Source organism: Tenrec ecaudatus, chromosome X (genome assembly GCF_050624435.1).
Source record: "Tenrec ecaudatus isolate mTenEca1 chromosome X, mTenEca1.hap1, whole genome shotgun sequence".
Lineage (NCBI taxonomy): Eukaryota > Metazoa > Chordata > Mammalia > Afrosoricida > Tenrecidae > Tenrec > Tenrec ecaudatus.
Window position 1 is genome coordinate 131173443 of NC_134548.1, and position 144179 is coordinate 131317621.

Genomic DNA, 144179 nt, shown 5'->3' on the forward strand with positions numbered 1-144179 from the left:
ATATGTGTGTGTGCTTCATCTTGCCTTCTTTTCATCGTTGAGCTAATGTTATCTTGAGAGCTCTTTTCCCTTGGGTGGTCTTTTGGTGTAGTTTTTCTGTATGGTGGTCTCTTATTTGTGCTTGTGAGTGTTGTTCTTCTACCCATACTGAGTTGGTAAGGATCTTTTGTAGTGCTGGGTTTTTTTTTTAATGTATTCTTTGAGTTTTTCCTTTCCAAGGAAGACTTTCACTTCTCAGTCAACCTTGATACTCAGTTTGGATGGCGAGAGTATTCTTGGATTTGCATTATTTTCCTTCAATTTTCAGAATATCTTGCTCCACTATCTCTTCTTCTTCAGTGTCAACTGATAATTGTGAGCATAGTATCTGTGTTCCTTATATGTGACTGCTTGTTTTTCCCTAGCTGCTCTAATAATTTTCTTCTTTTCCTCAAAGTTGGATAGCTTAGCAATTATATGTCTTGGTGACTTCTTGGGATTCAGTCTAGCTGGTGTGCTTTTAGCCTCCTGTATGGTTACCTGGTTTTCATTCATTAAGCTAAGGAAAATGTCCCCCAAGAATTCCATCACAATTTTTTATGTTGATTTCCTTGTAATTTCCTCCAGTGATCCAATTATTTTAATGTTGTTCCTCTTCATAGCTTCAGACACAGCTCTGAGGTTTTCTTCAGTTTCTCTGACAGACTTGTTTGAGCTTTTGTCACGTTTATCAATTTTTGCTTGGCAATCCTCTAGGGCACAGGTGTGGTTATTTGCCTCCTCCAGTCGGTGGACGAAGTCTATGAATTTGATATCAGTTTTTTTAATCTTGGCCCTTAGCTCTTGTATTTCCATTTGGTTCATGGCCTTTATCTCCTCTATCATTTCACCCCTTTTCTGGATTGATTCCCTGATGTCCTGTATGACTCTAAGAAGCATTCTGAAGATATCTTTCTGTAGGAAGTCAACATCTGTGTTTTCTATGATTGCTGTTAAGTTCAGGTCATCCTCTGGCATTGGGTTTTGTTTCTCTTTTCTTGTTGAAGCTGTGGAAGCAGCTTGCTGCTTTTTTGTTGATTTACTGGCACTAGGTGCCATTCCCCCCAGAGTCAAAGAGCCCTAGGCTCTCTCTTTGTGAGGCTGGTGTTGGTGTTTCTGCAGGCTGCCTACAGCTAACTGCCTTGAGGGGCTGTGTATCCCCTTTGTCCTGCTGGGATTTCCCTCTCTCCTTAGCCCATGCTTTGTGCTCCCACCATCCCCAGGCCTCCGTAGGGGCTGTTTGCAGCTGTGATTGCTGCAGTCTGATGGAAAGTGTTGTCCTGGGTGCAGGGGCACATATTTGGGGGATGGGGTGGGGATCGGGTGGTCTGTTCCTAGCCAGGGGCATTTCTGATAGAATGAGGGTTGGGAAGGAGGGCCAAGATACTTATGTTAGGGGAAGGGGGATTTCATAGGGAGAAGGAGGAATGCAGTGGGAAATCCTGGCAGACTTGGGTCACCAAACAGCAGTTGCACGAGTTTCTGGCGTACTTGTGCAGGAAGTCTTGTAGGCCTAGAGAATCAGGTGGGGCAGAACTTCTGGGGAGGGTTAGACAGGGCGGGCTGGTGTGTCTGTGAGGATCGCCAAGGTGGGGCAGGAACCTCTGGAGGGAGGCATGTGCTGGTGGGTCTGTGAGGAGCACGTATACAGGACAGATGCCTCCGTTGCTCAAAGTGGTGCAAGCACCTGGAGTGTCGCAAAACAGGCAGCTGGGGTGGGGTGGGGCAGGAAACCTTGGGAATCCATAGGGAGTGCCGGTTGATGGGGATGAAGTCAGCTTCTGGTTCAGAGAAATTCTCTGGTCTGTCTAAGGGATTGACTGACAGCCTTGACACCCCCTACTCGGCGACCAAATCTCCCCACTCACCAATCTCTACTGAGTTCTGGGTGTCAGTTACCTACGTGGTCACAACCTTGCCCCTTCTGCTCACTTTCTATTCTTTACACTTGGATCAGCTACTTAAATTTGACATTCAATACGTGTTTGCTATTGTATTTTCTTAAGCTACACATTGCCCCACCTTAAGGAAATAATGTCATGAGTACTCTACATTCCTCCAAGGCAACTTATCCTCTACTCGCTTTATCTGATCACCATCCTCATATCCTTAGAGAGAAGCAACCCAAAGAGAAATCCCAGTCTGCCACCACCATCTCCCAACTCCATCACCATAGACATAGTCTACCATCTCTCCTGTTCTCATGAACACACAATCATGGCTTGCTGAAGACAGCTTCTCCACCTACCCATTAGATTCCATCCATTCCAAAGAGCATGCACAGCAATTGTGGCCCTCCACACAAGAAACCCTCCACACCATCCTAAACACATGTTGTTTTTTTCTACAGTGAATAATCATAAGACTCACGTCCTCCTATTCTTTCCGCCTAGCACCCCATGATTTTCGGTGTCACTCTGCCATGTACTATTTGAAGCATGGCTTTTCCAACCATAATTCCTGACTTGGCCTAACAACAGCACATAACGGAGTTGCTTCTCCATTATTGGTCAAGGCATTTATTCCCCTGCTTATTTTACCTGTGGTGTAATTTTTCCCTACCTATTAGGTCACTCAAAGGAGCACTGGTGGGTACGAATCAGGCTGCTAATGATAAGATATGCAGTTTGAAACCACTAGCTGCTCTGTGTTAAAAAGATGAGGTTTTATACTGCCATAAAGATTATTCCTTGGGAAGCAGGATGTAGTTCTACTCTGTTCTACAGGGTCACCATGAGTGAGAATCAACTCAATGGCTGTTTGGATTAGGTGACACACTCACATCTCCTTTGCTGGCTCCGTGGTTTCTGCAGGCACCCTGTGCATGCATTGCAATACCCCAGGTTCACTCAGCCTCTGCACTTCTCTTTCACATTCACAATCCTTCCCCGGGTAAACTTCACCAGTCTCGTGGATGAAATGCTATCCTACTGCTGTTCATTCCCAGCTGTATATCTTCAGTCCAGATGCTGTCTACAGCGCACTGTGCAGTGGCCTACTCAATATGTCTCCTTGGTAATTTTGCTGAAAACCTCAAAACTCAAGGCCATCAAGTCTATTCCAAATGATAGTAACCCTGTAGACAGGGTATAAAAGCATCAGTGGTTTTCTGAAACTGCAGCTCTGCACAGGAGTGAAAAACCATGTCTTTCAGAAGAACTTCAACTTAACTGATCCAAAACTGAGCTGATTAACCCAATCCCAATATTTCGGTGAGCGCAAAACTGTCTCGCACGGGGTTAAGAGCTGTGTGATAATGTTACTTGCAAAATCCAAGGATGAAAGAGCCAGAGGTTCCTGGGACTGTAGATGGTCCAGTACGTGGTGAGTCAAAGTTGACTCCATAGTCCTCAGGGGTGGGCAGGGGTCTCAGGCTAGCTCATTAAGGGGAAAGCAAGTCCTGATTATGAGAACTGGTTTAGGGAGGAGGAAGTGAGCCAGGCTAGATAAGAACTAGTTCTCTGGAGGGATTGTGCAATATTGTCATAGTCCACAGGGGCTGCCCAACTGCTCACAAATGTAGGATTATAAGGAAGCTGTCTCTTCTACAATGGGGAAAGAGCCTACTTAGAGATACAAACATGGTTGAGAAGACACTGCATGCCAACCTCTGCACAATCCCATTCAGCTGGTCCTGAAGACACACTCCCCTGAAATCCTTTAATTAAATCAACATATTCTTCTCTACACGATGTCATCCACCTAGAGAGAACACAGGAATCCCAGGTCATGTGGGTGGCTGCAAAACAGAGTTGGAAGTTCATATCCACCCAACGGTGCCTTGGAATGAAGTCCAGGAGATCACCATTCTGAAAAGAGCAAGAAAACAACAACCCAGACCTGGAATACTGCATGGGTGACAGTTCTACTCTGACACAAATGGTATCACCAAGAACCAAGATGGACTGGATAAAGGTGAAGGTCATGCAAAGGTGAAAAGCAGCCCAATCTAAAGGTTGTGAGGAATCCTCTGGGTTTGGCAGTGCTTCCTACAATTGTATATGGGGTCGCTCTGAGTAGGAACTGACTGGACGGAGCCTAACAACATAAACTTCCTTCTCTGTTTTACTTTGGTCAGATGCAAAACACAGAGCCAACAACGGGTAATGGAAGCAAGCTAGTTTTCCCCTGATTAACAAGTCACTAGGCTCTCCGTTTATTCCCATGTAGTGAACCTCCTTGATCCAGAAGAGAGCTGTGACAGCAGAGGAATGGCAGAGCAACAGCAGCAGCAGCAGAACCAGGATATAAACATGAGAAAGAGGAATGGACTTCCTGCCCACACAGCATGTAGAGCTGAGTGCTTTCGGGCAGGAAGCTGACTTGTGGAGCACTTAATTGGTGGAGCTGGGACTGCTGACCCGCACAGCTGGCACTGAGTACCTTTGGGTAGAGGCTTACTGGGAAGGTACATGACCTTTAGGCATTCATTAGCAGCCCCGAGAGAACTTGGTATCATGTCCTGAATGAACAACTCTGTTCTGAGCAATTCTCACTTGAATTGTAACCCGGTAATTTCCATAGTGAACGAAATAATCATGAACGTTATCTGTGTGTGCTGTGTGCCCATCGTGATAAATTAGAGCACCTAGCTAGAAACATAGAGAGTGCTGGGTGAGACAGAGCCCTGCCTTTTGTACTTAGTTGTTGCAACCACAGCAAACCTAAGTAGGAGCAAGATTTAGAGAAAGGAAATCATTTCTAAGCATTTGCCATCTTCCCGTGGTTTCTCATGATCAAATGTGCCTGCTCTCTCCATTACCATACAAGGATCTGGGTGATCAGAGAAGAGGAAAATTCAAAGAGGTTGAAAGAATGAGACAGAGGGCAACATGAAGTGACTAGAAAGTCTGTATAGACTTTGGGTGGAAGAGACTTAGGAATTCTGATTATGGTAGATAGTCTCTGCTGTCGCCTCCACATCCGCCCTAGTCTTGCTTCTACTTTGTTACCCCCACAGACAGACCTTTAAGGGTTTTATCAACCAATCTCCTTTGCCCTGTGTGTCTTCATGTTGTGTTTGGCTAATGGATTCTTTCAACAGGTTGGACGGCAAGAGGACAGAAAGGGTGTATATTTCCAACTGTTTATCTCCCTCGATAATTGAGGTTGGCACTGATTACATTGGCCAGAGCTTAAGACCACAGTTCCACTTGGGTTGGCTCCTACTCTAATTCTAGGATGGGTTGGGTTCCAGGGAAGTCTCTCCTTGCGCCTTCAAGATTAGTGGTCGAAAAATGGATGTTTAAAATTGCTAGTTGCAAGGTGCTTTCTCCCTTGATTTCCTTTATTAATATGCTTTACTACGGGATCCCTTTGTTGAAGACATCCAGTCACCTCATTTAAGTGTGCCACCTTTTTGTTTTGGATGGGATCTTGACTGATGCTTTGTTAGCAAGGCATGGGGTAATTTTAAGGCAGCCATAAGGGGTGGCAATAGTTTGCTGGTACAAGAGATGGGAAGTGACTATTCTGAGGGCGTTGTACAGCCTAGGATGAGTGTAGCAGCCTTTCTCTTCAGTGAGAATGACAAACAAACTCCTAAATTGCTTATTTTAGGTTCTGACTTGGTGTTTCGTTGCATGCATGTACAAAGCAGGACAGGCCCAGGAACGGGCTTGGACTTTCCTAATCATACAGGATTATTCAAATTGGTCGGTGATACAGTGGTTAATGCAAACAGCACTCAGATGCTAACAGAACAGCTGGTGCTTCACACCCACTGCTTGCTTCATGGGAGAAAGGTGCGGGAGCCCGCTGCCATGAAGAATGTAGTCTTGGAACTCGGGAGCAATTCTAGTATGTCCCGTGGCATGGTTATGCGTTTGCACAGACTCATCTGCAACAAGACTTTTGAAAACGTCAAATCCATCTAGAACTGATTATATGGAATCAGAAATACCCAAACCCCATGCACTTGCCATATTTCTACAGAATTTCAATGAGACACCGTGGTGGAGAATTGAATTTTATTTTCAGTTTAATGGTTTTAACAGAATATTTTGTCTATTTCTCAAACAGAATTTAGAGAAATAGTCATGATTTGTTGAGACCTCAATGACCCCATTCTGGTTGTTTGTTTATATTTTTAAGCATTCTTCAAAAAATAGTGAGCACAAACCAAGTGATTTCTATCTGTCCATTATTAGATCATCTTGTAAAGAATGAGGTTAGATCTCAACATTTTATCTGTCCCCAGAATCTATGACATTCCTGCGACAAATGGGACAGGTCAAGTTTTCTGCCAGCCAGCGATCAATGCAGTGAGCATGATATTCATGAGAGCAAGGCAGTACCCGCAGTTGGCTGCCTTCTGTGTATTGCGTAATGCACACACTACAGGATTTTGTTGCATCGTTTTCCGTAAAGGATCTGATTTCCAGGTTGTCAATCTGGTCCTTAGTGAGTCCTATAGGTTGCTCCTCATCACCTTCATTCGGATGGATAAAGTGAGCCAGATCAGGGAAGGGCCAAAGGAACCAGGCTTGTCTTTCCTGAATGAACTCTGACAGCGACTCTGATGATACACTTCCTTCATTTCCGTTTTCAAATACATCTGAACTACTTTCTGAAATTTCACTATCAGAGCTAAGGCTAGACTTTGTACAAGAACTCAAGGTGGTGATGGAACTGGAGCTCGATCTCGGGACAATGGAAACATATGGGCTGTTGTGAAAGCTATGATTGGAATGAGAGCCAGAAAGGATATTATGTTCAGAGTTGTGACTGCTCTCATTGTCTGTCTGTTCTATATTGTCACGTGAAGCTGGGCCACTAGGCTCAGCGTGCACCAGATCACCAGGCTCTAAAAAAGACTCACTCCAAATGAAGTAACTAGGTCCTAAAGTAGGCACGGTGTTCATCAAGTACATGGGCTCTAAAATAGGTACAGTGTGCATCAAGTTGCTTGATTCGTCAAATACTGGCCCGGGCTGTGGGAAGGTGCTCTGCGTTGCACTAGACTCTGTACCACTTAAGCTAGTGTTTGAAGTCCTATTTTTTTTCTTTTAAATCATTTTATTGGGGGCTACAGCTTTTACAACAATCCATGCATCAATTGTATGAAGCATATTTGTCCATATGTTGCCATTACCATGTTCAGTTCTACTTTTTCTTTTTTTTGTATTTTATTTTATTAGGGCTCATACAACTCTTATCACAATCCATACATATACATACATCAATTGTATAAAACACATCTGTACATTCTTTGCCCTAATCATTTTCTTTTTAAAAAAAATTTTTTTTTAATTTTAACAATTTATTAGGGGCTCATACAATTCTTATCACAGTTCATACATATACATACATCAATTGTATAAAGCACATCTGTACAGTCCCTGCCCTAATCATTTTTTTCTCCTCTTTTCTTTTTTTACATTTTTTTTTAACAATTTATTGGGGCTGATACAATTCTTTTCACAGTTCATACATATACATACATCAATTGTATAAAGCACATCTGTACAGTCTTTGCCCTAATCATTTTTTTCTCCTCTTTTCTTCTTTTACATTTTATTAGGGACTCCAACAACTCTTACCACAATCCATACATATACATACATCAATTGTATAAAGCACACCCATACATTCCCTGTCCCAATCATTCTCAAGGCATTTGCTCTTCACTTAAGCCCCTTGCATCAGGTCCTCTTTTTTTTCCCCCCTCCCTCCCTTTTCCCCCCTCCCTCATATGCCCTTGGTAATTTATACCTCGTTATTTTGTCATATCTTGCCCTATTCGGGGTCTCCCTTCCCCCCTTCTCTGCTGTCCCTCTCCCAGGGAAGAGGTCACATGTGGCTCCTTGTAATCAGTTCCCCCTTTCCAACCCACTCACCCTCCACTCTCCCAGCATCGTCCCTCACGCCCTTGGTCCTGGAGGTAATATCCACCCTGGATTCCCTGTATCTCCAACCCTCATATGTACCAGTGTACAGCCTCTGTCCTATCCAGCCCTGCAAGGTAGAATTCGGATCATGGTAGTTGGGGGGAGGAAGCATCCAGGATCTGGGGGAAAGCTGTGTTCTTCATCGATACTACCTCACACCCTAATTAACCCATCTCCTCTCCTAAGCCCCTCTATGAGGGGATCTCCATTGGCCGACACTTGGGCCTTGGGTCTCCACTCTGCACTTCCCCCTTCATTTAATATAATATATATATACACATACATATATACATATACACATAAATACACATACATACACACACTTATATCTTTTTTTTTTTTGCATGATGCCTTATATCTGGTCCCTTGGGCACCTCGTGATCGCACTGGCCGGTGTGCTTCTTCCATGTGGGCTTATTTGTTTCTGAGCGAGATGGCCGCTTGTTCACCTTCAAGCCTTTAAGACCCCAGACACTATCTCTTTTGATAGCCGGGCACCATCAGCTTTCTTCACCACATTTGCTTGTGCACCCATTTGTCTTCAGCGATCCTATCATGGAGGTGTGCAGTCAATGATATGATTTTTTGTTCTTTGATGCCTGGTAACTGATCCCTTTGGGACCACTCGATCACACAGGCTGGTGTGTTCTTCCATGTGGACTTTGTTGCTTCTGAGCTAGATGGCCACTTGTTTATCTTCAAGCCTTTAAGACCCCAGTCACTATCTCTTTTGATAGCCGGGCACCATCAGCTTTCTTCACCACATTTACTTGTTCACCCATTTTGGCTCCAGCTGTTGTGTCGGGAGAGTGAGCATCATAGAGTTCCAATTTTTTTTTTTTAAACATTTTATTAGGGGCTCATACAACACTTATCACAATCCATACATAGACATACATCAATTGTATAAAGCACATCTGTACATATTTTGCCCTAATCATTTTCTTTTTTTTTTTTCTTCTTTTACATTTTATTAGGGACTCCAACAACTCTTACCACAATCCATACATATACATACATCAATTGTACAAAGCACACCCATACACTCCCTGTCCCAATCACTCTCAAGGCATTTGCTCTTCACCTAAGCCCCTTGCATCAGGTCCTCCTTTTTTTCCCCCCCTCCCTCCCTTTTCCCCCCTCCCTCATATGCCCTTGGTAATTTATACCTCGTTATTTTGTCATATCTTGCCCTATTCGGGGTCTCCCTTCCCCCCTTCTCTGCTGTCCCTCTCCCAGGGAAGAGGTCACATGTGGCTCCTTGTAATCAGTTCCCCCTTTCCAACCCACTCACCCTCCACTCTCCCAGCATCGTCCCTCACTCCCTTGGTCCTGGAGGTATCATCCACCCTGGATTCCCTGTATCTCCAACCCTCCTATGTACCAGTGTACAGCCTCTGTCCTATCCAGCCCTGCAAGGTAGAATTCGGATCATGGTAGTTGGGGGGAGGAAGCATCCAGGATCTGGGGGAAAGCTGTGTTCTTCATCGATACTACCTCACACCCTAATTAACCCATCTCCTCTCCTAAGCCCCTCTATGAGGGGATCTCCATTGGCTGACACTTGGGCCTTGGGTCTCCACTCTGCACTTCCCCCTTCATTTAATATAATATATATATACACATACATATATACATATACACATAAATACACATACATACACACACTTATATCTTTTTTTTTTTTTTTGCATGATGCCTTATACCTGGTCCCTTGGGCACCTCGTGATCGCACTGGCCGGTGTGCTTCTTCCATGTGGGCTTATTTGTTTCTGAGCGAGATGGCCGCTTGTTCACCTTCAAGCCTTTAAGACCCCAGACACTATCTCTTTTGATAGCCGGGCACCATCAGTTTTCTTCACCACATTTGCTTATGCACCCATTTGTCTTCAGCGATCCTATCATGGAGGTGTGCAGTCAATGATATGATTTTTTGTTCTTTGATGCCTGGTAACTGATCCCTTTGGGACCACTCGATCACACAGGCTGGTGTGTTCTTCCATGTGGACTTTGTTGCTTCTGAGCTAGATGGCCGCTTGTTTATCTTCAAGCCTTTAAGACCCCAGTCACTATCTCTTTTGATAGCCGGGCACCATCAGCTTTCTTCACCACATTTACTTGTTCACCCATGTTGGCTCCAGCTGTTGTGTCGGGAGAGTGAGCATCATAGAGTTCCAATTTAATAAAAGAAGGTATTCATGCATAGAGGGAGTGTTTGAGTAGAGGCCCAAGGTCCTTCCGCCACCTTAATACTTGACCTATAAATATAGACACAAAGATCTATTTCCCCAACCTCCTATATATATTTGCATGTACATGTCTTTGTCTAGACCTCCATGAATGCCCTTTGACTCCTAGCTCTTTCCTCCATCTCCCTTGACCTTCCTCCTGCCCTACTACCATGCTTCATTGCCACCTGGGCTAGAGTATACCTCTTCTCTAAGCAACCTTACCCTTGATCATTTCCCACCAGGCCTGCCACTCCCCCTTCTCTACCCTTTGGGGTCCCATGTTTTTCCCTTGTCCCTGGGTTTGTTAACACCACTTCCTTACCCCCCCTACCCCCCACCCCAAGTCCCCCCGGAACTGTCGGTCCCGTTGTTTTTCATCCAGATAGTTCATCCAGCCTGTCCTATTCAGACAGACATGTGGAGTCACTAACATGCACGAAAACTAGACAGAGGAACACAAAGCAACAGTATACAACCAGACAACAAAACAACCAAAACAAACCACTGAAAAAGAACAGAACAAAACAGTTCACAAGAGAAAAGCTTGTAGTTAGTTCAGGGATCTTTGCTGGGCCTTAGGAGCGTTTTCCAGTCAAGTCTGTTGGGGCACCACATTGGCCAGAGCTTAAGACCACAGTTCCACTTGGGTTGGCTCCTACTCTAATTCTAGGATAGGTTGGGTTCCAGGGAAGTCTCTCCTTGCGCCTTCAAGATTAGTGGTCGAAAAATGGATGTTTAAAATTGCTAGTTGCAAGGTGCTTTCTCCCTTGATTTCCTTTATTAATATGCTTTACTACGGGATCCCTTTGTTGAAGACATCCAGTCACCTCATTTAAGTGTGCCACCTTTTTGTTTTGGACGGGATCTTGACTGATGCTTTGTTAGCGAGGCATGGGTAATTTTAAGGCAGCCATAAGGGGTGGCAATAGTTTGCTGGTACAAGAGATGGGAAGTGACTATTCTGAGGGCGTTGTACAGCCTAGGATGAGTGTAGCAGCCTTTCTCTTCAGTGAGAATGACAAACAAACTCCTAAATTGCTTATTTTAGGTTCTGACTTGGTGTTTCGTTGCATGCATGTACAAAGCAGGACAGGCCCAGGAACGGGCTTGGACTTTCCTAATCATACAGGATTATTCAAATTGGTCGGTGATACAGTGGTTAATGCAAACAGCACTCAGATGCTAACAGAACAGCTGGTGCTTCACACCCACTGCTTGCTTCATGGGAGAAAGGTGCGGGAGCCCGCTGCCATGAAGAATGTAGTCTTGGAACTCGGGAGCAATTCTAGTCTGTCCCGTGGCATGGTTATGCGTTTGCACGGACTCATCTGCAACAAGACTTTTGAAAACTTCAAATCCATGTAGAACTGATCATATGGAATCAGCAATACCCAAACCCCATGCACCTGCCATATTTATACAGAATTTCAATGAGACACTGTGGTGGGGAATTGAATTTTACTTTCAGTTTAATGGTTTTCACAGAATCTTTCGTCTATTTCTCAAACAGAATTTAGAGAAATAGTCCTGATTTGTTGAGACCTCAATGACCCCATTCTGGTTGTTTGTTTATGTTTTTAAGTATTCTTCAAAAAATAGTGAGCACAAACCAAGTGATTTCTATCTGTCCATTATTAGATCATCTTGTAAAGAATGAGGTTAGATCTCAACATTTTATCTGTCCCCAGAATCTATGACATTCCTGCGACAAATGGGACAGGTCAAGTTTTCTGCCAGCCAGCGATCAATGCAGTGAGCATGATATTCATGAGAGCAAGGCAGTACCCGCAGTTGGCTGCCTTCTGTGTATTGCGTAATGCACACACTACAGGATTTTGTTGCATCGTTTTCCGTAAAGGACCTGATTTCCAGGTTGTCAATCTGGTCCTTAGTGAGTCCTATAGGTTGCTCCTCATCACCTTCATTCGGATGGATAAAGTGAGCCAGATCAGGGAAGGGCCAAAGGAACCAGGCTTGTCTTTCCTGAATGAACTCTGACAGCGACCCTGATGATACACTTCCTTCATTTCCGTTTTCGAATACATCTGAACTACTTTCTGAAATTTCACTATCAGAGCTAAGGCTAGACATTGTACAAGAACTCAAGGTGGTGATGGAACTGGAGCTCGATCTCGGGGCAATGGAAACATATGGGCTGTTGTGAAAGCTATGATTGGAATGAGAGCCAGAAAGGATATTATGTTCAGAGTTGTGACTGCTCTCATTGTCTGTCTGTTCTATATTGTCACGTGAAGCTGGGTCACTAGGCTCAGCGTGCACCAGATCACCAGGCTCTAAAAAAGACTCACTCCAAATGAAGTAACTAGGTCCTAAAGTAGGCACGGTGTTCATCAAGTACATAGGCTCTAAAATAGGTACAGTGTGCATCAAGTTGCTTGATTCGTCAAATACTGGCCCGGGCTGTGGGAAGGTGCTCTGCGTTGCACTAGACTCTGTACCACTTAAGCCAGTGTTTGAAGTCCTATTAATAGTCCCTCTCATGCTACTGCCATATGATCTCAAACCTTGGTGCTCACACCACCTCCCTCCTCCATCTTCATGAGGGACGAGGTAGCCAGATGTCGGAGCTGTTATTGGAGCTTCACGAGCTATGCTGCCTCCATCCCACTGCGCTTCAGGGTAAACTCTGTGTACTTCAAAGTCCAAGAGTCTCGTTGGGTTTCTCTCTTCCAGTCTCCAAGGTTCTTCATTGATTATTGGCCCTGAAGAGCTTTCCCCTTGTGTGGCAATCCATGGTCTATAAGTTGTAAGAAGACCCCCACTTTGTAACTCATTTCCACTTCTTGGCTCGCAGAGTATTCCTTGATGCTGGGGTCTAGAAGCAACCTCACTGTCCGGAAACGGAGGATGCTCAGGAGTCTGAGGTAAAGGAACATGAGAAGATCCTTGTGAGACTACACTCATTCGATTCAGAGGTGTTGAGTCACCGTCAGCTCTGAACCCGGCTCTCTGGTGGTCTGGACTACTACTTCTTGATCTTTTTTGGCCTCTGGTAGGTTGGAGTTCTGTTAATGGTGTATACTGTTCTAAGAGGTGACACCAAGATGTTGATTCAGGTAGTGAATTTTGCACTTGCCATTGGGTGTTATTTCCCATACACACCCCCATGGAATATCTTGAAGATGGGGCATATTCATTGAGGGTATCTAGGCTGCCACTAGGGGTAAAATTTCGTTCTAATCTTAATCTGGAATCATCATGGTTAGGTTTATTCTGGCTCACTATTCCATAGGATTCTTGTCCTCTCTCTCTAGTGCGCATCACATTTGCAGGTTGTTCAAAAGACCTAAACCAGTCATCAGGGGAATCACAAGGAGATACTTCAGCTGAAGGGTCTTGTCCACCTTTTGACAAAAAATTGGGGAGGGAGAATGGGAATACTACAATTAGGACAACCGTAAAAAAAGCCCTCTGGTAGTTTCTTGCTAAAACAAACAAAAGTGGGCACTTAAACAGTTTTGATGTTTTCAAGGGATTTTACCTTTATAGATTAATACTTTCTTTGCTCCTTTAGACAGGCAAGTAAAGGCACGAAAGTTTCTATTCGCTGTTTTTAAGAAAGTGAAGTAATCCTGACCAAATTGAGAGAATTCATTAAAGTAAAGCTAAAGGGAGTGTATTTTCAAAATTTCCTCATATTCAGAGATTACCCTGAATTGTTGAGATGGCCTGAATATCAAATAGAAAAAAACCCCACACTTTTAATATTAGTTTTTATATCACTATGAGTGCAATGTAATCCATAAAGTAAGCATCTGTAAGCAATAATGGGGCCTCAAAAATTCATAGAGAAATAGAGTTTTCCATAAACTTTGAAAAGTCCCCAATATAATACCTATGCTTTACATCAAATTCCACTTTTGTCAAATTCTCATTAATCTGTATTTATTATTTACGGTCTTAACGGCCTTTGACAATACATATCCCACATGCCCAAATTGAAAATTACTCCTGATCCATAATGGCCCTATTGGCCAGGTTAGAACTGTGCCATAGGATTTCCAAGGTTGCTGATGGTGAGGGGAGCAGATCCCACATCTTCCTCTGGTGCGCCAGATGCTAGGTTCAAACTGCTGAGTGTTTGGTTAGCCACCGCGCATTTTAACCACTGTTACTAGACAACCTGATATAATACATAGAATTAATTTGAAAATATGACTACTGCCAAAATATAAACAACGTTTATCAGTTTGTAAGTTCTTGAGTACCTCATATTTTAAAGAACTGTCAGGGAATTGTAGGTCAGGTTCAAAGAACAGACAACAGAACCACAAAAATAAAGGCATGCTCCAAACCGCACTGCTATTGTAGTCGCCTCTGGGTTACACAGTAAAACCGTCTACCGCACACAGACAGGGAAACCACAGCCTGGAAATCCTCCGTGCTGTGGAGGCCTTGGGGGGACAACCGCAATGCCCCGGAGCATTGCCTAATGCCCCTCAGGGGCAGGGGAAGCGAACTCAGCCCCACCTGCAACACACTTCCAGGGCGCCAGCTTTCCCCTTGCTGGCGCGGAAAGCACATGTCTATAAAGAGGCAGTCATTCAGGAAGTAGGGGAAACCACCAATGGAGGGTGTAGGGTGAGGTGGGAAGTATAGCACCTCCCATCCTGATTAGAGCCTGGATGGGATTGAGGGGAAAATCCCCACCTTAGTACCCATCAAACATCAATGTCAGTTTTCTTTGAATGGCTACTTACTTTCAAATGTATGCCATTTCGGCATAAATTTACTACCGGTAGTGTTTATGATATTTCTTATCCATTTTACACACACTCCCCAGATATACTTTAATGCTAACCTGAGTCTTGGCGTGGTGACGGCTCTGTAAAACCTCGTAGTCGTTGCTGTGACCCTTCTTCCGCACTTTGACTTGCGTTGCCCAGAAGGTACTGGCGCCTCCTCAGCGTGGCATCCTCTTCCCCCCTGTTTCTCACGGAAGGGTCGAAAGCTTCTTTGGGAACGGAGCGCCGCATCTGTAGTCTGTAAGGAGCTGCAGGCTCACTTTCTTCATCATCCGAATCAGAGTTTTCCATCTTGAGAGACAAAGAATAATTATCTGACTAGGAAGCCACACTATTGAGAAATAGGAAAGTGGGTTTTACCTTTTTTGCAGTCTTCACGAAGTTTCCCCTTGGGATCTAACTCTGCGGGTCAGTTGGGCCAGTTGGGCCACAGGCCCTTAGGGACTGTTGGCTAGGCAACCATTATGCGCTATCCCACCCCACCCACGCGCACGCGCGCATGCGCACGGGCAACCTGATGACCTCGCATGGGCTGGGTTCACCTTAGGGCATATCCCAGCTCAGTCCTCCGTCAATTTTCTCCCACAGGAGTATATTTTCAGAGACGTTTTCAGACTTTTATTTTTTTAAAACGTTTTATTAGGGGCTCATACATCTCATCACAATCCATTCATATACATACATCAATTGTATAAAGCATATCTGTACATTCTTTGCCCTAATCACTCTCAAAGCATTTGCTCTCCACTTAAGCCCTTTACATCAGGTCCTCTTTTTTTCTCCCTCCCTCCCTGCTCCCCCCTCCCTCATGAGCCCTTGATAATCCACAGATTGTTATTTTGTCATATCTTGCCCTATCCGGAGTCTCCCTCCCCACCTTCTCTGCCGTCCATCTCCCAGGGAGGAGGTCACATGTGGATCCTTGTAATCAGTTCCCCCTTTCCAACCCACTCACCCTCCACTCTCCCAGCCTCGCCCCTCACACCCTTTGTCCTGAAAGTATCGTCCACTCTGTATTCCCTGTGCCTCCAGCTCCCATATACACCAGTGTACAATCTCTGCCATATCCAGTCCTGCAAGGTAGAATTTGGATCATGGTAGTTGGGGGGAGGAAGCATCCAGGATCTGGGGGAAAGCGGTGTTCTTCATCGGTACTATTTTCAGACTTTTAATATGCTCCAATAATTCGAAAGCCAAGTCAGAGACCCCTGAGTGGGTCTAGTTGTTTCATATTCCTGTCTTCTTCAAACGCCATCCCTGAGTCACTCTGGTTAAATGCCCTTATTCTCATCTGCAGGTGCTCAGGGACGTCTGTCTTTTCTCCTCAGGAAGTCTTTGCATCCTAGATTCTAACTCAGAGAGCCCACAATTTCTGGGTAATTCGCCAGACCCCCAGCTGGATCTTTCCAGTTTGCCTGTCTCCCGATTAATGCTGAGTGGCTTCATCTTGAATTCTCCAGTGCCTCATGCTTCTCCTTAAAAGATTTGGCGGATTTGCTGCCAAGCCACAGAATTCCATAAGGAATCCTCTGCAAAGGCATGCAGTTTCATTTTTGTTCTCCTCATTCATGGGTATTTTACATAAACTTCAAGCGATGTGAACCAGAACATCACAGGCATATTGACAACCGATCCGTCATAGTCATTTCGCCTCTAGTAATGAATGCTGACTTTGCTGGTTTGGTTCTGTGTGTGTTGTTGCAGCGAGGATGGTGTGGTGAAATTGATAATCATGGGAAATACTATCTGAAAGAAATCTCTAGGACTTTCTGGACTCATTCACATTGCTATTCCCACTTACCACTCGCCTGGGAAGCCTCCATTCAGATGGTTCATATGAAGGCAGGATTTGTCTACTGGAGTTGAGAAATGCTATTCAATTGGACTTAAATTCTTCCAACACAAGCTGGACCCCTCACTGTGCTCCAAGCGAGAAAGAAATCAAATGTGTGTTTTGGGGGTACGTAGAAAATGTTTTATAGAGGTGCTGCATTTAAATCTGAGCCCTTACGTATTGTGGGCATCAGCCAGGGAAAGTGGCTGTGTAGAGCCAGGGTGGTGAAGAGAGACCATGTCGGGTAGGACTAACTCATTTGAGTGAATTTGTCTTGTTTGGGAAACTGTGGCCATATATTTGAGGTTGGGGTGGAAATGTGAAATTCAACCTCTAAAAATAGGGCAGAAATTAAGGGGTTTTGTTGTTTTAGGAGAACCAGAGAAATTGTGTTGTCCTTGCCTCCTTAGCATCTAGCTAACAGTCTTACATCACAGCCCCTTAATTTTACCCATTCACCAATCTTAGTCCAGGTTGGGTAAGTCCAGCTGAGTTCATTGGTGTGGCCAATGTAATGGACACACAAGTCAGCATATCTCTCATGTCTAGTTACAAAGATTGCTTTAGGCATGAGCTGTCCGATAAGGGTTAAATCTTTGATCCTAGCTGGAGCTGCTGGAAATGAGAAATCATTTTTGTCTACAATGATTAATTAGTTAGTATAACTTAAAGATGCCTGTGGCGATCTTGAATATCTGACGATGGTGAAAACCAATATAGAGCGAAAGTTAGAGAACAAAAAGCACAGATAACCTGAAAACAATTTGAGGCATAGCTGAAACTCGATTTTACCTGAAGCTTTTGAGCTCCATAAGACAGCGCATTCCATCTTTCACAGAAACTTTTCCTGATGGACTTCTCTCACTCCCAATATAAAGGGTTTTAATAGTTACAGCAAAAGAGTGATGGGATCAGTATTCTAATTAATAAAAAGAGTGATTTTTTAATAAATTCACCTTGGAGTATTTACTTGTGATTTGATTGCCTTGTCAAAAAAATAACATGGTCTTGTTGTTGGGACTTTCATTGGGTTTAGTATTTTATATAAGTGTTCAGAACACATTTTTCTTCTTTCTATCTTTTGTTTAGTAAGTATTTATTTAGCATTGACGGTGAGTATCATTAAGGAGAAAGAAGGGAAACACCATTTTAATTTGACGATGAGTTAAATGTGGTTATGGCATATCATTTTCATCCTTGTTAGATAAATGGCCTTACTTTTCTCCATCATAACGTCCTTTCTAAATTCCTCTATATTTGTTTTGCTCCATAGACCATGTACACATTGGGGGCCACTTTAGCCCTTTCATATTGTTCTAATTAACAAAGAGAAAATATACTGAAGCAAAATAACACCGAACATTTGGTTTAGAGTAAGGGAGAAAATGGCTCTGGTGGGAACGGAAATGTCTTGCACTGACACTTTAATAAACAATGAGATAATGGTATGTGCCAATTAGCTTCCTGGTGGAAGTTGTGAGGTGCCTCGATTTAGCAAAGTCTTTTTTTTAAATTTTTATTTATTTATTTATTTTTTACATTTTATTAGGGGCTCATACAACTCTTATCACAATACATATACATATACATACATCAATTGTATAAAGCACATCCGTACATTTTTTGCCCTAATCATTTTCTTTCTTTTTTTAAAATCTTTTTATTGGGGCTGCAAAGTCTTAAGTTATTATTAAGATCTCTCTCTCTCTCTCTCTCTCTCTCTCCCTCTCTCTCTCTTTCTTTTGGTGAGTCTGCTAACTAACTATTGACATAAGTGAACTTTCTGAGTACTAGTAAAAGTAGATTTCATTCAAGTTTTTGTAATTTCCCCTGCAGTGAGGTGTTTCTTTTCACACACAGAGACCCTGCAGCTTTATTGTGGTAGTTATACAATCTGCTTCCAAGTTGAGACTTAGGAGTGAACGGGTGGAGTTTAGCCTGTCAATCAGGTCGCAGCTTGATTAGTCATTTGGAGGTTCTAAGGAGATGAAAAGCTCACTGGAGGCAAGATATAGATACACTCACTCGGCGATATTCTACCCACACGAACACATTATGGTACCTTGAGAGTGGGCTACTAGAGAAACAATAAAGATGGAGAGTGGATCCTTGTTTGACTTCTGCCTCATGGTAGTGTTTTTTTTGGGGTTTTTTTTTTTTTGCTTTCCAGAGGACAGATATATTCGTATTGCTTACTGGGTTGATTTCTGGAAAGAAAACGGGAAGGTAACGTTTTGAATATTTTGTTTGGTTGCAGTCTTTGGTTATTCCTCTGTGAAATGTCAAACATGAATGTGATTACTAGACATTTTGTGCTCAGGGGATGTGTTAGTCTGGGTACATTAGAGAAACAAATCAGAAACGCATCATGTATAAGAGAGAGATTTATAGAAAGGTTAAGTGGAAATCAACATCCCAACCCAGTGATGCCCAAGCCCACAATTCCAACATTAACCCATGTGTCCAACACCAATCTACAAAGTGCTCCTCCATCTCACAAAACACAGAGTATGACGCTGACTTTAGCAGAAAAGCCGAATCAGTGAATGTGTAAGCATCTCAGTGCTGACAGGGGTCTCCAGGCAGCTTCTCCAGCAACCAGGGCTGCATCAGGGCAAGTCCATGTGCCTTCTCCTCTGGGGTGTCTTGTAGGATGTGAGCCTCATGAGCTGACGCAGGGAATTTGCTAAGGCAGCTGCAGCCTGGTCCAACCATCAGAAAGCAAGAGACCCGAGAACTCGAAAGGCGAGGCTCACCGAGTCATTTATCCCTCTGCCCTTCAATTAAGCACACATGTGTTTATCAGACAGGTTGGGACAATAAACTAACTAGCTCAGGGGACATCAATGTCCCTGCATTTCTCAGGGCTGATTAGCAAAAATGGCTGACAGAAGCGGTCAAAATGGCTGACAGCAAGCCTGCTTTTGGCTTGCTGTTTTCAGGGGCCTAATCCAATATTTTGCCTCAATGGAACAGTTTAGATAAGAATTAACATAAGTTAGATTAAAATTATACTTGACTGCTTTGAAAACGGAATTTAAAAAATCTGATTCTACATTTTTATACTGATTTCTGCTGCTTATTGTCATTGATATAATAATTGATAGAAATGATTATTGGGGTCTATGAAAATAGACAACTTGTAAGCCCGCTTGCCTTGACCTATTACAATTGGAATCTTTAAATGGGTTAGGACAGGCCTTCAAAGAAGGCTCTAAAAGGAAAAGCCCCACCCAGTGCTTTGGAGAACTCAGGATGTTTACATTCCAAAAGATTGACTAGGGGGCTATGGAGAGAGAGGACGCAAAAGAATTCTTTGGAGTTCTAAATTTTGAACTCGTGATTTTTGGTAGCAGCTGGCAAATATCTGAAGCTACGAAGAAAACTCTCTGCTCTGGAATTGAACTGTTAAAGGGAGCCTGTGAACAAGCTGAAATGCTTGCTAGGTGACCACCTAGATCCACTTGTTGAGTGCAAGTGAGAGAAATACAGAAATAATGAGACAGGTTGAGTCTGCCCACTGACACCGATGGACCTGTTTTACAAGCCCTAGCGGAATAGACGAGATCAGTTTGATTGTTCTGAATTTCATGACCTAGCACAAGGAGGTTAGGGTTGTTGAGAATTTGTGATGGGGCATGGTCTAAAGACAAGGCAACCAGTGGGCACCCTGGTGAGGCTAAGTGAGGCAGCCTACACTGAGTTGACCTGAACTCGACCAGATGAAGGGAAGGTTTTGAGCTTGTGAACTGTTGCATGTTGCGGCTGACTTTATGGATGGCCTGTCCTGATTTGGCTTTGCTTATGAATGTGGGCTTACAAGGTTCCAACTGGAATGAAGATTCTTCACATAAAAATATGATTGTCTCCTCAGAGTTCTGGGTTAATGGAAGTAGGCAATATAGAAATTGGATACCCAAAATGGGGAGGATAAAGGCGTGAAGTGGTTGGCTTGCAAACTTTCACAGGTGCTGGAATATGTTTATAGGATTATAGAAATAGGATGCAATTGTTCAGATAAGTCTAGGACATTTTTGTTTGGGTCACTTATAGAATATTTTGTTTAAATGAGGGTAGAACCTATTGAATTGTATTCATTTTACTTTTATCCTGTTTGTCACAGGTATGATTTTATTATTGTTTGTTCGAAAATTTTATATGGCTAAAGAGTTTTATGAAAGTGTCAAATTGACTAGGGGTGGTCCGTGGTAGTGACATAATCTGCTGTCCATTTGAGACTTAAGAGTGAGGGGGTGGAGTTTAGGCTGTCAATCAGGTCACAGCTTGCAGACTTCATTTGGAGGTGCTAAGAAGATAAATAGCTTGCTGGAGGTGGGACACATGCTCACTTCCTGCAGAGACATGCTTGCTAACAGGACAAAGGGAAACATATGGTGTGTTACACAGAAGAGCTCACAGGATTGGTCCAGGGCCTTTCAACCAAGGCAATCAGGGAAGGACTCTTGGCCAAGACTCCCAAGGATGGGACCTCAGTATGGTAGTTTCCAACAAGGATACACCCAGGGCACCCCTTAAGGGAGACTGTCCCTGCCTGGGTGGTTAGGGAAAGTGTAGTTAATCTGTTTTCCAAGAAACTTTCCCAAGGGAAAGACTGCTCACATCCCTGGGTAAAGTTCAGAAAGCTCTCCATAGAGACTTATTCCATGTAGTCTGTAATTGGCCTTTGGCGTGCCGTGGGATGAACGTTGTTGTTAGGCTCCTTGGAGTGGCTTCTGAGACACGGCACCGGACAGAGGGAACACTGCCTGGTCCTGTGCCATCCTCACAGTCGTTCTCATGGTTGAGCCCAATCTTGCAGCCACAGTGTAAATCCCTCTTGTGGGTATTGCTCTTTTCCCTTGAGCTTCTACTTTACCAAGCATCATGTCCTTGTCCAGGGACTGCAGAAATACTACCTGTCTTTTTCATCAGAGCCGTTTTAGGGGACGTGGACTTGTATGTCATTGTGGGCTTGAGAGGCATTTCCCTAAAGGCTAGTGGTAGGGAGCATCCTTTCCCATGCATATTGGCCATTTTCACGGCCCAACCAAAGGGGCAGCAACCTGTGATCCCCGAGTCTGTGATTCCATCCTGTGCCAACTGGTACACCTTGGCAAAGCCTTGAAGCACAACGAGTACATCCTCATTCTGTGTCCGTGCAGGGATGTGCCACAACCTCCGTGAGATGGATTAGGAGAAGAACACGGAGGCATCCTGGTGGGGTAGCTGAGGTACAGAGAACAGGACTTTACTACGGAAGCCCACTTGGCGGGAGACGCAAGCTCCCGCCACTGTTGATAAGATGGAAAAGTCATGGCAGATGATTTACCCATCACCCCCAAGATGTTGGGTAGCTGGTAGCTCACCATCCACTGGTTTTGCCCTGGGAACTAATGGAAGGACCTGCCCAGTTCCCATTCCTCAGCAGAGAGGCATGCCATGCTGGAGTTCCTTAACTCCAGGTGCCCCCTACCTGTGAAGGGTACCTTTATTTCAGAAAGGATCCTTTATTTCAGAAAGGAAATGCCGGGCATCCTTAGAGTGGCTGTGCCGCCTTTAAGCACTGCTTCCTGGGCTTGGACCCTGCCTAACCCTCTCCTACCTGCGCCTGCGCCCTGACCTGCTCCCCCGCCTTTTCTGATGGACGCGCATGCGCGGGACAGGGGTCTCCCAGGAGAACATCTGGGCGCACTAGGACCCCGAGGGGCGGCGCAGCGTTTCTGGGCGTGGCCACAGCACGTGGTTCCCAGGCGCCCCTTCCCTTTCCTGAAAGCGGGGATCAGGCCCTTCCGGCTGCCAGCCAGCCAGGCCTCCAAGGGCGGCGGCCCAGGGCGCGGGCGTCCTGGCTTCCCAGGGGCGGGAGGGCGCTCAGGTGGCACCCCGCCGCCATTGGGGTTCGGCGGCTTTGCCGCGTGGCGGAGGCCGCGCTCCATGCCACCACCACCTACGAAGCGGGCCTCAGAGCCCGCGCGCGCCTGGAAAGGCACTGCCATCCACAGGCCCTGCAGGAGAGGTGAGCCCCGGGGCGCGCTTGCACTGAACGCCCTTCTCGAAGTTGCTGGAAAGCTGCAGGCAGCGCAGTGCCCAGGAGCTGCCGGAGCAGGCTTCACTCTGCGCATTCCCTCCGAGTATTTCCATGCAACCCTGGGAGTCAGTGTGGTGCTGGGCGTTCCTGTCCATGGGCGGATGGAGCCTGCCTGCCTGGGGCCAGCTGCCTTCCTCTGCTCGTGCTCCTGGTGAGTGGACACTTACCGCCGAGGGTGAGAGAGATGGGGAGAGCGGAAATGTGCTGAATGAGGACTGCTTGCGTCTTCCTGACCCTTACTATGGACCCGTGTGTGAGCTGTGGGGTTGCAGTCACTTTTAGGGCGTTGGGTACAGAGCAGTTGGCTCCATGCCCCATGTGAGCAACTCTGCCCTTGGCTTTGCTGTCCATGTGAACAGCAGGAAGCAGTGCCAGCAAAGGGGAAGTGATGGCTTAGGACCGCAGGGCCCAGACCGAAGAAGGACAAAGTAGGAGGGCTTGCTCTAACGGTCTTTAGTTCTTGGTTCTTAGCAGCACAGCTAAGAGTTCCTGTAATCGGTTCTGAAATTTACACCTCCTTGCCGTCAATCCGGTTGTGAGTCATAGTGACCCTATTGGTAAGGTCCCAGTGGCTCTGTGTGTTCCTGAGACTGTAAATCTTTATAGAGTTCCTACCTCTCCACTTGCCCCCCAACACTTGCTACTCTCTGGTTTCTTGAATTGGGCTAACTTTGAGGGTGTTAGGTGGAATCTCCCAGTTGTTTTAATTTGCATTTCTCTTATGGCTAATGATCAGGAACATTGTCTCATATTTACTCTTCATTGAGATTTCTGCTCCTGTGAAACTTCTGTTTAGGTCTTTTGCCCACCTCCACACTGGGAAGTTACTTTGTTTCTTAGTGTGAGCTTGAAAAAGATTGTATATTTTAGTAATAAGGCCTTTGTCTGATGTGTCATTGCTAAAGATGTTTTCCCAGGCTGTGGGCTCTTTTCTTGCTCTCTCGGTGAATTCTTTCGATGTACACAGGTGATTTATCTTCAGTATATCCCAGTTCTCAATCTGTGCCTCCTCTGTGTTTGTGTCCTTCCCCCTTTCTGATAGCCTATTCCAAGGTTCTCCGGCTTGTCCAAATTCCCTCATTAATGGCCCTAATTGTTTGGGGTTTTACTTCCAGGTCTGTGATCCACCTGGAGTTTATTTTTGTGCATGGGCTGAGTGAAGGGTCTTGCTTCATTTTTGTGCAGGTAGGTAATCCATTGTTTCCAGGAACGTTTATTGAAGCAGGAGTCTGCTTCCCACTTAGTATTTTTGGGGCCCTTATCAAAGAGGAGTTGCCTGTATGCTAATGTTTTCATTTCTGCGTCTTCAGCTCTTTTCCATTGGTCTGAATATCTGTCATTATATCAGTACCACGCTGTTTGGGCTACTGTGGCCGTATAGTACGTGCAAAAGTCAGGTAGAGCAAGGCCTGCCGCTTTGTCCTTTTTCTCGAGGAGTTCTCTGCTACTTTTGGGCTTCTTCCCTCTCCATATGAAGTAGGTAGTCAGTTTTTCCAGATCTCTGAAGAATCATGGTCGTATTCATACCGGGATAGCATTGAACTCATGTAGTGGCTTGGGCAGAACTTATATCTTTGGCATGTTGAGTCTTGCAATCCACGAGCATGGGATGTTCTTCTGTTTGTTGAGTCCATTCTTGGTTTCTGGTCATTGTGTTCTATAATTTTCCTCATGCAGATCTTTCGTTTTGTCAGTCAGGTGTATCCCTAGATGTTTCCATTTTGCTTGGCTATTGTAAAGGGTACTACCTCTTTACTTGTCTCTTCTGTGATCTTGTCCGGTGTGTATAGCAGACTGATGGACTTGTGTTTGTTGATCTTGTATCCTGCCACTCTGCCATATTCTTCTATAGCTTCCAACACTCCGCTTGTGAGTTTCCGGGATTTTCGATGTACAGAATCATATGGTCTGCGAACAATGATAGTTTTGCCTGTTCCTTCCCTAGATGAATACCTTTGATACCGTTCCTTTGTCTTATGTTGTTAGCTCAGACCTCCATATGATGTTGCTTAGGAGTGGTGACAAGCGGCATCCTTGTCTGGTCCCCTTTTTCAGAGGAATTGTTCTCGTCTTTTTTCCATTGACTACCTTGTTGGCTGTTGGTTTTTCAGAGAGCCCTGGTTTTCATTGATCAGTGAGTCCCAGGAGTGATCCATCCCCTCCCAAGTCTGGTATTCCATTGGGAATAGATGAAACCAGTCTGGGAATATACTCACATTAGTCCCAGTATATTCGCAGATGCCCAGAGTTGGGAAGCAATGATTTTGAAATATAAAAGTCATGGTGAACATTGTACATAACACACGAAAAGTAATTTTGTGATCTGTACCTGCAAATTTTATAGGCCTTGGTTTGGTGGGAGCCAAATCATTGCAACACCGTTCGCAACAGAGGAGCAGAGTTGAGTTTCATGACACAAAATATGTTGAAGTTAGTATTCTTTGAGCTGATCTAGTAACATTGAGGAGCAATAACAGTAACACACTGAGTCTCTCTTTCAGCAGAGTGAATGATATCTTCGTCAATTGGCTTGAGTGTACGTGGCCACCTGTCACCCCCACTCTGGCAAAGGAAAATGGAATCCTGGGGGTGCCCGCCACTCTGTACTGAGGAAACTAGGCTGCAAAGACACACAGAGAGGATCCGGCTTCTCTCCAGGCCTTCGAGTTAAAGGTGCGTGCTTTTGTTCTGTGCATTCCCCTTTCAGAAGCAGGTTTCACGGGACTGGTCATTTTGCTCCAGATTGACAGTTCTTTCTGGTGCTTGATCAAAACTCAGGGAAGCCTCTGTGCTTGATGCACACAGCGAGGATGGGAGGCTTCCCAAACGGTTCTCTAGCGCGATAGACAGCGATCTTGAGAGACGCCTTGTTTCCTAATGCGGCATTAGACAGGTATGGAGGAGCCTGGGTACTCTGTCCACCTTGGGGTCGGGTGCAGGGAATGAGGGGTCAGCGGCCTGGAGTGCGTGAGTAACTGATTACACTTGCGTCTCTTTTGCTGGGTCAGGCTCTCGTCCAGGTGAGTCAGGAAGTGTGACAAGCTCTCCCACATAGTTGGGCTCTCAGCAAGATGTTTTGCTTCTCCAGGAGGCAGGTCTTCCAGATGATGATGAAACTATTAGATCACTAGTGTCAGACGATCCCTGCGAAAATGTGTCATTTTTCAGCAAGAACCTTGGAATCTGTCCCTGATCACCTCACAGAGAACACAGGGAGATCTCTTGCTAGAAGAATGAGAAAGTAGGAAAACATGAAGGACTGAAGGCCACACTGAAATCCAGGGACATGGAAATTGAGTAAGGTCAGCTGTGTTTTCCCTAGGGTTTACAAGGTGGTGGTCCCAAGCCTAGATTATGCGTCTGGACTCTACTTCTCACAGCGCCTCCTTCTCTGCGGCGTGTAAAGTGCTCACGGGGGCTCAGGAGGGTGGTAGGAAGAAAGGTGGGCCCAGGATATGGAAGCCTCCCTTGGCTGCCGGAAGCCCTGAAATCAGACTGTGCTGTGCACCTCGGCCTGGTTCACGGACATTGACAGCTTTGAAGGCTGCACCCAAGACTTGCCTCCAGACTGCTCAGGGATGAGACGTAAAGCTGTCTAGCCTGTCCCTGGACGGACCGGGGAGGACAGGGAGCGCACCGCAGAGTCCAGAAGTCAGGGTCCATCGCCTGCAAGAGCCCGCGTTGCTCCAAGTCACAAGGTACTCCTTCCCCTGAAAACAAACAACAGATTTTCAAAACCACATTGCAGGAAGTAGAAAATGACGTAGCACAACTGCCACAGTTTGGGGGTTTCATCTTTCGTCCTGTTCTTCTTTTCGAACCCTTTTCGTTATTGGAAATACGGGTTTCTTATGAAAGCACGTTGCATGAAATAAACGTGTTCTCGGTAGAATGAAGGAAATTGATTATAAAAGTTTGCTCCCTTTCATGTTTCCTTATGGAGCCCTGGTGGTGTCGTGGGTTACACGTGGGACTGCTAACAGCAAGGTCAGCAAGGGGAAACGGGCCCCGGTTCCGAGGGATACAGAGAAGCTGTCCCACATCCATAAACAACTACTGCCGGCGGAACCCACAGTGGCAGTTCTGCTCTGCCCTAGAGCCGTGGTTCTCAACCTGTGGGTTGGGACCCCTTTGGGGATCGAACGACCCTTTCACAGGGGTCGCTGGATTCATGACAGTAGCAAAATGACAGTTATGAAGTGGCAAGGACAATAGTTATATGATTCGGGGCTTGCCACAGCATGAGGAACTGTGTTAAAGGGTCACTGAATTAAGAAGGTTGAGAACCACTGCCCTGGAGGCTCACTGAGGGTCGGAATCGACTTGTTGGCAATGAATTTTGAGTGTGACCAAAAGCCAGCATTGTCCATCTCCTCTTCATCACCATGTGAAGTGTTGTGATCTGGTGTGTGTTTGTAATGTGCAGAGATGAAAAATGTATGTACATAAGCTTTTGTGTAATATTTCCAATTCCAAATGATAAAGGTCATCTTTATAAAGATGCTGATGATAAAAGGCAATAATCACTAAATTTGTTTAAATCAGGTACCTAACTTACGTCATAATCGACTTATGATGGGGACATCAGAAGGCAATCCTGTTGGAAATCAGACAGTATCGCTAGAGACAAGGTTCATGGCTATTTTTTTTTGATGTGTAAGAAAATCTTTATATCGAGAAAGAACTTTATATCCAGCCAAGCTAGTTCTGTCCAAATCAAGACCTTGGCCCCATTGGTAGCCACAGCCTCCTGGAGGTTCATGCAGACGCTGGTCACTAAACAAGAAATCAAAACAGGAAACTGAGCGGTCATGGGCAGAGCTGGAGGGGAGAGGCAGAGGGGGTGCAGTGTTGTGTGGACCAAGGCCCACAGTGGTATGGCAGGGCTCATTGGCCACTCTTTAGAGCCTCAGGCAGAATACAAGCAAGCAGGAAGGCAAAGAGCAACCAAAGGCAGAGGCATTCTCAATGTCGTTATAAAAAGTCTACAACCCCAAGGAAGCACCATCAGGCCTCACTGATTAATAGGTTGGGCTCCATCTCTACCCTCATGCAGGGACAGTAGTTGACATGAAATCTAACTATCACAAAAGATAAATCTGTGTTACTATCTATGTGTATTATGATCAAGCCCAGGTTATGTATTGGAATCTGTGTTAACCACAGTTTGGTTCATGGCTCTTATTGTTGTGGGTATAGTGGAAGGAAGGGACGACTGAGAACTCGTGGGTGCATTGATCTATGTCAATTTGTCCTTAAAAGTTTCAGGGATTTCAGAGATCCTCCTCAGATACATTCCGGAACCAGTGTCTTGGGCTGAGCCTTTTGGAAGCAGTTGGCCAACCCTTTCTTCTGCAGCATTGCTGAGTGGGTTCGAACAACTGCCTTCAAGTTCGTAGCTGCGAACAAAGTATTTCTGCACCCCAGAGGAGATCCAGCACACTGGTACACTCGCAGAGGTACACACGTACGTATTACTGTGAGTGTATGCATACGTGCATATGTATTTATATGACTGCATAGATAAGACTTCTCTGTCAGAATTCCGTGTTAACAGATACCCCAATTTTTCTTCATGTAGCAGATATATTGGTCTTAGAAGTTTAGCTTTCAGAAGAAATTGACCCTTGTTTTCAGTAGAGTTGTGTAACTTGATTTCCTATATCATTGTCTTCTTTGCTTTTCTAACTTGGAGGCCAACTCATGCCATATATTGACTCAGGAACCCAGCCCCCGAGCGAGTAGGCCTTGGTGGCAGTGGCAGGAATCCTCCTCAGTGGCCATGGCACTTCAGAAGACAGTAAGAGCCCCTTTCACGATCCTACTTAGTGCCCCATATTTGAGGTCCATTTTGGTAAATGGCATCGGGCTGTATCTCACCTCCTCTCTCATCCCCATTGCCGCGAGACAGGAGTCTGACACCCCGCCCCCATGCTCCATCCTTCTTTGCCCTATTCTGACACCAGCTGTTCTTCCCACAACACATGTTTCTGTGGTGAGTGTGATCATTGGTTGCCTTGGACACCCAGCACTCAGACAAGACTCACAGTGAGGGGGTTTTTAGGGAAGTTCATAGGTTGCCACATGTCATGATCAGCAAACAGTGAGGAAATAGTCATTAGTCCACAGCAACACCTCTCCTCATCCAGCAACTGAGTCTCTCTGGTGCTCAGCCTGTCAGCCCCGTGGTCCCTCGGTATCTGTGTTGTGGGCCAGGAAGCTAGACCTCCTGTACTCTGTCTCACAGTTTCACAGTCTTGGCCCAGATGGGGAAAGGTACTCCATAGTCTTGGCTCTGCTCCTCGGCGCCCCTGTGCCGTAGATTCTCTTGCATCTGGTCTCCGTGGCTGCCTCCACTTCACATCCATCTTGAATATGATCTTCCAAATGGTCCTGAGATTTTCCTGTGTCCCATATGGCTGTTACATATGGAGGGAGGCATGGCTTTGATGGAGAAGTGGTCATCTTTTAGCAGACTCTACCCCTGGGGAAAAATAAGGGCGGTATCTTTAGTTAGGGACTCGAGTAAAGTAGATTTTCAAGCTGCCTCTAAGGGAAGACATGGTTCATCCCCTCTATTAAGGTCAGTGAACCATGGTGGTATAGTTTTTGCGAGTTGGGCTGTATTCTGTAAGTTTGGCCGTTTGACACCACCAGCTGCTCCCCGGGAATAAGACAAGGCTTTCTACTATCTAGGTAGTTACCACTGCCTTAGAAACTCACAGAGGCCGTTCAATCCTGTGCTGTAGGGTCGCTATGAGTCAGCTTCGACTGGAAGGCACTGTGGTTGCTTGCTTCTGTTTGTTTTCACTCCTGTAACAGACTTGGAAACCTACCAGCGCAGCTCTGCCCTGTCTTATAGGGTCGCTATGAGTTGACATCGACTAGAGGGTACTGATGTATGGGTTTGTTAGCTTGAGTCCTGTAACACAGGAGCCCTGCTAATGCAGTGGCTACCAGATTGGGTGCTAACTGCATGGAAGCAGTTTGAATCCACCAGCTGTCCCTCCAGGGAGAGACAGGGCTTTGCCGTCCTGTAAAGCGTTAAAATCTCAGACACTCCCCGGGGCAGTTCTGTCTGGTCCTCTAGAGTCACTATGATTAGGCATTCACTTGATGGCAGTCAATTTTTTCAATTATATGTCATCTATGAATGACCAGACTTCAGTGTGCCACACAGCAGGTGATGACAGCCAGGGCCATTTTTGTGAAGACTCTACGGTAAAGGTCTCCAAAGGCTTTGGCTGCTTAATACTGGGTGTATGTTAAAACAGTCATGAAAAAATGTAATGATATGATAAAGGAATTCCCCCCAGATTTTCTGAAGTGGTTATCTAGAGAGGAACTAAGGTAACTCTCCATGGCAGTTAAACAGAAAAAACCAGAAGAAGTGAGGCAACTGAAAGTGGCGATGAGGCTCCATGATGCTCACCTTCCCAACTTGAGATCCCTGAAGACAAAGTGGATGCATAAGCAAATGTGTTGAAGAACACTGATTGTGTCTAGCTATCAAAAGATATAGCTTTAAGAGAAATAGCGGCCCTGTAGGTCAGAAGCAACTCACCCATGTGGAAGAAGCACACCAGCCTGTGTGATCATGAGTTGTTGAAGTGATCAGGTGTCAGGCATCAATGCACAAAAAATCATATCATTGTGAATGAGGGGGAGAGCATAGTGGGAACACAAAGCCCATCTGTAGGCAGCTGGACATCCCCTTATAAAATGGTGGCAGCGAGGAGACGAGTGAGTTAGGGTGCAGTGTGGCAATGATGAAACACAACTTTCCTCAAGTTCATAAATGCTTCCCCCTCCCCCTCCCATACTATCATGATTCCCATTCTACCTTACAAATCGGGCTAGACCAGAGGATCTTCACTTGTACACATAGGAACTGGGAACACAGGGAATCCAGGACAGACAAACCCTTTAGGATCAGTGGTGATAGTGGCAATACCGGTAGGCTGGAGGGAAGGTGGGGTAGAAAGGGGGAACCGATTACAAGGATCTACATATTACCCCCTCTCTGGGTGATAAATATCAGAAAAGTTGGTGAACGTGAAGGGAAATTTCGGACAGTATAAGACATGACAAAATAACAATAATTTATAAATTACCTAGGGGTCAAAAGAAGGGAGGAGCGGGGGAGGAGGGGGAAAATGAGGAGCAGATAGCAAGGGCTCATGTAGAAAGCAAATGTTTTGGGAATGATGATGGCAGCCAATGTACAAATGTGCTTGACACAATGGATGGATGCATTAGTCATGATAAGAGTTGTATTCGCCCCCAATAACATGCTTTTGCTAAGCAGAGTGATGATGAGGGACACGTACACTGGCATCTCGGGTGCAACAGTGCTTCTGACTGGAAACCGTGAAGCCCGGGGACCCACCGCTGTTGATTGCTGAGGAGGCCTTGGCTTTGATGACTTTCGGGGCCTTCAAGAAGGACTCAGGACAGGGTGTGCCGAGTGGCCAGTTTCTTAGACCAAGGTCTAGGTCTGACCCAAAGGGTGAAGAGTCAGGATCCACTACGGGGCAGCCAGCATGGTTTCCAGCAGGTTGGGTCCAGGAAGCGAAAGCTGGGGCCTTGATGGCTGCCATATCTGGGTGGAGCTAGTACAATCTACTGCAGTAGAACTCCTCCGTTTTGTTTTTTTTTCAGTCACTGAAGACGTTCTCAGTTACCATGTAAACTTGGCATGGAATAGCGCTTTCCATGTTCTCCCAAACCTGCCTGCTAACAAGCCTACTTCCTGGGCATTGTGAGCCTGGTTTGCTTGGGCTTCCCTGGAGAGACAGACCACCGCAACTTTCATGGCCTAGGCTGTTCCAGAGTCCCCGACTTCCCCTAACACAGCCTTGTCGTAGCGCAGGCCTTAACCTCCGGCTAGCCCCACAGTGAACCACCATACTGTGGAGTCGGCCTGGCTCCTGCTGACCTGGCTGTGGTCCAGAGTCCCCGCATTGCCACACAGAGTGGTCTTGGCCGCACGCTTGAAGGAAGCTCATGGCCAGGTAGCATGCGTTAGCGGCAGCAATGAGAGGATTCAACCTGCCCAACGTGACATTAGTCACCAAGTACGCGCCCAGAGACTGTTCATAAGTATATGAGGGGGTTAGGGTTCGCAGAAAAATGGGAATAAAAGAAATGGATTTGTCCCCTGGCTTTTTGAAGCCCCCTCACATCAGTTCCGGCGTGAGTGCGTGATACCAGAAAAGCCAGACTCGTCACGTCTGAGCCCACTTGGACTGTAGCTACCCTGTAGGACCGAGTAGAATTGCCTCATAGGATTTGCAAGGCCATGGTCTTTCTCTCTGTTGGGGATCAGCTGATGGATTCAAACCACGACTTTTCCGTTAGCAGCCCAGTGCTTTAAACACCATGTCGTGAGGGCTCCTTTTGGTAACAGGCCCCAGATCTTTGCTCACATGCATTGCTAGGCAGGTTTTCCTGAGCTGGGCGGCTTTTACAGGAGATTGGCTCTTGGCTGGACGAGTCAGGATCTTGATTTGCTCTCACCCTCGCCATCTTTCCCTCTCTGGACTCCTGAATACCCTCCTCTAGGGAAGGACTCGGGAGCCCATCCTCAGAGAGAGCAGCCCTGGGTCATCCTTGGGGATCCCAGGGAGACATTGCCCGTTCGGTGCCCCGGGTTGGAGGTGCATGAAGGAGAATGAGAGCACAAGGTGCTATGAGATCTGGTGGTCCCGGGAGAGTCACTTGCCTTTCAGTCTCTGCCATAAAACTCTCTGTGAACGGTTGTCTATTATGTGACCCACTCAACCCATCGACATACATGCACAGTGTGTGGATCTCCTGTGCTCATGTTTGTGGCCTTGTGAATCCCGTCTTATCTGTCAGAAATCATTAGATATCGCCCCAAACTATGGAACTAGGACCCCATTTCCGCAACTTCTCCCTCTTTACTCGTGTCAACCCTTCTTAATAGTGAGAACTCGACTTAATTTTTGCTTCTGTCCAGCTCCAGTTCTCAATACAAAGGAAAGCTAATAGATGGTCGTGTTTTCTGTTCACTGTTGTGCTGAGCCCTTAAGCAGCATTCAAATATAATCCTCTGATTCCTTTACCTTCACAAAACCTATGGCCTTCCCTTTGCACATCTGCGCTGGGAAACATCTCCCTAGTTTTCATGTCCTTGTACCCACTGCTCAGACTGCCCCGAGGGAGGGTGGATGGGCAATGAGTGAATAGCCTGGGATTCTCCATTGACACGAGTTCAGGATGGTTTATCTTCCTGCAGACCTACCTTGCTTCCTCTCTTTCTTTACAGCCATTCATCCCTCTGCCTCTTCCCGCCTAGCTCTGATTTTCTCTGTCTTGGGTCACTTGCTTGGAGGCAGACCATAACCTCAAAGTGATCCTAGTGTGAGTGTGTGTGCAGGCAAATGTGATAGGTAAAGGTCAGCCTTCAGAGCTAAGTAATTGGGTGGCTCATTATGGGGCTGCATGCTCCAGAAAGTACCCCTGATAAACAATGGGTTTGGTGCCGCTTGGCCCATAATGGAGAGAGCTCTTCCATTTCCGGGTTGCTGATGGTCTCCTGAGGGCCTGGGGAAAGAGGCTTGGGAATCCGTTCTTGGGTGTTCTCCCAGAGATGTCTGCACAGAGGGGCAGGGAAGATCTGAGAGAGTACATGTCACATTGATGACTGTATTTCCCAAAGGAAAGAAGTTATCCGGAAGTTGTCTTTCTACTATTTCAGAGAATCTGGTTCTCTTAAGATTGAATTCTTGTCGTACCCCTGAGTTCTTGGTGTGACGTTTCCAAAAGAGGGAACACACTTGAAATGCAAACCTAACGGAGTTGTAGGTGAGACATAGGAAACCTCACGTTGGAATGGTCTCTGGTCAGTGGGGTGCGGTGCTGGTGTGCTCGCTGTAGGGAAGCAGTCTCGTTCTTGAGTTCAGAGCTAAGCTGGGGCACTGAGGGTATAGGTATGCACAGATTTTGGTCTGTCCCGTTGGCAAATGTGTGATGCCTAGTAATTCCAGCTTGTCAAGAAGAAAAGAAACCTAATGCACTCTTTAAAAGCAGGTGCTTGAGGGAATTGGTAAAAGAGATGTGTTGGAAAGCCAGAAGTGGACCAGATGAGAGACATCAAGTTTTGGGAAGCTAGACAGTGTTTGGTGTTTTGATTTTCTTTTCTTGTTCAGAGCCGAGGGTAGAGGGTGCAGCTCTGGGGAGATACTAGCATTCTTTGTGGTGCAATACTGCCACCAAGCAGAAACTACTGAAAGCACCGGGATCCGCTGCGTTTCTTTTGGTGGACTGGTTCACTTCCTGACGGACAGGGACTCAGGCTCTCAGGCTTGACTAAATCACGCTCCCTGCAAACTCAGAGCTCTGCGAGTCAATGGGCATTTGTGCCCCAATCAGGAACCTACTCAAGAAACCGAGGAAGGGCAAAGCAAGAGGCAGAGGGCCATGATGCTCGGCCAGTGGCACACAAGAATGCAAAGCACAACCCTTGGTGACCGCCACGTATGTGCAAGAATGATGCGAGCTACTGAGAGAGTGGCTGAGCACTAACTGTGTATAATTTGCCTTTTATCCCTGGTCTCGTACTCATGAGCAGGAGGAGGCTCGACCTCCCTGGCCGTAGTGGGACCGAGTGGAAGACGATGTTCTCTGGAGAGCACATGGTGGCAGTGGGTGTGGACCTGGGTTGTGCCTCTATCCTGTTCAATAGAAGACAGGAGCTTGTCGAGCAAGAGACCAGATGATCGTGGACGAATGGGGAGTCCCAAGAGCCTTCCGAAGAGTCCAGAAGCCAGTGGCAGGGATCAGAGGCCTGCATGCAAGAAGGGGCGGTTGCAGTGTCCTGTCTTGAGTGTTACAGGCCTTGCCAGGGTCTGGCCTGAGTTTTCCCGGATCCGTCGTCTAGAAGGGCAGAGGCCCAGCACGTGGCATTTACAGACCGTCGCTTCCCAGGAGGTCATCGGAGCCAAGAGTGCCATAAAAAAGGAGGCTGCTCCCTTTCATGCTCCGCTGGCCCCCAGGTCCTAGTCCCAGGCTCACCTCAGCTCCAGAAGGCCAACCCTGTGCCTTGAGGCTTGTCTTGGTTGTCAGTCCCACTGCCCTGCCCCTACGCCCACCACTCATCAAGGATGTCTGCCAGGGCCTGGAAAAAGGCGAGTCCTCTGGGGGACAGCCTTTCTCTCTGATTCGGACTGTGGCCACCACCCACGTAGGGAAGAAGCGCTTCGGGAGGCAAACGTAGTTGATGTTGGTAGTGTTTTCTTTCTAAGGCAAAGGCCTGAGCAAGAGGTCCAGGAGGAAACGTTGCTTTCAGTATGTGATGTGCTCGACTTTCTGCCTTCATGTGGAAATTGTTTGTGAAACCAATGGATTGTTGCCTACTTCTGGGAAGGCCTAAGTGTTGAGAAAAGTCAAGGTTACGGGAAGGAGAAAGGACAGGTTCCCACCATGTCCAAAGCCCTTAAGACCAAGACACGTGGTGAGCACAGTCCAGGAAGCTGGGGACACAGGCTGTGGGATGAGGCAGATAGTCAAGGCGCCGGACAGGCCGGGCACAAGAAGCTAAGGCTCAGCTTGGCTCCAGTTCTGCACTGCCCTAGCACAAGCTCCAGTGGAACTTCACCACAATTTGAGCGTGTCCTTGAAAATGTCTTCAGTTCCTATTTAGGGTTAGGACACTGGCTTCGTCCCAAAGGTGGCTGCCGCAGAGGACGTCACCCATGGCTCTCGTGGGCCTGGTCGGCATGGCAATGTGGGTTCCTGGCCTTGCCACTTTCCCTTTACTTTGGGGTGACCAGATGCGCCAAGTGCCTCGGACACACCCTTTTTCCTTTGATAGGTGATGTCAGTAAGATAGACCCCAAGCGCCGTCTTGCTGGTGTTGCTGTAGATTCTTTCCCCATTTAGGTCGGCCCCAGGTGTTCCTGTGTAGAACTGTGCAAGGAGAGTTTGTGGCTTATTCTGTTTGAGGAAGTGACGGAAGAGAAGACATGGGGAGGGATTTACTCACCAGACTTTTTTTCCCCTGCTTTTCTTTAATAGTTTTCGTTTGTTTGACTCTTTTGTAATGGCTGGTTGTAAACTGTTTGTGCTACGCGAGGAAGAAATACCAGGCTACTTGAAAAAGTACATGGATGGATTCCATTATACTCTCATTATATTCCTGAAGAAAACTTTACAAGCCTCTTCATATATATGTTTGCCACTATGAGTACATGTATGTGCGCCCAAGTGCCTCTGTCTTGTGACATGTCTTTGTAGAACATTTCTATCAGAAATCGAGGTGATCAGGCACTCAGATTTCTGTTGTCCTGTTTCCGTATTTGCGTAGGTGTTCTTGGACAAGGTCTTGGCTTATCCATCAAGTGGACTTACAGAGTGCAGCAGGACGAGTGGCTGATTTCCTGGGAACTGTTGTCACAGTGCCTCTCTTGCACACATGGACTATCGCGTCCGTCCGACCCTTCATGTAGAGATTGAGAATGCAGCTCCTTTTCGGAGCGCGCTCGCCTTTGCGGCACCATCGGGGTCTCCTGCAAAATAAATCTCCAATATGGACACCACGTGGGCTGCCTGTGATGGGCAGGATGGGAGCCAGGATCCCAACCTCCCTGCCTTCTGGCTGCAGTTGCTTTAGGTGCCATCGAGTCTGTTCAGACCCACGTCGACCTTCTGCATATTTAAATGGAACCCTGCCTGGCCTTGCACCATATTCACAAGCCTCCGTGCGCTTCAGCTCATTGTGCAGTCCCCGTGTCTGTTGATCTCGTTCAAGGCCTTTCTCTTTGTTCCAAGGATGGGAGCCTTCTAGGGCCTGGCCTCTCCTGACGGCCTGTCCAAAGTGTGTGAGGCAAAACGTCATCCTGCTTGCCACCCAGGAGGACATTGCCCGTCATTCTTCCAAGACAGATCGATTTGTTTTTTGGCAGTCCGTGCTACATCCGGTATTCTTTAGCAGCGTTATCATTCAGATGCATCGAGTCTTCCTCAGTCTCCCTTACACACTGACCAACCTCAACATGCAAAGGGGGCTCTCCAAAAATACCATGGCTGGAGTCACCCAGCCTTGGTCCTCCAAGTGTCCTCACTGCTCTCCAACACTCCAAAGATGGATTTTGCAGCAGATTCGTCCAGTGCAATGCTTCTTTGCAAATCTTTGCATCTTTGCACTGCTGTGTCCATGAGCACTGATTTTGCGTCTAAGCAAGATGAAGCCCTTGCGAACTTGAACCTTTTCTCCATGTATTCTGATGTTACCTACTGGCTCACTGGTAAGGACGTTGGTCTTCCTTACATTGAGTTCTTCTCCATATTGAAGGCTGCTATCTTTAAGCTTCATCAGCAAGTGCTTCAAGTCCTCCTCACATCCAGTAAGCAAAGTGAAGTCATCTGCACGTCACAGGTCGTTAGTAAGCTTTCCTCCAATCCTGATGCCCCATTCTTCCTTATGTAATCCTGCTCCTCTCATGATTTGCTCGGATTGAATATATATGGATATGGTGAGAGGACACAACCGTAACACACACGTCTCCTAATTCTACACCACGGGGCGCTCCCTTTTTCTGCGTGCACAGGTTGCCTCTTGATCCATGCACCGGGTCTGCATGCGTGCAATGAAGTGTTCTGGAGTTCCCCTGCTCCTCAGGGCTATCCGTAGTTTGTTATGATCCACACAGCAGAGTGCCTTTGCACAGTCAGCGAAGCACAGGTAAACCTCTCAGCAAGATTCATGTGACATCAGCCGCGATACTCCCTTAGTCCATGTCCTCTTTTGAATCCAGCCTCAACTCTAGCAGCTCGCTGTCAATGTATTCCTGCAATCATTGTTGCATGATCATCAGCAAAAATTTCCTGGAATGTGACATCAGTGCTACAGTTCTATAATTTGAGCATCCTTTCGGGACACCTTTCTTTGGAATGGGTACAGATATGGATCTCTTCCAATTCGTTGGCCAAGTAGCTGTCTTCCAGATTTCCTGGCATAGATGAGTTGGTGTTTCTGAGCTTCAGCAGTGTGTCGAAACATTCTGTTGGTATTCCATCAATCCCTGAAGCCTTATTTTATGGCCAGTGCTTCATTGCAGCGGGAACTTCTTGGATACCACTGGGTTTTGCTCATATGCTAGCTCTTGAAATGGTAGAATGTCTGCTAGTTCTCCGCCCCGACATATTTTCTTTACATAGTATACATGCATATATATATCAAATCTATGCTTGCAGTATCACAAAACTACCGGAAGAGCCCTTGACCACTTTTTTTTGCTAGCACAAAACACACTGACTAAGCACATCATAGATGCCTGATTAATCATCCCATGGAAAACAACTTAGCAATACATCTTACACGACTTTCTGCATAACTCTTAGTATTCTAAAGTATGAAGTTATGAAAACATTAGTATTTTCTCGATAAACAGATAGGTTCTAATTTTTTGACTATTCAGATCAATGCAGAATGAAACTTTTATATATACATTAGTTTTATTCTCCAGGATGAAGATGTGCAGAGCCCTGGAAATGGAATATTTGTGTCAAAATCATGAATGTTTTAAAAGTTGATCCCAAACCCAAATCAAACTCCGTGACATTCTGTTGACTGAAACTCATAAGAACCCTATTAGATAGACTAGTCAAAGAATTCTTTACCTCTATTTAGTAATAAAAAACAAACTAAATTGAAAATCAATGACGGTTAAGAACTCTTCCACAGTAAATTATGTGGATTTTGTACACAATTTCACAGGCTACCTAGACATGAATTTCAGACGAAGAACCCTGCTTTCAGGTTTTACATTGATTTATTTTTGTTTTGCGGGGGCCATCTCATCAGGTCTTACCCATAAGGACCGTATATGTACAACGTGAAACACTGTCTAGTGTTGCTGCTTCCTCACAACCAGTGCTCTGTTGAGCTCACTGTTGTAACCACGTAGTCAACCCACCTCACGGAGCCTCTTCTGCTTTTCCAGGGGACCTCTACTTTAGCAAGCATGGTGTTCTTCAGGTACTGGTGGTTCCCAACAAGTTCAGAGTATTTGAGGTACAATCTCAAATCCTTGCTTCTAAGGAGCAATTGGCCATAGTCCTTCCACATTCAAATTCCTAACCTGCGAACCTATAGGACAGAGTAAATCTGCTTCTGGGCATTTCTGAGACTGCTACTCTCTCTGCGAGTAGAAAGCTGCCTCCTCTTTCCTAGTGAACGTCTCCAGCAGAACAAAGACAGGGCTAGTCATAAGTAGAGCTGGTCCCCCTCAGACTGAGAGGCTTAAAAGCCATTTTCCCTTGGTGCGGTGCTCCTTGCTTAGGCCTTTTATCACTGTGTGAGCCCGCTTGAAAGCATGTGGGCAAAGGGAGTCCTGGTTCCCACTCCTAAGTTCTGGGCCAGTGTGTAGAAGGTAGAAGAGGCTGGCAACGATCCTAATCGGATAGCAGTGCATGCTTGCTCTGCTCGGGATCAGGCTGTGTCCACAGTAACGTATGGTAGTCTGCTACAACAGAACAAAACTCGGTGCGTGTCTTTGTGTGTACACATGTGTGTTTGTGTGTGCGTGTGTGTGTGTGCGCGTGGTTGTCTGGGTGTTGGGGACGTAGTGTGTAAAGTGGCAGTAGCGCCAAGCAGAGCTGTACAGACAAACTGTAAAATGAACGGCCCTCCGAGAAGTCACCTGCTGGTGCGGCACTTTAGGTATCTTTATCCCGGGTGTTCTTCTCTGGTTCTTTGGGGTCTTCTGAGTGGCGGATCTGTATCTGATGGATCTCTACCTCTCTGTAACTTTCTGGGTCCTCTTGAGGTGAACCAAGGAATCTACCACAATCTTCTAACATCATTGTACTTGTCACAACTCTAATATTGGGGGTCAGATACCATCAGATTACTCAGGAGATTTTTGTTAAGAAATTATTTCATGAAACACCTGGGATTACATTTGCATAACATCCAAAAGATGAATAGTTGAAGTTCATATCAAATTCTGTTTAATTTTTGGAATTATTCTTGTTCTTATACCTGATCTAGTTGCAATAAAAAGGGGGTGGAAAGCAACACATTTTTGTGTTGCAGGAGAGTAAACAACGTCCCTGTTGGCTGGATTGCGTGCACATGGCTAGGCGTCCCCATCACTCGGCTTCACTACCCTAGATCCCTGGGTGTCGGGGCATCTTGGTCCTGATGACACTGGACTGGAAAAGACGAGGACGGCAAACACTGCTCATACCTCTACAGTGTAGTCTCAGGTGCGTGCTCCTTTTTTTCTGTAACCCTGCTTTCTTCATGCTCGCTTCAAAACCAGGGGACGCAGGATTGGATTACCGTATGTTCTTCAGTATACGCCAAGATTTTCAGCACATGTGTTAAGCATTTCTTGTCCTAAAATTGGGTGCCTCGGCAGATATTTTGTTCGGTTTATATTGAAATATATACAGTAAGTAACTATAGCAATTTCTTGTATCAAACTTCAGGATGGGTTGTCTCCCAACCTTGCTTCATGCAGCACAGGAACATTGAGGGGACTAGGAATTGGGCTTCCAGCTCATGACAAGGACCTTGAGTGACGTCTTGGACTCTGTAGCTCCACATTAGAAACCCATGGAGGAGTGGGGAGCTGATCTGAGTATATACCCTGTCTTTCAGATGATCAGAATCCCCCTGAGGTAGAAGGGGAGAGAGCTAGAAGTTTGTGTAGGTGGAAGCGCTCTGAGGCTCTCCCGGAGAGAAGAGCTTTTCCTCTGGGACGGAGCATTCCCAGCTGCACGGCCAGTGGGGCGAGGCAATTGGAAGCCCTTGAGGAGATCCATGTTTTGAAGGCCTAGGTCTTCTCTGGACTGAGCCCTCCTAGGTGATCCACTCAGGCTTTCTCCTGATGTCTCTTGAATTGGGCACACTGGGCCATGATTCTCAGCAGGACCAGTATTGACATGTTAACAAGCGGTGACCAGAAACTGGGGTCCAAGGCAATTTGGAAGGGGCTAGGGGTCAAGCGATATGTCTGCACACTATCCTAGTCACAAGATCAGCAGTTCAAAATCACCAACCGCTCCCTGGGAGAACGACGTGGCTTTCTACTCCCGTAAAGAGTGACAGTCTCAGGAATGGAGAGGGGCAGGTCTACCTTATGATGCAGTGTTGCCGTGAGCTTGCACCAGCTCAGTGGCACAGAGTTCAAGTGTTAGCTCCTTAGCAACCTACCTGAAAACACAATGGCTGGAGGCCATGTGATTCTTCAAGCATGTGTGTGTGTTCCGGGAGCAGGAGAGATCTGGGAGGGTCCTGGTCAAGTTGACGACTGTGTTTCCCAAAGGAAAGAGATGATCAGGAACTTCTCTATCTCAGAGGACCTTGTTGTCTACAATCTCACACTTGCCAGGTTGTATTGGAAGCCTAGATTTAATTCGAAGGAGAACGAAGTGGACATTCACATGAAACTGGCTTGTCAGGTGTTACGGAAGTGCCTGGTGAAAGGGGATAGGCCAAAATCCCAGGATCACGTCACGTACATGGCACTTGACGGGTTGTAAAACAAACAAGTCTGTGTGTCTGTCAGTCTGTGGGGCATAGCGTGTTTTCGTCGCGCTTACATCCCTGTAGACGTTCCCCTAGAGATGAAGCAGAGGGCACCTGCCGCCGTGGCAGCACGTGTGACAGGAAATCCCCGTATGCACATGTATGTAATTTTCCCAAGGGAGCATTCTCCCGTGATCCTCACTTACCGCCGGGCACTTACATGCACTTGTCGACGTGTGCCTTTCACAGGAGGATGAGATTGCTGGTTTCTGCCTGACTGTGTGCCCATTCAGCTGCTCCACCGCACGCGGGCTTTCCGCAGTGCCACCTTCTCCACTGCTCTCCTTTTTCACAACTCAGCTTATTCAGGGTTCTTGCAGCTCTTATAGCAGTCTATACATCCATTGTGCCAGCTCATGTGTACACATGTTGCCGTCATCTTTTTCAAAACATTTCCTTTCTACTGGAGCCCTTGGTATCAGTGTCTCTTCACGGACCACACCCCCCTTCTCCATTTCCATGGAACATACTCTCAGCCCTATTGGCTTCATGTTGTGTCTGCAAACATCAAGTGACAACACCATTCATGGTCATTGTCCTGAGTCTTGAATTATCATCACCCTGGAGGACAGAGTCAAGGCCCGCTGAGCAGTAAGTAAAGCACCTTCTGCATCCAGGTGGAGGGCTGCATGAGCTTGTCTCCCAGGGCCTGCTCCGCCTCCCAGGAAAGGGAGCGCTGCTTGCATTGGGCCCTGTGCTCCTTCATTGGGGTGCAATGTCACTGGGTAAACCCTATGGAAAGCATGCAGGTGAAATGGAACCTCGTCCCCACTTTAAGACAGGCCAGGTCAAGGTGTAGAAGGCAGAGGAACAGGCTTGCCAGTGACCTTACTTCAGCAGTAAGGGATCTTTTCTCAGATTCCAAGCCTAGATGGTTCCTAGGCCTGGCTTGGTTTTTTTGTTTGTTTTTTTTTTATTGTGTGCTTTAACAAGGGATCTTTTCTCAGATTCCAAGCCTAGATGGTTCCTAGGCCTGGCTTGGTTTTTTTGTTTGTTTGTTTTTATTGTGTGCTTTAACAAATTATCTTTATGATGAATCGGTGAAGGTTTATAGATCAATTTATTTCTCCATTCAACAATTCACATTCATTTTGTTTAATGTCATTGATAGTAATCCCCATGATAACAGCATTTATCCTATTTCTTCCTTATATTTCCTATTTCCATTCCTCTTTTCCAGACCCTTCTGAACTGTGACCTAGTGTAAATGCTCTTTTGATGTCAAATGGTTGATTATGCAAAGGAATGCGTATCTCCCTAGTGTTACTGTTCATATTATAGCGATAGCTGTTGCTTGGCTGAAAACTGAGCCAAAGTGGTGCATTCATTTCCATGCCTGAAGGTTGATTGAAGGACATATCTCTGGACTTCCACCTGTCTCTTCTTATCAGTAGTTATGCTTTTAAAAATAATTTTAAGTTTTGTTCCAGACTTTCCTCAGGACTTTCTAATGTAATGCCTTTCAGTGCAGTTAGTAGTAGTAGCTGGACCGGATTTAGTTCTTCTGGACTCAAATGTTTTGCAGGCTGAGGTCCCTGGTCATTAGTCCACTGGATTGATTGTTTCACGTGTATTCTTTTTATTATTTTTTTTTACACTTTATTAGGGACTCATACAACTCTTATCACAATCCATACATATACATACATCAATTGTATAAAGCACATCCATACATTCCCTGCCCCAATCATTCTCAAAGCATTTGCTCTCCACTTAAGCCCTTTGCATCAGGTCCTCTTTTTTTTCCCCTCCCTCCCCGCTCCCCCCTCCCTCATGTACCCTTGGTAATTTATACATAGTTATTTTGTCATATCTTGCCCTATCCGGAGTCTCCCTTCCCCCCCTTGTCTGCCGTCCCTCTCTCAGGGAGGAAGTCACATGTGGATCCTTGTAATCAGTTCCCCCTTTCCAACCCACTCACCCTCCACTCTCCCAGCATCGCCCCTCACACCCTTTGTCCTGAAGGTATCGTCCACCCTGGATTCCCTGAGCCTCCAGCTCCCATATGCACCAGTGTACAATCTCTGCCATATCCAGCCCTGCAAGGTAGAATTCAGATCATGGTAGTTGGGGGGAGGAAGCATCCAGGATCTGGGGGAAAGCTGTGTTCTTCATCGGTACTACCTCGCACCCTAATTAACCCATCTCCTCTCCTAAACCCCTCTGTGAGGGGTTCTCCATTGGCCGACACTTGGGCCTTGGGTCTCCACTCTGCACTTCCCCCTTCATTCAATATGCTTTATATATATATATATATACATATATATATATATATATATACACACATACATATATTCCTTTTTTTTGTATGATGTCTTATACCTGTTATCTTGGGCACCTCGCGATCGCACTGGCTGGTGTGCTTCTTCCATGTTGGCTTTTTTGCTTCTGAGCTAGATGGCTGCTTGTTCACCTTCAAGCCTTTAGGACCCCAGACACTATCTCTTTTGATAGCCGGGCACCATCCGCTTTCTTCGCCATATTTCCTTATGCATCCATTTGTCTTCAGCCATCCTATCATGGAGGTGTGCAGCCAATGATATGATGATTTTTTGTTCTTTCATGCCTGATAACTGATCGTTTTGGGACCACTCGATCTCCCAGGCTGGTGTGTTCTTCCATGTGGGCTTTGTTGCTTCTGAGCTAGATGGCTGCTTGTTTATCTTCAAGCCTTTAAGACCCCAGTCACTATCTCTTTTGATAGCCGGGCACCATCAGCTTTCTTCACCACATTTACTTGTTCACCCACTTTGGCTTCAGCAGTTGTGTCGGGAGAGTGAGCATCATAGAGTGCCAATTTAATAAACGAAAGTATTCATGCATTGAGGGAGTGCTTGAGTAGAGGCCCAAGGTCCTTCTGCCACCTTAATATTAAACCTATAAATGTAGACACTTAGATCTATTTCCCCATCCTCATATATGTTTGCATGTACATGTCTTTGTCTAGACCTCCATAAATGCCCCTTGACTCCCAGCTCCTTCCTCCATCTCCCTTGACTTTCCTCCTGCCCCACTACCATATCCGTCCCCACCTGGGCTACAGCTATACCTCTTCTCTACACAACCTTACCCTTGATCGTTCCCCATCAGGCCTGCCACTCCCCCCTCTCTACCATTTTGGGTCCCATGTTGTTCCCTTGTCCCTGCGTTTATTAACACCACTTCCTTACCCTCCTCCCCCTCCCCCACCCGGAACTGTCTGTCCCCCCAGAACTGTCTGTCCCATTGTTTTTCCTCCCGATAATTCATCCAGCCTGTCCTATTCAGACAGACCTGTGGAGACACTAACATGCAGGAAAACAAGACAGAGGAAAACAAAGCAACGGTATACAACCAGACAACAAAACAACAAAAACAAAGCACTGACAAAGAACAAAACAAAACACTTCACAAAAGAAGGGCTTGTAGTTCGTTCAAGGATCATTTGCTGGCCCTTAGGAGCGTTTTCTAGTCCAGTCTGTTGGGGCACCACGCCCTGGCCCCAAAGTCCACTTTCAGCATTCCCTGGGGACCTTGCCACTCCATTCCCTTGCTGTTCCGCTGCACTCCCCCAGTGCTTTGCCTCGGTGTGGTGGGATCAGGTCAGGTGCAATTCCCAACACTGTGTCTCCGGTGCTGTCCCCTGTATCGCCCTTAGTCACTGAGGGGCATCATGTCTCATAGTAGGGCCAGCCATGTTGTTCTCTCTGTGGACTGGCTGCTCTACTCAGGAACATCCTCCTCATGGCCTGGTGGGCCAGGCTGTGTTCCACTATCTCCTCCTGCCCCACCTGGCTTGGTTTTTTTAATGATCAAAGGGAGGATGGAGCTGCCAGGAGCACTGGGATGCTGGCCTTTGTGAGGCAACACTGCCATCAAGCGGAAATATATTTACTGTGGCTTCCTTTCCGTGACAGTTGTATTCAGTGTCAAGGGCTATGGCATTAGGAAGAAAGGTTGTGGGTTACTCTGTGGACCTTGATAGCCAACCTGGCCACTCCCAGAGCTATTGTGAGAACTGCAGAGCCAGGCTTCCTGAGACATGGGCCCCGACTGCCCGGACCTGGAAACCACAGACTACTACTCTCTGGATGCGCTGTGGCCTTTTGTTGCCATGGTGGCCTTTTCTTTTTTTTTCTTTCTGGAACTATGCTTTTAGCCAACCACATTGAGTGCCAAATCACACATTTTGCAAAGGTAAGTTTAAGAGGTGAAGAGCTGAAATAAACATTTCTCCAACAGCCCTGCCGAAGTTAAGGCCACTTAGGTTCATTCGCCTTTGTGGGGATATAAAATGAGCCTGAGCTTGCTGGCCTCTTGAATGCATGCACGATCAGCCCTCCCTCAGCCTGCCTTCTTTGAAACAGCAAGGAATTCTGCCAAGCGCCTAAAGAAACTCTATGGCCAACTTCGCCATATCTACAGGGTCTACTCAGCCCAGCAGGATTCACTTTGGGCCTGCACACACCTGGTAACAATACTAGTGTGCGATGCTAAATGTAGTGCTTTCTACACCTGGAGAAGTAGTCCAGCTTCCCTCCACTCGTGTACATCGCCCATGTGTTCGTGCCAAAGTATACACCGCTTTCATTTGACTTCATGCTCCTTTCTTAAGGTATCTTTTCAACAGTTTAATTGACCTCTAATTTACGCGTCATACAATTCGATAGTTTAATCACATCAAGAAGAGTTGTACAATCATCACCACATTCACTTTTAGAACAGTTTCTTCAGTCTTGTTCTCATTGTCACTAGCTCCCCCCCCCACCTCCCCCTCCAGTGTCGTATCCCCAAGGGACCATTAATGCAGTTCCTGTCTCTAGATGTACCCATCCTGGAACTTTCTTAGGATGTGGATCACCCTCATGTGTGAACCCTATTGAAAGCACCTGGGGAAAAGGAAATCTTCTCATTTCCAAGACGGGTTGGGTCAAGGTGTAGAAGGGAGAGGAGCGGGCTTGCAGGTGGTCCTCACACAATGGCAGTGGATGTGTTCTTTGATTGGGATGAGGCTCAGTACACAGTGCCACATGGATGTAAATGTGACCCTAACATAACAAAACTCTGTGCGCGCGTGTGTGTGTGTATGTGTCTGGGGCAATGAGTGTGCACAGTGGCCGAACCTCCATGTACAGCTTTAAAGTAAGACTCAGAGAAAGGCCCCTGCGATGGGTCACTTACTCTGTGGCAAATCGTGTGTCATAAAGGATTTTTTGAGTAACATGCCATGCGATTTCACAAGGGCTGTTTGTTTAAGATCCTATTTATCAAGACTTCTGGCATTTATGTAAATCCCCCAAATTGAGTGCTTTTACTTCATATCAAAAAAGTTTTCTTTAATAAGAGTACTATTGTTCTTATATTTTGATGTAGCACCCTAACACCACCTCTCTATCTGTCAGCAGACGAATAATATCCCTGTTGGCTGGATTGCGTGCACGTGGCCTTCTGTCTCCAGCTCTGGTTGACTGCAGTGGTGTCCTGGGTGTGTGCGTCTCCATGCTGATGGAAGTAGACTAGAAAACAAAGAGAGGAAGGACAACACTGCTCACCTCTTGGCGCAGGAGTCACAGTGGGTACTCTCTTTTTTCTATCAGTTCCTAATTCTAATCGGGCTTCCTTCAGATCCAGGTTGCACAGCATGGCTCATTTAATTAAAGAAGGACAGTAATTTCTGGTGTTGGATCCAATGTCAGTAAGATTTTTCTTCTCAAATGGGTTCATATTTACAAAGGAACCTTGGGGGACTAAGAAGTGGTCTTCTAGCACATGACAAAAGGATCTTATTGTGTAAGTCCACATTTTAAACTCATAGAGAAGTGGGGAGCTGATCTGAGTGTACCCTATTGTGCAGATGGCCAGAGGACACCTTAGTGTAGAGGGGCAGGGAGCGTAATGGCAGGTGAGGCCATCTCCCTGAGACCTTGGGAAGGGGCATTCCCGGCCGCCAGTGGGAGGGTCAGTTGGAGACCCTTGAGAAGATCAAAGTGTTGCAGGCTATTGGCCTTCTTCCCTGAGCTGGACCTTTGCACCTGTTTCACTCTGGATTTCCCTTGACATGAACACACTGGGCCATGGCCATCGGAAAGGCCAGTGAGAAGGTGGTAAGCAGTTCTTACTGGACCTAGGGTATTGGGTAAAGGGACAGAAACATCTCTGCATTTTCAAACCTTTGCTCCACGAAAAGCTGTCTAAAAACACGGTGACTGGAGGATTGTGATTCCTCAAGGGGATGTGTTCCAGGAGCAGGAAAGATCTGTGAGTGTCCACGTCAAGGTGACAATGGGGCTTCTCTGAGGAAAAGGATTGTTGGTTCATTAGCACTCCACTTCAGAGGGTCAGAAAAGCACTTTGGTGTCGCCAATTGAAACTTGATTAACTCTGGGTTTCTCAGCAAGGCAAATTTTTACTTCTGCAGAAGGGTGCTTAGCTTAGTGGGATTCAGAGTTACCAGTAAACACACGGGGCGGCGGGCAGTCTGCTGGGGGTTTTCACCCCAATGGGCCTCACCCTGAGACTGTGTCAACTCCTCATTGGTTGAGGGTTGGACCTCACAATCGCACTTTCCCTGGCTGCCTAGTTTGAATTTTGGAGCTCTTCTGGGTTTGGGGGGAATACTGGTTTGACAGGCTTCCACAGGATATGTATCTGGGCAGTTCCCGGAGGAATGTGCTTCAGGGCAAAACATGATCTCAGCCAGACCAGGGCAGAGAGCGCATGCTTGATGTGAAGAGTAGATGGGCTCTGAGTGCTTCCCACAAGAGGACCTGGTTCTCTTGTGATCTGATACTTGGTACCTCCCCCTTTTGAAGGTGTGGACATCCCCAAAGCGGAGAAAAATCGATATTCACTTGCAATTGGCTTGTCAGTGAAGTTGTGAAGAAAGTTAACTTTGAAATGGGATGGGGCTCCTCTCACATGATCACCCACATGACATTTAAAGGATCGTGCAAACAAACAAAACCGTGTGTGTGTCTGTGTGGGACTCTGTAGGTCAGCTGAGCCTTCATGTACACATTCACAGCAGAGACTAGTACTAACGGCCTTGACGCGACTGGGCCTCCTCCTGATCTGCACACAACCGAGCTGGGGCACTAAAGGGTCAACACTGCTCTACCTGCCATGCCTAAAGGTGAGCCACAATATCACCCAAATTACCCTCTGACAAGTCAGGGTCACTGGAATGGGTCCAGTTGCCGTAGTGCCAAGTCTCTCTGGACTGGCGCGCCTGAGTTGCTGCCCTGGGCCAGCCACCTCAGTGAATGCCAAACAGCCAATGAAGTCCTGAGGAGAGACACCAAGGCATCCCTCTGGATTTAAGCAGGGAGGGAAACTTGCATTTGTGCGAGTCTGGCTACCTGTTAATAAAGAAGCCTCTCCCTGGTGGTGGAAAGAAGTAGATGTAAGAATACCTAAGTATGCATACTTATGTCCATACATGTCATACTGATGTCCATACATGTACACGCAGGTGGTGGCGGCTTTTTTTTTCATGAAAGGACATTTTATTAAATGTCTTTACTTTCTTATCAAGCAAAGGCATTGCAGACCTATTCACAATTGTTTTGAAAGGTTTTTACTTTGTTGTTGAAACATCTCATTTTTCATTATTGTGAATGAATAGGTGGAGGTCTACATTTCAGATCACCATTTTGTAGTTAGCAATGTAAACAACTAATCTAACCTCCCAATAGTTTGTCCTGTCCTACCCATTTTTACCCGTCACCCTCTTGTACTCTTTCTATTTTGTAATATGTCTAAGAGCACTTCCCGTCAGCCCCATTTCACAGTGAACCTGTGCCATCCTCTCACAATGGTGGTTATGTTTGAGCCCATTCTTGGAACCACCATGTTAAGCAATGTCTTTGAACATCTTCCCCTTTTTCTCTGATCTGCTACTCTCCAAACTTCCTGAGAGGAAGTCTTCCCTTCTAAAGAACATTCTGGCTGTCCTTCTTCCAAAGCCAATACGTTTCTTCTGCTGGCAGTTGATGGTGTTTTCAATATGCTTCAACATTGTCTAGGCATCATTTCTGTGGTCTTCCTCATTCAGGGTCCAACTTTCACTCCAACATGAGGTAATTGAAAATACCATGACTCAGGTTAGGCACCATGTAGGTAGTCTTCAAAACGACATCTTGGTCCAAAATTGCTTTAACACATTTCTTTGGAGGAACATTCAAAAAGTCCCTGTGGAAGAATTCCATTTTCTCTTAATTCTGTTTTTTCTGGTAACTTTTGAAGACCCCTAGTGTACATAAATATATATACTATAAACATACATACAAATATAGGCAACTTATCAGGAAGAACAACGAAAGGAACACTATCTCTCACAGTGTAATCTACTAAACACCACTTTACGTCTTAGATGGCTTCTGGGTTTTGTGTCAGCCTGTTTTTAGCCAGAAAATGGCCGAGGGAGAGGCAGGGAGGGGAGGGCTGCTGGGGTTTGTGACTCCACAGTGCCATGGAGCGGAAGCTGCTTCTTCTTGATCGAGATCCCCATTAGCTCCAACGTAAGGGTAAGACTTGTGGCCGGAGGAGGACTCAGTGGGGGAATTCAGAGGATGCTTTCCTACCATCCCACCCTCCAAGCTGACAAGAAAGCCCCACAACCAGACTCCATGACAAATGAGCCCCAGACTGACAGTTTAGCCAGAATCTCAGAGAGGTGTGGGTGTGGCCTCGGTGGCCGCCATGTTTGAGAGAAATGGGAAATGTGCTATTTCTACCTGACATTGAAAGGTAAAGGAAAGTTTTGATGGAGAAAAAAATTTATATTTGTATGTGGAACTTGGCCCGGTGAAGAAACAAACATTTCTCCACGTGAGACCAGCTACTGAAATCCGTTTTTATATTTACAAATGAAATGCGTGACAGGGAATTCACTTCCTCCAAAGTGTTTCCATGTTCAGCCACCCCATCCCCAAGCCTTCTGTAAGGGTGCAGAGATTCTGCCAGGCTCCTGGAGAAACTGTGCAGCTGCACCTTCTCTTCCTACATAAAAGTCTCAGCATACTCAACCTGACCACTCTCACTCTGGATGCAGAGAGCATCACATGACATGACTAGCCTGCTGATGTGACCAGAAGAGGTGGCAGTGCATGACGCTCACTAGCTGCACACCTGCCACGGTCACTGGTCACAACTCCTGATGCCATAATGGCTTCCGCTCTCAGAGGCCAGGCTACTGGATTGAGGTACTCAACTGTCTCTTGTGAGAGCAAACATCATTCCCAAGAAGAGTGTGTATCTGCATATGTGGACAGAATTCATGATGAATGTAACCGTGGCATTCTGAGATAGGTGCAGCCAATGATAAAGATAAACCTTCATGGACACATGTACACTCATGCTGCTACTGTTACGTGCGGCTGAGTTGATTCCAGCTCATAGCCAACCTGTGCACAACAGAAAGAAGCACTCTCCGGTCCTGTGCCCTCCTGTCACATGTTCTTCTGTTGGAACCATTGATGTAGCGCCTGGGTCATTCCATCTTGACCAAGGTCTTCCTCTTTTCCCCGCACACCGCTACTTTACCAAGCATGATGTTCTTTTCCAGGGAGTGTTCTCTCCTGACGCCATGCCCAACAGTATGTGAGACGAAGCTTTGCCATTCTCGCCTCTAATCAACGTTCCTGCCGTGCTTCTTCCAGGACAGATCTGTTTGTTCTTTTGGCAATCCATACCACTCACAATGTTCTTTACCAGCACCACAATTCCAATGCATCGATTCTCCTTCGGTCTTCCTTATTCAATGTCCAACCTTAAAATGTAATGGAACACATCATGGCGTGGATTAGGAGCCCTTTAGACCTTAAAGTAGCATCCTTGCTTTTCCACACTTTAAAGAGGTCTTGTGCAGATTGACCCAATGCAGTGCACTGCTTGCTTTTTGACCGCTGCTTCCATGGGCATGGCTTATGGATCAAGGCATGTATTCATATAGGGACATACACATCTTCCCTCTCATAGCGACCTGATCTGACAGAGTAGAATTGGAATCGTCACGGGAATAGAGCACTAGGTCTTTCCTCCCTCGGAGCAGCTGGTGAGTTTAGACCACAGACCTTCCAGCTAGCCGTTGAGTGCTTTACTGCTGCACTACCAGGGTTCCTCTCATTACCACAGCTGTGTAGAAGCCACACACATAGACCAAGACACCCATACGCTCCTGCCCTCTCTTCTCTCCCAGGAATATGTGCCCTGTTTCTGTTGGAGTCTACAATCTGTCTGTAGGTTTCGATTTCTTGATGCTCAGGTACATACATACAGGAATAATTAAATCTTAGAGACTAGACGTAGTTTATGTAAGTATACAAGAACAAATGTATGTACATTCATACATATGTATGAGTAAGCTTTAAAAAGTTAGTGGAAACTTTCCATTATATTTTAATTCCATTTTTCCATATACTTTTTTAATTCCCCCCCCCCACACGCACATATGGGCAGACACACATACTCAGGAGTCCTGGTTGTGTAGTGGTTACACGTTAGGCTGTAAACCAAATGCTTAGCAGTTCAAAACCACCAGCCACTCCTGGGGGGCCTAATTGAGGGGTTGTTCCTCAAGGGAGGCAGAGGAGAAATATTAGGCTTTCCACTGCCTTCAAGTTTTAGAGTCTCAGAAACCTGCAAGGACAATTGTACCCCGTCCCATATGGTCGCTGTGAGTTAGAATCCATTTGATCGCAAGGAGATTTTTAGATATGTGTGTAAATATAAAGACGATGGATGATGGATGTATTGTGATAAGCGTTGTAGTATTAAATGATTTTTAATTAGTCCAAGGAAGAAAATGTTCTATAATTGAATGTGGTTATAATTATTACAAATTTTCTTGGTATGATTGGATTATTGACTTGTATGACATGAGAATGAAGGGCTAGTAAAACTGTTAGGGAAAAATGTTTATGACTATGTAAATCTTAAAAATGTACATAAGATATTGTATTTTTTAAAAGATGATTATTTTAAAATCGCGTTTATATTTGTATGTTTATTAATAATGCATGTGCTGCATAGCAATAAAAAAACATTAAAATAGATTACAGCCTAGAAAACCATAAAAATAAAATCCAATAAGAAAACTAAAGAACACTTCCCCCTATAATTCAAGGCAACAAAATTCCACTTAAACGTTTGATCCTGGTTATAGTTTTTTCGATCATGAAAAGGCAGAGGGAGTAGCCAGGAGTAAGGGGTTGGCTCATATTTGTGAATCAAGAGTGCCATCAAGTGGAAGGTTTTTGAGCATGGGCCCAAGTCCACCATACTTGTAACTCAACTTGTGCCCTGTGATAGTGTGGTTTACTTGGGAGGAATTCAGTGGACATTGAAATCTCATTGTGCCATCTGTGGGTATGAAAACCACGGAACCAGGCTCACTGACAAATAAAGCTGAGACTCTTGAGTTGCTACAACTTTTGGAGAGGTGGGGGTGTGACCTTGCCTGCCACCTTGTTTGTGAGAAAAGGGATTTGTGGCAATTCTAGCTTTGAAGGAGAACATGTATATAAAAATTCGGGTAGGTAGGATATAAAAATATATCTATGTATGTATGTATGCATGCATGCATGTATAAATACATAAAATATACAGACATATGTGTGTATACAACATTCCCCAACACTTAACACATTTGATCATAGCATAAAGCCATTTCTGTGTGTGCTGATGAAACGTGAACGGGAGTGTTTTCTTCCTGAGTGTTTGCTTGTTCAGCAGACCCAACAGCAGGCATTCTTTCAAGACCCAAGCATTTCTGCCAGGCTCCTAAGGCAACCTTGTAGCCCCCTTCTCTACTGATTTAGAACATGCTGTCGGCAGGTGCCCTCAAGTAGGCTTCAACTCAGCACCCCTATGCACAACAGAAAGAAATACTGCCAGTTGCAAAGGTTCTGCGCCATCCTCACAATTTGTTCCTATGCCTCAGCCCATGGTTGCAGTCACTGTGTCGCTCCAACTTGTCTTCCTCTTTTCCCTGCCCTCCGCTTTCCCAAGCATGATGTCCTTCTCTAGGGACCGGTCTCTCCTGACAGCATGTCCAAAGGATGTAAGATGAAGTCTTGCCACCCTTCCTCTAAGGTTGAGCACGGTGGCCCTGCTTTTTCTATGTCAGATCTGTGTACTCCTGTAGCAGTCCATGGTACTGTCGACACACAAGCCACCACTCCGACAAACTGAAAGACAAGTGGTGGATTAAAAACAGACCAGACTCAACCTAATTGGTTTCACATTGTGCCTGCAGACATCCAGTGACAAGGCTAGTGACGAAACTAATGTCTTGATGGCATTCGTCTCTCTCACACCCAGTCAGAGAAGTGTGCATGCTTCTCCGATGAAAGTGTGCACTGTTCTCCTTCAGAACCAGTCTTTGTTGAGGCGTTGGATCAATGTGTAAGCACTATTGGAAGCACACAGAGTGAAACATAATCTTTTTCTCCGCTTAAGGAGATTTGGGATAAGGTGTAGAAAAGAGAGGTAGAGGCTGCGAGGTGGTCCTGGTAATGGAGGGCTTTTTCTGTGTTGTTGTTGTTTTGGTGGCGGCGGCGGTGAGGCTCTAGGCACAGGGACACATGAATACTATGCCGGACAACCATACCAATTCTCTGTGTTTCTGTGTCTGTGTGTGTCTGGGCAGTGAATGTGTATTACCTTCATAGAGAACTTTACAGTAGAAACTGAATGTCACTTAGAGAGGTGGCTTGCCTGGGGAACTCTACTGAGTTCTCCCTTTCATCCATGGATCTGGGACAACCAATGGCTATATTTATTACTCACACTGCCCTCTGATCTGCCACATGTAATGCCATCAGCTTTCCCAGGGCCAGGTCTGCTGAGTCCTTGCCCTCCACAAAGGTGCTCAATGAGTCTAGAAATGTCAGTGAAGCCGAAGTAATAAGACGCCGCGGTATTTCTTTTGATTTAAGCAAGTGAAAAATACACTTCTTCTCAAGGAGAACTGTATACACTCAGAAGAACAATCGGGCACATATTTACAAGAAATTATGACTTAGGCACATCATATAAATATTTGTACCCCAAACCAAACTTACAGCTCTCAGGTTGATTCCAACCATAGCGACCCTCCAGGGCAGGGTAGAACTCCCCCTGTGGATGTCTGAAATCGATCATCTTTATGGCAGTAGAAAGCCTCACTTTTCTCTTGCAGGGAGGCTGGTTCTTTAGAACTCAAGACTCTGTGGTTTGCAGTCCAACGCATAACCTACTGCAACATGTAAAGATAAGTACGCATGTAAAATGTATTTTTTAAATTATGTATTCACATATATAAAGGTGCTTCAAAAAGTTTGTGGAAACATTCCATTATCTTTTAATTCTGTTTTCTCTGCGAATGTTTGGAAGCCAGTGTGTATACACATACATATATCTAATTAATTAGGTAAGAAACCAAAAACTGTTGAGGGGGAGAAAGGAAGCGAAGACATCTCCTTACATCTCATCCTAGCAAGTGTTGTTGGAAGATTGCACAACAACTGGGCCTTGCTTACATTTTTCGGGCAAGAAAGGGTGCAGGGAGCTACCCGGGAATGGTGTGGCTGATATGTGAGAGTCAACAGTGCCACCCAACGGTTTTGTGTGTGTGTGTGTGTGTGTGTGTATACTCTCCATCCTTCACAGCAGCCTGTGATACTGGGAAAGGTAGTTTGGGTGTTGGGGGGCACTCAGAAGATCCTGGAAACTCACAGTTTGCCCTGCGAGGCTAGTGTGAAATCCACAGAACCAGACTCGCCAACAAATAAGCCCAGACTGCAGGCTTGTCAGGATCTGCAGCCACATGGGCGGGATGTTGGTGGTCGCCTTGGTTGCGAGAATTGGACCTCCTGCTATTTCTAGCTCTTACTGACTGTCACAGGAGAATGTTTTGATGGAGAACTAAGGGTACATGTGGAAATTTGGGTAGGTGATGGGTGACCTTAAATAAACATTTGATTAGTCTCCACTTCAGCCTGCCAACTTAAATCAATTGTTGTAAGTGCAGATGAAAGGGGAGAAGCTGGTTTCTTCCTGGCTTTGTAAGTTCAATTGATCCATCAATAGACATTCTTCCAAAGTCAAAGATTACTACCAGGCTCTAAAAGAAACCTGTAGCACCTTCGTACCTCTGTGTAGAACATAGCCCAACACGTTTCTTTTTGCCTGCCAACATCTGATTAGTAGAATTCAAAAGGAAGAAACATAAGCAAAAATCTCTTTCTTTCGGCAGAACAAGAATACCCAGGTGCTGGCTGTTGTTCCCATCCCGTTGGCGCGCTGCAGCCAGGTCAGAACTCGTTTTGTTCTTCTATTCAGTAATTTCAAAATGAGCATGCACAGAATTGTTCATGTCCTTAAACAACTATAGTACCTTCTGGTATTGGATCAAACCTCAGGAAGGACACTCTCTCCCCCAGCATTGATTCGTGTAGGGCGGGGGATTATGAGGTAGCCTTCCAGCATATGACAAAGGGAGCTTGAGTGATGGCTTGACTGTGTAACTCCATGTTAGAAACGCAATGAGGCGTGGGGAGCTGAAGAGTGTACACTTCCCGGGGAGGTGTGGGGTGTGAGGCCCGAGTGTAGCCTGCAGTGCTTTGATGCCATTTCCCGGGTGAAGCCCATTTGACTGCCCACCTTTGTTATGGGAAGCTGCCGCCGCAGCCTGCAGTGGCGAGGGACTATTGGAGACCCTAGGGCAGATCCAGGTCTTGGAGGCCTCAGCCACCTTTTCTGGATCGAGCCCTCCTACCTGTTCCACCCATGATTTCTTTTGAAATCTCCCGAGGTGAGCACACTGAGCCATGGTCCTGAGAAACACCATTAAGGAAGTGGTAAACTGTTGGCATTATGTGGAACCTTTGAAAAGACTGTCGGGGAAAATGGTAAATAGACACACTTACCTCTGTACTTCTCAAGTCTTACCTCCTCACAAACCAGTCTGAAAACATAGTGACTTGAATTGTGCTTCCCCCAAGAGGTGTGTTAGTTTAAGGAGCAGGAAGGATATGGGAGCGTCCACATCCAATTGACAGTTGTGCTAACCAAAGGAAGGAGATTATCGAGAAAGTATCCTTGCGTTTCAGAGGATCTGGTTCTGTTAAGATTGAATACTTGTTCAGTGGGAGGGGGGAGCAGGGAGGGAGGAGAAAAATGAGCAGCTGATCCCAAAGGCTCAAGAAGAAAGCAGGTGTTTTGAGAAAGAAGATGGCAACATATGGACGACTGTGCTGGACACAAATGATGTATGTATGGATTGTGAAAAGAGTTGTATGAGCCCCCCATAAAATGATTTTTAAAAATAGATGGAATACTTGGCCACTTCCTTGAATTGGAGATGTGAACTAGTCAAAAGAGGAAAAAGTTGAAATTCATATAAAAGTGGCCTGTCGGTAAGATTTTAAAAGTTCAAGTTAGAATGGAAAGAGGCTCTATTCACATTCTCACTTACACGACAGATTAGATTAAGAAGAAAAATCAGTGTGCACAGGTCTGTGTGGGTCTTTGAGTGTACATGTCAACCAAATCTTCGTGTAGAGATTCAGTATAGAGACTAACACACATGCCCCTTGCAGAGGGCACTTGCCTTGATTTCACGACAACATAAATATCTACATGTAAATGTGCACATACATGATGTTCTTACACACATATGTACATAGGTTGTTATTTTTAAATGTCTTCGAGTTATTTCTAACTCAATAGCGACAGTACATACAACAGAACAAACCACGGGTGCTGCGCCATCCTCACAATTGTTACATTTGAGCCCATTGGTGCACCCAGTGTGTGAATCCATCTCCTCGAGGGCCTTCCTCTGTTTCACTGACACGCTCCTTTCTGAGGTACAGGAGAGGTCCTCCCGTCTAACGGAGCACTCTGGCTGGACTTCTTCCAAGACTGAGGCGACTCTTCTTCTGGCGCTTTAGGGTACTTTCAATATTATGCTCCCGCATCATAATTCAAGTCAATCAATCCTTTTTTGGCCTTCCCTATTCATTGTCCAAATTTAACCATACCTAGGAGATAATTAAAAATATCATGGAACCAGAAATAGATCTTAATAAACAGAATAGGAAGTATAAAAATATATATCATGACTTGGTGCAGGTGAGCCTTAGTCGTCAAAGTGACACTCTAGATCAACACTGTAAAGTATACACAGGAGCTTGATAGGATTCAGCTAGTTGACACCCATTTGGCAGAACCGATCCCTAATTTTTTGTTGAGTTCTGCGAACCAGTTGTTAAAATGGACTTGTAATCAGCATTCTAAGGTGGGTCGCTGACAGCCGTCACAAATTCACATTCCTTACTCTTTTGGCTGGTACCTGTGCAACATCTTATTCTAAGGGGCTGTACTGTGCTCGCTTTCCCCCACCCTTCAGTGGCGCGTGAGGGGGTATATCATTTTTTAAATACTTAAAATGGTCCTTAGGGCAGCGAACCAGTTGTCAGATTATTTGAATCCCACCACTGCACAGGAGGACAGCTGAAAAAGTCTCTGGGAAGACTCCATTAATTTTCAGTTCCATTTCTCTATGAACTTTTGTAAGTCCCCTTATGTCCATCTCTAACTACCAGTCAATAATCTCTCGATTTGTAAAGCAGTCAAGAACACACAAAAATGGATACTTTTTTCCCAAGACATTAAATACTGTTTGATAGCTTAGTTGACTACTGGGTCTTGCTTTTGTGTTTCTTACTCTCGAAAGGGTGGTGGCAGCCTCTAGGAGGACAGGCTGGAGCTGAGCTATGTGAATCAATAGCGCCCTTAGGCAGAAGGATTGTAAACAAGATCTCCATCCCCACTAGTTTCAACTTCAAGTTAATGCGTGTGATTGTACAAAGGATAGTTGGGTGTGCCTCAGAGGACCCTGAGGACTCACCGTGCCACTTTCAGAGCTGGCATGAGAGCAACACAAGCAGACTTTCACAAATAAACCCCAGCCTGCCAGGTTGCTTGGATCTGGGAGTAGGGGAGCAATATCCACCTTGGATCCACAACTGAATTCCATTTCTCTGATTTCCATTTCTCTATGTGCAGGTGAACCCCAAGCTTATTATTTCACTTCTGTAAGGTATTTGACCTTAAACATCATATATCCACTTCTCATACTAATTCATCTTCCCTCCTGAACCAGGCCCTCATCTGATATTTACATGGCACCGATAGTCTCATGGTAAATTGAATTCTGAATCACCACCCAAAGACCTTCTTTTATTCACCCAACTACCTTCCCCATAATTTTGTTTTTAATTTTTAAAAAGTAATATTTAAATGTTGGGGTAAAGTAAAATTACACGGCATGGCTCTTCTCGCCATAATCTTTGTAACTTCCACCAAATGACTGGGCGAGCGCATGCAGGTAGGGTGTAGAGGATCCTAATTTGGAGATGTTGATCAGTTTTGCCATCCAGTGAGTGTAAGAGAGATTGTTCTCAGAAGCAGGAGTATCGAATGCGATCAGCATCAAGTAAGGAGCTATCAGTGGGGTCCATGTGACATCCTCGCGTGCACCACAGGCTGCAGCACTGAGACCTTGAGGCAGCGGAGGAGCGACACCTAGACCCTGAGGTAAAGCCAGGAGGCCTAGTATTGGAACCAATAAACTGAGTGCCTGCCGGCAGGAAGCTAACTTGAAAGTGGGGTGTCTCTTGGGCATCTGTCAGTGCCCAAGGAACTTTGTGACCCTGTGACTGAGAGGCTCGGGACCAGAGGGAGCCATGGGGCAGCCAAAAGAGACATGGCAACCATCAAGGCCCGGAATAGGTGTTGCTGCGAACAAAAGGACCATATTCTTAACGTTTTCTGCCCCTGACTTGTAACCTGGTAGCGTCCCTAACAGACCCCTGGAATCATGGGGTGGGAATGTTCACTTCCTGAGAAAGCTGGAACCCTACCGTAGAAGATTGAGTATCTGCATGCATTGATGAAAATTACGATGACTATGAACACGAATTCTGATAGACATCTTACCGAAGTAGATGTGGTAAACTATTACAAGAAACAAACATGTACACATATAATCAAACTGGTATTCATATAGGCTCTATCTATCTCCCAAGGTGGTACAGATGGATGTTTTTGCTCTGTACCCTCCAGTTGATGCCCTCTCACAGGGACCTGGTCTGACAGAGTAGCAATCTTCACCGGAACAGAGCACCATTTCTGTCTTCCCTAGGAGCAATGGGTGGATTTAGACCACAGACCTTTCAACAAGCAGTCAAGCGCTGTACCACTGCGCTACCAAGCTCCTTACTGCCGACCATACACTAGAACAAGTCTCGTACCCAGACCCACAAGTACATACGCTTCTCTCCTTTCCCAGCCAAGTGTTCACTTTTTCCATTGATTGATGTATTATTCTGTGTTCCCTTGTGAACACTTGAGAGCCGAGATAAGCATGTGCGATAATTAAATCCTAGAGACAAAGGTTTAGAAATATTTAGCTATTCATGTGTAAATATATTCATACTGATATTCAGAGATATATTCATAGAGGTGGCTTCAAAACTTTCGTGAAAAAATTCCCATCTCTTTTTTTCACAAGAAAAAGATAAAAGAAATCTTTTACTAAGAGTGCACATGCTGGAAATTGATGAATTGACTCTGAAAAAAGTGAGCTCCAAATTGTTTATTTTGTATAAATAATATAGTAGCTGTGAAAAGTAATGTTTTCATAATAAACTTTCATAATTAACTTCATGACCATATGCATCCTGTCAGTCATGTCTCTTATACTAATTTATACATTACTGGGAATGGTGAGTGTCCAGTGTTTTTTAAAAAAGGACATTATAATATTCAGAAAATTCAAAACCTTTTCATACGTTAATTATATTGTCTATCGTTAAGTCAACAATTCCAACAAAACTATTATCAAATAAGTAAAAATACATGTCCTACTATATGTATATATAAATTTTGGTCTTTTGAATAAATCCTATTGCAAATTTAAGAAGTAACACATTGAGTTTTAATGAATGAAAAATCTCTTTACAAAGGATGTTCATAAACACATGCCATTGTTTTTAAATTTAAGCTAAGAATGAAACATTTTTCCATCAGACATAGAAGATGCTTTATACTACAACAACCATCCAGTCTTTAGAATATTTTTTCTTAAAGCCAAGGTTAAATCTTCTTCATGATTGACAAATGCAGTCTATTCAGAAGTGCAACTCAATTTCACGGTTCCTATACAAAGTAGTAGTTACAAAAAGTATGTTAGAAGTGATTTCCTAGCAAAAATTTCAATACTCTTCAAATATGTCATTACATATAAAACATTTAAAAAGACTTTTTTCATTGGAAGATTTTCATCTCTGCCTTTTATAAGAATAACAATTTATACAAAGAAGTCATGCAGAAACAAGTAGAATTGGGACGTAAAACAACTTGCAGAGTGTCAGATTTCAGAATGCATGTAGTCAAATCTGTTCCATAACAACGGGGTAAGTCCTGTATTAAAAAAGAATTATGAACAGAATTATCACCAAAACATATGCACACTCACAACAACAGCAATTTGTTCCAGTTATTTCAATGGAAGCTTGGTTCTCTTTAAAGAATGCAAGGTACAGAGAAACTGTATTTGAATATAGTTTTAACCAAGATTTTTTCGATAACGATTTTAATAATGAAGCAGGGAATGTGAAAAGTCTCAAATGAGTAGGAAGGAATGATCCAGGTGAATTGTGATAATGTTACCAAGTAATTGCTTTTGGCAAATCAGAACTTTTGGTGCACCATCATACTGCGTCAGGTATTCCGCCAACCTCAGGGGGACTCCGGAGTGTGGAGAGACTGCCTTCAGCTTACAGGTAGCTTTCTCATCATTGGTTGACTGTATTACTGAACAGCAGTAGCCGCTGACTTTTGATAATTAGCCAATGAATGGGTAGAAAGGACGATTAGACCATGAAAAAGTCGAACTTATCTAAATCAAATAGAGGAATGTTCCCGATCAAAATTAGTCTTAAAATTCAGTTTAAAAACATCAACATTGAAAGACACCCCCTACTAGAAAGTACTGAGAAGTACATGATTGAAATGATTTACATTTAGCTGGCCTAAATTTGTGTGTCCTTTAAAAAATTCTGTGTACATTTCATGCTCACATTCTTGTAAAGTATACTGCCTAGGGGGTTTCAAAAAGTCTGTGGAAAAATTCCATTGCCATTGAATTCAGTTTGTCTATGAAGGTTTTGAAGCTCTTTTGGATTTATTTTAAAATATAAGTGTCACTTGTTAATACATGAAATCATTCCACTGATTTTATAAAAGGATCCAATCTTTTAAACCTTCTTTGGCAATATTTAAGGAACTAACAGGTAGGAGATTGTCAATGCCCTGACACAGCACGTGATCTTAAGGGAAGGACCATCGCACTCCAGTTTCCACAAGTTTCTCCTTCTAATTGTACTTCTAGTGACAAAGGCAAAGTCCCAGGGTCCCCAGGCCAAGGCAGAGACGCTGAAGAAAAGATAGTGTTGTCAGTTCCGCCTTCTTCTAAAACAGGTAAATTCTGAGAAGAATCAGTAGGAAGAGGGGGCTGTGCTGGACTCTCCTTCCGCACGGTGTATGTCAGCAGGTGCTCGCAGTTTGTCAGAGGAAGTCCTCTCGTCTGAATTTGGTCCCGGGAGGTTGTGTGCAGCTCCAGCTGGAAAAGGCTGAGAGCTGCTACCTTTCAGTCCTTTCAGAGTGTTCGACTTTGGGACTGCTAAGTTTCCGCACTTCATCGGTAATCTTCTGGACCTTCTGTGTTTCCTTCTCGCCAAACAGATGCAAGCAGGGTATCCAGCCTTCGGGGTTTTCTTGCAAACAGTCTGACAGGTTTCCAGCTCTTTTTCTACTTGATGTTTGACAAGAACGGTATTCAGTGTCTTCCCTACTGTGTGTGGGTTTTTGTTTTGCATCTAGATGATCAGAATGTGTCTGAGCTAGGATGTTTTCACAGAAGTATACACGTAAGTTTTCCAATGTGTCCTGCTGCACTTCAGTCGGGTTCCTTGGTGAGGAACAGCATGGCGGGCTCCATGGAGAAGGCTGCAGATGGCGCTCTTCCCGCCCTAGAGCTTGGGCAGCACCAGGCCACTCAGGCCTTGGGCCTCTGCCTCTAAAGGTGGAAGTCAACGGGCCAGAGAAAGAAAAGGGCTGCCCCTCCAAAAACAAGGGCTTGTGGGGGTCAAAACATGGTACTTCTGGCTCCGCCTCGAGGCCACCAGTGCTTCTGACAAGGTGTCACATCTCTTTTCCTTCAAGATTTTCCACAACCTTTTGGGAGGCACCTCATAGATACATACATACCTTTATATCTATTTTAAAATTGAAAATCCAATAAGAATACTCAAGGACAAATCCCACAGAACTCTAGGGCAAGAAATCCCACTAGAAAGCTAATTGGCTGGTGGGTCTGGCTTGGCAGTTTTCAATCCTGAGGGGGCAGAGGGAGAGCTAAGGAGGGCAAGGGTGACTGGCATTTGTGCATCAACATTGCCATCAAGTGCAGGATTGTTTATCAGGAGCTCGATTGCACTTCCCCACCAACCTCTAACTTTAGGCCAACAGTGGGTTCTATTAGGAAGGGTAGTTTTGTGAGGCTGTGAGGACCTTGGTGACTAAGCTGCTCGCTTCCAGAACTGGTGGGCAAGCCCCAGAACCATGCTCCCTAACTAAACGTAACCCCAGACTTGAGGAGGCAGGGATCCCGGTCCAGTGGCTACGTAGCCTCAGAGGCCACCATATTGGAGCGAAATGTGCTATTTCCCACTCACTGAATGCTAAAGGAAGAGGTTTTAAGAACATAAAACTATATTCTGTGAGAGTGTGGGTAAGTGAAGACCTGAGATAATCACGTTGCAATAATTTCCATTTCAGATCGTAAACTTGAACCATTACTCTGTGTATGGATGGACACTGAGAAGGAGCCGGCTGCTTCAGCAGACACTTCAACAAGCATTCTTTCAGAAGTCAAGGGATTTACCCAGTTCCTAAAGAATCCAGCAACAACCTTCTTCATTTCTATGGAATATACCCGGCCCAACTGGTACCACTCTGCATGGGCAGACATCTATTGATGACTAGTCTTAAAAAACTCGCTCATGGCCATCAACCCAATTGTGACTCATGGTGACCCTAAGGGATAAAGTAGAACTGCCACTCTGGGTTTCCAAGACTGACTTCTTACAGGAGTAGAAAACCTCATCTTTCTCTAAGGAGCAGTTGGTGATTTTGAACTGGTGACCTGAGATTGGTAGCACAAGGCAAGTCTAGGCAGGCTTCTCTTGCTTCTGACTGGTCTCCCCTGAAAGTGTGGACTGTTTTTATTTGATACTATGCTCTTGCTTAAGGTTTGGGTCACTGTGTAAACTTTATTGGAACTCTTAGGCAAAATGAATTCCCATCCCCTTTCTTAAGAAGGTTTGGCCAAGGTGTAAAAGGAAGAAGAGCAGGCTTGGGAGTGCTCCTAATTCCATGGAAATAGGATGCTTTCTTTAATAGGCATGATGCTCTATCCACATTGACACATGCATGCTAATCACATGCAGCCAAAACAAAATTCTCGTGTGTGTGTGTGTGTGTGTGTGTGTGTGATGCCCCAAGGAAGTGACTTTGTAAAGTGGTAATATTTTCATGTAGAACATAGATTCCTAAATTGCTTGGCTTGGTCACCAGAATAGGAAAAAGAAATTACTCAGCATCCCACCTCCCCATGGCAATTAAAAACTTTTTGTACTAGAACCCATAATTCAGGATAAAGTCCATGTGTCTGCTTTTGCAACACCCTCCCCCCCAGACTCCCACCCCCTGCCCATTAATCAATCCCCTGGACTCCCAGGGGGTGGTTTTTTCCACTTTGGGAAACAGTCATCTAGAACTTTTCAAATAAAGAGCCTCCCAGAGGTCACCAGTTTGTGTGGCTCATGGTGAGCTTTTTACACTTCCTTTGGGGTGCTTTTCTTTTGATCAGAGGTCCTCTACCTGGGAAAGCAAGTGGGCACAAACTGTGTCCATTCCTCAAGGTCAGCCAAGGACAGGATCAACTAGCCCCCACATAACTGGACTTGTCACAAATAAAATATTTGGGGGTCATACACCATCAGGTTTCATAGCTAGCTGGTTCTGTTTGAGCCCATTCATGGAAATATCTGATATGACATTTGTTTCATTTCTGTAAGAGGGAGAGTTGAAATTCAGATAATAATTTAAGTTGGGCGGAAAAGAACTATTGTTCTAGCCGATCTAGTAGCACTAAAAAGAGAGAGAAACGCAACAAATCTTAATTTTTCCACAGCGTGTAACTGTCTACCCATCTGAAGCGCTCGGGTTCACTGCAGTGGAGTCCCGGGGCTCTGGGCATCTGGGTGCTGATGACACTGACTGGACAGAAAGGGAGCAGAGAGAACCCTGCTCATCTCTCCATGGTGTAGTCACAGGTGAGTGCTCTTTTGTGTTCTGATCTGTTATCCTTTAAAGACCAGGTTGCAGGGGATGGTTGAAGAACTTGAGTAATTTCTGTGTTTTGATGAAGGCTCAGGAAGGCAAGTCTCACAACATTGAGTCACAGAGCACTGGGTGGACACTGGGGGGTTGTGAAGAATCTTGACTCTGGAGGGAAACAAAAGCTGAACTTGTAGCCCTGAAGTCTCCTGCATCTACACGTGTGAGCTTGAGTACCAAATAACAAGCAGTTGTGACTCAGGGGTCTTCAGGAGCTAAATGGAATCATGTGTAAGAGCAGTTTGCATCAGAGAAGACTTTAAAAGGTTTTCAGGAAAATTCCATTATCTTTCCATTCTATTTCACTTCCCCATAAATGTGTAGAAGCCCCTCCAGGCTCCATGTGCACATCAGTCTATTTCCTTATAAAAAGCCAATGGAAAGCAAAGGAATACTGCAGTGCAGTCAAACCCCAGGAAGGAAGCTCAGCTGCCTTCTGCACCTTCTGGTTTTTTCATTCTACAAAGGGCGGAGGGAGCAGCAAGCAACTAGTGGGCTTTGCATTTGTGAGGCCGCAGTGCCACCAAGCGGAGGAACTTTCAGCCCGCTGTGATCACCGCAAGAAGATGCAATTATCAGGATACAGATTGCGATATTAGGAAGGGTACTTTGGGGGCCACACCGTCAATCTTGAGCTAGTATGAAAGCCACCAACTCAAACTCCCAGACAAATAATCCCCTTGCTGCCCAGTTGACAGGATCTCTGAGCTGTATGAGCGTGGTGTCAGTGGCCGCCATGTTTGGGAGCAATGGGTGAATGTGTTGTTTTTTCCCCGCCATTAAATGGCAAAGGGAAGTGATTTGAAGGAGAATAATCCAAGTGTATATGGGGTTCTGGTTGAGGTTGGTCGAGGGTGGTCGGATCAGAGACCCATAGCCCACCTGTAGCCCTTGGCACATCCCCCAGAGAGGTGTCACAGGAAAGGGAGGAGGCAACCAGGGTTCAGTAAAGCACTGAGTAAATACACAGTATTCCTGTGGGTTCTTGAGGCTCCTCAGCCCACAATTCCATGACCCCAGTGATGCCTCTCACTTCGGACTAGACCTGAGGTCATGACACAGGCAACCCAGGAGCAGGAATGGGAATAGCAATAACCAATGGGCAGGGAGAAAGAGGGGAGGGGAATCAGGGGAGGAACAGGGAACCTGTTATAATCATTGACACACACCCCCTCCAGGGGGAAGAACAGTGGAAACCATGGGGGAAGGTAGACAGTGGTCTGTGTGAGATATGAAAATCATAATAGTTTATAATCTCTCCGGGGTCATGAGGGAGTAGATGAGGGAGGCCAGAAAAAGGAGCTGATACCAAGGGCTCAATAGAAAGTAATTGTTTAGTAAAGAATGATGGCAACATGTACAAATATGCTGATTTGATGTTTGGGTTGTAATAAGAATTGTAAGAGCCCTCCATAAAACACTAATAATAAAAAGGTTATACGGTGTGATTTGGGCGGAAGAAGGCCTGTAGCACTCCCCGCAAGGATCCAGCTGAGAGCACCCATTGCTCTGTGTGCTGATGACATGGTGAGGAGGGGCTAGCAGTTTCTTCCCTTTTCCTTGGCTCAACAGAGCAAAGAGCCCAGAATTCTACGGAGCTCCTGAAGCACCTCAGCCACAGTGCCCGTTCTGCAGCAGATGCTCTGTCTGAATGGTGTCCCTCTGGGCATGCAGAGAACCAAGGATACCCCGAGGGCAGTGCTCATGGACCTGAGGCCTCACCCGTCACTCACTGTCCATAGCTGTCTCATGGCCCCTCATCATGATCCTGGGGCCGCAGTGACCCATGCTCTCTGGGTCCCGGCTCCTGCGCCCTGGTCCTCATGTGTACTCCAACCAAGAGTCCATTTCTGAGAAAGTTAAAATCTTTCCCGAGAAGAATGCATGGAAATGTTGTTGCATATGAACATGGAATTCTGACAAATCTTGTGGAAATGCTGCAGTAAAAGATAAACATATTCGTATAAATCCCTGACTAATTTATAAAATGGCCAAAAGTATATATACACATACTCATATAATCTTTAATAACCTTTGAAAACACTGCACTTACACCACTAGTGATATTCAAATGTCCCGGAGGGAGCCCTGACTCTGCTGTCAGGTAAATATTTCAAACCTGTTCAGTGTTACTCATGAGAAAGTTGATGTCAGCTCCCAAACTGCGTGTGTGTGTGTGTGTGTGTGTGTGTGAGAGAGAGAGAGAGAGATAGAGACAGAGCGAGACAGAGAGAGATGCCCCAAGGAAGTGACTTTGTAAAGTGTGTGTTTGTGTGTGTGTGTGTTTGTGTGTGTGTGCGCGTGATCCCTCAAGAAAGTGACTTTGTAAAGTGGTAATATTTTTCTGTAGAACATAGATTCCTAAATTACTTGGCGTGGTCACCAGAATAGGAAAAAGAAATTACTCAGCATCCCACCACCCCAAGGCAATTAAAAACTTTTTGTACTAGAACCCATAATTCAGGATAAAGACCATGTGTCTGCTTTTGCAACACCCTTCCCCCCAGACTTCCTCCCCCTGCCACTAATCAATCCCCCGGACTCCCAGGGGTTGGTTTTTTCCTCTTTGGGAAACAGTGGTGTAGAGCTTTTCAAATAAAGAGCCTCCCAGAGGTCACCAGTTTGTGTGGCTCATCCTTTGGGGTGCTGTTCTTTTGATCAGAGGTCCTCTACCTGGGAAAGCAAGTGGGCACAAACTGTGTCCATTCCTGAAGGTCAGCCAAGGACGGGACCAAGTAGCCCCACATCATTGGAATTGCCACAAATAAAATATTCGAGGTACATACACCATCAGGTTTCATAGCTGGTTCTGCTTGAGCCCATTCATAGAAATATTTGATATGACATTTGTTTCATTTCCGTAAGAGGGAGAGTTGAAATTCAGATAATAATTTGTTTAAGTTGGGCGGAAAAGAACTATTGTTCTAGCCGATCTAGTAGCATAAAAAGAGAGAGAAAAGCAACAAATCTTAATTTTTCCACAGAGTGTAAATGACTGCCCAGCCGCAGAGCTACGGTTCACTGCAGATGACTCCCCAGACTGTGGGCATCTGGGTGCTGATAACACTCGCTGGACAGAAAAGGAGCAGAGAGAACCCTGCTCATCTCTCCGTGGTGTAGTCCCAGGTGAGTGCTCTTTTGTGTTTTGATCTGTTCTTTCAAAACCAGGTTGCATGGAATGGTTGAAGAACTTGAGTAATTTCTGGGTTTTGATGCAGGCACAGGAAGGCAAGTCTCACAACATTGAGTCACAGAGCAAGGGATGGACAGTGGGGGGTTGTGAAGATTCTTCACTCAGGAAGCAAACAAAAGCTGAACTTGTAGCCCTGAAGTCTCCTGCATCTACACGTGTGAGCCTGAGGACCAAATAACAAGCAGTTGTGACTCAGGGGTCTTCAGGAGCTAAATGGAATCATGTGTAAGAGCAGTTTGCATCAGAGAAGACTTTAAAAGGTTTTCAGGAAAATTCCATTATCTTTCCATTCTATTTCACTTCCCCATAAATGTGTAGAAGCCCCTCCAGGCTCCATGTGCACATCAGTCTATTTACTTATAAAAAGCCAATAGAAAGCAAAGGAATACTGCAGTGCAGTCAAAACCAAGGAAGGAAGCTCAGCTGCCTTCTGCACCTTCTGTTTTTTTCATTCTACAAAGGGCGGAGGGAGCAGCAGGGAAAACAGTGGGCTTTGCATTTGCGAGACCGCAGTGCCACCAAGCGGAAATTTTTTCAGCCTGTTCTGACCACCGCAAGAAGGTGCAATTATCAGGATACAGATTGGGATATTAGGAAGGGTACTTTGGGGGCCACACCGTCAATCTTGAGCTAGTATGAAAGCCACCAACTCAAACTCCCAGACAAATTATCCCCGGGCTGCCCAGTTGGCATGGTCTCTGAGCTGAGTGGGCGTGGCGTCAGTGGCCGCCATGTTTGGGAGAAATGGATGAATGTCTTGTTTTCTCCAGCCATTAAATGTCACAGGAGAGTGGTTTGAAGGAGAATGATACAAGTATATACAGGGTTATGGTTTAGATCGAGGATGGTTGTATCAGAGACCCATAGCCCACTTGTAGCCATTGGCACATCCCCCAGAGAGGTGTCCCAGGAAAGGGTGGAGGCAACCAGGGTTCAGTAAAATACTGAGTAAATACACAGTATTCCTGTGGGTTCTTGAGGCTCCTCAGCCCGCATTACCATGACCCCAGTGATGCCTCTCACTTCGGACTCGTCCTGAGCTCATGACACAGGCAACCCAGGAGCAGGAATGGGAATAGCAATAACAGATGGGCAGGGAGAAAGGGGAGAGGGGATGCAGGGGAGGAACAGGGAACAGGTTATAATGAATGACACTCATATCCTCTCCAGGGTGAAGACCAGTGGAAACCATGGGGGAAGGGAGACAGTGGTCTGTGTGAGATATGAAAATAATAATATTTTATAATCTCTCAGGGGTCTTGAGGGGGTAGAGGAGCGAGGGGGGGGGAAGAGGAGCTGATATCAAGGGCTCAATAGAAAGTAATTGTTTAGTAAAGAATGATGGCAAAATGTACAATATGCTGATACAATTGATGTTTGGATTGTAATAAGAATTATAAGGGCCCTTCGTATAAAACAATAATAATAAAAAGGATATAAGATGTGAGTTGGGCGCAAGAAGGCCTGTAGCACTGCCTCCAAGTATCCAGCTGAGAGCAGCCATTGCTCTGTGTGCTGATGACATGGTGAGCAGGGGCTAGTACTTTCTTCCTGTTTCCTTGGCTCAACAGAGCAAAGAGCCCAGAATTCTATGGAGCTCCTGAAGCACCTCTAGCCACAGTGCCCGTTCTGCAGCAGATGCTCTGTCTGAACGGTGTCCCTCTGGGCATGCAGATGACCAAGGATACTCCAAGGGCAGTGCTCATGGACCTGAGGCCTCACCGGTCACTCACTGCCCTTAGCTGTCTCATGGCTCCGCGTCATGATCCTGAGGCCACAGTGACCCATGCTCTTTGGGTCCCGGCTCCTGCGCCTGCTCCTTATGTGTACCTAAACCAAGAGTCTATTTCTGAGAAAGTTAAAATCTTCCCCGAGAAGAATGCATGGAAATGTTGTTGCCTATGAACGTGGAATTCTGACAAATCTTGTGGAAATGCTGCCGTAAAAGAGAAACATACACGTACAAATCCCTGTCTAATTCACAAAATGGCCAAAAGTATATATATACACATTCATATCATCTTTAATAACCTTTTAAAACACTGCAGTTACACAACTAGTGATATTCAAATGTCCCGGAGGGAGCCCTGACTCTGCTGTCAGGTAAACAGTTCAAACCTGTTCGGTGTTACTCATGAGAAAGTTGAGGCTGTCTGCTCCCAAGCAGCTTTACAGCCCCACAGGCCCGGTTCATTACTCTTACAGCTAATGGCAAGGTCAGCTGTTTGAAACCACTAGCTGCTCCTCTGCAGAAAGATGAGGCTTTCTGATCCCATCCAGAGATACAGTCTCAGAAACGCACTGGCGCAGTCGTACCCTGTCCTGTAGGGTGGCCCTGAGTCACCATCGACCCAGTGGCAATGAGTCTGGCTCGGGTTTGAGGGAGCCTCTCTGTGTCAGATGTGACTTGAGGGCCTTTGTTGTTCTGTTATTAATCCTCTGCATCATACAGTAGGATGTTGTCATGCCCAGACAAGGAGGACCAATGCTGCTCTCATCTCTTCTCCCCCGGAAAGTGTGCAGTTTCTGTTGGATCCTGTGTTCTGCACTTGGTGTTTTCACCTGGTTGATTCTTCAAAGCTGACACGAAACACAGCAATCATGAAGTGTTAGTGACATAGATGTAGCGGTAGATAAGTGTGCATGTGTAAATGCATCCTCAGGTATACATGTACACGTAGGCTTCAAAAAGTTGTGGCGAAATTCCATTATATTTGAATTCCATTTTTCCTAGAACATTTTGAAGCTTCCTCCTTCCTATAGGTACACACATCTGCACCTGCCTATCACCAAAACAAAACACTTCCTCTTACACTCCAATATGGTAAGCCTCACTTTAAAGACATACTAGCTAAGACCTTCAGCTTTGTTTTTTAAGTACAGGAGGGCTGAGGGAGAGACCAGGAGGAGTAGTGTGGTTGCTCCTTGTGATTCAACACTGCCATAAAGCGGCAGATATTTGAGCATTTTGAAAATCTTCCACAAGGTGTAAGCATAAGCCCTGTGGTATTTGAAGGGTAGATTGGTTTGGGGGCTACTTGGAAGATTATTCACTGATCATGCCACCTCCAAAGTTAGTGTACAAGTCTCAGAACCGAGTTCCCTAAGAAATTTAGCTCCAGGGACAAGATTGCCAGCTCTAGGCTTCCCAGAGGCGTGGCCTTTGTGGCAGCCACGTTTGAGAGAAAGAGGAAGTGCTTGCCCAGGCAGGGGTGGGGTGAGGGGGACAGATACCAACAGATGTGCCAGTTCTATTAAGATCCCATCCCACTGATTGAACACCCTGAACGACATGTGCATAATATCCAAAAGATGGACAGTTGAAATTCACATAACAACTAAATTTGTTGAATTTTTCTCAGAAGTGAAGGAGTAGCTTTAAAAGAAACAAAGTAAAAACAACAAATCTTGACTTTTCAGCAGAGTAAGTACTATCTTTTCAGATTGCACTGAATGCACTTGCATGGCCCAGTATTATTTATTTAAAGCACTGCAGTTAGTTCTCTGGGGTTTGATTTAACTTCAGGAAGGAAACCGCCCAGCATGGGCTCCTAGAGCTCAGGACACTGGGGACTTTGGAGTGGCCTGGCAGCCTAGTTGAGCAAGACCTTGAGTGACACCTTGGCTGTGTAACTCCGCATTAGAAACCCATGGAGGAGTGGGGAGCTGATCTCTGAGTATGATATCACATCGTGCAGATGATCGCGATAGATGCGTCCATGTTAGGGGAGAGGAGCAGGGAGTGAGTGTAACCACCACATCACTAGGGCTCCTTAGGAAGGATTTGGAGAACCCAAAATGGACAAGACAATGAGCATTTTCTAGTTTTGGAGGGTGGACCTAGGTGATTCTATTCCTGTGTCAAAGGGGAGAGGTTGAATTTCCAGGGGAAGCATACAGTGGAACCCCATACCTCTGAGCCCTTCTAGAAGGAGCACTGAGATGCCATGCAGTTGACTTCCAAATCAATTTTTCAAATTAGAAATAACTGGAAATGGATTAATCTGTCCTTGGCCACCAAGTTTTTACCCTAATCTTGCCTTATTTTTCAGAAAACATTCCTCAGAAATTTCCAAGTCAGTGAGTTCAAAGTTAAATAATATAAGTGCAGTAAGAAACAGAGCCTTAAAAAGTATTTACCAAGTACAGGTTGGCACATCCTTTGAGACTGAAGAGGATCTGGACCTGTGGACACAGATGTGGAGAGGAGGGATGGAGAGAGAGTCATTAGGATTATGATTCCGGAAAACCTCCTGGTAGAGGCTTTGCAGGAATCCCCCCCCCCCCCCCCGCCCTGTCCTTGCCTTTTGTCACTGGTACCTGGCTCTTTTACAAAATCTGTCTGATGTGGTCCGCTGTTGGAGTTTCCTTAGCTATTTCTGAAAGGGTTTACTAACTTACCTTCAACAATATGGATAACGCAGTTAACCAACTGCTTATCATGAAGATTCGTTTCGAAAAAATGTTTCCTTTGTATGTCAGAATAGTACCGAAAGCCACGAAAAGTAAGGAAATTGTAGGAAACCCCTTGGAACACAGCTTCCAATGGTTTAACACGTAGTAACAACAACTAAGGCCCAGGGACCGAAACACGAACTGCTTTGGGTGGGAATCCATAGTTTTGTTGGAGCTCCATGCAAAACTTTCTTGACACTTTGCAGGCCAATCTGATTCTAACTAGTCCTGATGCTGTGGGTTGCCAGGCTCTACTGTACTGGTATTTCTGGTGCAGTGCTGCGATCCTGTGGACCTGCTTTGCAGATCCTGTGGCTCTTCCTCCTTGGCTATTTCCTGGTGTGTCCTGAGGCCTGAGGACAACTAGGTCCTTATGTTTTCATTGCAACAGAAGGCAGTGTGTACACGTTGATGGCCAAGGTTAAGAATACCCCAGCGAGCTGAGGAGAATGGTGTCAGACAGGTTGACCACCAGCTCCAGCTTACGAGACAGGTCACATACAGGCGGTCAAAGTTCAAGCATCAGTGGAGGCCATGTTGGGTGTGACTAGCCCAAGCCATGGCTAGGACTGTTTTTAGTTTAGTTTTTGCAAGTTGGGCTGCTAACCTTGGCTGCTAACCTTGGGCTACAACTCAGCCAAGAGGAGGCGTGTGGATTTTGTACAGATTTTCAGTCTCCTTGCTGACCAGGGCCATGTACTCAGTCCTTTTGATTCAGAATCGACTGCACAGCAGGAAGTGAGCATTGTTGAGGTTATTTTCAGTTACCATGTATAATTATTTAGAATCCGTTTTTCTATGTTCACTTATCACCCGCAGGTGGCTTTTATATTCCCAGAATACTCTGGGCCCACTTCCCACTCCCCCACCCCCTGTGTGCATGCCTTTTAGGACACAGTGCACTTTCCCACATTTGTACTACAATAGAAACACATTGGCATGGCGTCCGTTGTGACTCATGGTGACCCCATGTCTGTAAGGTAAAAATGTCCCAAAGAGGGTTCCTGATGAAAATATGTATGGAAGCAGAGGCCTGAACTAACTGGAGAAGAGCCACTAGGTGAGTTTTTGGTTTTTTTACAAATCATTTTACTGGGGACTCTTACATCTTATAACAATCCATACACCAACCATATCAAGCACATTTGTACATATGTTGCCATCATAATTTTCAAAATACTTTCTGTGTGAGCTCCTCTTTATTCCCTGCCTCCTCCATCATTCCACCCTCATAGACCCCTGATAAAATATAGATTATTATTATTTTAGTATATTACACCGCCCACTTCTAGATTATTATTATTTTCATATTTTATACCGCCTCCCTCTGCCCATGTTGCTGCTGTTCCCTCCCCTCGCCCCCCGGGAGCGGGATAATTACATGTTGTCCATTGTTTTCTGTTCCCCTTCTCTCCCCACCTTCCCCCACCCTCATGTTGTTGCTACTCCCAAAGCTGTTCCTGAGGGGGTTGTCCGTGTCCTTGTGTCCAGAGCTCTTGTCTGTACCAGTGGACCTGCTTCAGTGTCGCTGGCTTGTAAGGTGGAACTGCGATCACGGTAGTGGGGGAAGACGCGTGAAAGAACTGGAGGAATGTGTGTGCTCCTTCAGTATGTGCTGCCCTGTCTCGCTCTTTCCCTGTAATGGGACCATGAGGGAATGTCCAAGTACCTGTGGATGGGCTTAGGCCTCCCAGTAGGTGAGTTTCAACTGCCTACTTTAGGTTGATAGCGCAGCGTGTGCAGTTGACATCACCCACCACAGATAGATATGCGTTTAGCCAATAGGATGGCACGTCTCTCTTTCCCACTATGTGTATGTTTACAAGATGTGCAAGGTCAACTTCCATGAGAACCAGTGCCCCGATTTGCATCCACACATTTCAATATCTAAGTCTTCTGGGACAAGGTTGTAGCTTTTCCAGGAAATGGACTCGTGGATCGAAGCAGGCTCACTTCTTGAATTCCTTTTCTCGCCCTGACCACAGTGGAGGAGCCCTGAGGGTGGACTGTTCTCCTCACGGGCAGCAGGTTGAAGCCGCCAGCTGCTCTGGGGGAGCAAGACGAGGCGTTTGACTTCCGCAACAAGTCACAGCCCCGGAAGCCCACAGGGCAGCGTCCTGTAGGGTGGCCATTGGCTGAATCGACGCTACGCAGTGAGTTTCCTTGAGCTTAGCCACAGTGACCTTGGAGCATTCTTGAGCTAGCTCATGCGGGGCAAGGATATGGGATTCTGATCACTGACAGCTTAGGGCATGTCTTTGCATATGACATATTTATAAAGTGCGCATGCACTAACGCTGTATCTTGAAGTAATACACGTTATTCAACTAGAGTAGAACCCCGGTAATCGACTGCATCAGGACCCGACATCATCGGATTTTGACGCAAAATATCAAGAAAATTGTGCCTGGTGCTCAAACAAGATATCAAAATCTGACCCGACAGACGTCATTTTTGTCAACAAAAGCAGTTCCGGTTTCATTCACACGGCGTTAGTTGGTGGTGTTAGTACACATTGTTTAAACCTTTGGCAGCTGTGTTCCAAGACTTTTTCTATGATTTCCTTAGTTTGGGTGGCTTTTTGTACTCTTTTTAGATTAAAAAACATGGGTCCTAAGAAAGAGTTTATTTAAAGGATTCATGATAAGGAACTGGTTAACTGTGTTATTGATACTGTTGATGATAAGTTAGTAAACCCTTTCAGAAAACAGCTGACCACCTTAGACAGGTTTTGTGTTGTTGTTTTTTTTTTAAGAGTAAACTAGCCAGGTCCTATTGAAAAAAGGTAACGATGGGGAAAAAAACTCCTGAAAAGCAGCTACCAGCTGATTTTATGGGATTCCCTTTCCAAACGATGACTCTCTCTCCATCCCTCCTCCCCACACCTGTGTCCACAAATCCAGATCCGCATCAATCTCAAGGTATGGGCCATATTATAAGTATTAAAAAATTGTAAGTGTCTTTCTTAGTTGTATTATTAAACTCTGCTCTTACTTGCTTTGAAAATTTCTGTGTAATAAATTGTATAAAAAGTCAAGGTTAGGGTAAAAACTTGGTGGTCGCGAACAGATTAATCGATTTTCAGTTCTTTTTTAATGGGAAAAATTGATTCAGAACTCAACTGCATGGCACCTCAGTGCTCCTTCTAGAATGGATTAGTGCCCAGGACTGGGGTTCTACTGTAAATTCAAACACACACACACACACAAACTTGGTGCCATCAAGTTGAAACTACCATATAGGACAGGATAGAACTGTCCTGTGAGTTTCCCGCAGTGAAACTCTTTAGGGGACTAGGAAGCCCAGTGTTTCTCCCATTCAATGAAGTGCATGTTATTAGAGACAGAGAGAGAGAGAGAGAGGACAGGAGGGTTGGATACAGAGAAATTGGCAAGTGATAATAGGAGAAGGAAGGAAAGAAGCGGACATTGAAGGGCGAAAAGACAGTCGGAATGTAGGACATGGTAATCCCAGTTCCAAAGATGCCCAGGATAAGTACCTGTCCACCCACCTTCAAGAATGGGAAACTAAGCAGGGCTTAGAAAGACATTTTTAAAGTGCCCAGCAGGACCATTTCATTTGTGTAAAATCCAGGGCAGGTTTTGTGTGGAAGAGACAAAACAGCCAAGCACATATGGCTCCTGCTTCCCTCTGGGTCAAGTGAAAAGGTGAACTTTAAACCTGAAGTGGTGTTTGCTGGGTCCTTCCCTTCGCAAAATAAAGATTTGCTTTGAGAGGCACAGAGTGGGTTTTTCACACTGAAAGTTTTATTGAGAGGCTCCTGAAAGAGAGAAGCCAGCCCACCAGCAGCCTGAGGGCTCTCTTTGGGACTTCTCTGTGGGCCCTCCCTTGAACAGCCCTTTTTAGTTTTCCAGGAGGAGACTGTTGAGGACTTCCGCTGGCGGTTGCAAAGGTTTCTGGGAAATGTAGTCCCAAGCTTCTGTTTGGGTCCTGTCCTTGCTGAGTCCAAATCTCCACCTTAGCTGCCCAGCCCTACCACACATTTATGTGTATTATATACTAAAACATACCTTCGAAACAATGAAATCTGTTTTGCCAAAATTCTAAGGAAGTTTGGGACAAAAGCTGGAAGAGAGAATAGCAGGCTTGGAAGTGGCCATAGGACAGTGGCCTTGGGTGTTTTCTTTGAATTGGATGTGGCTGAATCAACCCTAGCACCGAAATGGCATTTAAAGAAAGAGAAAACCCTGCGTTCGTGTCCGTATGAATGTCTGTGGAGCTAACGCTTCATGATGGATAACAAAACAAATGGTCTCTGCACAGGGTGCCTGCCTGTGTGGCCCCCTAACCTGTCTTCTGAACAGTGACCTCCAATTTGGGACAGCAAATGGGCAACAAGTACCTGGCATGCCTACAGGAACACCAGGATAACTCCTACATGCCCTTCTGACCTGCCAGGACTTAGGAGAGTAGCTCTGCCACCACAGTGCCCAACTGTGCCAGGCCTTGCCCTGTATGACATCGCTCAGTGAATCCGGAAAAGCCCAGGAAGTACTGACCAGATGGAAATCAAGACTTCAGCTAGAGATGTCTGCCTCAAGAAGTGAAAGCTAAAACCTTACCTAAGAAGACCAGGGTGTCTACATGTGTAAACCTCAGTACCCAGTCACAGAGAATTCCGATTTACTGTGCTGACAGCTTTGGCAGTGTGAAAGAAGCCTACTTGTAAAAGCAGTCAGAGTGGTTTCCATACATGGACACATAGGAGGACACTTCTAGAGGTTCTGGAAGGAAAGTCGTTTTCCAGCAAGCTTTTTTGCGTCCTCACAGGTATGTTTCTATTGCCCTCCAAGTGTCCAAAGGAAACTCCAAACCAATAAAATAAAACAAAACAGAAAAGAAGAATTTAGACCCCAAACAATAAATTAAGTAAATTCCAATTGCAAGTGTAATGACTTCTGGGCCTCACTGTGTGTTTTTTTTTTTTTACACAAGAAAGGGCGGAGGGAGCCAAGAGGAGGCCAGGGTTGCTGGTATTTGTGAATCAACAGTGCCATCAAGCGGATGATTTTTGAGCAAAGACTCCAGTCCTATTGCTGGTGGCTTCTGGGAAAGCCCTGTAGTACTAGGAAAGGTAAGTGGGGGTGCATTATCCAGAGGTTCTTGGTGGCTAACATTGTCACTTCCAGAGTTAGTGTGGAAACTAAAACCAGGTTCCCTGACAAACCCCAGCTCCATCAGCCTGCGGGGCTCCGGGAGTGTGGGGGCGGGGTTCAGTGGCTGCCATGTTTGGGACAAATGGGAACTGTATTTTCTCTAACACTGAATGCCTAATGACAATGTTTTGACGGAGAGAGAAAAACATTGAGTAGATGCTTGTTAAAACAAACAGCCAATCTCTACCTGAAATTGGCAACTTATCTCAATGTCTCTCCGTGCAGATGGCCACAACCTGGTGGCTGTGAACTGCCAACTGTTTGCTTAGCTGCCCCTTAGGAGAAAAGTGAGGCTTTCTGGCTCCTTAAAGATTTCCCACCTCCCCAGTCCTGAGGAGCAGTTCTTTTCTCTCCTGTGGGATCGCTGCCAGGTGGGCTCCACTTGTGGCAGTGAGGTGTGTGGAGGGAATGTGCGAGAAGGGGGTAGTTTGCTAGGGTTTCCATGTTCAGCCAAACCACCGACAAGCCTTACAAGAAGCAAAGATTGTTACCTGGCCCCTAAAGAAACGGTCTCTCGTTCTACAGCAAATACTCCATCTGAATAGTTTTCCTGTGTGCTTACAAACCACACCTAATGACAAATCTAATCTCCTGATGATTATGGCAGATGAGGACTCACACGTCGCGCCCTGTCTTCACACCTCCCGTGGCCACTGCTCACGACTCTAGCTACCCAGTGTCCTCTGTTCTCTGAGGTTGGGCCCAACTGGCCTGAAACTGAGAAGCAGTTTCCTGTGAAAGCTCAAATCCTGCCCAAGAAGATAGGAAATGAACAAGTGTGGACTGCGCTCTGGATGCCTGTGACCCGGACTGCTGACATAGAAGTCTTCTGGCCATGGCTGTGTCAAGATGCAACTGTAGGCAGTTATATGCACTAAGTGCTTTGGGGCCCTTGTGGTTATGTGTCCTCGAGGGGATTCACACCCATAGGAACCCTATGGGACAGAGTAAAACGGTTCCATGGGGGCAGTTGGTCCCAGGGGTGTTTGGGACTGGGGCTTCACTTGTACACAGCAGCTGATGTAAGCAGCAGCCCTGGGGGCACAGTTGCCAATTGACACGTGTGAACCCACCAGCCCCTCGTCAGGAGAAAGATGTGGTAGTCTGCTTTCTTACAGGAAGATGTGGCCGTCTGCTTTCTTACAGGAAGATGTGGCCGTCTGCTTTCTTACAGGAAGATGTGGCAGTCGTTTTTCTTACAGAAAGATGTGGCAATCTGCTGTCTTCCAGAAAGACGGGGCAGTCGTCTTTCTCTTAAAGAAAGATGTGGCAGTCTGCTTTCTTAAAGGAAGATGTGGTAATCTGCATTCTTAACGATTACAGCTCTGAAACCCTGTGCGGCACTTCCACTCTTTCCTATAGAGATGCTATGCGTAAGAATCAGCTTGAAGGCAGTGAGTTTGCTCCTGTAACATCCAATTTCATGGTACATCCCGGAGTGACATAGGTACAATTTGGAAGAGGAAGAGTGTTAGATTGATAGCACGATTTATTGGGCTGCTACTTCAAGATCAGCTCTTCAAATCTGCCGGTTGCACCTCAGGAAAAATAGGAAGCTTTTCAATCCCGTAAGGAGGTACCTTCTCAGAAACCCATGGCATGAGTTCTACCCTGTTTTGCAGGGCCAGTGTGAGTCAAAATTGACTTGATGCCAGTGAGTTTGGTTTCTCCTGAGGAGTGACCGGCAGATTTGAACCGGTGACCTTTAAGTAGCTGCCCAATGCTGACGTAACCACTCCATCACTAGATCTCATACAAAAAAAATTTGTTAGGAAGGCTTACTTCAGAAGACCTGGTTCTTGGGAGTTCTCATGAATTACAGATATGGCCCTTCTAACAGAAGGATCCTTGAAATTCCAGCCAACAGCCCTTAGGGGAGGTGTAAGAAAGCGCACATTGAAGTGTTCCCAGCGGTCCGTGGAGCCCGAAGTAGGTAGTCTCTGTGGAGAGAAGCAGTGGGTTCCTTGCGTTCTTAGTGAAACTGGAGTGCCAAAGTTCAAGATATGGCTGATGTTAGCTCTGTCCTCCCACAGGGTATCTGGTCTGGTGTAATTCCTCCTTGTGCTGAAGGAAAGAAACATCAGATCCCCCCTTTTAGAGGCAAGTGCTTGCAAGATGTAGCAGGGATTCTGGGAGCTAGAGCCCTCAAACTGGAGAAGGTGGAGCCAGGGTTCACTGGAGCTCACTGCCTGCCAGTTCATGCAGACACACAGTGACCAGACAGCACCGCGCAGAACAGCGTCCGTGTGCTGCCAAGACGGTGACCCTGCAAGGGAGTAGAAAGCCCTGTCTTTCTCTTGGTGAGTAGCTAGTCGTTTCCAGTTGTATACTTGATGGATTGCATTGCTGCCCAACCCATGATCCCACTTTACGACCAGACTAGGCTTTAAAGGGAGTAGACACCGGTTGACTTTTTTTTTCTCTTCCCCAAATAGACAGAGGGTGAGGTTCTGGGGAAGAGTATACTGTCATTTCTGGTGCTATCTTGCCATCATGTGGCAACTGTTTTGAGGCACTTGTTTGCGCCATGTTATTTCTGGTGGAAAATGGGATTAGAGGAAGGCAAGGTCCCCGGCACCATTAAACCCAAGGCCCTGCCTGAGTCATGGGGCAAGTGTGGCCCAATATGAAGGCATTGGGAGCTGCCGAGGTGGGTAAGGAGGAAGTGGACAGCCAGGTTGGTAGGCATGCCTTGCACTGGGAAGCCAAGGCTCAGCCCTTGGTGGCGGCCCTGTTTTCCACAGTGTACAGCAAGATAGAGAAGGTGACATCACTGGTGCGGAAGGGAAAATGTGCTTAATTCCCCTGGTTCTTGGAACAGGAAGTAGGTTGACCTCTCTTGGCTTCAGAAAATCTCAGTTCACGACCAAACTGGAGGGCAGACCTTTTGAGTTCTCATAGTACCATCAGGTGGAAGTTCTTTAAGCATAGTTTCTGTCTTCTAGGAATATTTTCTGGATATGACATGTGATAGACTCAGGGATGAGTGAGGACCCCTCAGAGGGCTCTGAGGCTAAGGGAGGAGTCTCCAGAGAGAACATAAATTCCACCCAATTGGAGACGTTGACTTTCCCAGTCTGACAGGATGTAGGCTCTGTGGGGGCGTGGCCTCGGCTGACAGCACATTTGAGAGAAATGAAGTAATCATTCCTCTCTAAATCTGAAAGAGGAAAATGCCTTGGGGTGGGGAGCTGGAGGATCTTTCAAAATTCGGTAAGGTGTCCACCTAAAACAAGTGTTACCAGAAATGATTCACTATGGAAGAGAAGTTAAATCTGTTTATCTATTTGTAGATGAAAACCAAGGAGTAGCTTTCCTTCTGACTCCATATTCACCTGTCCAACTACATACATTCTTTTAAATGGCAACGTTTTCTCCCAGAGTTGTAAAGCAACTGTCTATGCAGTCTCCCTTTTTACAGAACAATTACGTGTGCATGTAATATTTTTATTGACAAATCTGACTCATTCCAATATTTCCCTTCCTTTCCCATACAGTTCTGTTATTCAATCCCATTGCAGCATGGGGTTGTACTATCATCCCTGTTATCAACTCCCCTCGCCCCCAACCCCCTTCCTTCCCATACCCTCAGAGAACCATGACTCCTGTCACTGTCTCTGAGTGGTCGTCTGTCATGTACTGACCGATCATAAATATACAAATGAACATATACAAATCTACCATGATTAATGAGGTCTATCACATAAAGACCTTAATAGTAAAGAGAGGAAATCTTACAGAACTAGAGGATAGTTACATGGTTCATCAGTGCCATACTGCACCCTGGATTTTTCCTCCTTACCATGAGACCCTTCTGAGGGTGACTGTCCAATTGTCTTGGTGGAGTTTGGATCTCCACTACATTCACTGCCCTTCCTATCGATTTGTATGTGTGGTTTTTGAACTTCTGATACCTCTTCCCATCAATACCTCATGATCACACAGGCTGGTGTGCTTCTTCCATGTGGGCTTTGTTGATTCTCATCTAGATGGTCGCTTGTTTATCTTCAAGCCTTTAAGACCAAGATGTTGTATCTTTTGATAGCTGGACACCATCAGCTTTCTTCACCACATTTTCTTGTGAACCCATTCTGTCTTCAATGACCGTGTCAGGGAGGTGGGTCTCGTACAATGCCACATTCTTAGAACAAACCGTTCTTGTACTGAGGCAAGTAGAGGCCCAGAGTCCATCTGCTTCTTTGTAGCGTTTTCCTATACGAACATATATAAACAAATATACATATATTCATATATTTTTTATGAATATGTGCCCTGCCCCCTTTCTCCCCTCCTGCACCACTATTATCTTTGTCTCTCATTCACCTCTCAGTAATTACAGAAAAATCTTGACTTGGTAGGTCGTCCCTTTGCCCAAGAAGACAGCAAAAAACTCACACAGTGCCTGTCCTCCCTAAACCTGGGTACTTAATTATCTATTCCATTGGGGGGGGCTCTAGCTCCCCCCTTTTAAAGTTCTCATATCTTGTGCTGAATCTTTCAAGTGTTTACTTCTGAAAACCAACCCCCCTGCCATCCAGTCAATCTTGATTCATAGCGACCCTATCGGGCAAAGTATAGCTGCCCCTGTGGGTTTCCAAGGTTAAAACTCTTGGTAGGAACAGAAAGCACCATCTTTTGCTCACATAGAGGCTGGTGGTTTTAAACTGCTGACCATGTGCTTAGCAGCTCAATGAGAAACGCACTAGGCCTCCAGGGCTCTTACCTGGTGGTAAATTTATTTCATTCAAGATTAGAAGGAAAAACTACCCATCAATTACCCTGTACTGGCCAGATCTAAAGCCAGGCGTCCTCAAACTATGGCCCACGGGCCACATGTGGTCCCCCGAGGACATTTATCTGGCCTACAGGGTGTTTTTGCCCCATTTTTTTTACTTCAAAATAAGGTATGTGCAGTGTGCTTAGGAATTTGTTCATAGTTTTATTTTTTTAAACTACAGTCCGGCCCTCCAATGGGTCTGAGGGACAGTGAACTGGCCCCCTGTTTAAAAAGTTTGAGGACCCCTGCCTAAAACCTTCCCTAATTGCAACCTTAAATTTCTCTCTAGCTTGACTCAAAACTCAAGAAATGGACTATGTCCATGTAGACTCAACCCACCCAGCACACCACCGAGGAACATGTCAACTTGAGCTCTCTTCTAGTCTCTGTATAGTCTCTACTATAAAGCTTTCAACAGAGATTTAATTATGTTATACACTCACAGCCTGTCAGGTATGTTGGTTCTATTGGTTTGTGTATAGCTGTGTGTTATGCTGTCTTTAACCGCCATCATGGCATTGCGGATAAAGTTTCATCGTCCTCAAAGAAATAGTGCATTGCTATTAAGGTAAAGACCTTCCAGGATGATCACTTCCCGTTCCATTCTTCTTTTCCACCCTCTTGATAGTGAAAACCAGATGTAGTTTTTCTTCGGCTATAGTCCCTGTGTGTAATGAAAATGAAACTAATACATATTTTAACTTCATAGTACTTTTTCCCTAACCCCAAAAGCAGTATGAGGAATATTATCTTCTAATTTCCTGTCTTCAGTAAATATATGTTCTGACTTTGGACCTTATGTGCTGGGAAAATGCATTGCTAGCTAGTGTTCATGTCCTTTGTAACCACTGTTTGGTTTTCTGCTGCTCTGGGTTGGTGGAAAGGCCGTTACTTATCCTGAGACTCTCCATGGATGACCTGCTTTCCAACCACCCACCTAGTGACCCTTTCTTAGTGTCGCCTTTCATTTTTTCCTTCTATACATCCATGGCTTCACTGTCTGTTTCTTTTCTTCTGTTCTCTCCTTTTAAAACAGTTTTATTGACATGTATTTCACATATCATACAACTCAATAGTTCAGTTATATTAATGAGAGCCAAACAGTCAACTCCATCATCAACCTCTTGTACCCATGTTCATCAGCCCCACCCCTCCCGTCAACCTACCCTGCCATATGCCTCCAGAAACCAACAATGCCGTCACTGTCTCCATAGCGCTACCCCTCCTGCATTTCATACAAAGGAAAACAGAAAACAAAATACAGGAAAACAGCAACAACAGTGCACTCCAGATGACACCTCCGCTATTCACACCTCTGGTCTGTGGTCAGAGGGCATTCACGGGAGGCTTCATCTATGTGCGAATCTTGCCAATGGATTTTGGGGTCCTACCATCATCCGTAGCCTTCTGAAAACCAGTTGTTCACAATTTAAGCACTGATAAAATTTCCTCTTTGGGTTTGGATTTTATCATTAACAATCCTGGGATCATTACTTGTCTTTCTTTAGTAAATTAACTTTGAGGAAGAGTAAAACCTCATAGTTATGAATAGTGACGCTGTCAGACAGGGTCGCAGGAACCACCCCTCAGGGGTGCCCAGACCGGGACTCGTATTTCGAGAGTACAAAGCCTGGTCTTTCTCCTGCAGAGCGGCCAGCATGTTCAAGCTCTGCCTCCAGGGCTCCTTCAGGAGGAGTCGCGGGGGTGCCTTCTCCTCACTCTCCCTCTTGTTTCCTCTCCTCTCCTCTCCTCTCCTCTCCTCTCCTCTCCTCTCCTCTCCCCTCCCCTCCCCTCCCCTCCCCTCCCCTCCCCTCTCCTCTCCCCTCCCCTCCCCTCCCCTCCCCTCTCCTCTCCTCTCCTCTCCTCTCCTCTCCTCTCCTCTCCTCTCCTCTCCTCTCCTCTCCTCTCTCTTCTCCTGTCTTCCCTTCTCCTTTCTCTCCTCTCCTCTTTTTTCCACACCTCTTCTCTCTCTCTCTCTCGCTCTCACTCTCTGGGCTTGGGGTGGAGGTGGAGTGGGATGTGCACACAACTAGCACAAGGGGTTGGGGCATGGTCACGTGCCAGGGTGAAGAAGAAGCACAATCAGTGGATTTGACAGATGGGGCGGAGGGTCCTGCAACACGCCATGGGGAGGGCAGGATGTGCAACACAATGTAAAGGTTACGGGGTGATAGTCGCCAGAGCCTTGTGACATGCCAGGTATTTGGAATCAGTGCAAACCTGAGGGGGGGGGGTTGGATGTAGGTGGGCATGTTGCAGGAGAGTGCACAGGGGTCCTTTGGAATTGCCCCCACCTGGGATGGCCCTAAACCCAGTGGTCTTGGTCTTTTCAGGTGCCCAGCGGGGCCAGACCCTGTGGTTCTGGGCGTTGTCCCTTCCAGAAGGTTCCCTGCCCGGCTCACCTCTCCTGCTTCCATAAGCACCCTATTTTGGGGAATCCTCCAAGGAGCCTGTTCGATGCCTGGATCACTGCTCAGCACCAGACCCGGTGTTGGATCCAGGGGAACTTTGCACATACACTCAGACAGCCAGGGATGCAAGTGTGCACAAGCGAGACCGGCCCCTTGGCTTCCTGGGCGCCGTCTGTCCAGCTCATGCTGGGCACCGGGTCCTCATGCTCTCCCTGCAGCTGCCAGGCCATGAACTTTCGGAGAGGGCGGCTCCCAGGCCGGCTGACTACTCCTTCCGGGACCTATAGCCGGGTCTCCGGTGTACCCCCGGGCTGGCACGCAGGCAACCTAGCCCAATCCACACTCACTGCCAATTCACGGCGACCCTGCCAAACAGGGTAGACCTGCCCCGGTGAGTTTGGCAGATGAAACCCTTTAAGGGAGTAGAAACCCGGGTCTTTCTCCCCGCGGAGCGGCCGGTGCCTTCCAACTGCTGACTTTGCAGATTGCTGGCTAAAGTTTAACCAAGACGCCACCAGGGGGACGACTTGGGACAAAGGTGGGCAAATAGTCCCTTCCGACAGGGGTCCACAGGATGCTAGAGTCCATGACAAGGTCACCACAGCCCCCGATATGTGCCCCCACCCTGGAGCAGCCTGGGTGGTGGCCCTGGTGGCCTTGACCTCAGGCGGCATTGGATCGCGTGCAATACATGTGGTCTAGGGGAGGGCAGGCCGATGTGGCCTCCTTCCTCAGCCTTCAGACCCTCCAGGGCCAGGGGGTCAGCTCCCTCCAGGAGCCAGCTTTGCTGTGGCACGGGCGCCCTGGGTGGCCATAGCGATTGCTTGACCAGAGTGCAGGTGACAACCACAGAGACTGGCTTGCTGGAGGTGCTGCAGGGACCAGGGCACTCCAGCCGACCTGACTCCTTTCTGACCTGGCCTGAACTCTCTCTTGGCAGCCCCCGGGACTCCCTCCACCCCCACTCCCCCCATGCTGGCTGGCATCCTAAAGGGCTGAGCTGGGGAGCCCAAGGAGGACCCAACATGTGAGACAGCGCCCCAGCCCCCACCCCAGGTCTCGTGGAGGGAGCTCCAAAGCTCTGTGGCAGTGTTCCTGTGCTGCTGGCTCTGGGCCAGGATGGTCTATGGAGACCTTGTGGATGGCAGGTCTATTGGCCTTGCTGTACCAGGCAGTGTCCTCTAGGGGGCAGCGCTGCCCAACAGAATCCCCATGGGCCACGGGCATGGTTCTAACCTCCATGGCGGCGCAGGAGAAAAGACGTGACGATATGCTCGCCTATGGACTGCTGTTGCCATTGCTCCGACTGTGTACATCCCAGGATACCACAGCCGGTTCCCGCAGCAGCCTCACGGTTGACGCTGTGTGAGGACGCCAGGCCTGTGGCCACTGTGTCCAAGCACCTTGTTGAGGGGCTTGTCATTTGTCACTGACCCTATGCTTTAGCCACAGGTCTCTCCGGAGAACACGCCCACATTGTGTGAGACTGGTCTCCCCAGCTTCCCTCCCAAGGAACAGTCTCATGGCTGTGCTTCCTCCAAGAAAGGTGTGTGTATTGTCCTGGCAGCACGCCAGAGCCCCTTCCATCATCTGCTCCAGGGGCAAAAACTCTTCTTCAGTCTCTTAGTTCAGGGCCAACTTCGACCTGGACAGGGGCAGCTGAAGACACTGTGGCAACCTTCAGGAGCTCCTTGGCTGGGCCCCGAAGGGACCCCCTTGCCCTTCCCCACCTGAAAGAGGGCTCCTGCAGCAGATGTGCCTGACACAGTCGATCCGTCCGTGGATCTCTCCACTGCGCTTCCTTCCGAGGGCATGGCTTGTGGAACCAGGAAGGGGACGTCCCGGGCAACTGCCATCTCTCTCCCTTTATTTATTGAGACTTTCTCTCGGGGTTCTGTGGGAGGGACTTTGGTCTTCTGGGCATTGAGTCCCGAGACACCCTGAAGGCTGCAAGTCCTCGATCTCCATCAGTGAGCGCCTCAAGTCCTCCTTGCATTGGGCACACACGGTTGTTTCCTCTGCTTATCGCAGGTTCTTGATAAGCTTTCCTTCCACCCAATGCAGCTTTCTGGCGATGACCGCCTACAACACTCTGTGAGGCAGCTGGACCCTGGCCCATGCTGTCGCCGGAGTCCAAGTCCTCTGGCAGCACCCACCACCACCATTCCAACAGTGGCCACATTGAAAGCCCAATGAAGCTGGGAGTGGGCGTTCATTTTAACAGTGTGTTTTATTGAGCCCAATGTACCCCAATGTATTATCATTTCAGCTGGAGTTCATCATGAAACATGTGAAGAGCTAACTCACTCTCCTCTCTGTTGCTGTCTTTCTCTCTTTCAGCTCTACGACTTGGAAATCCCGTTAGCACTTGACCCTCCATCGTATTTGGATGTACCATCTTTCAAGTGCCCCGGGAGCCCTGGTGGCACTGTGGTTTTGGCGATGGGCAGCTGACCCCTAGTTCGATGGTGCACGCCCACCAGCTCAGCTTGTGGTCACACTGCCTGCCACTGGCTTTCCCTTCACCACAAGGACCAGGCCCCCACCCCACTGTGCACTCCATTGCCCGGAGTCAGGTTAGGCCGGGTACCCCACCATATCCACAGTGGAAGGGAGCCACTTGGTGGGAACGAGCTAAAGGCATGGCCAGAGGCTCTGCTGCTCTCCAAACACCACCCAAACCCCACCTTCTCCAGTCTTGGCTCCTCTGCCAAGGGACTCAGGTGCTGCAGGCAATTTGTGCCAAGGTGAGACAAGAACTCCCTCCTCCAGAGAGGCTCCTCAGCTCCCTGAGGGTCGGCAGGCTTGGCCCCCTCCTCTGCCAGGCCAGCATCTCTCCACGGTTCACTTTGGGGATGGTCTGTGTTTGAGGACGATTGTTACTCTCAGTTGGAATTGACCTAGCACTAGTGGGCTTAGGTAGGGGGAGAACCAATGAGAGTGGGCTTGGGCGGAGTAATATGACAGTGGGCTTGGGTGGGCGGTAATCACTGTAGAATCCCACTGGGCCACAGGACCCTCCAAGTCTTCCTCCCCCGGCCCCCCAGAAAAGTTACCTTGGAAGCCCTAGAGGGAGAGCATGCATGGGCCTTTCTCATCCTCCTTTCCTTCACACCCTGAGAAGGACCTGCAAATGACTTCTTTCACCTCTTCCCAGCGGGGACGAGGACGCAGTGTGGGAGGGCTGCCTGGGGCCCAGTGAGGCTTCCTCCCTCTACGCAGAGCCTGTGACTAAGCGGATAAAGGACTTCAGACTCTGACCCTTCCACTGTTCCCATATATCCCCTGATTGGAAGTGAGCTCATGAAAGGGGCTGAAGTTGCCAGGAGGTGGGAGCAAAGGCATCACCCACATTGACTCCTGTGTAGGCACCTGGGAGTTCTCCCACCTGTTGTAATCCTTCGGGGGAAGCCAGTCCCCCACAACTAATCATGGGTACAGTAAGCTAAATTGTATGATTGAGATATATTGAGGGATTGTAGTAAAGTCAGAGAATAAGAAGAGAGTAACGACGGAGTCAGACACATTTCATTGGAGCATGCTACCTCTTGGATGGCCATGGTCTTACCAGCCAGTTCCGCCGCACACAGAGCAGGCAGACAGGTCAGGAGAGAAGAGAGATTTATTGCTAATCAAGGCTTATATATCTTTTGGGGACGTACAAGCCCCCTAATTACACGTAAAGACATACATCACAGGAAAGCGTTGTAGTATCGGTAATACAGTAATGGCGGGGACAATCTAGGGGTACACACGCTACGGAAAGAGGAGGGATTAAGGGTAAGCATGTGACAGGATGGGCGGGTTCTATAGTCTTGATGGCGGTCTAATCTTGATTGCCTTAGAGCTGGAGACTTTATTTGGACTAAGCTTTCAGGGGAAGCAATCCACTGTCCTAACAGCAGGGAGTAGGGAACCCCACCTATGGCAGGAAAAACAATGGTGTCTGCTTGCTCTGGATGGCTGGTGTCCTCAGGGAGATAACGTGACAATCATTTTCCATTAGTTGCAAGCAGTGTCCTAGGTCTAACATATGTTTGGCGGAGTTGATCTGGGGAACAGTTTTTTTATATCGCACATAATCCCGCCTCTCACTACCCACTGCTGTTGGCTGCTGTGTTTGAACCAGTGATCTCTGATTAGCAACCCAGTGCTTAGCCTAGCACCGCCAGGCTGATAGGAGTAAGCATGGCACAGAGAGGCCCTTCACCTTTGAGCTTCTCAAGGTGTCACCATTTGTCTCCATTTCCCCCTCCACCTCCCACATAGCCTCTGTCCCCATCAGATTCCAAGTTCCTTGTTATTCATTCCTGAGTGTAGGCTTGTCTGAAGAGAACGCTGCATGCCCTGAGAAGTCCTCAAAGGGGTTGATCTTCATGGATCAGTGGGCAGAGAAGAGCATCACAGATGTCTGCCCTGCTCAGAATGATTTCTGAGACCTGGAATCCCTATGGAACAGAAAGCCTCATCTTTCTCTCACTCAGTGGCTGCTGGGGTTCCACTGCCCACCTTGTCATTCGGTACCCAGTGCTTAACCTCCTTGTGCCACCAGAACCTTCTAGCCGGGAGCCCAGGGAGTAGTGAGTGTCCCTTTGGTGTGAGCTGGTCTTGCTCATGGGACTACGGGAACATAGGCCACAGGGAGCTTCTGCTCTCATTGCCGGGCTGCTTGCCCCCTAAAGGATGGGTCAAATTCAGGTCAGTTTCAAATTTACAAACTGGGAGAAAAATAGACCTTGCAGAGAAACGACCAATTTAATCATATAAAAAGAATAATTGGCCAGAGCCAGCAAGTGGATTTGAAACTGAAAACTAGAGGATGAGTGGAACATGGGCTTACCCACCTAGAGTCATGTTGGGAAGAGATTGAAGCAAGCGTTACAGAGATGGGGGTAGGTGAACCAGAAGACTCCTCTCCAGAACCCAGGCTCATTTGATATATGCAGTTTACACCCTCAAGAGCCAGAATGGGAGGGGAGCAGGGGGAGAAATGAGCCCTCCAGGAGTGGGCTGAATGGGCCCTATGGACAATCTAAGACCTCGTATTTACCACCCCGGAATCCAGCACAGATCGGTGTGGCATGGTATGAACTTGGACTGTGTGCTAGCAACCCAGGAGCCAATGGGGCCTGGGGGTCACTCAAAACCCTAGCCTGCTTGTTGGTTCATCACCCTGCAAAGGAAGACCTGGGACCTTCACACAGCCCTCAAGGTGCAGACTTTGGATGACCCCCTGGCCACCACTGGCAGGAGTTTCGACTGTTCTCCCAGATTAAAAATAAATAAATAAATAAAAAGCTCACTCAGGATTGCATTGGCATTCTATGATGCTCACCTTCCTGACACAACCGCTGAGGACAAAGTGGGTGAATAAGCAAATGTGAAGAAAGTTGATGGTGCCCGACTTTCAAAAGATATAGCATCTGGGGTCTTAAAAGCTTGAGGGTAAACACATGGCCATCAAGCTCAGAAGCAGCAAAGCCCACATGGAAGAACACACCAGCCTGTGTGATCACGAGGTGCTGAAGAGATCAGTTATCAGGCATAAAGAAAAATATCTTTGGGTGAACACCTCCATGATACGATTGCAGAGGACAAATTGGTGCATGGGCAAGTGTGCCAAAGGGGGCTGAGAGTTGCCTGGCTGTCAAAGGGTATAGCGTCTGGGGGCTTGGGAGTAGACAGGCGGCCATCTAGTTCAGAGGCAACAGCCCACATGGAAGAGGCACACCAGTCTGTGCGATCATAAGGTGTTGAAGGGATCAGATATAAGACATCATCAGAACAAAAAAATCTTATAGTGAGTGAGGTGGTGGGGGGAGTGCAGAGTGGAGACCCAAAGCCCATTTGTCGGCCACTGGAGATCCCCTTGCAGAGGGGTCTAGGGGAGGAGATGAGCCAGTCAAGGTGTGATGTAGCACTGATGAAAAATACAACTTTCCTCTGGTTCCTAAATGCTTCCCCCCCTCCCCCACTATCATGATCCGAATTCTACCTTACAATTCTGGCTAGACCAGAGCATGTACACAGGTACAGATAGGAACTGGAAACTGGGATTCCAGGACGAATTATACCTTCAGGACCAGGGGTGTGAGTGGCGATGCTGCGAGGGTAGAGGAGAAGTGGTTTGGAAAGAGGGAACCGATTACAAGGATCTACATGTGAGCTCCTCCCTGGGGGATGGACAACAGAAAGGTGGGTGAAGGGAGACATCGGACAGGGTAAGATATGACAAAATATAAATTATCAAGGGCTCATGAGGGAGGGGGAGCGGCGAGGGAGGGGAAAAATGAGGACCTGATGCCAAGGGCTTAAGTGGAGAGCAAATATTTTGAGAATGAATGTACAGTGAATGTACATTTGTGCTCTACACAATTGATGTATATATGGAATGTGATAAGAGTTGTATGAGCCCCTAATAAAACGGTTAATAATTTTTAAAAATTGCATGGTACTTCATGACCCTCACCTGCTTCCTCTTCAAAATAACTTTTTGTAGCAAATCCCAGCACCTGAATTGTTCAGATGAAGAAATTCAGGTGATGAGCAATAAAGTTGACAGAACAAGTCAGGAGCTGAGATGGGCCCTCAGGCCAGGTGCTTTCTGGGTTTTCCCACTCCATTTAAACTGGTCTCTCTTTTTTGTCAGTGGTCAGTGAGAGGTTGGGGTAGGGGAGGTGGGTGAGGGGCACGGGTGGTTAAGAAAAAAGTCCTATAACTTGGCTAAGGCCTAATCCTACTTTTTAGGGCCTTTATGGAGATACACTTTTGACTCCATCCTGAATCCTTCCAACAAGGCCATCATCTGGTCCCTGGGTTCAGGTGAGGGTGGCTTTCTTCTGGAACTGCAGTCCTAGTTTGGAAGTGATGCAGATTGTTGATGGGTTTGTTTTCATAATGCATGTATCATGTCTTGAAGAGAAATCATGTGATACCACAGGTTGAAATCACCAGCATCTCGGCAGAGAAAAGTCCTGGAGATCTGCTCCTGTAAAGACGACAGAGGCAGTTCTCCTCCCCCTGTAGGCTCACAAGGTGTCTGAATCCACTCAACGCCACCCAACAAAAGCTCAATAGGTGTTGGTGGCAGAAGAAAATAATTAGATGCAGGAAAATGTAAAGACACCAATAAATCAACTTGTTAGAAAAATGCACTTTTGGTGTTTTGGTTTGTTTTCTTGTGTTCATATAACTGCATAAACCAAAATATGAAACCTACTGCCATGGAGTCTATGATGACTCAGAGAGACCGTATATATAAGGTTTCTAAGACTAAATCATCACCTGGGTAGACAGCCTCATCTTTCTCCAGTGAGCACCTTGTATGTTTGAACCGCTCATCTGGTCTTGTGTGTATAGCTTCATCTCCATAGCCAAACTCTGCCATTGAGTCCTGGTGGAGTAGTGGTTGTACTTTGCTTGTGATCAGCAAAGCCAGCAGTTTGAAACCACTAACTGCTCCAAGGTAGAAATGTGGGGCTTTCTGCTCCAGTAAAATATTCACAATCTCGTAAACTCATAAAGGGGCAATTCTAACCTGTCCTATAGGGTCCCTATTAGTATAACCTTATAACTCACTTCCATCAAGTCAATGCTGACTCATGATGCCCCCCCATGGGTTTCTGAGACTATAACTGCTTATGGATGTATAAAGTCCAGTCTCTCTCCTGATGAGCTGATGGTGGTTTTGAACTGTTGACCATGTGGATCACCACCCAACATGCAACTTAACTATGTAGGGGCATCTAATTATATATAATGACTGTAAACTGAGCTTTTACTATGATTTCTAGGTATTTTGGGGTAGACTGATTTTTTAATGTCCATCATAACCATCTGCATGGGTCATTTAAAAGATTTCCTCATTGTGATCTTCACTTTCTGTGCAGTGTTTCATCATCTTCGAAAACTGACTCACCGACTTGACTGTGATTCCTAGCAGCCTTGTATGCAATCTCCGTGGCTGCCAGTTTGATGCAGGAGCAGACAGCGAGTGGCTGCTGGCTCAGACTCACATTGCCCTTGTGTTTTGTAGTCCACTCTTAGTTCCCAGTGCCATCAGGGTTCCTTGCTTCCTTACCAAACTGAATTCTACTCATGAACACAAAGTAGAACTGTTTAAAGTAGCAACATACAAACAGAATCTTCTAAGAAAAAAACAGGCTTGATATTTACACACGCTTCATAGGCTTTTTGCACATAATTCACGTATCAAAATTCCACATTGCTACAAGTACTATGAAATAGCTGAGTGGTGCAAACAGTAAAAATTCTTGGCTGATCACAGAAAGATTAGAAGGTCAAGACCACCCTGCGGTGACTCAGAAGAAAGGCCTGGTGTTGTACTTCCAGATCCCCACAAAATTCAGTCACTGAATCTTCATGGAGAAGATGGTGACCAAGTAGCCCACATGGAGGGACTCAGCAGAAACCAGCGCAGAGGGGTCCCAGAGAGGGATACCGTACACTTCCAGACCACACGAATCTCAGCATAAAGGGAAGCAGACACAAATTTATTACAAAAAAAGAGAGCAACAACGCTTGCAGGTAGACTTCCCTGTGCCAGCACAAGCTGGCAGACTGCGGCTTCCCAATTCTCTTGACCAATTTTTCCCAGCCCCGGAACTAGCTAGGGTGACTGATTGGCTGAGCTGCAGGGATAAAGCTCTGTGTGACCAGCCTGGGGTGGATGTATGCACAAATAGGCTTAGCTCTCGGCCCACGCCAAGGGAGCTCTGGTCTGACGCACTTGCAGTCCTATCTTCTCAGTAGCAGGCATAGCACAGCCTACCAAACCACATGGGAATAAATTCTCAGGGCAGCACGGAGCAGGCATAAATAGCGAATAAACAAACTCTACACAAGCCAGGGAGCACCAGCCACTCTTGACAAAACTAATGCCCAATGTACAGCTCTCCAAGGTCCCCCTTTCTCTCTCTTTTTTTAAACATTTGATTAGGGGCTCATACAACTCATCACAATCCATACATACATCAATTGTATAAAGCACATCTGTACATTCTTTGCTCTCATCCTTTTCAAAGCATTTGCTCTCCACTTAAACCCTTGGCATCAGGTCTTCTTTTTGGCCCCTCCCTCCCCGCTCCCCTCTCCCTCATGAGCCCTTGATAATGTATAAATCATTATTTTGTCATATCTTGTCCTGTTCGATGTCTCCCTTCATCCCCTTTTCTTTTGTCAGTCCCCCAGGGAGAAGGTCACTCGTAGATCCTTGTAATTGGTTCCCTCTTTCCAACTCTCTCTCCCTCTACCCTCCCAGTATCGCCACTCACACCCCTGGTCCTGAAGGTATCCTGAATCCCCTGGTCCTGAATCCGCCCTGGATTCCCTGTGCTTCCAGCTCCTATCTGCACCAGTGTACATCCTCCGCTCTATCCAGACTTGCAAGGTAGAATTTGGATCATGATAGTTGGGGAGCAGGGGGAAGGAAGCATTTAGAAACTGGAGGAAAGATGTATTCTTCATCGGTGCTACGTCGCACCTTGACTGACCCATCTCCTCCCCTAGACCCCTCTGCAAGGGGATCTCCAGTGGCCGACAAATGATAAGATTTTTTTTGTTCTGATGATGCCTTATACCTGATCCCTTTGACACCTTGTGATCACACAGGCTGGTGTGCTTCTTCCATGTGGGCTTTGTTGCTTCTGAACTAGATAGCCGCTTGTTTACCTTCAAGCCTTTAAGACCCCAGATGCTACTTTTTTGATAGCCGGGCACCATCAGTTTTCTTTGCCATATTTGCTTATGCACCCATTTGTCTTCAGCGATCGTATCATGGAGGTGTGCACCCAATGATATAATTTTTTGTTCCTTGATGCCTGATAACTGATTCCTTCAGAACCACGTGATCACACAGGCTGGTGTCTTCTTCCATGTGGGCTTTGTTGCTTTTGAACTAGATGGCTGCTTGTTTACCTTCAAGTTTTTAAGACCCCAGACGCTATATCTTTTGATAGCCGGGCACCATCAGCTTTCTTCATCACATTTGCTTGTTCACCCGCTTTGTCTTTCAGCGGTTGTGTCCTGAAGTTGCAAGGCCCCCTTCTTAAGGAATCCAAAATGCATGACCATTTGCAGACTTTTCTTCCTGCCCCCTTTTTACTTATTTTGTTAGCAGATAACACAGCAGGCCAATTAGCAAGGTGTTATCATAACAATACAAGTAGAAACTGAAATAGCAGTTTTAGTTTTACAAAGCACAGGCAGGTAGTTTGACAGTGAGACAAAGACTAAAAGCCTCAGGGACCCAGAAGCTGGTATACTGGATAGACCTAGCAATTCAACATCTGGTCAGTGCCCCAGGCCACTCAGAAAAGCAACCTGCCCACTGAGTAGGCTCTTGCATCATTCTTCCCTCCTAGACCATGTACATAGATGGCAGTTTCAGACCCTACTTCCCCACCCCAACTTGGTCCCTTCTGACATGATCCACCAAAGGTCTCTTCCTTTCAGATAATTAATCTAAATCATAAGAATACAGGACTTTCAGTCATACCAGACACCCAAATCACTTAATCTCAACCCTACCCTGGCCTCCTAAAAGACCACAAGTTGTAGTCAAGCTCCTAAAATACCACAAGCTGTAGTCAAACAGCATACAGACACCATCCCCAAGTGCTCAAAAAACTTCAGCTGCACACAGGCTGATTTCCCTCCAGGATCAAGTCTAGAACCCAGGCGTTCTTCTGTGGCTATTGTGGTTGCTCTGTGTTCTATCATTCCTATACTCTCCCTCTATTTAAAGCAAAGTTGGGCACTATTCTTATAACTCATCCTTAATGAGGACTTCCCTATCCTTGGGTATATGTAAAGACAGAAAAATATTACTTTAATTTTTTGCATTAGATTTACAGTGTTTGTTTTCTAGTCCCATAACATCATCAATCCACAAATTAGCACTATGATCAGAAACAAGGCAGTGGGGAAAACTTAGAGCCCAAACAAACATACGTTAAGAGGTCTCCTGCTTCTTCCTCTAGTATTATTTTTGTTTTTATTTCTTAATAACTTTGCATCTTGTCCCTTCTTTAATTTTAAAATCAAAATTTTATTTCAAAGCCATTCGAACCTATTTTTCCCCTTATTTTCTTCACATTAATTCATCTCTTTCCCTTTAAACCTCTTAAAACCAAAAGATTACCATTACAGGATTTTTCTTTATTTCCACAAGTATTAGTACCCCTTCATCCTTCATTGCTAAACAAGGCTCATTTTGGGGGGGATCTTATTTAATTTCGTTTAACATACTGATTGATTAACACTACCTGATCCCTCCCTTTTTGGCTTCCTTTCTTTATCCCTCCTATAACTCTTCCTCTTCCACTTTCTTATCTTTCTCCTAACATTCACCCCACAAGATACTTAATATAAAATGCCTATCGCTCCTCTTCTGCACCACCTAATAGAGTTAACTACTTCCACAAATGGAACCTCACTAAAACCCCTAATAGCTACAAGACATCAAGAAAACAACAGGAGCCATAAGTTCTCTCTTTCTCTCCCTCTCTCTCTGACACACACACACACACACACACACACACACACACACAGAGAGAGAGAGAAGAGAAAGAGACACAAATAACTGAACACCAAACAGGCTTAAATGGGGTGCCTGAAATTGATCAGGCTGTGGAATTACCAGATAAAGAGTTTTTTTAAAGGATGATTTTACTCTTACAGTAGAAGAAGAAAGTGCCTGAAAGGAAACGTGAAAAAAAAAAAAGGCTGGAAATCTCATTACACACCTTACACCAAAATCTCCAAACTGAAAGATAAAACTGAAACACCACGGTAGCAGAAATGCACAATACTATTTAAAAAAACAACAGAAAAAGAATTGAAGATATGGAAACCCAAATTATTGAGCTTGAAGGCAAGTTTATGGACTTGAATCTTAAAGAAAAATAAATTAAAAATTCAAAAAAGACCAAGAAAAGATCGAATAAATGTGAGATACAATCATGAGGCACAACCTACATATTATAGGGATTCCAGAAAAGGGAGAAACAAAAGAATCCGCACAAAAATAGTGCAAGAACTGCTGCAAGAATACTGTCCTCAGTGCTTAAATGATGAAAAGATAATTATTCAGGAAGCCAAAAGAAGCCCAATCAAGAGTAATCCCCAAAGGAAAACTCCCAGCTCAGTGTAGTCAAGATATTTAACATCAATGACAAGGAAACAATCTAAGAGCAGCTAGAGAAGAAAGAATAATTACATGCAAAGGGCCAGCAAGTAGAGTATGTTCAGTTTTCTCAGCAGAAAATATGCAAACCAGAAGACAATGCAGTGACATATACAGAGTCCTTGAGAAAAAACTGTCAAAATAGAACATTATACCCAACCAAAAATATCATTCAAATATGATGGAGAAATAAAAGTATTCCAAGACAAGGAGAGATTATAAGAATTCACAAAAGCAAGAACATCTTTTCCAAAATATACTCAATGAACTACTGTGACCAAATACAACAACAACACACAAACCTGAAACACACACACACACACACACACACACAAACAACACAAAGAGCAACACCCAAAGCAACAAATACAGGAAGAACAAATAAACACAGTACACATGCTCACTTAAACACAACATGCATAATATAAAGCAAAATGAAAGTAACAAATATGAACATCAATAAACTCGCAGAATATTAATGGACTAAATGACTAAAAGAGACAGTAGTAGAATGGATAAGAGAACAAAATCCATTGATATGATGCCTACAAGAAACACAGATGTGAACAGACTAAAATCAGAGGTTGGACAAAAGCATATCATGAAAACTGCAACTAATAGAAAGCAGAGATAGCAATATTATTTTCTGAGATTTCAAAGCAAACGACACTAAAAGAGATAAGAACAGGCATTACATAATGATTGAGTGAACAATAATAGCCCAATAACATGTAACTATAATAAACCTATGTACCTAATGTAAGACCATAGAAATACATCAATCAAATCCGCACAATATTGAAAAAGCACTTAGAAACCTCAACATTAATAAAAGGACACTTCAATACACCATTCTCAAGGGAAAAACTCAATAAAGACACAAAAGAGCTCAGCGACCCAATCAACAAATTTGACCTCACAGACATACAGAAGATCCCATCCTACTAAAACACAGTATAGGATCTCTAACACACATGGAGAATTCTCAAGAATAGACCACATAGTAGGACATAAAACATGCCTCAACAAATTCACAAAAATTGAGGTCCTACAATTTGTCTTCTCACACCACAACACCATACAATTAGAAACCAACAGTAAAAAGAACAGATACATAGACAAACACATGGAGACTGAAGAGCATGATACTGAAAAAAAGGCTGTGTAATGAAAAGAAAGTAAATGAAGGAGGAAATAAAAAATTCCTTGAGACAAATGAGAATGATAACACAATGTACGAAAACCTAAGGGACACAGCAAACACAGTAATCAGAGGTAAATTCATAGCAATCGACACATGAGAAGAGAGGAAAAATAAAAATCAACACCCTAACACAACACCTTCAAGGAATGGAACAAAGACAATAACATTAACCCTCCAATAGAAGAAGGAAAGAAATCGTAAGGATCAAAGCAGAGATAAACTATGTTGGAGGGGGATGGAAAAAATCAAAAGGACATGAAGCTGGTTCTTTGAAAGGATTAACAAAATAGACCACTAGCCAACTTAACAAAGAACAAATAAAAGGCACAAATACCCAGTATGAGAGATGAAAAGGGTGGCATGACAGATCCAAATGAAATAAAAAATAATAAAATACATTACTATGAAAACTCTATTCAAACAAATTCAACAATCTAGAAGAAATGGACAGATCCCTACAAATACATTACCCACACAAATTAATGCAGACAGATATTGAAAAACTCAATAGACCCATTGTTGGGAGCCTTCCCAGCCATGCTGTCTAGCAAAGCTACAGCTAGATGGAAGAAGCATCTGCAGAGCAGAGCAGAGCTTCCCAGGGAGGGATTCCAACACCCCTCAAATATTAGCTGTTGTTAAATTCATTCTTGAGAATTTTGTGCACTGTCATGTTTACTGTACCTGGAGTGGATACGAGGGCAGTCTTGGGAAGTACGAATGAAACCAGATCTAAAACTTGCTTCAATATGACAGGGCTTTCCTTAACTGAGGCATTGGAGAGGCCTAGACAGTGAGACATCTTTGGGAATTCTGAGAAGGATATATGGGAATTGATTGAGGGAGAAACCCCAAAGTTGAGGTCAGAGGAGAAAATGAAACCCACTGAAAAACCCGGATTCCATTCAGATTACCAGTAGGTAGTGGGGGACTCTTTTGGCCTCCCCGATATAGAGGACCTCCCCCACCTGCCTCCCCCAACTGACACCCCTTCACCTTGGACAGGGGCTTACATCGAAGGAGAAAGAATGTTTAACATTAATAGAATACACATAAAATGGTAAACATTAAGTTTTTGGCAAAGAATCAGATGGATTGACTTTCCATGGTGCTTCAGGAGTATAAAAAATAAAAGAGACCTAGGTAGACAATGGAACAGTTACCATGGGAGAGTGTGTAAAAGAAAATATTTAACTCTGATAGGCATTTAACTCTTCTTGTAGATATTAGGCTTTGAAGCAGCACATGAGATAGTTTCATTATGTTAAGTTAGTCAACAAAGAAAGAAATATTGTGAGCAAAAAATAGGGCAGTGAGTAGGATATGAGTCTAACAAAATTTTCTGAAAACCTCAATCAAGAATAGCATATGACATATAAGACAAACAGAACAGAGGGAAAGAATCAGGAAGAGGACAGAAAGTGATAGAAAAAAAATACAGACCTTATAATTGTCTTTTATCAGGTTTTAATGGAAACAATAAGGGTGATTTTGGAGTTGATCATGAAGCATTGGTTCTATGTGGTGGTTTGCAAAACTTTTTATGGTATAAATAAAGCTGTTTGGAAGAACTCAGCAGAGATTGCTTCCACTAGAACATCTCTCGTGTCTGTCTCATCTGTGTTCGCCAACTCCACACCTCCTTCAGGTATCCAGTTCAACCCTCCCAGCGCTGGACTCCAACAACCCATAACAAAAGAAGAAATTGAGCAGGTCATCAAGAAACAACCAAATAAGGAATGTGCAGGACCAGGTGGTTTCATAGGAGAATTCTACCAAGTATTCATAGAAGATTTGACACCAATACCAAAAAACGTGTTCCAGAACATAGGAAAAGACAACAAACTCATTATATGAAGCCAGCATAATACTGATTTTCAAACCAGGCAAAGCCCTGACAAGAGACAGAAAATTGTAGACCAGTATCATTCATGAATATGTACACAAAAATTTCCAACAACATTCTGGTCAATAGAATTGCACATCATAATTCACCATGGCTATGTTAAGCTGCTTCGACTAGAGAAACAAATCCAGTAACACTAATATATGTGTCAGAGAGAGCTTTATATCATGAAGTAATTATATATCAAGCAAACATCCTACTCCAGTCTTGATCAAGTCCATAAGTACCTCTTCAGACTCATGCAACTACAAGCAGTGATTAAGAATTCAGGAAGATTGCAGGCATAGGGGTGCAAAATCTTGTAGATCCAATGGTGGTTGAAGCATCACAGGGCTCTAGAACGTCTCAGAGTGGACTACTAGTAGGAATATGAAGGCAGAGAAAGAGGGGGGCTGGCCTTGAGAGAGCCGTTTATCCCAGTTGCACCTCTAAAGGAGGTCATCAAGGAACGACCTGATTGACAGATTAAACTCCATCCACATCTTCTTACAGGTGCCATGTTAGCACAAAAAACATAACTATCACAATTGCCAATACACTGGTTTCTCTTCAAATCGTATAAATCTTTCGCCTTTTACTATCACAATTGCCAAGTGGCATACAATAATTTAAAAAAACCTATCAATGTAATCTGCATAAAGAAGGCAAGGAATAAAAAATATAAGATCATATCAATAGATGCAGAAAATGCATTTGACATTACCCATCACTCATTTTATTTTTTATCAAAATAGGAATAGAATGGGAATTCCTCAATGTAATAAAAGCCATATATGAAAAACCAACAGCCAATATCACATTCAACAGGAAAAAGCTAGAAACATTGCTATTGAAACAAGTACCAGAAAAGAATGTCCTCTATCACGATATTTATTTGACATCGAGCTGGAAGTCTGAACTTGTGCCATCAGACAACAAAGAAATAAAAAAATACAAATACGCAAAAAAGGTGTGGCACTCACTATTTGCATATGATATGACCCTATATACAGAAAACTCAAAAGACTCTACAAAAAGTCGACTGGAAACAATCGAAGGATTTGGCAATGTAGCATTATATGAAATTAACAACCAAAACATCAGTCAGATTTCTGTATACCAGTAAATAGAGCTACAAAAAAGTCATTAAAAAATAAAACCATTAAAAAAAACAACCCACACAAAGGGTGACATACATAGGAATAAGCCTATCTAAAAAACCAAAGTCCTATACAGAGACAACTACAGAACATTACCACAATAATATAATAATAATAACAACCGTAATAGCATACATAAATGGAAGAAGTTCCTGTGTTCATGGATAAGCAGACTTCCTATTGTGAGAGTGTCAATAATACCTAAAACAATCTACAGATACAATGGAATCCCCATCTAGACCTCAAGTACGTTCTGTAAAGAAATGGAAAAAGTAAGTACCAGTTTCTTATTGGTAGGCAGAAGACCCAGGATAAGCAAAGAACTGCTTAAAAAGCAGAAGGATGCTGGAGGCCTCATGCTCTCTGACCTAGAAACCTTCTACTTAGCTACAGTAGTCAAAACAGTCTGGTACTGGCACCGTGGGAGATATATAGACCAATGGATGATAACAGAAAATCCAGACATAAATGCATCAGCCAACGGGCAACGCTAGCCTTACAGGGAACATGGCAACCTCCACCCCCAGGTGCCACACTAGAAGGACACGAAGTGGAAGCACTGTGCAATGAACTGGGCCCTACTTCAAAACTCCTTGTGCCCTTAGACTCAGGACGGAAATACCCTGATGGTAGAGGAAACAAATGTGGTCACTCCAAGACTATGAAAATGGTGGTTGTTTTACCTTGGATGGGACTCCTGGCTTAGTGAGCGTCCAATGAAAGGGTTCCCAGAACTACCATATATTAAATACCTCCATGCCTCCCTTATATTAATATGACAGCCATTAATATGACAGACGAGGATCTGCCCTTGTAAGAAAGGTACAGGGCATTTTCCCCAAGCACCAACACCTTCCTCAATGTAAACAGAGTTCAACCAATTACGAAATCAGTCTGTCCAAAGCAATGACTCATGGATTTCAGCTTGCATTAAACTCTACTTGCATGACCTCCTCATATCAACAGTACCTTAAATTTTATGCCGTTGGCAAAGTTATTGATGTCATCAGTGCAACTGCCTTATACCCAGGGATGACTGACAATGTTGGGTTTTATTTCTTGTGTTTGTTTTTGTTGTTGCTCTTTATTTTAAAATACTTTTATTGGGGGCTCTTACACCTCTTATCACAATCAATAAATTCATCCATTGTGTCAAGCACATTTACACATATGCTGCCATCAACATTCAAAGAATTTTTATTCTACTTGAGCTCTTGATACCAGCTCCTTAGTGTTTCCACCTCTAGTCCCCACCCTCCCTCCCTCATTTCTCTTATGGATAATGATTGGGAACATTTTCTGATATGCTTATTGGCCATTCAGATATCTGACCCTGTGAAACTTCTGTTCAGGTCCTTTGCCCACCTCCTTAGTGGGCAGTTAGTTTTTTTTTTATTGTAAGGTTGCAAAGTATTATAGATTTTAGTAATAAAACCTTTGTCTGATGTGTCATTGCTAAAGATGTTTTCCCAGTCTGTGGGCTCTCTTATTACTCTCTTGGTGAATTCTTTTGATGTACACCGATGTTTTATCTTCAGTATATCCCAGTTGTCAATTTGTGACTCATCCGTATTTGTATCTTTCCCTATATTTGTTAGCCTATGTATTCCCTGCAACAAAGTTCTCAGGTTTGTCCCAGTTTCCTCATTGATGGTCCTAATAGTTTGGGGGTTTACCTAGAGATCTGCTATCCACCTTGAGTTTATTCTTGTGCATGGAGTGAGATAAAGGTCTTGCTTCAATTTTCTGCAGGTAGATATCCATATTTCCAGCACCAATTATTGAAGAGGGCATTCGCTTCCCATTTGATATTTGTTGGCCCTTATCAAAGAGCAATTGTCTGTATGCTGATGATTTTATTTCTGGGTTTTCAGTTCTTTTCCATTGCTCTGAGTATCTGTCATTATGCCAATACCATACTGTTTTGACCATTGTGGCTGTATAATAGGTGCTAAAATCAGGTAGAGCAAGTACTTCTTCTTGAGGAGTTCTCTGCTAATGGTGGGCTTCTTCCCTCTCCATATAAGTTGGTAATCTGTTTTTCCAATTCTTTGAAGAAGAATGGTGGTATTTGTATCAGGATAGTATCAAATTCTATAACGCCTTGGGCAGAACTGACATCTTTACTATATTGAGTCTTCCAATCCACGAGCATGGGATATTTTTCCATTTGTTGAGGTCACTTTTGGTTTCTTGGTATAGTGGTCTGCAGTTTTCCTCGTACTGCTCTTGTTCCTAGTGGTTTGGGTATTTGTTTTTCTGTTTGCTATACTATGACCACCAAAGTAAACCAGAATCATTCATAACCTGTGGACAAGCAGATGGATTCTGGACTTTCACTTAATTCTTGCCCGAATCCAAAAGCAGTTATTATAAAATAGCTCTGCACTATACGTGCCTTCACGAAGAGTTCACTGAAGATAAGGGTGCTACAGCAAAATGTGTTTTAAAAAAAGCAAATTGTGCCAGGCTATCCACTGGAATAATGCCTGAGACCTTACAGGTTTGTCTTCAAACAATCAGCTTTCTAAGTGAGGCATTAACTAAGTCCACATCAAAGTAGCACATAGCCTGTGTGATCCAAAGATGATGAAAAAAATCCAAATATGATTATGAGAGAAGTATCAGAGTTTAAATTGTGAGCACCCAATTTGTAGAAGGATGGATGACAATGGGAGCCCAAAATCTATCTGCAGAATATCTAGTCAGATTAAGTTTCTGGCAGATCCCCTACAGACACAGGCAAGGACCTCAAACAACTTTACTATGAAACAGAGACTATTTTAAACTAGAGTACGGTGGGTTGAACTTCAGTATAATATGATACTTGGTCAGTAGGACTCCCTCTTGACCCAATCTGAATTTTCTCTAAGCTCAAATATTTCTCACTTGAATTTCTTCTGTGGCTTAAAAATATTATTACTGGTCTTTTCTTTCTTAATTTTTATTTAATTTTAAAATTATTATTTTCTTTATGTTCTGTTTTGTTTTTGTTTTTATTGTTTCAGTTTTGTCTCCTAGTTTATGAAGCATAGAATGAGTGGATGCGTAGAGACAAAACCAGATGCAATGGTTTATTGGGAACGTGTGGGGGTGGGAGTGGGAGTGGGTAGGTTTAGGGGAATTGGAGAGCAAACTTGAATTTGATAGAGGGGTGGGAGCACTAGGACTGATGGCAGTTGGGTATATAAAACTCTTTAAAGAGCGATTGAAAGATGGGAAATGTATGATATGTGAATACCATATTATGAAAACTACTTAAAAAAACAGGAAAAGAAACCAAATTTGACGAATGATTATCATGGGTGAAGGAGGGAGAGTTGTTGCTTAGGGTGCATTGAGTTTATGTTAATGGTGGTTGGATAATTTGGAAAAGAATATCAACAATGGTTAGACAACATGTAAAATGGTTACAAATAGGAATTGCTACAAGAACCTGAGCAGCCTTCTTGAAAGTACTGGTCCCTAAAGGCAGGCATTACTGGGGGCACATTACCCCACATCTGTGCCACCACTTCTGCTGATGGTCATTTTTATCCAGGTTGATCAGTCACTGGCATGTTTCCATTAAAGACAGGAAGAGAGAAAAACATTTATTTATTTACCTATTTAAAAGGAGCTGCTTGAGAAATTACTGTAACACAAATGAAGACTGAGCATGATAGTGGGACAAGATAAAACTAAAAGGAAACAGAGGAAAGAACTAGGAGTCAAAAGGTTTTTCTTAATCATTTTATTGGGGCCTCATACAATTCCTATCACAATCCATACATCCATCCATTGTGTCAAGCACGGGTACATTAGATGCCATCATCATTCTCAAAACATTTGGTTTTCACTGGAGCCCTTAATATCAGCTCCTCATTTTTCCCTCCATCCCTGCTCCCCCCTCCCTCGTGAACTCTCCATAATTTATAAATTATTATTATTTTGGCATATCTTACACTGTCCGACATTTCCCTTCACCCACTTTTCTGTTGTACATTTCCCAGGGAGGAGGTTATATGTAGATCCTTGTAATCAGTTTCCCCTTACTACCCCACCTTCCCTCCACCCTCCAGGTATCGCCACTCTCACCACTGGTCCTGAAGGGGTCATCTGTCGTGGATTATCTGTGTTTCCAGTTCCTATCTGTACCAATGTACATTCTCTGGTCTAGCCAGGTTTGTAGGGTAGATTTGTGATCATGATAGAGGGGGAAGGAAGCATTTAATAAGTAGAGGAAAGTTGTAGGTTTCATCGTTGCTATCCTGCACCCTGACTGGCTCATATCCCCTCATCCACCCTTCTGTAAGGGGGTGTCCAGTTGCCTACAGATGGGCTTTGGGTCTCCACTCGGCACTCACCCTCATTTACAATGATAGGATTTTTTGTTTTTTTGATGCCTCATACCTGCTTCCTTTCAAACCTCGTGGTCACACAGGCTGGTGTGCTTCTTCCATGTGGGTTTTGTTGCTTCTCAGCTACGTGGTCACTTATTTCTCTTCAAGCCTTTAAGACCCCAGATACTATATCTTGTGATAGCCAGGCATCATTAGCTTTCTTCACCAAATTTGCTTAGGCACACCTTTGTCTTCAACGATCATGTCGGGAAGGTGTACAACACGGAATGCCAATTTGACAGAACAAAGTGTTCTTGCATTGAGTAAGTGCTTGAGTGGAGGTCCAATGTCTATCTGCTGCCTTGATACTAAACCTGTAAATACATGCACATAGATCTATTTCCACACCATCCTATATAAATATATTTACATGTGTACATGCCTGTATTTAGACCTCTACGAATTCCCTTTGTCTCCTAGTTCTTTCCTCTATTTACTTTTACTTTCCTCTTGTCCTACTATCATGCTCAACCTTCATTTGGGTTTTAGTAATTTCTCTTGGTTACATTGTCCTTGCTGAATCCCTACCACACCCCTCACACCCTCCTTGCCACTACTTTGAGATCATTTGTTGCTCCCCTGTCCCTGGGTTGGTTAAAATCACCTTCTTACCCCCCATCTCTCCCTCTCCCATGTTCCCTGGAACCATCAGTCCCATTGTTTTCTCCTCTAGACAATTCATCCAGCGTATCTTATCTAGATAGATCTGCAGATATAATAATATGCACCAAAAATCAAGCCGTAGCAGGAAAAACAACAAAAGAGAACACAATAATGACAACAAAGAGGAAAACCAAGGACCCAAAAAATAATAAATTGATTTAAAAGAAAAAAATGTAAAATATCAGTAGTGGCATATGATAGGAGAGAGTGAGAGAGAAGAGGGATATAAAGAGGGAAAAAGAAGAAAGAGAGAAAAAACCCAACACAAACCTGAGCTCGTTGAAACTGTGGTTGGCAAGCTAGAAGGGCTAGTGAATAAAGGGAGAAGAAATATAGTAGGTAAGGAGATAACTGAGACTTGATCACCTGTCCTTGAGACTGGAGGATTTCCAACTTTTCGTTAAGGTAGCGGGGTGGTGTACCTATTTGATGTAGGGTTCCACAGATGCTGTGTGGGATTACTTCAAAAGCAAGATCACACCCGTGGCCAGGCGTCAGTTGAGTGCTGGAGTTCACTGGTGTACCTGCCTGTGCTGTATGTAGCACTGCAGCAGGGGCGAGGGCTGCAGTGTTCCCACAGCTCCGCCTAGGGCCCCAGGACAGGCAGGGCCTCCCCAGCTATGTGTAGAATTACTGAAAGGGAAGCTGGGCTTATTGTCCTATCTAGTCTGCTGGTGCCTACTAGGTCAGAGGATTTTATTTTTTACTCCCCTGGCAGCTAGAATCAAATCATATTAAATTCTCTCCCATAATCTCTGGGCTGTAGCTCTGCACTGTTTGAAGCTGACACTTGCTACTGTGGGTCTTTGTTATTCAAAAAGCCACAGGGCCCATAGCTGAGTTCTCACGTTCCTCACCTAGGTTTCTTCTTCTGCTAATCTATTGTTAGAGCCTCCTGCCTCTGTGTACCTTGAAGCTGAGCAAGCAGACTAGGGTGTGAGCTTTAATCCACTAATATATATTTCAACCTTTTAAAATTATGCTTGTGATGTGCTCTGATTTGGGGGCTGCCAGGCTAACCCCCAGAGGGGGAGGTTCAGCTTATCAGGGCGGTTGTTTCCTTCTCGGCCAATTGGAACCAAATTTGATCAAATGCCCGCAGATCAAAACAATGGTTCTCAACCTTCCTAATGCTGCAACCCTTTAAGACAGTTCCTCGTGTTGTGGTGACGCCCCATCATAAAATTATTTTCATTCTTGCTTCATAACTGGAATTTTGCTACTTTTATGAATTGGGTGACCCCTCTTAAAGGGTCATTGGAACCACAAAGGGGTCGCGACCCACAGTTTGAGAACAACTGGATTGAAGACTATCCTTGGGAAGAGGGTTGGAAGACAGTGATGGAGAGAACATCTGCCTCATCAGTATTTGTAATTCTTTATTACTTTGGAAGCCACAGGAAATCTCAGTGTCAATAGAACCACTAAGAATGATGTAGCACAAATAGGCATGTATCTGAGTCCCTGCTCTGATACACACTAGAGAAAAGAAGCCATTTCCAGCAGATGTACATGAACGTCTAAATAGACCTGAAGAGATGTGTGGAGAAGACATCCACCATCATAGTGCAGTGAACATACGTCGTGCACTGACTCCTCCCTAGAGCTTTCTGTACATGACCTATCCTTCAAAAACATATTTATTCTAACTTGTGTATCAGAAAATCCTGCTACCTTTAAAGACCCACTTTTGTTTCCCACAGACACCCAGGAATCAATCAATCTCTCTCTCTCTCTCTCTCTCTCTCTCTCTCTCTCTCTCTCTCTCTCTCTCTCTCTCTCTCTCTCTCTCTGTCTCTCTCACACACACACATGCATATACACAGGATAAAACCATGAAACATAGTGTCCTTGGAGGACACTAGATATAAGCAGTGCCCTCATGTCGTTGAGATGGGAAGTGGGTATAGATTATGAAAAGTAGCTGAAGAAGAAAAAATACAAAATATATCCTGTTCCTGAATGGCATGCATTCTAGTTTTAAAGGTAGGGAAATGATTACTCATTCCACATGAATTGGTTCGATTCCTGCCTACTTGTGGATTTTCTAGATCAATCTTGTAACTGCCTAGCAAGTGACATCTACACTGGGCACCCTGTGATTCTGGAGAGGTGTTCAACTTAGAATCAGAGAGCAGGGTGAGTGGTGCCCCTGCTGGGCCAGCTGTTAGACTTTGAGAATTCCTGGACCCAGCTCCCAGTGCCAATCCTACCTGGGACCTTGGTGCCATTCATTCTATAGGACTTTTACTAATCATTTCGTTTCCATTCATTTATTTGTTGGGACTTTGCTTCTCGCTGGACAGGCACTTCTCCTTATATAAAAAGCCACTGACTTGGGGTTGGGAGAGAAATGGTGCTGCGTCCTTTTCCCTTTGATGTGCTTTATCACACTCTTTCCTTCCTTTGCGTTAATTCTATGGCAGCACAGTCAGAAACCGCACCTTGAGCTCTTCATACTCTGTGTACTGGACTAAGAGTCTCTTTGCCACAGACACTGTCCTCTCCCGTTTTTCTGTCCATTTAGTTATGGGGATACAGATGTAGCAAGAGACTAGCCCCATTTCATGTGTTAGGGGGTCATTTTGACATTTATTGCAAGGACTATGTTGTGTTAACAGTCCCATTCTCCATTTCCCAATGTTTTCCCTCTCCTAAAGGGAAAGTCAGTTCCCCGTTCAGTAATAGCTTCCTACCCCTTCTCATCGCAGCCAAAGCAATCACCAATGAGCTTGGTTCCTACTTAGTAAGCTGTTCCTTACATGTCATAGAAGGGCTAACATGACCTACTTGTTCTTTTCTGATCGATTGATTTCACACAGCATTATGATCTCAAGGTTTGTCCATGGCATAATCTGCATCAGGAATTAATTTCGCTTTATATCTGAGTAACATGAGAGATCACGTTTTAAACAACTAGATTTATTGGCATGTAATTGATACAGCATACAGTTCAGGATTTCAATCACATCTTGAAGAGTTGTGCAATCATCAACACAATCGATTTTAGAACTGTTGTTTTTCTCGTACTCATCATTATTAGCTCTCCATGTGCCTTCAACCTACTTAGCCAAGCCTCCAGAGAATCATTAATCCAGCTCCTGTCTATAGTTTTTTATGGTTTCTTGTATAGGTAACCCAGAAGTGGAAAATATTGAGAGAGAGTTCATTGAGGCCTTTTTTTGGTTACTCTGGGACTTCATAAGCAGAAAAACATTAACAACAACCCAAACCAATAAAGTACCCTCAATAGCAATATAAACTAGATAAAAACCTGTGTTTCATATACAAGAAACCATACAAAAACGCGAGAGAAACAAAAATAGTAATTATATAATATTAAAAAATATGACCATAAGGAAGGAAATGCCAATAAAAACATCATGAAAAAGAAAAAATACCTCAGTGGAAAATACGGATTGAGCTTTTATAAACTAGAACAATTTTAAAATTTATCAAATGATCAGATATTATATACTAACCTAATTTTATCTGCATTAATGGCTCACATACCTTGTTGTGGTCAGACAGAAGTCAACAGAGGTGTAATCCATGGAGAGACCATGAACTCATCAAGAGAGAAATAAGAGCACACAGACTGGGGGACAACTTTCGCAATGACCTTTCAGACAATGGTCTTCTTACAAAACTCTACAATACTTTGCTAGCTCACGATGCGAATAAAAAGCTAATTGCCCACTGAGGAGGTGGGCAAAGGACCGGATTCTAAGATTCTCAAGGGCTGAAATCCAAATGGTTAATAAACATATGAGAAACAGTTCCAGATTCCTAGCCAAAAGGGAAATGAAAATCAAAACAACTATGAGATAGCCCAACACCTAACACCTTAAAGATAACTCAATTAAAAAAATCAGAAAGTAATAAGTGTTGGAGGGGCTGTGGAGAGATAGGAACTCTCTTCCACTGCTGGTGGACCTGTTAGGTATTCACAGACATTATGGAAATCAATTTGGCACTATCTAGTTAGAAATTGAGCTACCACAAAGCTCAGCAATCCCCTTATTGGGCATATACCTTGAAGAGACAAAAAAGAACCACGTTCACAATTGCAAGGAGTTGGAAATAGCCCAAATTTCAACGGATGAATGGATTAAAAAACTGTGGTACATACATACAATGGAGTACTATGCATCCCTAAACAGCAGTGATGAATGCATGAAACACACTGTTGCATGGGAAGAACTGGAGGAAATTATGCTAAGCAAATAAGCCAAGGAAAAAAGGACAAGTACATTGTGAGGCCAATAAGGTAAGCAAAAAAATAAAATAAATTAAAATAGGACATACAGGAAAAACTACTAAATGCATACATTCCCGGGGTGAGGTCCAGGTACTAAGGCAAGTGCCCAAACCAATACAGGTATATGTCTGTCAGCCAAACAACAGGGACGGGAAAAAAGAGACAGGTGTGGTGGGGGAACAGGGCACTAACCCACCCAAGAGGAATTTGTTTTTTATATCTCCATATGAGAGGGAGAGAGTGACTGCACTTCAACTCTGTGCGCCAAGACGTGAATGCAACATACAGTCACGGAGCAAGGAACTGATAGGGAGTTCAGCGGGGTCAGCCCCTAATTCCAACTATGTGGGCACCTCACTCCAGAGGCAAGCAAGTCAGAGGACAGCATTGAAGTTGCAGCTCAGGAAATGGGGTGCATCTGATCAGGTGCAAACAAGGAGGATACCGATTTGATAGGGCGAGTAAAATAAATTGGGGACCACTGGTATGAGGGAATCCAGAAAAACCCACTGACATGGAGTCAAGGCCGACCAGAGTGGCAGGGCATCACATGAACAACACGCAGGAGCACACACGGCCAAATCACAACTGCCCAATCCCATCGCCATCATTTGAATTTCAACTGGCCGAAACCCAACACGGACATTAAAAATCATTTTCAAGACTCAGTGTGTGCTCAGGTCAAAGTGTCCAATAAAAAAAACAATATTTGAAACCAATGTGTAGTCAGTTTATTTTGTCAAGAAATCTATCCTTATTTTGTCCATGGGGATTATAAATATCTGCTCCTCACCTACTCTCCCGATCCCAGTATCTGCCCATTGAAACACCTAGGACCCCACTCTCAGAGCTGCTCACTCTGCAAGGTTCCAGTCAGGCCAGATCATTTACATTTCTAATAAGTGCCCAGGGGACTTTGATGCCATTTGTAGAGGATGCCGTCACCGAGAAGGACAGGTTTAAAAGAAACCAACTGATTCCCAAGTCTCACGTCATTCCCAGGGAGCTGTGAGCACTGACCCCACCCCACCCACCCAGTGGTCCAGGTACATTCGAACAGGGAGACCCTCAGGACAGAGTAGAAGCGCTCCGGAGACTGCCTGACGCGGTAAACATTTACGGGAGCAGATGGCCTCCTCTTTCTGGCGTGGAGCTGCTAATGGATTTAACCTGCTGGTCTTGCTGTTACCAGCCCAGCGCTTCACCCACGGCACCACCAGAGGTCCTGTCAGCACACAGAAAACCTCAAAACCAGCCCCCAGCACAGAAGACCTGGCTTTGGGTGTCATGGCACCTTTGGCTCCTGTCGTCCGCATCATCCCCTCCAAGGTGAACATTACAGTCCTCCTCTGCCCTTGGCCCTCAGCCTGTACTAAGAAGATCACCAGCCGCCACTTCCCTGTGCTTCATGGGGCATTTATCTCGTTCTCCCAGTCTACAGCCCGGGGGCTTCCTAGAAGCTGAGCACCTGAGAGGGTTGATGCTCTGAAGTGTGAGAGGGCCATTGTACCTGCGAGGCACAAAGGCAAAATCTCCCCCAAAGTGATCTCTGAGGTGTCAGGGAGGCAACGTCTCAGGGGAATGCGTCTTGGTGCACGTAGAGGTCTGGATCCCACGCAATTATGGTGCCAGCCTTGGCAGATGCCCCTCCGACTCATGCCCCACAGAGATTCCCGCCCTAAGGGTCCATGTGGATATGAACATTGACGGTCACAGGGGCAAAAATGTTCACTTGAAGCCACTTTCAGTCCTGGGTAGCTCTCCTGGAGACCCGAGAGCCTCCCACAGGAATGAGATTGTGCTCTGTAAGTCTCCCCTTAAACACACTCTCCACAGAAGACACAGCCGGTCAGCAAATGCACACATTTTATTCATGTTTAGGGCTTCATACCAAAGTCAAACAAAAGCTTATCTTATTGAGCTTAAGGGAGACACATAAGAAAAACAAGTAGCCTTGTTGTAAATGAAGGCTGACCATAATCTACCGCTTGGGCTAACCCACTTCCACCAGCACGACCCCAACATCCTGTTCCCTCCTAGTCTTGCAGAATTTTACGGGGGTTCTGAGGGGAAGGGGGTGTGGAGGGCCTGAAGAGAACACTTGAAATAGAATGTAAGGGGGCAGGAGCATTTCCTATCTGGACTTGCTGCAGCGCGGGTTTCTTACTCCAAATACTTTCTTCTCCGCTGTTGACTGGAAAGGATGTTAACATAGGGCCTCTCCAAGGATGGGGGCTTCAGTGGGAAGCCAAATCTACCCACAAGAAACAAGTAAACAACACCAACAACAACATTCTTCTTAACACCAAATAAACCACAACAAAACATAACCAAAACTCTGCTGTCTTCAGCACAGTCATGGGGCGATAGGAAATAGAGCTCTCCACCTTAACAAACTGAGGACGTCAGTGGAGGATCAAAAATACTCCTTTTACGTTTTTCCTCCACTGTTCCTCTGCCTCACCTAGGATCCACAAGCTAAGCAGCCCAGACACTCCAGTCTTCTCATGAATGTTCCTTTGAAATTGGACCCAGCACTGGAGCCATGCATCAGGACATGACTTCAACGGCATTTAGGCATTTAGGCAATGAGGTTCTCTCTGTCTAATCTAATTACAGTCCTCACATCTTCTCTTAGTGTCTGTACAAGGTCAAAAGGTGCAGCTGAAACTTGGAATACATCATAGGCCTTCAGTATCTGTCAACAACGATAATGGAAGACATTCCACAAACTTGCTGTAACCTGCAACATTGAACACAACCCACTCTCCCCACCCCGCCATTCTTCTTTGACCTCTGCCATTCCCTTTCCCCAACAGAGGGATTGACATCCTATGTGTGCTGGGCATCGCTTACTCCCTTGCTCCTACACCCTCTTGGGGATTGCAGTCAGTGCAGGGCTCCCTGAGGTGGAGGCTGTTGAGAGCCAGGATTTCCTGCAGATCACTTCCGGAAGGGGTGAGCATCATCAGCATCATAGGAGGCTCCCCGAGCTGAAAGACACAAAAGAAAAGATTTAAGAGTGTTGTAAAAATTACTTGAGCAGCAAGTGTGAACGCTGCAGCTCCTGTGTAGTGTAACCACAGCCAGCTCAAGGAGGAGCCAGGCTCTTGGGACAGAATGTACGGAATGCCTTTCAAAGCAGGGCCTTTCTCACGCAGAGTCCTGCTCAGCTGCTGAGAGTGGCAGTTAAGGGGAAGAGGAGAGGAGACAAGGAACAGGCTCCGTAACCTCAGTCTCTGCAAGCTGTCACCATAGTGGGAGCAGCCCACCCCATGTGACCTGCAGTGCAATTGGGGGAATTCTGCATTTAACGATCTGCAAGGGAGTCCCTTATTAAGGGGAGGGGGGATATGGTACACATAAAGCTATGAGGAGGCTTCAACTAGTCTGTGCAAAAATGGAACTAATACACGTTCTCCCCACCAACTATTTGAAGACCCCACTGTAACATAAAGCTGGTGAAAGGTGTCTGTTACACGTTGTATTATGTCCGCACAATATACATATGATATATCCTAACCTTTGTGCCTGTGGTGGCCCTTCTTTGACTTCTCATTCAATGGCTCCAACGCAACGTCAGCTTCTAGGCAGAAACACAAGGGCTGAGAACGGTTTATAACTTTTCACAAAGGTTCCGGAACCCATTGCAGGGTTGTCATTGATTTCAGCGGCTGTGGGATGCCTGAGGTTATCGCTCCTTTGAACTTACATTGAGGGGCAGGATTAGTGTGGGCTGTATCCTGCGTCAGTCTCACGTTCATATAAAAGAAATTTAAAAAGTCAGTGGGACATCGAGACACCCCAATCAATAAGCAGGCATTGGGACAACCTAAGCCAAACCAGTGGTAGGAGCTTGGAGAGATACAAAAGAAAACCTTCCTCCAGAAGTTACAGAGAGATAAATTCTTGTCCTACAGCCAGCATCCTGCATGAAGATTCCCAGCGTCCTAAGCGGTGAAGATCTACATGGGCTTTCTCTTATAACGGGACTAGACAATGAAGACAGGGCCCTATGTGAAAAACATTGATGGAATTAAGAGTGGTTATTACTCGATGGGATAAAGAATAGTAACTTTTTGGAGTTGCTTAACATTTTTTTTAATAATGAACAATATACATTTTATTGCACAATAAAAGGGAAAAGAATGAAAATGGATGATAATGAATGTTTTTAAAGACACAATGATTCCAGCCTTAAAACGCCTCCAGCTTCCTTACCCCTCAGAATTAAACCCAAACCAAAGGCCAAAGTCATGGCATGGAATCCGAGGCGGCTTCACAGTGACCTTGGAGACTGGGCAGAATGGCCCCTCGCATATCTGTAAAGGTTTATGAATGGAGGAAGCCCCATCTTCTTCCTGCGGTGGGGCTGGGGTTCTGAATTGCTGACCTTGCAGATTCCACCCAATGCTAACCAGGACGCCAGCAGGGCTTCTTCGGCACACCTAGCCTTGCTTTATATAAAAAGGGGGGAAAGTAATAGAAACTGATTTGCATTCTTTGGTGGCAAACAAGCTAGATACCAAGGACAACGAATGACAGTCATATTTTAAAACTGAATAGGCTGCTTCGCTTGTTTATAGCACGTCAAGTACAGGAAATCTCTGTGCCACAGGTGCCTGAGGTCTGGGGCCGCGTTTGTCCCATTGCGGGGACTCCCTGGCTTTCTTACCTCTTGGTGGCCAGGTGTTCTGCTCCCGGGGTGGTCTCCACTCAGGGTGGTTCGCCACGTTGGGTCTCACAGCACCTTTCTCTTTGCCTTGGCCTCTCTGGTCCCACGGCTCTTGCTCCCTCTTGCTCACTGCAGCCCAAGGGCCAAGGTTATGGCGCTTCCCCAGAATCTCCCGGGATGGGCCTAAGGCTGCTGCTGCTGGTGCTGCAGAGGGCGCTGCTTCGGTTTCCGTGGCAACTGTGGGCTGGAGAGGCAACAAGGGCGGGAACCCGAACGCAAAGGGCGGGAAGCAGGAGAATGCGCTTGCTTGAGGCACTGACTGAGCAGGTTGATGGGCCTGGGCCAAGGGACTCCAGGGTCCCTGGACGCCGAACATACTTGCGTGGGAGCCTCCCTGAGGGGCTCCAGCCGGCTCGCCTTGGGCTCCCCAGGGCACCACTGGGCCTTGGCTTGCCGGGTTCCCAGACGACGCTTCGGCCGCGTGCTGCCCGGCTGGCCACTGGCTCACGATCGGCATGCTGGTCTGGGCCCGCCTCTCGGCTTCGTACAGCAGCCTGCGGAGCTTTTCCCGCTCGCCCATCACCCTGTGCAGGGCGCCCCGTGCGCAGTGCCATCGCGAGACGGTCTCTCGATGCTCCTCTTGCTGCCGCTCGAGCTCGCTGACCAGGTGCTTGGTGGCCGCCTCGCACTCCTCCACCTGCTCCTGCAGTCGTTGCACCTGGGCAGCCTGCTGCTGCCTCTGCCTGGCGGCCGAGCGCACACCCAGGGCCAGGCCGCTCCAGGCGCAGGAGCGCTTCTCTTCGTGGGGCAGATGCACGTTGGTCAGCACGTCGCGGAGCTGGTCCTCCACCTCGTCCCAGGGCCGCGAGCGGCAGGCAAGTAAGAAATCTGGGCCCGAGCGGCTGCTGACGATCTCCTCGTTGATGAAGTTGACCACTTCCTTGTGGCGGAATCCGTTGCTGGGGTCTGGGAAATCCATGGCCAAGGCTGCCCGGGGCCTTCGGCAGCCGTCTGACTGGGCGCCGTCCACCACACAATCCGTCCTTCACCGGTGGTTCAGCCCCGAGTCGGCGCTCGCGCAGTCGCGTCTCCGAGGGCCGGGCACCCGCGCAGCTCCAGGCGACCTGCTGACCCCGCCGACTCGTGCCAACAAGAGAGCGTGGGGGACAGAGCTCCCCAGGGGGTGGCGCAGGCTGCAGAGCCTCCTGGGAGGGCGCCCCCTGGTGTGGCGCGTCGCGCGGGCGGCCTGGCGGAGACGTGCACGGAGGAGCCTGGAACCACGCAATGCGTCGGGCTCCGCCAGGCCACGCCCACCCACTGAGGAAGACCTCCACGTCCCAGGTGGCATGCAGGAGACCTTGAAGGAGCCCAGCCGAGCCACCGGCTTCCGCAAGGCCGCGATCCCCCAACGGGGTGGTTTGGGGCGCACACCACTTTGCCCTCTGTCACATGGACCGGACGGCACTTAACAACCACAGCAGACACCCTGCGATGTGTGTCCGTGTTCCATGCTCCCGGCCGCTCGGGCGCCCCAGATGCTTTGACGAGTATTTCCCAAGAGCAAACTCAAACCCTCAAGTCAAGTTCACTGCCGTGGAGTCCTTGCCACCTCACAAGGAGCCTGTGGGCCAGGGGAGAACCCCGCCCGGGTTTCTGAGCCTGGACGCTTTGCCAGAGTCAAAAGCTCCGTCTTTTTCTCGCGAAGCGGCTGGCTGGTCCCAAACGCTGTCCTGGCAGGGAGCATGTTCACACTAAGGACAATTCAACTTGAACAGGACGAGCGTCGCTGTGCGTCGGAATCCACTCGATGGCTGTCGGGTTGGGTTTAGGAGCCAATGCAGAGTCCATGTTCAAATATCTGATTTCCTTGTACAGCGACTTTTCTGGCAATTTTTTCCCCCAGGTGTCAGATTCATGTCTGGCTCTAGGTTGCAGATCATTGTCATGTCTAAGTGTCCACTGGAATAAGGTGCTTGCTTGTGTTCCCTCACCCCCACCCCTATGTTCCCCCTGCCCCTCCTTGACCTTAGCCTTCCTGCAGAGTGCAGGCAGCTGCTTTGCATACTCTCTACGGATTTCTGCGTGGGGTTTCCTCATAATCTCATTCACATTACACATTTTGCTAGCAAAATTGCAGGTGTGAAGATGTGTGCATATTCCTCTGCGATATTCTTTGGCTTTGTCACAGGTTGCTTTGTCCCCGTATTACTAAACCTCACGGTTTAGGATAATGTTCTCTAGGTTACTTCACTGTCCAGTTTGTTCGTATAGAGTGGGTAATTTGAGGGAAGATTCCATGTTTTTACACAAATAGGATATATACTTAAAAAAATCAACCTTGCACCCCCCACCCACTCCTGCCCTTTTCTTAAATGACACGCCATTTTTTATAGCATCGTATAAAGTAGTTAGTGTAGTGTGTGTACAAAATACCTGTGGTGGGAGGGTGAAGTTGGTTAGAACCACCATGATGCCCGCATTACTTGTGTAAAAATACATTGCATACTATATAAATTTCCCATTCCTCATCAAACTTCTATCCCTTGGTCACCATTTGTTGATGCTTTTCTAACTTGATCAGACATCTTTGGTTTATTTGGTGGCATGCTGTTGAAAAAAGAGCTTTTGTTTTCGCCTCCATTTAGTCATTGATCTATTTTTAAATATGCATATGGCACTCAGAGTCACAAGATGACCCATCTCACAAATATAGCAGTCAAAATTCTGAAACTCATGCTAAACACATTTCTCAAGAGAACACTGCCGGTGAATACTTTCCAACTCAGCTCCTCTCTTCCTGGTTAACGGAACCCTACGTGGCTCCAAAAGCTAGATGGCCAGCCCTAGGGGAAGTCTCACGATTGGGCGCAGCCAATACGATTTGCCTTTTTAAAAAACAGTTTTATTGCCCTATTATTCACATATCATCCAGTTCAATAATCCAATCATATGAAAGAGTTGTGCAGTTAGTAGGACAATCGATTTTAGAACATTTGCATCCGTTTGCGTTCATTGTTGTTACCTCCCCCTCAGCTCCCCTCTCCCCCCCGACCCCAATCAACTATCTAACAGTCCCTGTCATGTCCTGAGGAAATCATTTATCTAGTGATTGCCTCTATAGTTTTACCTAGCCTGGAGTTTATATAGCGAAAAGGATACAAAATAAAAACAAAATTAAAAAAAAAACACCTCAGGAACAATGAGAAAGTAAAACAGAGAAGAACCTCCATCCAAAGAAAAGCAGAAGATATTAAAAACGGAAACAAATTCCAAATCACTGGTCTTTTTCAGAGAGTTTGGTTGGGGCGGGTAGGCAGCCTCTAAGACGGCTCCATAGTTTGTGATCAATAGAGTAGGTGGGCTATTCCTTCTGAAATTAGGTTCTGAAAGGACCGTGCTTTCTATCTTGGGAGTTGGCTCTTGTTTTTTGCCATCACTGGAAGCAGTCAGCTGCATGGTCGGGAGTCAGCCCTAGAGAACGTGGAAGCAAATCTGAGGCACGGCAGCAGTCACTTAAATGAGCTCGAAGGAGAGACCTCCCTGGTCCAACCGTCAAATGAGAACACAGTCCTAGCCGCAGCTTCACTGACCCTCATTAGAGACTCTGGGCCGGACATACCTGCAAAAGCCATGCCCAGATTCCTGACCAACAGAAAGGGTGGGATAATAACTGTGTGCTTTTTAAATGACTGGATGTTAGAGTGATTTCTGAATCCACTGTCACTGAGTCTGTTCTGACCCATATGCACCCGATAGCATGGAGCAGAACCGGCACATAGTGTTTCCAAGGTTGTAAACACGAAGGCAGACTGCCTCATCTTTCTCCTGTGGGAGTGGATTCCAACTGCTAGACTTTTGCTAAGCAATTCAGTGCTTTCACCACTGTGCCACCACGGGCTCCCAGTTTTATCTAACGAAACATGGCCTAATTCGGCATATTACTCCGTGCTGGCCATTGAGACAGCAGGAAAGAATTTTTTCCTATGCTGTCAGAAAAAGTCCTAGGAGAGCGTCCCTTTCATGCCCAGCTGTTTGCTTCTGTCGGGATGCCAGTTTGAGGGTGTGCGGCTCAGAGCCGTGGTAGTTATTGTGAAACCACGACACACTTTTGATGCTAGTGTGGCCAATACTGAGAGCCTTGGGGGCCTTGAAGATGGAATTGCTTTTTTTCCACTTTGGAAGTGTTTGCTATGTACCTTGTCTTGGGAGAAATGGATTGTCTTAAGAAAGAAGGAAAAAAAAAGCCAATTACGGATTATTAAGTGTAGGTTTCAATGTCACATCATCACTTTTGCTTTCAACCGTTTCACTCATTCACTGACTTCTAGTCCATTCTGACTCACGTGACCCTATAGGACAGGGTAGAACTGCCCCTGTGGGATCCTGAGACGGACATGTTTTATGGGAATAGAAAGTCCCATCTTTCTCCCGAGCCTTGGCTGGTGGTTTCCAATATTTAACCTTGCACTTGGCAGCCTAACACAAACAACTCTGCCACCTGAGTCCCTGCAATTTTGCTGAAACTACTATAAAATGGATGGGGAAGTTTATCTACAGGGAGCTGCCAACAATCCCCGCAGGATCCAGAAGGGGATATGGAATGAGGGATATGATAACATATCGATCTTGCCTCAAAGCAGAAACATCAGAAAGATGTTGACTTGTGTTTTCTTTATGTGGATGATAACCCACTATGGATACCATTGTGAAGAATGAAACTTTGAGAGCATTTCATCGTACTCAGGACAGAACCAGTGCACCGAGCAAGCCAGAGGCCAAACAAGGGAACACTGCTTAGTTTATACTCAGATAAGATAAGTGTCAGGGTAGTATTGCTCAAGATACATATTCCTTTAGTCTGTGGTTCAAATAATCCTGGAAACTGCATTTCTTGAAGCAGAATGCAGCATCTGGTTTGGAGGGGATTCATTAACATCCTGTGATGTGCAGAATACACAACTTTGCTGAGAGCAAAAGGACTTGGAGCACTTGCTGATATAAAGATTAAAGACTGCAGCCTTCAGGATGGATTATTACGTGAAGGACAAAGACAAATCCTCTTAACTGGACAGACAGACATCACGATCCAGGGGAAAAAGACTGAAGTTTCAAAGATTTTATTTTACTTGGCTCCACAATGGACGCTCATGGAAGCGCCAGTCAGGAAATTAAATGACATCGTGTACTGGAACAGTCGGCTACACAAGACCTCTTCAAGGAGTTACAAACCAAAGATGTCACCTGGTGGCCTAAAGCCCACCTGACCCAAGCCCCAGTAATTTCAGTAGAGGCTGGCCACAGTCAATGTGGTATGCTTGCAGAGAAGCCACCATATTTTCAATCACATCCTTTGCATATGATAAGTGGACAACAGATAGGAAAACCAAAGAAGGATCGATGCATTTGAACTATGGTGTTGGGAGAGAACATTTAAAGTCCCACAGACCTCCAGAAAAATAAACAAAGCTTTCTGAGATTGGCCAGAATGGGAGAGAGCAGTCCTTGCAAGAGGACACATGCTCGGAGAAGTAGAGGGCCAGTGAAAAGGGAAAGACGCTGTACAAGATGAATCTGTGTGTCAACCGTGGCTGCAACAATGGCTCAAGCTTAGGTATCGGGAGCCTAAAGCTGGACTGGCACTATTTCTGGATGCTGCGCACGGAGTTCCTATAAGTTGAAGCCACTCTAACTCTGCTTTAAAAGAAAATAGCAAAGATCGCTGGTGGCACGCCGGGCGCAGTGTTGGACGGATCCCTGGGAGGTCTGTGGCTGTACTAAATAGACAGAGGAGTGGGGCTGAAGATCTGGAGATATTGGAGCCTCCCAACATGGATGATGTGAATGCAAGATGACTCAAACACTTTGCAAGACATTTTCATGAATCTGTAAGGGAATCTATAGAAGGTAGACAAAAAGAAGGTAAGAGTGTCACGTCTTATAGCCTCAGTCCTCCTGAAATCATGACTACACCCTGTAAGAATGATTTCAGATTCCAAACCTCCTAATCATGTTTCTTTGAACTAAGGCCCGTGGGCCACATGGGGCCCGCAGAGGACATTTTATTTGGCCCGTTGGGTGTTTTTGCCACCGCTGTGCATCCTACTTCGCAGCAGGCTTGTCCCAGGCCCGCCGTGCGCATGTGTGGAATGTGTGAAACACTCTCCCACTCCCCTCCTGTCTGTCGCTGGACTCCTCCTCTCAGTCCCTGTGGTGATCCCAGGAGGCAGGAGCTTGCCCCTGCAGAGCCTGCTGTTGCCTGAAGACTGAGATCAGAACAAGTTAGGATTCTGTTTTTTTCTTCTGAAGTTAGGAGGCCTTTTCTTATGTTGTTTAGTTGGTTGGGGGTGGTTTCTAGGGGGGGTTACATCACAGTGTTAAGGCAAATAGTCAGCACTCAGTCCTCATGCAAATGGCCAGCGCTCAGAGGTGTTGCCAACAGTCAATGCTCAGTGGTAATGATAAGAGGAAGTGCTCAATGTTAATGCAAATGGACAGTGCTGAGTACTCATGCAAGTGGTCAGTGGTCAGCGTTATCGCAAATGGTCAGTGCTCAGTGTTATCACATGGGGGCCCCAAACTAGTAATCTGCCTAGGGCCCCATGGGAACTCAATCTGGCTCTGCAGACAGCCCAGGAGTAGCAAACACAATTTAATTGAGAGTAAGTACATTTATATTCTGATTGCTATTCAGCTGTGTAAGATGCTGTATCTTTTGTGCTGTGTAAGGCCTGGTTCACACTGTTGCGATCTCTGAGCAGTAAGAGTTCAGCCATATGTTTGTGTGGCTGAACTCGCATTAGATTAGGAAGAAAAAGGCAGACGTGCCTTCTTTTCTTTCCTGAAGTGGAATCTGATTGCATGGGTCCTCTATCCCATGCGATTAGATTCCTGTGTGAGTTCACAGATCGCAGTGCAGTTCACACAGGGTACCTTGAACTGGAAAGGTGGTGGACGAACCCGCTGTGAACTCCTGCCGGTTCCCGCGCTGCACCAGGGTGAACCTGAGGTAAAAGCGGAGTTCCACCACTATGGGCACTGGTGAGGCTGTAATGATGTGGACTGGCAAGGCTGCATTGATGGACACTGATCAGACTGCATTGATGGGCAGTCCTGGCTGTATGTCTCTGTGTGGACAAAGTTAATGCTGGTATATTGTTTTTGTTATGCTGTCTGTATATATGTATGTTATTGTCATTTTACTACTAGCAATTTGGATTCCCTAGGAAACAATGATATCAAGAAAGAGAAAACTTGACTCAGAGTGTAGGATCTTCAAAGAAGAGTGGATTTATGTTTACTTTTTCATGAAGAACAAGGAAAGAGCTGTGTGTTTGATATGCCAGAATATAGTGTCTGTGTTCAAAGGACACAATTAGAGTTGACACGATCAAACATAACATAAAGATAAATATGATTGTTTGGTTGGAGATGTGAGAAAAGATAAAGTATTAAAATACAGAAAAATACACTGAAAACTCAGCAAAATACTTTTTTGAAGCAAGAGCAGCCTAATATTTCATCACTGCGAGCAGGTTTTCAAGTTGCAAAGCTCACAGTGTGCGCTGGCAGACCATTTGTGAGGGAGAACTTGTTCAAGAATGCCTTCTTTCTGTTGCCAAAGAGATGTGTCCAGAGAAGATCAATTTATTTAGTACAGTGAGTCTCTCAAGACCTACAATTACACGAAGGATTGAAGAAATGGGAGAAAATTTGCATTAGCATTAGCAAAATTCCACAAAAAACCTTTCCTATTTTTCCTTGGCACTCAATGAAAATAATGATGTTCGTGATTCTGCAGAACTTCTCATTTGTGTTTGTGGGACAAATGCCTATTTCCAAGTCACAGAGGAGCTTGCTGCACTGCAAAGCATCAAGGGAACAACTTCAGGAGAGGATATCTCTGAAAAGGTTTGCCAAACTGTGAATGCTGTGGAGCTGGACTGGGCTAAACCAACCAGTGTGAAAATTGATGGTGCTCCTAGCATGGTGGGGTGTAAGAAAGGAGAAATTGCTCGCATTAACCAAGAGATGGACAAACACAACTATTCTCACCCAATAGCCATACACTGTCTCATCCACCAACAAGCGCTGTGTGGGCTGAATCACAGAAGTGGGACTCTGTTATGTAAGTTGTGATATCTTATGTTAACTTCATAAAGGACAATGCACTAAACCACAGACAATTTCAGGAATTTCTGTCTGAGCTAAATGTTGCCTATGAAGATGTTCTGTGCCACACAGAAATCCGTTGGCTGAGTCGAGGGAGAGTTTTGTAACATGTCTATGACTTAATTCCACAGATTACAGCTTTTCTGCTTTCACAAAACAAAGCAGTAGCAGGGCTCAGTGGTGCAGAATGGAAATGGCACCTTGACAGAGGTAACAGAGCTACTCACCAGTTTCAGTGTGCAGCTTCAAGGAGAGCGGAAGCTCTTCTGTGATATGCAATTACCTGGGAAAGCATTTGAAGTAAAACCAGGGCTCCTCATCCAACAAGTGAAGAAGGGACATTTCTGCCATCTCCCCGTTACTCAAAATGTGTTAGCAGAAAAACTATTAGTTGCATTCCCAAACAAAACGTGTGTGGATTCACTGGAAAAGTTGCAAAAGGAGTTCCAAATTAGATTTAAAAAGCTTCATCTCCATGAACAGGACACACAGCTTTGCCGTAACCCCTTTTCTATTGCCATTGAAAATGTGGATACGACTTACCAAATGGAAGTGGCTGCACTGAAGGATTGTGACTCTCTGAGAGACGCAGTCAAGTCAAGCAGCTTTCCTGATTTCTGCGCATCTCTCCCCTCTGAGACTTGTCCTCGTCTCAGGAACCATGCGCTCAAAACGGCAACCAGCTTTGGCCCACTGATGTCTGTGAACAGACTTTTCCCAGAATGAAAAATCTGAAATCTCCAAACAGATCTAGACTAACTGATGCACCCTTGCATCGCTGGTTATGAGGAGCAGTAACAAATATGGAACCGGATATTGACCATCTCGTTAGCAAAAAGCAGGCCAATAGTTCCCCTTGAAATACTGGTATGTTTGTTGATTTAACTTTCCCTGGTCTTCATTTTAAATATTGTACTTGTTCCTGTTTTGCATTTACTTCAAAATAAGATGTGTGCAGTGTGCATAGGGATTTGCTCATAGTTATTTTAAACTAAACTCCGGCCCATTCATGGTCTGAGGGACGGTGAACTGGCTCCCTGTTTAAAAGTTCCAGAAATCCTGCTCCACATGCACAAGGATTTAAGATGTGTTCGTTTATGTCCCCGCATTTGTGATGACTTCTTCCAGCTGGAGGACTTGGATGGCGAAAAATGCCTGATGGAAGAATTACCTGGAGCAGGGTAGTACTGCATGGCCAATTGTCATTGCTGTCAGGAAATTCAATGCTTTCAAAAAATTGAATTGGCAAGGGCTGTGCCATAGATGTATTTACAACAGCGACCCAAAAGTGAAGGTGCTGAACCTGCTTATGTAAAACCATGTGGCCCATGGGATTTGATTCCTTGGTTTCTAGGGCAGGGTTATGGGTCCGTGGGACATCCCCAGGAATTGAAATAATAAGGCATTTGGTGGTCCTGTCCAGCTCTTAGTTTCTGGTTTAGTGCCTTGGGACTTAGACACTTTCAAGAGGTCACCAAAGTTGCAATGGATCTGTCAGTGCCTGGAGCAACAGAGAAAGTAGGAGAGTGGGGAAAAGTGAGGTGAAATGGAATGTGTAGCCAATTGCCTCCCATAACAGCCTTCGCTTGTGCCTTGAGGTCAGAACGGGTTGGTGTCCACTTATCATTATTGTACAATTTGATCAGAAACTCTACAGATGATTCCAGACAGAAGGGAGGAAGATGAAGAACAGAATTCAAATGGAGTCAAGCCCTAACTGTCCTGGTCAGGAGGCCCTAGACCATTCTTGTAAACTCTTGTATCTGATAGAATGTACAGCAGCCAACCAGTGATCCTGTTTCCACTTCCCCTTTCCCACCTGTAACTATTAGGTGGTGATCCACTGCCAAAAACGCTTTTGTGAGTTTCCTTTTTAAAGCCCTAATCTCAATAAACCCTTGGATACAATTATGCTCACTCTCATCTAAATATTGGGTCTTTTCCCTGCTTACTGAATGTTCTCCTTACATTGTATTTGAGATTTGGAGTTTATTTTATTTATTTTTTCACCCTAAAACAATCCTCAACGCAATCTGACTAAATTTGAAATTTTTTTTTATTTTAGAGTTTGCCAACAATTAAGCCAGATATTTTATTTTGTTTGCAATACTAGGAACCAACAACTTTGCAAAATAAATTTTTTTTAATTTTAACAATTTATTAGGGGCTCATACAATTCTTATCACAGTTCATACATATACATACATCAATTGTATAAAGCACATCTGTACAGTCTTTGCCCTAATCATTTTTTTCTCCTCTTTTCTTTTTTTACATTTATTAGGGACTCATACAACTCTTATCACCATCCATACATATACATACATCAATTGTATAAAGCACATCCATACATTCCCTGCCCCAATCATTCTCAAGGCATTTGCTCTCCACTTAAGCCCCTTGCATCAGGTCCTCTTTTTTCCCCCTCCCTCCCCTTTCCCCCCTCCCTCATGTGCCCTTGGTAATTTATACCTCGTTATTTTGTCATATCTTGCCCTATCCGGAGTCTCCCTTCCCCCCTTCTCTGCTGTCCCTCTCCCAGGGTAGAGGTCACATGTGGATCCTTGTAATCAGTTCCCCCTTTCCAACCCACTCACCCTCCACTCTCCCAGCATCGTCCCTCACACCCTTGGTCCTGAAGGTATCATCCACCCTGGATTCCCTGTACCTCCAACCCTCATATGTACCAGTGTACAGCCTCTGTCCTATCCAGCCCTGCAAGGTAGAATTCGGATCATGGTAGTTGGGGGGAGGAAGCATCCAGGATCTGGGGGAAAGCTGTGTTCTTCATCGGTACTACCTCGAACCCTAATTAACCCATCTCCTCTCCTAAACGCCTCTATGAGGGGATCTCCATTGGCCGACACTTGGGCCTTGGGTCTCCACTCTGCACTTCCCCCTTCATTTAATATGGTATATATATATATATATATATATACACATACACACACACACTTATATCGTTGTGTGTTTTTTTTTTTTGCATGATGCCTGGTCCCTTGGCACCTCGTGATCGCACTGGCCAGTGTGCTTCTTCCATGTGGGCTTTTTTGCTTCTGAACTAGATGGCCGCTTGTTCACCTTCAAGCCTTTAAGACCCCAGACACTATCTCTTTTGATAGCCGGGCATCATCAGCTTTCTTCACCACATTTGCTTATGCACCCATTTGTCTTCAGCGATCCTATCATGGAGGTGTGCAGTCAATGATATGATTTTTTGTTCTTTGATGCCTGGTAACTGATCCCTTTGGGACCACTCGATCACACAGGCTGGTGTGTTCTTCCATGTGGACTTTGTTGCTTCTGAGCTAGATGGCCGCTTGTTTATCTTCAAGCCTTTAAGACCCCAGTCACTATCTCTTTTGATAGCCGGGCACCATCAGCTTTCTTCACCACATTTACTTGTTCACACACTTTGGCTCCAGCCGTTGTGTCGGGAGAGTGAGCATCATAGAGTTCCAATTTAATAAAAGAAGGTATTCATGCATTGAGGGAGTGTTTGAGTAGAGGCCCAAGGTCCTTCCGCCACCTTAATACTTGACCTATAAGTATAGACACATAGATCTATTTCCCCATCCTCCTATATATATTTGCATGTACATGTCTTTGTCTAGACCTCCATGAATGCCCTTTGACTCCTAGCTCTTTCCTCCATCTCCCTTGACTTTCCTCCTGCCCTACTACCATGCTTCATCGCCACCTGGGCTAGAGTATACCTCTTCTCTAAGCAACCTTACCCTTGATCATTTCCCACCAGGCCTGCCACTCCCCCTTCTCTACCATTTGGGGTCCCATGTTTTTCCCTTGTCCCTGGGTTTGTTAACACCACTTCCTTACCCCCCCTACCCCCCCACCCCAAGTCCCCCCGGAACTGTCGGTCCCGTTGTTTTTCATCCAGATAGTTCATCCAGCCTGTCCTATTCAGACAGACCTGTGGAGTCACTAACATGCACGAAAACAAGACAGAGGAAAACAAAGCAACAGTATACAACCAGACAACAAAACAACAAAAACAAACCACTGACAAAGAACAGAACAAAACAGTTCACAAGAGAAAAGCTTGTAGTTAGTTCAGGGATCGTTTGCTGGCCCTTAGGAGTGTTTTCCAGTCCAGTCTGTTGGGGCACCACGCCCTGGCCCCAAAGTCCACTTTCAGCATTCCTTGGGGACCTTGCCACTCCATTAACTTGCTGTTCCGCTGCACTCCCCCAGTGATTTGCCTCGGTGTGGTGGGATCAGGTCAGGTGCAATTCCCACACTGTGTCTCCGGTGCTGTCCCCTGTATCACCCTTAGTCACTGAGGGGCATCATGTCTCATAGTAGGGCCAGCCATGTTGTTCTCTCTGTGGACTGGCTGCTCTAGTCAGGAACATCATCCTCACGGCCTGGTGGGCCAGGTTGTGCTCCACTCTCTCCTCCTGCCCCTTCATCTGCTCCCGTGTGCTCTGATCAGATATGTCCATCTCCCGGAGCTGCAGAGTCAATGTCGTCCTTTGGAACAAATTCTTTTCGGGGGAGGGGCAGGAATCCACTTAATTTATGGTGCTGGGGCCAGCCTCCCAGACCTCTCCATTGGTTCCCTCCTCCACGCCGGGATATTGCATTCACACCTTGCGACACTGGGTTGAAGTCTGGTCCCACTTTCCCTGTGGAGATATAAACAATACCCTCCCCTTGGGTGGATTAATGCCCCATGACCCCACTACCCTTTTCTTCCTTGTATTCATCCTTTTGTTTTCCTTTCCCCACCTCCTCCACCATTGTCTACCATGTACATCCCTGGTATTGGTCTGGTCTCTTCCATACTACACCGTCTTCACCCCTAAAATGTTTGTATACTGTAGCTTTTTTCCCTATGCCACTTTTGCTTTTTAAAAAAATTTTTTAATTCTTACCTCAGCGGACTCATGTTGTACTTGTCCTTTTGTGCCTGACTTACTTCGCTTAGCATGATTTCCTCCAGTTCTTCCCATGCCGCTATGTGCTTCATAGGTTCATCACTGCTTTTTAGTGATGTGTAGTATTCCATTGTATGTATATACCACAGTTTTTTAATCCAATCGTCAGTTGATGGAAATTTGGGTTGCTTCCAACTCCTTGCAATTGTGAACTGTGCCGCAATGAACATTGGAGCACAGATGTCTGGTCTTGGTTTGTTTCTTGCCTCTTCTGGGTATATGCCCAGTAGGGGGATTGCTGGGTCATATGGTAACTCTATTTCCATCTGTTTTAGGTATCGCCAGATTGATTTCCATAGTGACTGTACGTACTTACAGTCCCACCAGCAGTGGATGAGAGTTCCTGTCTCCCCACAGCCCCTCCAACACTTGTTGCTTTCTGATTTTTTGAATTGGGCTACCTTTGAGGGTGTCAGGTGGTACCTCATTGTTGTTTTAATTTGCATTTCTCTTATGGCTAAAGATCGGGAACATTTTCTCATATGTTTGTTGGCCATTTGGATTTCTGCCCCTGTGAAACTTCTGTTCAAGTCCTTTGCCCACCTTTCAAGTGGGCTATTGGTTTTTTCTTTTTGGAAGCTAGCAGAGTACTGTAGATTTTAGTAATAAGGCCTTTGTCTGATGTGTCATTGCTAAAGATGTTTTCCCAGTCTGTGGACTCTCTTATTACTCTCTTGGTGAATTCTTTAGATGTACACAAGTGTTTTATCTTCAGTATATCCCATTTGTTTATTTGTGCCTCCTCTGTGTTTGTGTCCTTCCCTATTTCTGATAGCCTGTGTATTCCCTGCGCCAAAGTTCTCAAGTTGGTCCCAATTCCCTCATTGGTGGCCCTAATAGTTTGGGGTTTAACTTCAAGGTCTGTGATCCACCTTGAGTTTATTCTTGTGCATGGAGTGAGATAAGGGTCTCGCTTCATTTTTCTGCATGTTGATATCCATTTTTTCCAGCACCACTTGTTAAAGAGGGCATCTGCTTCCCATTTGATATTTTTGGGGCCCTTGTCAAAGATCAGCTGTGTGTATGCTGATGCTTTTATTTCTGGGTTTTCAGTTCTTTTCCATTGGTCTGAGTATCTGTCATTGTACCAATACCATGCAGTTTTGAGAACTGTGGCTGCATATTATGTGCCAAAGTCAGGTAAAGCAAGCCCTCCCACAGTGTCCTTCTTCTTGAGGAGTTCTCTGCTAATTCTGGGCTTCTTCCCTCTCCATATGAAGTTGGTAATCAGTTTTTCCATTTCTTTGAATAAAGATGATGGTAATTGTATCGGGATAGCATTAAACTTATATAGTGCCTTTGGCAGAACTGACATCTTAACTATATTAAGTCTCCCAATCCAAGAGCATGGAATATTCTTCCATTTGTTGAGGTCGCTCTTGGTTTCTTGTAATAGTGTTCTATAGTTTTCCCTATATAGATCTTTTGTTTTTTCAGTCAAGTGTATCCCTAGATATTTCAGTTTGTGTTTGGCTATTGTGAAGGGTACCACCTTTTTGATCTCTTCTTCTGTGGTATTATCTGATGTGTATAACAGTACGATGGACTTCTGTTTGTTGATCTTGTATCCTGCCACTCTGCCAAACTCCTCTATTGCTTCCAGTACTCCCCTTGTGGAACTTTTGGGATTTTCCATATATAAAATCATATCATCTGCAAATAACGATAATTTCACCTCTTCCTTCCCCAGACGAATACCTTTGATGTCACTTCTTTGCCTTATGCTGTTAGCTAAAACCTCCAGCACGATATTAAATAGGAGTGGAGACAAGGGGCATCCTTGTCTGGTTCCCTTTTTCAGCGGGATTGTGTTAGTCATTTCTCCATTGACTACCACGTTGGCTGTTGGTTTTTCATATATAGCTTGTATTGTCTTGAGGAACTTTCCTTCCATTCCTATCTTCGCTAGTGTCTTAAACAGGAATTGGTGTTGGATGTTGTCGAATGCTTTTTCTGCGTCTATTGATATAATCATGTGATTCTTATACTTTTTCATGTCAATGTGACGAATAATACTAATGGTCTTTCGTATGTTGAACCATCCCTGCATCCCTGGTATGAATCCCACTTGGTCATGGTGAATTATTTGTTTTATATACTTTTGTATTCTGTTGGCTAGTATTTTGTTAAGGATTTTTGCATCGATGTTCATTAGGGATATTGGTCTGTAGTTCTTGATTCTTGTGGGATCCTTGCCCGGTTTAGGTATCAGAGTTATACTAGCTTCATAGAAGGAGTTTGGGAGTTTGCCATCTTTTTCTATGTTCTGGAAAAGTTTGTGTAGGATTGGTATTAGTTCTTCCCTGAATGCTTGATAGAATTATCCAGTGTATCCATCTGGTCCAGGGGATTTTTTTGTTGGTAATCCCTTGATAACCTTTTCTATTTCTTCTATTGTGATGGGTCTGTTGAGATTATTGATGTCCACCGAGGATAGTCTAGGGAGGGATTTTTTTTCCAGGAATTTGTCCATGTCTTCCAAATTGTTGAATTCATTGGAGTACAATCCTTCATAGTATTGTGTAACTATCCTTTTGATTTCATTAGGGTCTGTTGTAATGACCCCTCTTTCATCCCTTATTCTTGCTATTGAGATTTGTTCCCTCCTTTCTTTGGTTAGGTTTGCCAATGGTCTATCGATCCTGTTTATCTTTTCAAAGAACCAACTTTTAGCGATATTAATTTTTTCCATAGTTTTTTTATTTTCCCTCTCCTGAATCTCAGCCCTGATTTTTATAATTTCTTTTCTTTTGCTATTAGTAGGGTTGTCCTGCTGACTCAGCTCTAGTTTTTGTAAATTTTGTGTCAGCGTATCCGTCATGAGTCTCTCTTCCTTTCTCAGGTGTGCTTGTATTGCTATGAACCTTCCTCTGATGACTGCCTTTGCTGTGTCCCATAAGTTTTGGTACGTCGTGTGCTCATTTTCGTTGGTTTCGAGAAATTTCCTGATTTCGTCTTGGATCTGCACCACTATGCACTCCTTTTGCAGTAGAGAGTTATTCATCCTCCAATTATTTGCTCTTATTTTCTTTGTCTTCCTTTTGTTGATTTCCAGTCTTAAGGCACAGTGGTCAGAGAGAGAGGTCTGTATTATTTCAATGTGCTTAAATTTATGTAGATTTGCCTTATGCCCCAGCATGTGGTCTATCTTCGAATATGTGCCATGGGGACTTGAAAAGAATGTGAAATTTTTTGTATTTGGATGAAAAGCTCTGTAAATATCTATTAGGTCAAACTGTCTAATTGTGGAATTTAGCTCTCTAGTCTCCTTGTTGAGTTTCTTTCCCTGTGATCTATCTTTCTCAGTGAGTGGTGTGTTGAAGTCACCCACTATAATTGTCGAGTCTGTGATTTCTTTCTTAATCTTTTGGAGTGTTTGGTTCACGTATTGAGCTGGTCTCTCATTCGGGGAATATATGTTTACAATGCTTAGTGGTTCATTGTCTATCATTCCCTTGAGCATTATATAGTGTCCCTCCTTATCTCTTTTTATGGTTTGCACTTTGAGGTCAATTTTATCCGAGATAAGGATTGCAACCCCTGCTTTTTTTGTATTGCTGTTTGCTTGGTAGGTCCTTCTCCAGCCTTTGATTCTCAGCCTATTTTTGTCTGTAGCCTTGAGATGTGTCTCCTGTAGGCAGCAAATTGATGGGTTGTGTTTTCTAAGCCATTCTGCTAGTCTCAGTCTTTTAATGCCTGAGTTCAGGCCATTGATATCCAGGGTTATTATCTCCATGTGCGGACTCTGTGATGCCATTTTATACTTTTTGTGTTGGGAGTTTTCCTGCTTTCCTTTCTCATTAGTGTGTGTTTTGTGTGTGTATCATTCTTGACTTCTTTCCATCCTTAAGCCATTGCTATCTTGGGGTCTGTTTTCTCTTTGTTGTGCTCTGGGTGAGGTTGTTCTATGTGCTGGTCTCGTATTTGTGCTTGGTGAGTGTTGTTCTTCTGCCCATACTGAGTCGGCGAGGATCTTTTGTAAGGCTGGGTTTGTTGTAACGTATTTTTTGAGTTTTTCCTTGTCTGGGAAGACTTTTACTTCTCCATTGATCTTGATCGATAATTTAGCTGGGTAGAGTATTCTTGGATTTGCGTTGTTTTCTTTCAATTTTTGGAATATGTTACTCCACTCTCTCCTTTTTTTCATAGTTTCTGCTGATAGGTCTGAGCATATCCTTATGTGGGAACCTTTATATGTGATTGCTTGCTTTTCCCTAGCTGCTCTCATGATTTTCTCCTTTTCCTCAAAGTTTGAAAGTTTAACTATTATGTGCCTTGGTGATTTCTTCTTGGGGTCCCGTCGTGCTGGTGTTCTTTCAGCCTCCTGGATGGTTGCTTGGTTTTCATTCATTAGGCTGGGGAAGTTTTCTTCCAAGAATTCTCTCGCTATTATTGCAGATGACTTCTTTGTTTTGTCTTCCTCCGGTAGGCCAATAATTCTAATGTTGTTCTGCTTCATAGCATCAGACATAGCTCTTAGGTTTTCTTCGGCTTCTCTGATGCTCTTATTAGATTTTTGTTCACGTTTATTAAAGTCTGCTTGGCTGTCCTCCACGACACTGATGCGGTTCTCTGATTCCTCCAATCGATTCTCAAGGAACATGATTCTGCTATTGTTTTTCGTTACCTGCTCCTCAAGCTCCTGTATTTTCCTTTGGTATATGTCTTTTATCGCCTCTATCATTTCATCCTTTTTCTGTAGTGTTTCCCTCATATTCTGCATCGCTCCAAGCACCATTCTGAGACCTTCTTTGTATGGCATCTCAATGTCTGCTTCTTCTATGTATGTTGTTATGTTCAGGACATCTTCTTCCTTTGCCTTTTCTTTCTCCTGTTTTTTCGTTGAGGTCGTTGGGGGTGATGGCTGTTTGCATTGAGTTGTTTTTGAGGGACCAGGTGCCATTTTCTAGTCTCTCTCTGGAAGACTTATAGGAATTCTTCTTCCATCTGCCTACTGCTGATTTTGCTATGGGATTAACCTACCACTTTATCTTCCTATGGCTTCCCTATCAGGGGAGTGCCCCAGATGGCAGATCGACTGCCTGCACCAGTGTTGCAGAGTCTGGGCTGAAGTTCCCGCTATTGGTTTGAATATTGATAAGTGTTGGCTGAGCTGCCTTATGTCCCCAGGTACACAGGCAGGAACTCCCTGGTGAGAAGTCTGAGGAGTATCCCCTGGAGAGCAAGCAGGCCTTTCCCTAGCCTTGGGCTATCTATGCAGGGTGGAGCTCACCTAGCTGGGTGTGACCCAAGCGCAAATGCCCTAGGGCAATGGGAGTGCCCTGTAAGTCTGCAATGGAGTGTGAGAGAGCAGGGCAGGAACAAAGGGGGTGAGAAAAATCAAAAAGTGAGACTAGACTGTGCAGGGGTACAGGGAAGCGAGGGAAGCAAAAGAAACTATGTAGCTGAGTCCCACTCCCTGCCTGTGGATCTACAAGGGCTTACTCCCTGCCCCAAGCCCCAACGGTAGTTCACAGCTGAGCCCCAAGAAGGGTCGCAAGAAAACTGCTGAGCCGCCCCCAGAGAAATGGGGGGACAGAGAGCAGAGATGTTAACAGACGCCACCGTGTAGCTGAAGCTTGATCCCTGCTTATGGAGCTGTGGGGGTTTGGGTTTATTCCCTGCTCAGACCACGCGGCGCGGCTGCGGCTGTGCCTTGAAAAAGCCCCTGCGCAGACCTCCAAGGCTGTGTGGGAATATAAAGCAGAGACGCAAACAGAAGCAGCAATGTAGATGAACCCCGATCCCTGCCAGTGGAGCCTCAAGCGTCCTGTTCCTGCCCTGAGGCAGATAGGGAAAAACTGTGGCTGTGCTGAGACCAAGCCCTGCTACAGGCTCCAAATGGTCCCGGCTTGGGCAGATCCGGCAACTGGACTGGGGTCGAGCCCCAGCCTGCTTCCACTGAGGTAAGCCAAAAGCCCCCAGCCCCTCAAAACCCCGTGGATCTGTGCCTACTTATATTTATGATGCACCTCCTGCGATCCAGTGGCGTTGAATTTCACTCTGAGCAACTCTCCTGGGCTGGATTCTGCGGAGTCCCTCTGGTGTGTGTCACTCCGTCGCCATCTTCCTGGAAGTCAAAAAAAATTTGAAAATTTTTATTACTTAAAAAGAAAACCTAACCCAAGGAAGTTAAGCCATGTGTCATCCTTTTCATTTATATACAGTCAACAGACTCTTAACGTGTATCTCAATCTGTTCATTGAGCTTACCAGGAAAGCCAGGCACAATGCTCACCCCTTAAAATTTCCATTGCAGCACATGTGCTCTGGGAAATGGCCCTACTCTAGGTCAGTGACGTGTGCATGGTGAGGGACATTAATAGGGGGATTAGTGGGCCCACTGGAAATAAAGATGGTAACTTCCACTGGCAAAGGAAGAGCTCACAGGAGCTGTGTGGAGAAGGTGACACTTGAGCTCGGTCTGGAATGGCGAGTCGGCATTTTCTAGGCCCCGGGTTGCAAAGACCTAATAAAGTGCTACAGGCAAGACTGCCTGGCAGTGGTTGGCTCCGCTGCTGGGTGGGGATTGGAGGCTGAACCAAGGATGACGGCGGGACTGAGAAGAACTTTTACGATTTATTTAGGAAGCACCTGGGGGAGATACTCTTAACAGATTTGGGGGTTGGAAGGACCCTCCAGAAGACATGTTGAGGCTGGACTAGAGGGCCAGCAGTGAGCAACCAGTGGGGAGGCCGCTGCCCAGCACCAAGGTGTTCATCTGGGTGGTGACAACAGAAGACAAAGTGGTGTGAGAATCAGAAGAAGCCTTGAATCTGGGATTTATTTCTGGTGTGGCCATCGGTCTCGAAAGCATGGTCTCCTTCAGTGCGTTTCCCTGGGGCTCAGGTGGGACATTACCAATGTCGAGAGCAGCGCATGAGGGTGTCCATGAAGGGAGTTCATTTCGTAAGAGTGAGCATTTTTGTCAGTAGGTACCATGAGGATGTTGTTCTTTCTTCAAAGGCTGCAGAACATCACTTCTTAAATCTCCATCCACCTGTGCAGTGTTCATATCTTACTGGATGTCTCACGTGTGCTCCTATCTCGATCCCCCTCCTGTCCCTTCACCTCATGGTTCCCTGTCTCTGTTTTCAGGCGGCATGGCTGCCATCCAGTGTGTGCTGGCCTACAGGCCAGAATCCTCCAGTGCTACCGCCAGAACATGGGGCAGAACTTCACCTGCTCTGCTCTGGCCGCCCCGTACATGCAGTGTGTCAACCAGGCCAAGCAGGTGGGTGTGCGTGCCCCTGTGTGCAGCAAACAGGACAGGAGGAGGCTCTCCAGCAGGGCCCAGACATGAGATTTACATGGGAAACTCTGTGGGAAAGCTTCCTAAAGGAAACTAGTCATTGTCATTGACAACAGGTGTCAGTGAGGGGTTAGGGGACAATCACGTACCATACAGGTAGGTAAGGAAGGGGTCTAGTCTTGTGTTCAACTAACTTACTTGTCTCCCCTTGTTACTAACTTTGCTAATGGCCCTGGCCTTTTGTCCTCTCTTGTGAGTGGTGCCTTCGAGTGAGTTCCGAAGCGTGGTCACCCTCAGGGCCTGAGTGCAGAGGACCACTCCTTCGTGGGGATTCCCAGACAGGGACCATTGGAAGCTGAAGCTCCCCTGGGTGGGTTTGAACTGCCAACCTCCGGTTGGTTGCCCAAGCTTGACCTCGGATGAGCACCCTACATTGACTTATCATACCGTGGTGCCCTGGAAGCCAGTGCCCAAGTACTTGTAGGGTGGTGTTCATGCCCAACAGAGAGAACGGGTCCCCATTAAGGGGTCAAAAGCTCTGGAATCCCTAAGCAGCAGGGCCTGGTGAGAAAGCCCCATTCAGTGCTTTCCCTGCTCTATGGAGTCCACTCAAGGGGGCCAAAAAGGGTCCCCAGAGAAGGACCCAAGGGGAGAGTGGCCCTCGCTTTCATTCTCTGGAGCCATCTTTTTCCCGGACCCAACATCATGGGCTACCAGGACACATGAGTTCTCTAATGCATGGACTCACAAAAAGGTAATGGCAAATCCTAGAGCAAACGGTAAATTCCGGTGGTCCGGTAACGGCCTGTGAGGGAATGCCTTGAGCAGGCAGATGTAGACAGGAATTATGGGAAACCCTGGTGGCTCCTGCTGACAGACTCCCTGGGACTCGCCTTCTCACCCTGGTCAAGCTGGAGCTGGGCCTTCGCAGCATGTCTTTCTAAGTCTGGTTTGCAGGGCTCAGCATGTGACTTTGAGTCCACCTCTGCCTCTTGCTGAACATCCGACTAGGCGGGTCCGAGCGGCTTTGGGAGACGGCAGGGAGCAAGCGTGGGTGGAAGAAGCAGCAAGAATGGGTGAACAGTTGTAATGTCATCGCTTACCAAGGGCTTGCGGTCCTTTTCTGTTTCGGGCCCGGAGTGGCAACTGTGTACCTCGCAGTCCCGCAGTGGCATTCTGATCTCCAATAGTCTCCATTAGGGGTGATGCTGGGAGGGAAAAATCAGTACCTTTTGCTTGCTGAGCACCGCCTGTGGGACCTGCCCGTCTTTGGGCCCATGCCAATATTTCCCCGAAGTGATGCTAGCTAGCATCAGAATGAGCGGTGAGGCAGGCCTGGTGGGAGGAATGGCCGTGAGCATCCATGCGGCGGTCTGAGGGACCTAGCAGCTTGCACGTGTGAGCGTGGGGCAGTTCTGAAGCGGCAGCTGCACGGGCAGCCAGTCCCAAGGCTCCAGACTGCCAGTCCAGGTTGTGTTGCATTTCATCTGCAGCAGGTCCGCAGGCCAATGGCATGCCTTTGTGAAATAGGCAAGAGAAACTTGCAGTAACATCCCAGAAGGGGAGGGGCGCATTAGCATTGGACGCGTCTAAGTTCCTGTCCAGCCTAGTCTTGTCTTAATGCCCTGGCCTAGCTCTTCAGCTTTAGGTGAGCTGGGACCACGGTATGCCCAGGCTTGTGGTGACGATGCCACAATGACATAAACCGAAAGCCCACTGCTACGGAGCCCAGGCGGACTCCTAGGACCCCCTGGCGGCTTCCCACCCTTTTCCCCTACAGAAACCGCATTTTCCGTCCATAGATTCTCTCCTGGGTGCCCACAGTTGACCTATGGGTTAGCAGGCCAGCACTTAAATGCTGCGCCACCAGGACTCATACTGGACAAAGCCCTTGTCCCTACTACCTTCCTTAGTTGTACTGTTTCATGCTGGCTCTGACAGACAGGCCAGAAGCGTCGGGTGATGGGCAGTGCGGTCACAAGGGAGCCTCCTTTCCCGGTCAGCTGCAGTCCACTTTGATACTCTAATGCAACATCATGTTTCACCTAGGACGTTGGGAGTGCTTAGATTTCAGGACTGTTGTATCAACCCTTACCCACTGCCATCAGGTCGATTCCATCTCACAGCGAGCCTGCATAGGGCTTCCAGGGCTGCAAGTCTGCCCCAGCGCCATTAACCTCCTCTGTCTCCTGAGGAGCGGCTGATGGGTTTGAACTGCTGACCTGCACGTTACCAATCCGATGCTTACCCGGCAGCGCCACTGGGAGGAGCCCAGTTGCTGTTCCCTTGACTCATTCCTGGTGACCCCACCTGTGTCTGATGTTGGACGGCGAATGACGGTGAGCTTGCCAGGCATTTGCGTGTCCTTTCTGGTTGTTTTCTGTGCATGTCCTTTGTCCACGTTTTAATTGGGCTGTGGTTTTCTTACTGAGGCATTGCAGATCTGGGACATTCGCTCCTGGACTGTATGTAGCCCGGTTACTACAAATTGCTCCCCCCTCTGCGGGTTCTCTTTCTGCTCTTTGGGGCAGTCTTTTGAGGCTCACAAGGGCCTGATTTTGGGGAGGTCCCAGTCCTCCGTCTGTCTTCCATTCTGTGTACTTCCCTTTTGCTGTTGTTCCTGTCTGTCTCTGCTCTGCTTCAGGGCCCTTGCATTCATCGCTGTTTTCTCACTGAGACCAGTTATTGCTCTGGGGTTTGCATCGGGTCCTTGAGTCCATGGGAAAGAAGGGGTCTTGTTTCATCTGCAGACTCAGCTCCAACTGTGCCAGTGCTGTTTGTTGGAGAGCGACCCTTTCCCCTTGCATGTTTTTTTTTGAGGCGGGGGGGGGGGGCTGGCGTGGGCTTGGTGTAAGCTCAGTTGTCTGTAGGTGGGTGAGTTAATTTCTGGATTTTCTCTCTTGTGCTATTGGTCTGTGTACCTATCATTGCACCAGAACCAGGCTGTTTTGAACACGGTGGCTCTGTAGTAGGTTTTGAGCATGGACTTTTCCATGTCTGGTTCAGGGGTAGTGAATCCACAGGCCCAGGTGCTTCTGGGTGAAGCTGCTGGCGCTGGAGGTTCACCCCAACCGGGGAGTTCCTATTAATAGAATCTAGGCATTAGGGATCCACCAATCCTGCCCTGACAACAATTTAAAAATTATTTGAGGGTCATTAATATATTTTTACACACAAATGAAGTCGCCATCATCTGAATCACAGCCTTTAAAAGCTCTCGATTTTACTTCAGAGCCACGTGCACATAGGAAAGAACCGCCTGTGTTCCTCGCAGTGCTGTCCGCTGACCCTGCTCTAGAGGAGTCGTGCCCACAAGACCACCTCATGCCACAGTGGGCGCGCAACCACCCCGTGCCTCTGTAGTACTCAGGCTGGCAAGGAACCCTCGTGGTGATGTCGTGGGGACACATTGCCCTACCAATCTCGGCACGGGTGGCAATTTCAAAGTATCAGCTGCTCTGAAGGAGGAGGACTGGGCCTCCTTTTGCTGGGAACAGTTGCAATCTCAAACATCCTCAGGGGGCACTGGCGAGTCAGCATTGCCTCAATGCCAGCGAGTTTGGCCTTTGGGTTTAAACTTTGTAGGTGATCTCACAGCCATTCTGTCGCAGAAACTTGGGGATTTAATTAGGAGGTGCTTTGATTTTTTAAAAAAAAAACATCACTGAAATTGAAGTGTGTGCGTTTTAAGCAGGGAGACATCGGATTAGGCAGGCCCCATCCACTACAGAAATAAGACATTGGGATGGGTGGTAGCGTCAAGGACTGAGTGAGACGGAGGGTGCTTGAACGGGGTACCCAGTGGCAGAGCAGTTGGGTAGGAAAGCACACCATCCCTGTGCCTCTGTGCTGTGACCCTGTGGGCGTGGGGGGAAGGAGTCGCCCAAAGGCTGTTACAGCTTGATGTCTTCTGGGAAGCAGGTGGCTGCATCTTTGTCCTGTAGCGTAGGGGCATGGGGGGCAAAGCACCAACCCTCCTCAGTGAGCAGCCGAGGGGTAATCTGCTGGGCCACCAGGGTTCCCTACCCCCAGTTGAAATCTCACTGTAAGGCCAGTGGCTGCCTGTGTGCTCATACCAGGCTTCAGACTGCTCCATGGGAAGTTGGCTTCCTGTCCGAAGCCCCAACCCTGCCCCGCTGTCACAAGAGACTTTGCCAGTACACATGGGTCCTGCATGCCCACGGGGGTAGCCCTTTCTCAAGTTTACGTCCAGGGGGGCCGCTCTGTCACGGGTTTCCCGTGAGGGCTGAAAGATCCTTGGCCATGGAAAACACTCAGCCCAGCTGGCAGGCACATTTCTGACAGTGCTGGTGTGTCCCTCCTGGGATTATAGCCATAGCCAGCCTCTCTTCAAGTTCAGACAGCTCTGAAAATGGGCTTTCTCGACTCTCTGGAGGTAGCCTAATCGATTTTACTCACAGGAAATTTTCCGGATATGCCTAACTTGTGTGTTCTTCCCATCCACCCACGTATTCACGCCCATGTTTCCCCATCCATTCTTAAAGAGTTCCTTGAGGGCTGACCTGGAAGGTTTAGGCTGTGGTTTCCAGCATGTTGTCTGTTTTTCATAAGACATTAGCATGTGTTAAAAGTGCCGCAATTCTTCTCTCTCAGGCTTAAAAGCTACGGGCTAGCCGTGTGAGCTGCAGGATTTAAAAATGGAGAGTACTGATTGATACAAACCGGGGTCTTACTGTTCCTGCCTGTGCCTCGTAGTTCTCTGTGGATACCCGCGCTTGCCATTCAAACCTCATTCTCATTTTGTCATTTTTATTTTATTGTTTTTATTTTTATTTGGTAAATTGAGTGGGAAGCTTGCATTTCAGGCCATTTGCTCTGTATTCAACAGTTGAAACCACTTACACACACACTGGGTCCCACCCCTCCTCCCTCCTCCTTTACCCCAAGTCAACACCCGTCAGCCCTCTAGCCCCTTTTTCCATCTTCTGCCCTGGGTTTCCAGAGCAGTAACTCTCTACTGGAAGAGAAAGCTCTGTCATTTACAACTGCTGGCCTTGCGGTCAGCAGCCCGACACGTACTAGACCCGGAAAACCAAGTACAACTGGCTTTCATGGAGTGATGAAGGCAGGGAGTGTGTGGTACCCAAGCAAAGCTCGCGGAGGCGTTTCATAAATGGAATTCCTCCATTCTTCTTCCTTGTTGTCCATTCGCTTGCTTTTAATGCTCCTTAGCAGCAACCAATGCAGGACTTCATCTCATGGTCTTTGGACATGTTGTCAGGAGAGACCAGTCCCTGGAGGAGGACATCATGCTCGGGAAAGCAGAGAGGCAGCAGAGAGAAGGAGGAAAGCGCTCTCTGATGTATGGACGCAGTGGCTGCAGCACTGGGTTCGGGCATGGAAGCCATCGTGAGGACGGTGAGGGCAGGGTTGTGTTCTGTGGTTCAGAAGCAACTCAACAGCACCTGACAGCAAGGACATCTCACTATGGTAGGAACCCCGGTAGCCCAGGGTTTACGCCTTGGGCTGCTAACCGCAAAGCCAACCGTTCAAATCAGCCGCCAGCCCCACAGCAGAAAGATGAGGCTTTGGATCATGTACAGATGCAAAGCCTCAGAAACTGACTGGGACAGTTCTATTCTGCCCAGGAGGGTCGCTATGGATCCAAATTGAGCAGATGGCAGTGGGTTTGGGTTTGATTTTGGGTTTCGGTTTTGAGACCTCATAGGGATCTCAGGCTGCCCCTGGGGTACGGGGTTTCAGACAGGTGAGTGGTCGGCTACTATCCCATAGGTGGGATGTTCAAACCCACCCAGAGGCACCCAGAAGAAAGGCCTGGCCATCAGCTCCTAGATGTCATGGCCTCGTGATGCCCTTTGATGCTCATGGCTCTACAGCACCTGCCCCCACTTCCCCAACTACACCACACATCCACGCTCCTCCTGTGCTCTCCCAGGAAGAACAGAGCACTGCTCTGAGGCCATGTCCCCACCCTGGCCATGTCCATGTCACTAATTTAAGTCTGCCTTCTTTCATCTCCGACCATCTGCACAGGGCCTCTGGGAGCCCTGGGGCAACAGGAGGTGCTTGCAACCAGAAAAGAGGTCCATGCTGCCCTCATTTCTCTTAAAGACACAGGGGCAGCCTAGAGCTGGCTAGCCGCAAGGGCAGTTGGACACTCCAAGAAGCCACTGCCCGGAAGTCAGGGGACAGGTTTCCCTGTGACAGAAATACGCAAGCAGGCATGCGCCTGTGTCTGCAATCAATGAGCAAGGCCTCCTCCTCCTCCTCCTCGTCCGCCTCCTCTTTTGGGACTTCGTGGTTCTCAACGTGGCCAGCCACGCACAGGGCCCGTTGACCTTGGTGTCCGGAGCCAAAAAGACTCTTGAAGTTTACACTGGCTGTCCCCATGGTGACACACCCAGGTGTTTACCACAGCCACTCTGCAGGATGAGTAGAAGAGATCCAGTTGTCAGATATTAAGATTACTACCCCTGTTTCTTTTGCATTGCCATTTCCTTGGTATATTTTTCTCCAGCTTTTAATTCTCAACTTGCTTTTTTCTGCAAGCCTGAGCTGTGTCTCCTGTAGGCAGCTGATTGATGGGTTATCTTTTATGAACCAGTCTTTTAGCCTCTGCCTATTAATTTCTGAGTTCAAGTCATTGATATTCAGTGTTATTACATCAATCTGTGGACGCTGTGATGTCATCTTGTACCTTTTGTGTTTGGTATTTTCCTACCTACCTATGTTATAAGCTTGTGTTTTGTGTGTGGTTTGTGTTTGCCTTATTTCCACTATTGAGCCAATGTTTTCTGGGCATATTTTCTCTTTGTCGCCCTATGGGTGGAGTTGTTCTATGTGATGGTCCCTTATTTGCCCTCTGTGAGTATTGATCTTCTCCCCATACTGGGTCAGCAATGATCTTTTGTAGCCTTGGTTTCTTTTTATGTATTCTTTGAGGTTGTCCTTGTCTGGGAAGATTCTTACTTTTCCATCTATCTTAATAGATAATTTGGTCATGTAAAGTATTCTGGGGTTTGAGTAGTTTTCCTTCAAATTTTGGAATATGTTACTCCATTCTCTCCTCTTCTTCATCGTTTCTGCTAATACCTGTGAACATACTCCTATTAGGGTGCCTTTATACTAAGGTGATCAGATTTTAACATTGGTAAAGCGGGACACCAGCATGACACCATTGATAAAACTCATATCCTGGCAAAATAGACACATGGCAGCCGAAAACCGTATACCCTAGCTTGTCGTGCGTTCTTTCCAAAAATCTGGACTTTATTAAAATGCCGCGGAATACCGGAAAAATTGTTGAAAGTCAGGACTTTCCCACCAAAAGCTGATGTCTGGTCACCTTACTTTATATATGACTGTTTGCTTGCTTTTATGATCTTCTCTTTTTCCTCATAGTTTGATAATTTGACAATTATGTGTCTTGGTGACAGCTTCTTGGTATTCAGTCTGGCTGGTGTTCTTTCAGCCTTCTGAGTGGTTGCCTGGTTTTCATTTATAAAGCTGTGGAAGTTTCCCTCTAAGAATTCCCTCACTATTTCCACTGTTGACTTCTGTGTTGGACAGGTTTCTCTAGAGAGACAAACCAGATTGCTTGTAATTATTTATAAATATATTTATAAAGATAGATATATAATACAAGAAATGAACCGTTAAATTACATACAGATAGATAATACAAGAAATTATCAGATAAATTATAAAGCAGTGAGACACTAGCAGTCCTTTAAGGCTTGAGAGCCTCCAGTTGCCAGTCCCTTTCTGTAGAGAGAGCTGGGCTATATATACACAGGCAGCAAACAGCAAGGCAGGTCACCAACTGTAGGTCCCCAGCTCCAGAGATGAACATTCTAATCATGTGGGATTAAAAGGACCTCAACTTACAGCGACACAGTCCACAGGCTAGGCATCCCACAGGTAGTGTACCCCTTTAAATTGAGGCACAGAACAAGCAAGGCGAGGCTCACTGAGCCATTTATCCCTCAACACTTCAGTTAATCCTACTTGTGTTTATCGGCCAGGCTGGCACAATAAACTATTGCAATCCACCCCTTGCCAACCTGGCACCTGTACACAATTCTTTACCCATACATACTTATATAATTTCCAGATATTAGTGAAATCACACTTATATTTATTATCAATCATCTATCATTCATATAAATGAAAACACACAGAGTCAAATTATATCTGGTATATCATACTTGAACAAAGGAAATATATGCAATAATCACATATAAAGAAAATACATTGACAATTACAAGTCTTGCTTTTGCAATTGATCACGTGGTCATAATTGATAGGTAGAAATACCTTCTATTGCTACCCATTCTGTATTACCTTTGCCCTCAGCAAGCACCTCAGCTGGCTGTGTTTTTTGCCTGGCGGGATGACCCAGACCTTCATTCCTGAGGGGTCTGGGTCATTATAAGTCCTGTCAGGATTGGTTTGTTGTAACTTACCATTTACTTTAATGACAGGGCATGGTAACACT

The 144179-nt window shown here is 45.7% G+C and overlaps 1 long non-coding RNA gene and 1 pseudogene across 26 annotated transcripts; one reads left to right on the top strand and one right to left on the bottom strand.

Moving 5' to 3' along the window:
• Positions 1–22415: 22415 nt before the first annotated feature.
• LOC142434552 (uncharacterized) lies at positions 22416–91332 on the top strand. 26 transcript variants are annotated; one of them, XR_012781160.1, is made up of 16 exons: positions 22418–22974; positions 25325–25496; positions 28086–28290; positions 39886–40058; positions 46770–46936; positions 55601–55657; positions 63253–63638; positions 64670–64811; positions 67860–68001; positions 74509–75444; positions 77480–77618; positions 78308–78997; positions 79734–80000; positions 82767–82930; positions 86335–86434; positions 87229–91332. It is a non-coding gene; the product is annotated as an uncharacterized LOC142434552 (long non-coding RNA). The 26 variants fall into 26 exon arrangements; XR_012781171.1 differs by lacking the exons at positions 82767–82930; positions 86335–86434 and adding an exon at positions 54545–54620 and having other exon boundaries at positions 22419–22974; XR_012781163.1 differs by lacking the exon at positions 86335–86434 and having other exon boundaries at positions 22419–22974.
• LOC142434731 (B-cell lymphoma/leukemia 10 pseudogene) lies at positions 61718–62413 on the bottom strand (annotated as a pseudogene).
• Positions 91333–144179: the final 52847 nt, after the last annotated feature.